Genomic DNA, 141306 nt, shown 5'->3' with positions numbered 1-141306 from the left:
ACACACACACACACACACACACACACACACACACACACACACACACACACACACACACACACACACACACACACACACACACACACACACACACAGTGCAGAAGTACTTTGTTGACCAGTGTGGAGAAATTCTCTGCTGCTCTGAACAGATTGATTACGAGGTCCAGACCTCGGTAATTATTTCCTGGAGAACTGTCTCTCTGCATCTGAAAGAGGTGAAACTACTTGAAACTGACAGCCATCAATAAGCCAGCTGTCTGTGGTGTGAGGTGACTGGAGGAGGCCGTGCTCACCGCAGCGATTGTACACAGAAAAACAGCATCAAAACACAAATCAGTGCAGTTTTTGTAAATATTATTGCAAACTGTTGACGCTCTGTTCTACAATTCTTCAATGCTATTTGATGTAATGTTGGATTTCTACAATCTATGTTGATAATTTCATCTGCTATTTCACAGCTGACCATGAGTGTCAGTAGCAGACAGACCGGCCCTCTCCCCCTGTGAAATACTCTGTTGAGATTTGAGTTGGCCTATTTCTTTTGAAAAGGTGCTTCTGGATTAATTTTGGTTCACTAGCACAACAATCACAAATAACACTGCTGGTTTGAAGGTTTTTGATGAAGTGGATCTAGCCTGCATTTCATCAGAGGTGGTTAACTTAACATTTGTGTGGACAATAAGCCACCTCATGCCTGATCGGAAGTCTATTAGTTTTTGGTTTTATAGGGAATATGACTTTATTCTCATTAAATTGTGTTTTCATTCTCAAAATACTTTTCAAACAACTTTTTTCTCAAAATCGATAAATAGATTCATAGTGAAGAAAGAAATGTAATAACAGATTGACTACCGTTGAATTACAGTCTTAAAATGTATTTAATTAAAGATGAATTTATTAAACTAGCTTGTCAGTATTGGCCAAATGCATCTAAAGTAATCTTGTTTTGTTATAGTTGTATTTTTCCTTTTCTGCTTTGGAGTAAATATTATACGACACATATTGTAAACTACTCTCTCACACTGTCACACTCACAGATTCTCTACAACTGTTGCAAATACCTCGCCCCCTCTTTCCCTCTCTCCCATTCAAGCACACAAAAATGTCTGTTTTATCTTTCATACACACATAATATGCAAAGCCTTTTTTTCTGTCTCTCTGTCACACACAGATGGTTAGAATTTTTCAAATTGCATCACGGACACATATAGGCAACCGTAGCATTCGCCTTACGTACCATATCAATGCTCTCTCTCTCTGACTCTCACACACATCCACACCCTCATTGGCGTACGTGACTTGCTAATTATTGCTTGCACCAGTTTCACACACACACACACACACACACACACACACACACACACACACACACACACACACACACACACACACACACACACACACACACACACACACACACAGTGCTGCTCTGTGAACCTTTCTCACTCACACGGAGATAAATACCTCTTGCTGTAATATGAGTTTGCCATGTGACAGGATTACTGCACTGCAGTGTCACTTTTTTTTTTCTTTACTGTAAAGCCACTCCAAGCCGTCACGCTGATGAGCTGCTGCAGTACTTTGGGTTACTTTATCCAAAACAGATTCCACGGGCCCTGTACAGCATGTTTCAAATGTAAAATCCATAGACCATATGTAAGAAGTGTATGTAGTCGCCGAGGCGTCACCTCTTTGTTTATGGACTGCCGTTTTGAAGCTTTGATTTTGTCCGCCGTCATATTGTTTTTTGGCATTTGCCATCTTGGATCTTGGCCGTCGCCATCTTTGTTATTGGCAAAGAGTAAAATGTGTCACGAACAAAAAAGGGCTCAAAACAGCTTGTGGTTCAGAGTGTTAAATGTTTGAAGGTCATTTTTATGCTTTAATTTGAAGGACCAGGTTGTAGGATATAGTGATATCTAGCGATGAGGTTGCAGATTGCAACCAACCCCTAAACCAATTTGACCTGTGCATTTAACCCATCCTAAGCATTTAGGGGCATCGGGCGGCTGACAGGCGCCGGGGGAGTATAATTTAGTTCAGTCTCAAGCTCAAGGACACTTTGACAACTGGACAGTAGGAGCCAGGGATCCAACCACTAACCCTGTGATTTGGTTTGGTTTTATCCATTCTGGGCTTCTGTAGACACATTGAGGTGCAACATGGTGGACTTTGTGAAGAGTCTATGTAGATATGAAGAGCTCATTCTAACAAAAACATGATTCTTAGTTTCAGGTGAATATACACTAATGAAAAACACAGTCATGAATATAATTTGCCCTTCCTGCCAATAAATCCCACTGGTCCTTTAATCAAAGAACAATTTATAAATCAAAATATGAGAAATAATGCTGTTTCCAAGTGAACACAGCGGGAAGTTTAAAAACAAGGTTTATCCAGAAAAAAATAAAATAACTGCAAGTTAACGCCATAGGAATATACTGTGATTAAAATATTTAAGATACATTTTGTTCTTCTATTATGTAATTTGTTTATTTTAAGCATTTTACAGGCGTTTTATGTGCTGCCACATGCTGCTGCTGTGATACTGTAAACGCTTTGAAGAAAGCTTGATGTGCATCCACCAAAAAGGATTATGTGTGTTTGGGCACATGCACCTCCCTTTCCCCCTCATGCCCCGTTGTGTGTGTGTGTGTGTGTGTGTGTGTGTGTGTGTGTGTGTGTGTGTGTGTGTGTGTGTGTGTGTGTGTGTGTGTGTGTGTGTGTGTGTGTGTGTGTGTGTGTGTGTTTTGGGGAGGCAGGTGGGAGCTGTATGTTCTTGGCTATTCCCCTGTCTGTCTGCCCGTCCGCCACAGAACTGAATGCCACATCATTTCCCATTCCTCGTTCAGCCGCTACAAATAGAACGGGCGTCTCCAGGGGCTCGGCTCACCGAGAGGAGAGAAGAGATGGAGTCAGAGGAGAGGAGGGGCTAAGAGAGGCATAGAGGGAGGGAAAGAAAAAAGGGGGAGAGATTTGACCCTGGAGAGAATGGAAATGGAGATGGAGAGGGCTGAGGAGAAGGAGCGATGGTGAAATTACACATGGAAAATGATTAACAGTAGAAATGTAACAATGAAGCCCCTCGACGAGGAGAGAGAGACAAGAGAGATGGGAATAGAGGGAGAGAGGGAATGAGTAAAAAACAAAAAAAAAGGAGATGGGGAAGAAGAAATAGGAGGAGGGGTTGAGTGTTGAGGAAAAAGACAATTCATTTCGAGGGAACAGATGAGTAAAGGCCAGGGGAGTAAGAGCAACGGACGGATCGATGGAGCGATGGAGAAAGATGAGAGGGGCAGAGGAGCGAGGAGGCAGCATTTATGGAGGTTTTTAGGTCCTCAGTGGTGGCTGATCTCAAATCAGTGAAACAAAGACTAATAAACGTCGGTCAAAAATGACACCGTTTTGTTTACATTTATTTAAAATCACAACTGTTTACCAACTTAAGTACATCTTTGCAATTGATAATTAAATGTGTAAAAAAAGCATGTGCAAAATTGACTAATAAGCTGAAAAAGCTCACAAAATTTTCATAATTTGAAACAAAACAAATAGAAATACAACAATACAAATAGAAAAAGGATAAAATGTGGTTCATGTTGCTTTTAGTGATGGTTTCTAAGGCTGTAACTGAATCCAACAGCCTGAAATCTGTCAAGGTCAAGTCAATGACAAACATATTTGGTAGCAATAGCACATCCTTTCCGCTCAGTAAATGATTGTGCTGCTGTTTCAATGGAAGCTGTGATACAGATATTTTTTGTTAACTAGATTGAACGTAAAATCTTGAGTTGTCAGTGAACAAAGAGGGAAAGGGGAATAGGAAAAGAAAAAGGGTTTGGTGGAGGAGGAGCAGATGAAAAAAGGAGGAAGAGATGAATGAGTGTAGGAGAAGATGAGGACGAGCCGGTTGAGCATGACAGGAGGAGATCAGGAGGTGGGAGGAGGAAAGTAGGTTGGCTGTCAGGTGTAACTTCTTAGGCTTTAAACACCTTTCAACAGCGTGTGTTGAAATGTCCAGTGTGAGATTTCTCATCAGAAGCTGTGTTCCAAATATGAGGGAATTCAACACAACTCTTTTAGGAGCTGACTTGATCTCTGGTTGTCGGTCGCCGATTGAAGTGTCTGTCAAAACACTCCCATAAAATATGTAACATTGCCTCATCCATTTGTTATAGTGATGGGCCTTTTGTCATTCTGGTTACAGGAATGAATGAATGTTTTATGACAGGACTTTTAATGGAGGAGCAAAAACGAGCATCGGGTCAGCTTTTGATCTCTCACAGACTAAATCAGTGATGGGGTTTAGAAGTTGTCGAAGCCTTAATTAACGACTAAAATGAGGGTGAGGAATGCCGGCCGCCTCTTCCATAAAGTAATGTTTCCCTTCAGTCGTCAAGCGAATTTTTTAAGCAAACTTTTGAAATGTCGCAATAAAATAATTCCCATCAACTGGTTTTGGAGAAAATTACCTCAGCTACGCACACTGTAGTTTGGTTAGGAGTTGGTGGTGTTAGCTTTAATGGCTGAAATCCACCAGTAAAAAAAAGTAGAAGAAGAAGTAGAGGTTGCTGACTGGAACCAAAACAAGTCAGCTGGGCCATCTAACCATCTACGAGAGAAAAACTGGAGAGAGATCTTCAGGTTTTTTTTTTATTGTAAAAGTTGTAATAGTTCTTCCATGCCAGCTAATATTGGCCATATTTAATGCTGTCTGGAGACAAATTTATTATAAAGTTTTCATATCCCCTTTAATGAATGAACCCTTTTTTAATAAAGCCAATAACTGACCCAAGTGAGTGTAAAACATTTTTTTTGCACAATTGAGGAAGTTTTATTTATAGCGTTTTCATAAACGCTTCTTCCCAGCCACAGTGAGATTAATAGCAAAGGACATAAAAAAGGGTTATTAAATTCAACACACCATCTCAGACCCACAGTGGACACTTAAAACCGCACAATAATGAGGTACATAATGCAATATTTTTCAGCTTGTAGGGTTGTATGTTGAACTTATTTATGTGGTATATATGTAGTGTTAACTTATAAATGCTGCTATTTTTAATTTATAAATTAATTTACATTATTACCTTTGTGCCTTCTATTTCCTCTGTGCCCTTTTTTTCTAGTTTTTTCTTTTAAACTGACTCAGTGAGAATTGCTCATATAATTCCAATGTACGTTTTCACAGTGCAAATGGCAAATAAATAAATCTCTTGAATGTATATTGAATTTGAGGGCCCCCAGGCCCCTCGGTGTTTAAAACTCAAGCTGTCCACTGGGGCTTACAGTGTGATGGCCCCAAGGCCAATTGGTGTTTAAAGAATGAGATGACCACTAGGTGCCCTACGGGCCCTCAGTGCATATATCAAGCAAAACAACTGAGGCCAGGCGCAATGTGTTTATGATTAAATTGTACTTAAGAGCACAAACCTCTGCATAGATAGAGCCTTTGAATTTTATTCTCAAAGAAAAAAAGATGAATTTAGCCGAAGAGATGAAAGAAAGAGAGCCTTTATCTAAAATAATATTTAGTCACTAAAAATTTAACTAAAATGAGGGTTATACATCTCGTAATAAAAACATTCATCAGCCAACATCCGAACTGTGATTAGGACTGTGAAACGCTCCATCCACACTACTTCTTTTCACATTTTAAAACGCATATGTTTTAGGGAAAACAAAGCCAAACTTTCAAACTTGTTAGTGTCAGTTAGCAAAGTCATTAGCTTCTTAGCTTGTGAGCTAACAGATTTACATTATAAGATAGATATATCAATAGAATCTTCGCAATTAATTGAAACGGATGAGATTAACTAACAGAAACAGCTGCTTTGGTCTGTTTCAGGTGCTGGAATGAGCCAAGAGAGCCGGCACAAGCAGAGATATATATAAGTTTAAGGTTCACAAACACACACACACCGCCGACACACACCTGTCACGCCAAACCTCTAATTAGGGAGTTCTGGTCTGGAGTCTGGATGAATGTGTACTGTATTGAGAAGGACAGCAAGAAAGAGTAGAACTGCTGAAAGTTGTAGTCAAAAAGTATGTCAGTGAGAGTGTGTGTGTGTGTGTGTGTGTGTGTGTGTGTGTGTGTGTGTGTGTGTGTGTGTGTGTGTGTGTGTGTGTGTGTGTGTGTGTGTGTGTGTGTGTGTGTGTGTGTGTGTGTGTGTGTGTGTGTGTGTGTGCGTGTGGACAGGTCCTAAGAGAGGCGGTGTGGAGACGCAACAACAGAGAAATCAGAGTGTGACATGAAATATTCAGCCGGGCTTCAGAGGAGACTGTCCAGAAATAGGTCAGCTAAACACGGTAGCCAAACACACCAGCATACACACACACACACACACACACACACAAACCAATTTACACGCTGACATGCAGACTCCCCTTCTGTCACACACACAGAACAAACACACACACACACACACACACATACAAATTTACACGCTGACATGCAGACATTCAAACTCCCCTTCTTTCACACACACGGACGCACAAACACACACATAGAATGCAGATACACACACACTGCAGAATTGTTACAAGTACACACACACACACAATCATGATCCCATCCCGACAGCAGAGACTTAAAGACAGAGTGATGGATGGATGATGGATGGATGGATAGATAGATAGAGTGAGAGTGAGAGAGAGAGAGATAGACAGATAGATGAATCAAGATCAACCCTTTCTTCTCCTGCCCAAAACTGCAAGACCGTGCTTAAACCCAACATTTATCTAGACAGCAAAAGAAGAGGGGAGCATCAAAATAAAAGCACCAAGGTGAGGTGGAGTAATTCACCATGGAGGTGGTGGCTGTTCTTACTTTTATTCCCTATAGAATGGGCCAGCAGAATGTTCAGGTGTATCAACATTGTTTAGTCTCACAAATGGGAGAAAATCATAATTTCCCTCTATCATATTTACAGCAAGATGATTTTTTTTTACATAAATACAACTTAAAATTGCGCGTTAGAGCTGCAACTAACTTTTTTCATACTTTTCATAATAAATATAATATGCCAATTGTTTTCCAGTCCCAGTTGACGTATTAAAATTGACTTGACCCACGGACTAAAACTTGAATATATTCAATTTAGATGGAGACGATGAAGAAAACCTGGAAATATTTAAGCTGCAAGCATTAAATATTTAGTAAAAAATGATTATCAAAAGTGTTTATGTCTGAATGATCATGATTCTCTCTCTTCCTTGCTGCTCGTCCACGTCTGTTTCTCCTCACAAACCTCCATGAAAGAGTGTCAGACGGCCATATGCATGCACGTTAACATCAGGGTTAGTATTTAACACACGGCTGTGTGTTCTTTAAAATGTCACGTCTGCAGCTTTTTAAGGATCAGAGGAGGGGTGAGAGGGAATGTGACAGGATGTCATTGGCAACAGAAGCCTGTGGTGCAGGTATCTTTTATTATTTATGATCTATTCACAGTTTTCAAGGCAGAAATACATTTAAAAATATATATAAAATTTGAGTGCACTCCAGAATACCTCCACAATAATTCATGTGGACTCCCCATGGAGTCACAGGTTGGCTGTCAGAATAAGGCTGTGTTATTGTTGGACAGAGACAGTGGGGAGTCTTTAAGAGCCAACAGATCATTGTCTTTGGGCTGGTTTCATCTAGGAATGCCCTTCTAGAAATGAGGAAGCATCCCTCCATCATCATCATCATGCCATCCAACTCTTTGTTCTCTAGGCTCATATATCAAAAGCTAGAGGACACATACCCTCTGGGTAGTTATGATTCTTTTTTTATTCTAAGCAGCAGCTGTATAGTGACTTTTTTATTTTTACCTGAACCCAGCGTGCTGCTGCACTGCCAGTTCTCGGTGCTCGCTGGCTTCCAGCAGGACTCCCACAGGGACAGGTAGTACTGGTCGTCGGCGGTCACCCACGCAGGGCTCATCACGGCGCCCACGTCCAGGCAGAGTGCCAGGAAGACGCACACCAGCCCGACCAGCTTCAGCGGCGTCAGCGGGGAGCCGCGCGCCGACTCGTCCGTCTCGGTGACGGCGGATGACATGGCGCGGCTGGACGGAGGCGAAGAGGGGCGCAGGGGGTTGGGGTGGGGGTGACCAGTTGAAAAAAACCTGGGGAGGATGTTTGTGTTTGAGTGGATGTAGTCCTTCAAGACGGTGCGTGGATTGTCGTAAAATTCCCCGATTGTTGGAGCTGTTGCTGGTCCCGCCGCAGCCGCCTGCGTTGCCCGGTGGACGGACGCTGCGCCTGTGGGCACCGCTGCTGCCGCGCACCGGAGATCTCCGCCGTTTACAGCGCTGACGTCAAGGCTCCCAGGGATCAGCAGGTGCTACAGGGTCCTAGAGAGAGAGAGAGAGAGAGAGAGAGAGAGAGAGAGAGAGAGAGAGAGAAGAGAAGAAGGAAAGAAAGAAACACCGCGCTCATCATGGCCGCAGCCAGGATGTGAAGAAAACAGAGGTCCGGAGCCCAACAATTTACCAACCAGCAACCCAACTCTGTAAAAAAGCGTGGCTTATTTATGAAGTTCTGTCAGCTATATTTTAAATCTCCTCTCCCTATTTTAGAGCCAAGTCTAAATGTTTCAAAGTCTACTCTATGATATTCAGTGTAAAAGCGCTTTGAGCGGTCGGACGACTAGAAAAGCTCTATACAAGTACAGTCGATTTACCATTTACTCTACACTTTACAGGTTTGTACTTCTGGTGGAAAATCACTTTTTCCGCAAGTTTGTCAGTATTCATTGTTTCTCATTTGTCATTGTAATAGCCTTAAAGCATTCAAAGATATTAATTCTAAAAACATGTCAAAATCTGACTTACTGGTTTGCTAATTCCAGGCGGCAACCTCAGGTTCTGCCCAGTGAAGCCAATGCGGGAAGTGTCTTAAAACTTGCACTCTCTCTACTGACCAACAGGGGGCGACCAACGACGATGACCCAGGGACAGCAGTGTCCTGAGTCAAAGTTATAGCTGTGTCCCAATCCAGCGGCTGCAGCCTTCGGAGGACCCAGCCTTCGGAGGACCCGGCCTTCGGAGGACCCGGCCTTCGGAGGACCCGGCCTTCAGAGGACCCAGCCTTCGGAGGACCCAGCCTTCAGAGGACCCAGCCTTCGGAGGACCCAGCCTTTGCGGTCTATGTCGGCCGGGTCCTTTGAATACCGTGAAGGCTGGACCGAGCGGTCCCCGAAATGAGACGGTCTGGTCCACAAATGATTTCCTGGTTACATCACCAGCTTTTCGCGCCCCCACCCTTTTGCAGCTGCCGTCTTCTAGCAACCAGCTGCAGTTGTCATAAAAGAGTATAAAAAATATTAAAATGGATGAGCTGCTATAAATAGCGCAGCGGCTCTCGGTAGCGTCAGCTGGTGCGCTAATAGCGATCATTTTAACATGTGTGATCTGATCAGGTCCCTTGTTTTTAATTTTAACACTTGTATCTGTAAATATTCACTTGAGTTAAAACACAATAATTACATTTAAATGTGAATTATCCCGCTGCTGGTCCACTAGTCGCCATGTCATTAAAAAAAAAAAAAAAAACTTCACCGGCACGCAATGCATCTTGGGATATGTTGGGCCGCGAAGGATCCATCAGTTGTGTCCTCTGAATCTGGTAAAAGTAGGCTGCATTTGTCGGCCGCATTAGAAGGAGTCTTCGAAATGGGACAGCCCCGTCGCGGCCGCTGTGACGTCAAAAGTAACAATTGGTTTCTACAATAGGTATCACCATATGAAGTCTTTGCATAATAATAAGAAAAAGAGAAAAACAGACAGAGGTTTGACTGTCTGTGGATACAGACACCACAACACGGGTCATAACGGGTAATTGACAGGGATTGTTTTTGTATGAGTCAGTGTTTTCTTAGATGCTGGATAATATACTTTAAACCCAAAACTATGATCTTCGCCTAAACCTTTGTTTTCAATTCCACACCCGTTTAAAACTGCGACCGATTCACTTTTACAACTTGCAGCTGGGTGAAGTGTTCCTCATCTGACAAACTCACAATGGTAGAAATGGTAATAGCTGATAACAATATGGAAAAAGAAGGATGACTCCATCATTTAAAAAATCCCCACTGGTTTAGGGCAATTTATCCCTGGAAATAAGATACATTTTCTCAGCCCATTAGCTCTTCTGGAAATAAAAGTTAAGATTTTGGATTCATTCTGATTTAACATTAAGGAGTTGCAGTTGAGCGAGAAGCAAAGGACAGAAGAGAAAAAGAATAACAGACACAGCCGAGGCAGATGAAGGAATATTATTGTTTCTTCTGCATACTAATGAGGAAGCCACGGATGAGACAGTAGAGACAGGAGTGGGTTGGGGGAGACAGCAGAGGTGAGCAGGTTTAGGGAGGAAGAGAGTCGTCCATGTGCTTATTAAACCGGAGAGAGAGAGAGAGAGCGAGAGAGAGAGGAGGGCTAAGGAGAGACTGATGGAAGGAAGAGATGGCCTTGTTCACTCTTCATCGAGACAACAATGAGCGATGATGAGGGGGAGACAGAAAGAGGCAGGGGAGCAAAGCAGGGAGGGGGGGAGGTGGAAGAGAGGGGAAGGGCAACAGATAGAGGTGAAAGGGATGGAGGCATGAAGACAGAGGTCTTAATGAATAGACTTACTGTTGATCAGCTCAATAAGAAAGAACAAACCACATAGCTGTTTTATTAATCGAGACGCAAAAAAATCATCTTCATTCCCCTAAACATTTGTTTTGATCAAATAAATTGTAGTTAAATGGAAGCAGCTGGCGCAATATTGCTGACCAATGAAGTGGCTGATTTTTGTTGCTAGGCCAGTAGTAATATTTATTTTTGTTGAATGTATTACAGGTCCGACCGTGTTTCCCTGTGGTGGAGCACGGCAGCAGATTAAGCAAGACTCGGTTAAAATGTTTCGCAAGTTAGCTGATTCTCTTACTTTTTCAGTAAAGTAAAAGCTACGGACTGGAAACATAACGCAACTTTATCAAAGACTTTCTTAATGTCCTTTATTGACGTTCAGTGGAAGAATAACAAAGGTGCTTTTGTTACTGTATCTACGTTCTTTATGAGCTGACGGATCCAGTCCGTGTTCAGCGGGGACATATATTCAGCGTGGTCTTCTGCTGATTGTAGCTGGATGAAAAACTCCAGGGACCGTCAAAGATGTTCGCTGGAGTTTACACTCAAATTGAATTTTCACCCTGAATGTGTCAAGTCCTCAAGTATACAGAAAATGCTTACCTGGGTTTTTGGGGGGGAAAATTCCACAGCAGGCAGGACAATTAACTCAAACCAGGAATAAGAAAGATGGAGAACTCTCACTCAACATACTTTTTTTTTTCTTTTCAAATATTTTCTTATGAGAAACTAAAGGTTGCTGGAGTGAAGACTTCCCAAAATCAAAGAGGACAGAGCCGTTAACTTGAGCCATAACGCTAATATAACAGCATCGAAACATGTAGTTAGCTAACATGGACCAGACTTTCACCCAGGAGACTGCTGTTCAAGTCCCGTATGAAACACGTAAGTCAACGTTGACTTATTTGTTAATAAGGAAGATCCGTACTTCCATAGTTACTGTAATGACTTGTATTCTATTTGGAGCAAATACTGCCACCTAGTGTAAGTGTAGATGATGCAGTGTTCAACTACTAAATGTGTGGCACATGTGACAGGAAGTAGTGTCATTTCCTTTTCCTGTTTTTGTGACAAGATGGCTCTGTTCAACTAGAGTGACTGCAATGTTATCGTTATCCATCTTGCATGCCAGTGAGTACAATTTACTTTTATAGGTTTAAGTTTATTTCTGAGGGCTTATTTTGTTAGTTTGTTTAAGTAAAAAGACTTTGATGACATGTGCAACATGTAACTGATCGAATATGAGTAGTTGGTACAGGAATGTATGTTTCATTATTTTGTATGACATATTGAAATGTAGTGATGATTTGCAAATCTCAACACAATCTTTTTGGTGAAAAGTAATTGTTTGTATATCTTTTGCCTGTTTTCTAGTTTCACACTTCTCCATATTAAACCTGTCCAAATACAACACGCTGGTCTGTTCCTTGGAGGAAGAATATGACGAAGAGTTTAGCTGATTGCAAAGCCCAATAGAGGACACAGAGTTGACATTAGGTCTGAGCAGAACAGTTACTTTAACCTTAACCTTTTTAACTAGTTGTGTTGCCTAAACACTGCAGGGGCTTGCACAAGTGCACTGATAAAATAAAATAACTCTTTGTTAGATATCATACAAACACAGTTAGCAAGCCAGATTTAATGTTTTCATCTTAGAGAGCAGAAAAAACACATTTTAATCCATTCCTTACACTTAAGTTCTCATATCTTTGGTTTTGGAAAGGTAAAAACAAAGACAGCCTCCTTAGTTTCATGTAATTAAATCCAGGGCTTTCTTACAATTGTACATTCATATCTATTCTGTATCTTCATCTTTTTATTAGCCACAGACACACCTGAATTTATCCCTGCGAAGTATGAATGGAAATAACTCAAACGGCATTTGGCATGATAAGAGCTGCGAGGAAGAGACAGAGTCGATTTTTGGACCAGAAATAATTTATTTTCAACTAATATTGTAAAACACAAACATTTAAACAATATTTATGAGATAAGATAAGATTATCATTTATTAGTCCCACAGCGGGGACATTTGCAGGAGGGAAAAAGCTCAGTTGTGAATAGGAGCTGCTGTAACCGATCAATAACTATGGTATTTGTCTGGTGCTGCTGTAAAACGTCACGCGTTTGTCCTCTGCAGGAAAGTCTGTGAAGACACAAGGGTAAAAGAGGTGGAAGGTCGGGTTAATAGAGGGAGGAAATGTGGGATTATGTATAATAATAATTTAAATAATAATAAGAAAGGAATACTAATGTTATTGTTGTTATTATAATTCATATTAGTGTGTCTGATAAATAAGAAAATAAATTGTAAATATCTGGAGGCCCTACCCAGGCTGGAGAGGCAGTCTAGCTGGTGAGAGAAGAGCTAAGGCCCACAGACCATGTTGGAGGCTGTACATCCAGAGGTGCGTGGACATTTAGAGGCCGGCCGATAGCGTGTATGGCCCCGCACACCTACTGTCCTCCCTTTGGTTCTTCATCTTCCCCTGGCCCCTTTGTTGACTCTCAGCCGCCTGTCTCTATCTCACAGCCCCTAAGCAGCCTCCAGTAAGCCCCACTGTGCTCTACTCGTTCGCCGTAGATCCACTCGCAACTCACGCCGGGTTTGTGAGCCTGACTGTCCCGTCAGCAAGCTATGGACCCCCACAGGCGCAAGCTTTTTTATTGTAGAATCACAAATATTAGAAATCTAAATAGTTTAGATTTCTAGATAGAAATGAGTTTAATGATGAAAAAGCACATACAAAAGTTGTAAACCTTTCTCCAGACCGGGTAGCCTCTCTTTGGACTAAGGGAACCAAAACTTAGCTGCCGCGTATCCATTTGCATTGTGGGGAGTGTAGGCAACAAGGTTTTGATGAGGAAACAGAATGCATGTAATGAAAGGGACGACATCTCTTGTTCTCAGGCATTGATTTTAAGTCTGACTCTATTATTGGAGAAAAAAAGTATTATATATATTTTTTGTATTAGATATAAAAGTATATAAAGTATTATTATTACCATTTATTGTCTGCCTTCCATATTAAAGTAAAATTAGTTTGTTTGGCTATGCTGTAAACTGTATTTCTGGTAAAAGTAGGGTTTGCTGCCCACGTGAATTATGGGGCCTGTAGTATTAAACCGCACTTGCTGCGACTGAAATCTAAAGGAAGCGCAACTTTAAAAATTCCTCACCTGTCAAACAGATGAAGTGAAGGTGATCTTCACACGTGAGATCCCTCCAGTTAAAGCGGTCGCCGTTGGTGACGCCACCACAGGGACTGGTGTTTTGCCACAGGGGCCTGTCTGTATCCCAGTAGCTGTAGTTCACAGAGGCACCGGACATCCAGAACCAAGTGCCCTCCATCAGGTACCTAAAGAGGATGCCTTGATATTTGAACTTTTGTAAGCAAATTGTCGCATTTGTACAGATTGTAAAGCCCTCTGAGGCAAATTTGTGATTTTGGGCTACACAAAATAAATCAAATTTAATTGAATTTAATGACCCGTTGTTGACATACCACATGGTTGTCTGGTGTTATAAATGGCCTGGATATCAAAGTAATAAGGGGGAATCATCTTTGAGAATGGAGGGATCACAATTGTACAAACACTATGGGTTCAACTGGGGTTTTGGAAATTGTAACACCTTTTGTTCATAATCCCTAAATAAAATTATTTTATTGCACTTCTTTCATGATCAAAGGGCAGAGTCCTAGTGTGGATGCGTGTCAGTGTTTCATTGTAGAGGCAAAGATCTGCTTACTAAATCTTTCAATAAAGGTGAAAAAAACAAACAACACAACACAATTTACTGTACATCTTAGAGTAGCCGCTGTTGCTAAAACAACCGGATCACTTTCCGATTTCCTCAGAGCATAGCATCTACCACCAACACACATTTCCACAATTATTTTGGTTGGTCCACCGTCCGCCACTTCCACTGCTCGGGATAGTAACGGCAAAGAACTTACATTGGTACTCTTTGGTAAATGGGAATAGCTACTGTATAGATAGCTACCGTGGAAATCAAAATAACTATCCTCTTCCTGTTTTGATTGCAAGGCAGATTACTCTCTTCACTGAATAACCACTCACAGATAAAAGCTGCCTAAAATCTAATGCCGCCACGAAAAGGATCAACATTTTACAACCATGAGCATGATAGAATAAAGATGAGAAAGCCAAAGCAGATAAAAATACTCATCGCGAGTCAAAAAATATATCTCACAATATAAACTTTATCTAATTATGAAGCAAGGAATCTCTGTCTGTGTATCCCTCGCATATCACATACCGTTCATCCGATCCTCTTCCCCCCTCCCCCGTTTGTTGCTGGGGGACCCAAGGGAGTGCTGTGTCGATTTTGTTGCAAATAGGACACGTTAGATATGATTCAACTTTGAATAAACACCCAATACCACTCTGTGCAGCGGCAGGGGGCAGAGCTTCAGGACATATATTGTTCCTATTTGGTATAAAAAAATGTACTATCTCATTATTTAACTTTCTTTTTTCTTTTTCTTGGTGGCAATAAGCTTACATAAAGGCCTACAGTATGCAGAGTCAGCACTATTTTAAAAGTGGATTTGACTCTGATTTGTTTAGTAACATTAACATAAACTGACTGGTAAAGGAGAATTTTTGACTTTTAGAAGTACAAAAGGACAAAAAAACCAACATAAAAGCAAGAGTAACATCCACCCTTGGTGAAATCAACACATTAGTTTAGTTTAGTTTATTAAAACATCCACCCTTGGTGAAATCAGATTAAAAGAAAAAAACACATTAGATGGAGTACCATGTAAATAATGCAAAAAACAAAAAACAGAGAATTAAAAACAAATTATTTTTGTCAGTCCCTTAAATAATAAACCAAATTTCCTTTCGTGTTTGGTGATTCCTGGGGAGATGGAGGCTTCTCTCAGCATTTCCTCCATCTCCCTCTGCTCCTCCTCGCTGCGTACGCTGAGCAGGTCCCAGTAGAAGTCTCTGCAATAGAGCAGGGCATCTGACCAGCACAGCTTCCTGTCCACCACCAATACGTTCCGGCCCATCACCTGCCCAGGAATTGCCAGCTCTGTAAAATGGGAGCAAGAACATATCTGGTTTTGGAGATGATGCGACACAGGCAGCCAAACTATTTGTTTAGGAATTTAGTACTAGACATTTCATTTTTATCCATTTTATCTGATGGAGATTTTCCAAAATTCTGTCATAGGATTTAAAAACACTAATATCATCCTCTGTTGAGAATTACAAAAAGAGATTTTTGAATAAAACATCATGCTCTGATGGACTTACCTCCGTACACCTCCACTTCACACAATGACAACACAAAAGCGTTATTGAGATACACATTGACAAATCGGCCTAACATCCCCCCACAATTGAAGTTGCGGGTAGCTCCAGACGGGATGGACTTGATCAAAGCACATCTGGCAAAAAGCGACAAGAGAAATTAAATGATAATTCTGGTTCATAGCAACGCATTTGGTTCACAAAGACCACTTTTTGGAGGTCAAATTGGTCAAATTGAAAAGTGAGTCCATTTTTCTTTTCCTCTTGCAAGCTCAGTGAAGCATATTCTCCACAGAAAGACGTTTAAACTGCACCAAACATCTACTGTTGTGAACTTACAAGATCTATAATGATTGATAAGTCCCTAGTTTTGCTGTTTGCACTATAGGTATATTTCCCGATGCAAGCTATGGTGGGAGGGGGAAATGAAATCAATGGATGAATAGATATATAAAAACAACACTGTTTTCTTCCTGTTCACTCCCCATGGAGCCTACTTGAATAAAATTTCTGTCTACGAAATAGTCAACACAGTCTCACGGCACTTCGTGAGTATTGTCACCAAATGCAGCCTATTGGTTTCCTGTACAGGGAATTGTACGTTTTCTTTCATCTCCCTCCGCACAACTTTTTTTTTTTCAGGACGACATTACGTTGAAACTGAAAGTTAGGTTCAAGCAACAAAACCATTTGGTTAGGTTTGAGAAAAACATCCTGGTTGGCCATAAAGTTAGATTTAGGAAAACTGTCACGACAGTTTAGGCAACTAAACCACAACAATAAAATTACTTACAGTTAGGTTTAGGCAACTAAACCACGACAATAAAATTACTTACAGTTAGGTTTAAGAAACTAAACCAACAGTAGGGCTCAGGCAACTAAACCACTTAATGAGGTTTAAGAAAAATGTCACGAACAGTTTGTTTTAGGTAACAAAACTACTTAATTAGGTTTAAGAAAAAGGTCACGAACAGTTTGTTAAACCATTACCATAAGACCACAAAGCGGTATCGAACTCCGTTCTTCTGGTTGAAAGTCCTGTTCGTTGGACCCATTCACCTCCCCTGCTACCCACCAAAAGTCATCCTTTTGTATATTATAAAAACCGTCACTTGCCACTCTGACTGTTGCTTAGTCGCATGAACACATTTAATTTGTGTGTCTACCACAAATAAGGACCCTAAGTGTACATGAAACCAATAAGAATGCATTTCATGACTATTTTACCAAGGTGAAGACAGTTTGGCCGGCATGCACTGGTGCGAAAGAATCACAATTCCAGGATTACCTTGGGTTGTTGTTGCCGTTGTTCTCAGGGTTGTTCCCAATGAAGATCATGGCATTATTGATCCTCTCAGATACCAAAAGTCTGTTGGTGATGTTAATAGATGTGATCCTGTACACTGCTGGCAGTATTAGCCTCCACCATTGGCTCTGTCCTGGTATATAATTTGTATGGGTGCAGGATCCATAATGGTAGTTTGGGTTTTTATTCCCATCAATGGCTTTCGAAGCGTAACCACCGTGAGAAACCGATGATTGAGATGCGTTTCCACTTCGCGCCACATTTGGCAAAGATGTAACTTGGTTGTGGCAAAAAAAAAAATGTAAACTTGATTAGTCTAGCACATACCTTCAATCTCCAACTTTCGTCATTTTGGTTTGAACTTATATTTAATTTTAACTCCCTCAGCATCTCATTTTAATTTATTTCTTCTTCAAGCTGCTTTGACATTTTCCCAGCAGTAGTAAAAATGTAGATTTTGAAAAACAAATCAAAGGAAGCAAAAACAATTAGTGACTTTTTTCTTTAAAGTGTGTTGGGAAGTGTGTGTCCGGTGAGAGAGCGAGGGAGGATGCATGATGGAAAAGTAGGTTAATAGTTTGAATGCCTATGAAAAAGAATAAATTACCTTATGCAATAATAGGGCCATTAAAAGTATGGGCTTTTGAAGCATCAATGCAAATCTGATTTTCTCCCATACCTCCTGAATCCCAACATTGTATGATGGAGGATCAAGTTTAAACCACGAAATTGAAATCCACTTAATGGAAGCTTCTAAAAGGATTAGCCACAAATAGATTTTAGCCATTCCTTCAAAGACTTCTGAAATTACACCATAAAGGATCAGTTTTGGATCTTTTGGGAATATCATTATGGAACAAACTAACCCATTGCGCCAGATGGTTTGTGATGCAGAACCATCTGAGAAGCTGTTTGGAAAAGGGCAGGCACTTTCAAAAAAATACTTGGCATGTGATTCAATGAACCATCTGTCAATCAAACTGTTGCCGAACACAATTTGGGAGAAGAGCGAAAAGATCTTTTCCATCGAGAAAAGCCCTCAGTGTCGTTCTTTGGTCTACTTTAACTGAAGAAATACTCTCCAGTGTTGATATAACAGAATCTATTGCAGCATCTACACCTTTTTTTACTCTTTTAGCTAAAATAACTATCGCCAGGCTTTTGGTGTATCATCTCTTTTTGCTCTGGTAAAAAAAAAAAAGAATTCATTAAAGAACTATTTCGTCCCTAAAGCAACAATGTCACGGTTACTCAGGATAATCTAAATGTACGAAAGCAAAGGAAAATGGTGAAGTCTAACTGGGACTTTGGTTCTAAAAAGACATGTAGCACTTGTTATAAGTTTTTTGAGATTTGGATGAACTGACATTCAAATGATTGAATGGGAAATGAGGGCTTTTTCCGGCAAAAAACATAAAAAGGTTCAGCAAATAGAAATGCAGTTGCAACAAAACCCCAACAAAATAGCTATGTGAGGAGCAGAGAACGGATACTGCATACCATAATTGTGATTTTAGAGTTGAGTCTTGTGGGAAATGTTTTTAAGACACTAAAGCTGTGGGCTGTGGGCGGCTGCGGCATAGTGGAGAGCAAGGTAGTTCTCCAATCAGAGGATTGGTGGTTCGATACCCGGCTTCGGCAGTCGATGTGTCCTTGGGCAAGACACTTAACCCCAAGTTGCATCGGTGTGGACTGGATGTTGCATGAATGTTAGTTAGAGTCTGATGGTGGCACCTCAGTCATCAGTGTGTGAATGGGTGAATGATATGTAATATACTACTGATTGTAAGTCGCTTTGATAAAAGCGTCTGCTAAATGACTGTAATGTAATGTAAAGCAACAATATATTTAGAACTTAAATGAATGAACAGGATCTTACCTGTGAAGCCAGTAAGGAGCCAGAACTGGAAGAAAACACCTTTGAAATGAAAACGATTCCGCGATCAGAAACATTCAAACAGTGGTTTCACGTTATCCTTTAAAGTATACATCATTTTTTTAAATACCTCATTAAAAAGATCTCTCGCCCACGTGAAAATAATTAAGTTGACTTAAGCTTGTAAAACATTTGTGTGTATATATATATATATATATAGGTTATTTACTGGGGGTATTCAGGTTTTTAAATTGGGCTCAGGCCTAAAACTGCTGTGATGGCGCCTAGGACAGAAACTATGCAGGTTCATGTAGAGTCAGGTCAAATTTTTTTTTTACTTCATGAATTGGCAGTGAGGAAGAGAAGACTGTTATTTTTTTTCTGACAGTCCATGTACTGAAGCTGCTGACAAATTGCTACGCGCATGTCCTCAGGTATTGAAGAAAATAAAGAAATAAGAAATCCAGACGAATTAGGAGCTTTTGATGCACTTCTCAAGGACAGACAGAACCAAGGTACAGGTGAAAATCGGAAGGTTGAGTTACAATACAAACTGTCACACGTGAAGTGAGTCTTCTCAAATTCTGAACTCAAAGTTTTCAGGTTACCTTTAATGCAAAAGGTTACTTTCATTATCCATTTCAGTGTCACATTAGTAAAAATGTGCTCTTTAAACTAAATACATAGTGTTGGCTGTGGCAGGTAAAATGGGAGATATGCAACTAAGCTTTAAATGGATCAATTTAGAGATCATATTCAAATGAGACTCAAATACTCTGAAACCTGTTTATGCAAATACATGTAGATCTTTAAATCAGCCACTACCATTGTGTTTCACATTTTCATCTGTGGAAAAGTATATTTACTTCTTATCATTCACTATGTCAAATAAGCTTTCTTTAAGAACTTTCAGATCAACAAAAAAAAAATACCTATAGCTAAAATATTCAATATCTTATATTTGGTTTAATATTTAAGGGGCACAGTAACACGATTCAAGAGCCAGACTATAAAATGGAATTGTTCAAATCAAAGCCATAGAGCCAGAAAACTGTAATATTCTTATGTTCTCTAAACATTAGTTTTACTGGTTCCCCAGTCTGTCCACTCCTTGCACATTAACGTCATATTTATTTCCATTAATTATACCAAGCAAGTCTGACTTGAATAAGCAACAATGTAACTGATGGACGGCTGACATTAAAATGCAATAAAGCAGAGCTAACCCGGAATGAAATTTGTTTTTGTAGCATACTTGATAATTGTTGGTGTTTGATGTGCCCACACAGTAGTTTCCCTACTTCTACATTTAATTATAAGTAAAAGTATTGTTTTTCTGAATATAAATATATAAGAATATATAAATTTCTTAGACAGACTGTGCATTCTTTAAAGGATTTCTGAAACACACTCAAACAAAATCTTATATCTTAATGTAAAGGCAAGTCAATTATATTTATACAGCCCAAAAGTTTCAAATTTATATATATATATAAAATATATAAAACTGAAAATAAATAAGTGCATGAAATAAACAGAAAACAGGGTGACATCTCTTTACAAGGGCAGATGCTTTCTGCCTCAAATCAAAATACTTTCCTACATGAAATCTTATTTGACTAATAGCAAAAAACTTTTTTCTGTGTTAAAGATTTCCTATCTGACACAACACCAGGATCTGTATTAGGCCCATTGCATTTCAATGTCAGTATCAATGACAAACCCTTAGCTTTGTCTCAAGTTCATATACAAATGTATCATACAGATGATGGAATTGATGATGTGCGTTATTGGTATTAGGAAAATTTAGGAAGTGGCTGTGTTTGACATTAACACTGATGTTAAAATGTCAATGTTGATTAATGTGAACTCTCAAAGAAGGCTTGAATTTTAGGAAAATTGTTGATTAAACAGTCTTGAATACTAAACAAATCAAATTATTTACACGAGTAATTGCAACAAGCAAATAACATGACTTTTAGATTAGCTTTAAAAAATATCAAAGATAATACTCACAGTAAACAACTTTGTAGGTAATTGGCCACGGCATGTTTCAAACATCAGATGCCTCAATTGTAATCCCAGGTCTTGCCCTTTCATGACACATTAAGCAGGTGAGGTATGTAAATCACCTCAGAGGATTTGCATATGCTATGTCAGAAAAATTGAATTAGCTCATTTACAAGTCAAAAGGTTATTCGACAGAACATCCTTGTCTCTCTAGGTGTATCCCATTTAAAGGTTTTTCCCATGAGAACACTGTAAAACAAGGATAGAGAGCACATTAACTCGCGCACTTGAAATTTGCGCTACATGCGGATGTAAACTTGACTGACACCTGAAATGTGACAAGGGAACCTCATTTATCACCGTTTTTATAAAGGTCACCAGTCAATAGATTCAGAACCATAAGTAAATCCAGGTCCCAAATTCCAATTTTGAAAATTTAAGCAAATGCAAAGTGCCTTAAGCTGGCATTATATCTAATGGCCATTAGAGAAGAAAATGACCCTACTTCTCTCTTGATTTATTACCTCAGTAAACACTGTAAAAATGAGTTTATGGTCTCAATTGCTAGTTTCAAGTTCAATACAGCATGATGTTGATTTAGTTAATTATTCTCCCATTTAGAGTCAAATAGACCATAGGGCAGGGTATGCTTTAGGACGGGACTCCTTGTGATTGACACAACCACAGGGTTTTCCGGTTAGGGTGGTGCCAATGTTTTCATCTTTATTCCTTTCAGAGCGACACGTTAGCTTCACGGTTATATAATATGGGGCCAGGGGAGTGAGTACCTGGTTCGATTCCTGACTGGCTTGACGTTGCTGCATGTCTATACCATGATCTCTTTCCCCGCGTTTCCTGTGTCTCACCACTGTCACTGAAAAATAAAGGCATGAAATGCCCAACAAGTTATCTTAAAAAAATAATAATAAAACTTACACAGTGTGTTTTCAGTTGATGAATGTCAATCACAATCTTTTAGTGATCTAAAAAATGTCTTATTCCATGTTCAGTTGTCCCTCTCTGGTGTCACTTCTGGTTCCAAAAAGCAACATGGCAACGACCAAAAACCAACATGGCGAAGACCAAAAGGCCAAACTCAAGGCCTCAAAACTGTAGTCAACAAACCGAGGGGACATCACAGTGACCTCGTGTACTTCTTATTCTTTTTATAGAGTCTATGGTGTGAACTTATGTTTTGGTGTAAAATCTTAATCTTCAAAGTAACCAGTAACTCCATTTGTCAGATGAATGTAGTGGAGTATTATATTTCCCTCTGAAATGTAGTGGAATAGAAGTATAAAGTAACTGGATAAACTCACATAAAGTACCTTGTTATTGCACTTAGAGTACTTGAGTAAACCTACTTAGTAACATTAAATCACTGTTGATCTGTGTTGCTTGTGCGTGTTTCCATGGTAATCTCATGTACTTATTTCTTTGCATAGCAATATTCATGATAAAACTATGATAGTGTTTAACATGAAACACAGATACGACGTAGAGCAGAGTGTGACTTGATTTTGTTAATTGGAGCTCCACTCTGTTACTTTTATTTAATATGCTTTGCTATTAGATAAGGAAACAGCACTATGGTGTTTTTTAAGCGTGGCTCCTGATGAGCATCAATAAAGAATCCAGTGACTCTTCAGAAGAGAAATGGCTCTCTGATAGTCTGTAACAGAATTAATCGCTGAAAGTATTTGCAATGTTGTTAACATGATGGAAGAGTGCACAGTAAAGGAGTCTGTGTTCATTTTCTCAGAATTTCATTACAGTGGCTTTGCGATACGGACATATTATATAAAGTGTATAATAACAAATCTGTCCCATAGAGTATTCATTACTCAGATGAAAACGGGCTGCATTAACTCTGCCTTGATACTGTTTGTTTTTCTTCAACAAGGAATGAACAATTTCAAGAGGTTGTCGTATTCTGTTTTTACTTGATAATGAGGTTTGGAGAAAAGGCCTTATGGGTCATTGAATCCTGGAAGTAAATGTTGGTTTTCCTGATGCCATTTATTAAAAAATGACAATGTAGGTACAGAATGATTTACATTTTTTTCAGTCTCTTGAAATAAAGTTTATCTGCCCTACACTTGCAGATAAAACCCCATTCTAGTAGCAACATTATCTTCCAAATTCAGAGCACACCTATTGCCTCCACACAGCTCGCAACATGGCGACGGCTGAGCCGGCAGCTAGAAGTTAAAGGTGCTAGCAGCGCTAACAGTGCAAAAAAGGACAACGGCTCTTGATCTGGTTAAAGTTTGGTGTGTTTTTGGTGTTAGGTTCTCATTGGAAATGGGCTGAATCTCACCTGTCTTCATGTGTAAGATGTCTGAATGTAGAAAAAGGCAACCTGGTGAAGAACATAGATTTATTAAAATAGCTAATAATATTCCACAAAGTCTGGTATAGTGATCAAATTAGAAAGAAAAACAAAAGGAGCACGGTTTAATAAAATGTTAATATAATGCCTGAGAAAAGGGCAAAGTTTTTCGCAGCAGGTGAAGTTTTTAACATTAAAAGGATTAAAAACAATAAATCAGCAGCTACAAGTCTATAGTTTATCTTTATTTAATCAAAAAAAAAATCTTTAATTGAGTGTTTTTTTGATTTGTTCATGAACTGTGAAATAAAAACATTTGAAGTGAATTGTCTCACTGAGCTTCTTGTTTTGTTACTACTTGTAACAAGAAACGGCACGAAAAGTCAGTTTTCTTTGAGGATGAGATAATTCAAATCGCGTCTCGAAACAAGGCTGGAAAAAAGACAAAATCCTTTTGATCTGGTTAAAGTTTGGTGTGTTTTTGGTGTTAGGTTCTCATTGGAAATGGGCTGAATCTCACCTGTCTTCATGTGTAAGATGTCTGAATGTAGAAAAAGGCAACCTGGTGAAGAACATAGATTTATTAAAATAGCTAATAATATTCCACAAAGTCTGGTATAGTGATCAAATTAGAAAGAAAAACAAAAGGAGCACGGTTTAATAAAATGTTAATATAATGCCTGAGAAAAGGGCAAAGTTTTTCGCAGCAGGTGAAATTTTTAACATTAAAAGGATTAAAAACAATAAATCAGCAGCTACAAGTCTATAGTTTATCTTTATTTAATCAAAAAAAAAAATCTTTAATTGAGTGTTTTTTTGATTTGTTCATGAACTGTGAAATAAAAACATTTGAAGTGAATTGTCTCACTGAGCTTCTTGTTTTGTTACTACTTGTAACAAGAAACGGCACGAAAAGTCAGTTTTCTTTGAGGATGAGATAATTCAAATCGCGTCTCGAAACAAGGCTGGAAAAAAGACAAAATCCTTTTGCAAAGTTTTTCATTTTCCTTCTGCCGTTTGTGTGATGATGGGTTATTATTATGCAATGGTTCATTAGCATATTTCATATTCTGATTTCAGCTCTTCGTCTGTCTCCATCGCCGGCGACGACGATCGCTGAAGATAGCTTCACGAGAACACACACTGGTGAACATGCCAACGCCGGCTCGTCTTTCAACGAGATAAGCAGTCATCCATCAGTCAGTGTGAGGGCTTCTAAGAGAGCAATGACAAGTCTAAATTGAAGCCGAAGTGGCAACGTGTCGCACACTCGCACGCCATCTGTCAAGTCATCAAAGCTGCTGCTTCCACACGCGTTCGACCAAACAAACACGGGCAAGTGCTGTTTTGTCAAACACTTGAATGCAGGATGAAAACTCCTCCCATCGTCAGCAGCATGAAATATGTAACAATGTCTCTCATACTCACACACTCTCACACACTCACACACACACACACAGGCCTGATGATTTTTTGTGTCAGAGCTGAGTTTTTAGGCAGTTAAAAAAAAAGGGTTGGAGAAGATGAAAGCGGGGGTTGAGCAGTTTGTTCTTAGAGTCCTCGACTCTCTACTCTGTCCCTATATGTATTTCCAATAATACACAATACTGCTGACAAAGGGGTTTCTATTTTGTTTAACGTACTGAATAGCCATTTCCAAGAACCCTTCCAATCCAAAATGTGAAAATGATTCAATTCATTTTTTCAAAACTCCCTCTGCTGTCATGTTCAGCAGAGGGTGCACACACACACACACACACACACACACATGCACACTTATGCTCAGAGGCATAGACATACACATGGAGCGTTCGCAGCAATAATTAGATTTCACTTCAAAGAGCCACGCGGTTGTTTCGGTGATTGGATACTCAAAACTAGCAAGGTGAGGGACTGTGGGTGCTCCAGACCATTCTCTGTTGTTTTAACTGCGGGATGGGCTGTGTATCAATATTGGAGTACACGTGTTTGCGTGTTTAGATATTTGACTATCAAATGGATGGTATTCATCCATTTCGGCAGGACAATCTGAATCTTCCACGAGCCCATGCAAAGGATACCAATTGTTTTTAATATTAGGGAACAGACCATGGAAAGAAAGGTCATAAGACTGTCAGCCATGTGCTAAAGTTGGTTTCTGTTGGGTCCCATAAAAACACTTCTACATTTTCATAAAATTGACATATGTTTCACATCTGAGGACACTCTACTATGATGAATTGGTTTCAACTCAAAAGGATGCTTTTTAAAGAAGATAGCTCCACAGAGTTGGGTCTTTGGGAGCAAGTGCATGACCTCAGACTGGATGTTGGGTGCAACTTTCATGCATTTCTAGCAATGTGTTGAGTAATTAAGTTTCCATTTAAGTCAGGACAATTCTTATCTACCAAAAGTCCATACAAAAGATATGAATTGTCAGTTTTTGATTTATAAGGGAACTGACCAGTCTTTTCTGTTCATTTTTATACTTTAAAGCAAGGTAATCAAATGGATCCTTTTCATATTCAAAGAGAGGTTCCTGAAGATGACATGCCTATAATCTGGAGGTCGTAGCTCCAAGCTAAGGTCTCTTAAAAGAGGAACAGAGGGCTTAATTGATGCCATATTCCCTTTAGTTTAATGACTATTTTACCTAAAATTGTCATAACTTCTCAGAAGTTGGTCCCAGAGACCCCAGATTTTGGACACACGTGGTGGTAGGGGCCTACAATAAGGTCATGTCGCCAAATCCCCTCCAAAGCATCTAGAACAAAAAAATGTCTGTTTGAAAGAGCAAAGCCAACAGTGTGAGGTTTAACAAGTCTGAGAGCATCCGATGCAAAAGTTTGACACATCAGGTACATTTTTTTTCTAGAATTGTCAGAGCCCTGCTTTTTTAATATGATGTAGCCACACCCAAATGTGGCACATTTATGTTGGTTGTTACTCTCTACCACCTGGCATGCCTGCGCGGGAAGTATGAGACCGGACACCCATTGAATGGATCATTTTGCTAGGATAGATTGAATGGAAAGAGATACTGAAATGTCATTACTTTTCAGAAAATGGTTGAAACTGCATGAAACTTGCATGAAACACTCCCTCGGTTACAAAGAGAACACAAAGACAGTACAGATTTGAATGTCCAACACAAAATGAAGACGGTTAGAAATGAAATTGATGAAATTTACAAAATAAACTTTTCTTTCTCAAACAAACAAACAAAAAAAAACTTTTGCCACGTTTATTGTATCTTTTCCAAACACTGCCCGTGGTAGTGAAGTCCCAGCAATTTGTGGAATTGGACAAACTCATATCCAGATATATATGGAACGGCAGAAAGCCAAGGATTAAATATAAAACCTTACAACTCAAGAAAGAACACGGGGGAATGGGGCTTCCATGCTTGTTAGAGTATTATTATGCAGCCCAGCTGAGAGACCTTGTGTGCTGGTGCAATCCGAGCTACCTGGCTAGGTGGAAGGAGTTAGAGTTAGCAATGGCAGACAAGATCCCACTTCCATCAATTATCTCTGATCGAACACTAATCAGACATTTATTGGATAGAACAAATCCGTTTATTAATTTGTCTCTAAAGATTTGGAAGGAAACTCAGACACTGTGCAATATACAGAAAATAGTGAAATTATCAAGATGGTGTGCTTTTGATAGTGACTTTCCCCCCAATGTGAGTGATAAGATATTTGGTACATGGGCAAGAAAAGGGGTGACTGCTTTCTGTACTCTGATAGACAAGGGGGCTCTAAGGAGTTTTCAGTCTATGAGAGAAAAATATCAACTTGGCCAACAAGATTTCTACAGATTCCTCCAAATGCGGAAATATTTTAGAACAATCATGAAGGACATTGACTTGACAAATTCAGAGGATGGATTAATGAAAATCTTTATATCTGCATACAAATCTGAATACAGTACTAAAATTATTTCAAGGATATACAATTGTTTCTTAAATAGAAAATCAGGAGAGGCATTATATATTAAGGAAAAATGGGATATGGAAAGTGGCGGAGCTCTTTCTGAGGAGGAGTGGCATACAATTTGCAAAGTACAGTGGAAAACTACAAGTTCCCTTATTTCGAGAGAATTCAGTTGGAAGAGTTTGGTTCGATTCTTCAGACTCGTCCTGTGCCGCTTTTGCATAGGAGTAATTCCTTTGCAAAAGCGGCACAGGACAAGTAACTCAGAATGTTGGAGACAATGTCAGGTCAACAATGCTGACCACTTTCATATATTTTGGTCCTGCCCTATACTTTCCACCTTTTGGAAGAATATCCACCAGACTTTAGAGGAGTTATTCAGAACTTATATTCCTTATAGATTTGATGTTTTATATCTAGGGAATATCCCACAAAAGCTCTGCTCCCTGGATAGATCCCTTGTGGATATTCTGTTGGCTGCAGGTAAAAAAGCGATAACCCGCAAGTGGCTGAAGCCCCAGTCTCCCTCAACTGAGGACTGGATAGACATTGTCCATCAAATATACAAGATGGAGAAACTGACATACTTTCTCAGACTACGCCAAGACATATATCACAATACATGGTCAAGGTGGCTCAAATTCATCAGGCCCCTGAGACAGGACTTTATATGAGATACTGTACATTTGTGTCATTTGGATATGACCATTCCTCCCAGTTGTTTTGTTTTATGTTGTACACTGTTATTGAAAAAATGAAGAAACTCATGTAAAGTACCTCTCAGAACTACAGTACTTGAATAAGTGTATCAATCTTCTCTGTTAGTATATCTCTTTGTTGTTGTTCTGTGTTTATTTTTGTAATTGACTCTGGCGTATAAATAAAGGTTGAATGATTGAAATAAATTAAAACAAATAAACACTCCCTCAGATGAGCTATATCTGTACCTCAAGCCTTGAATCTGCAGACCTTAGGGCCTATGGTCAGGGCCTACTTCCTATTTTTACATTTAAGACATACTCAAGTGTCAACAAGCATCTCAATGGACATTCGGTGGTAAATATGAATAAATGTCGCCCCCCAGAGGATTTGACAATTGAACGCGCATCGGCCCCCAATTGGAAGGAAAGGCCTTAAAAAAATGAATGGGATGTATTCGGAGCGGAAACTACTTTTCCATCGTAGATAATTTCTTCCGTGTCCCTATAAACCCCAATTCAATTCAATTCAGTTTATTTTGTATATCCCAAAATCACAAATTACAAATTTGCCTCAGAGGGCTTTACAATCTGTACACATGCGACATCCTCTGTCCCGGAACCCTCACATCGGCACAGGAAAAATAGGAAATTTTGACGCCCGGCATTATATTTCATCAACCAGGACAACCTTGAAATACGCTGCAACCGTTTTGACAGTCTCAGTATCTTCCATTTAATAAATCAAACCACATGAGCCTTGAGAGGTGTCCTAGTGTGTGGGCCTGTTTCAATACAAGGCATCCTACAGGGCTTTTAGGCCCTCTGTTAATCTATGTATTAAGTGTCAATGGGTATTTCAGATTTCAGTTCAATTTTCTCAATATTTAACTATCATATACCGTGTCCATAAACAAAGCATTTACCCTACCTGGAGGATTCTCTACAAATTGGATCTAAATTGATTACCAATATAAAATGTAAAATACTTGTTTGCATTCATACTCCCCATTTAGTAAGACACACTTAAATCATTACTGCTGCAGTGCACTTGGTTTCTGGGTCACATAAGTCTCATAAGCCCCATTAGGAACTTTCTCCAGGGACTAGGAAGCTTTTGAGGAACTCATTGCGTTTCGAGTACAGGGCCAAGCGTCTAAATTCAAATTTGGGACATTTTTACACCACCAAAAAAAGCCCTGATCTGGAGGTAGTACTTTCTACAAGTACAATAACTTTCAGGGTGGGTTTTTGGTGCTTCAACTCATGCACCGCTCCATTTATAAAACAAGTAGGTACTGAAGTATCGATTCAGGACGAGGGGAGAGCATTTCTCTTGGTCTCAAAACGTTAAAAGTATAGTTAGGCTTTGCTTCACTTCAAAAACAATGCAGCACCAAATGTCATTAAAGTGAGACAAGGTGCTTCTACACCAGTCAGCAGACTAATTTGCTTAATAGTCGCAGGTCTTTGGACCTCTATGACAATGGGCAGAACAAACCTTTTAGCTCCAAGTAGTCCCGGGACTAAAATTACCAGGAACTGGCTTGCTCATAAGCCCAACACAAAGGCTGCCAGATTCTTTATTCTCCTTCAGAAAGTTAATCTTCTCCGTCTATCATGGTTAAAGCTTCTCGATTGTTCAATTGTAAAGGGTTCACTTTCAGCTACAAATGTGATGTCATCCTGTTCACATTTTTGCTTACTTTACAGAGTTGTGTATTCTGAATGTTCCCCAAAGATCAGGTCGGACACTATTTTGACTTGACGCTCGATGAATAAAAACATAGACAAACTGTGCCCTGCAGTTTAGTCTTTCCAGTAGATCAGAGATTTTTCTCTCAGCTTCTATGGAAGCTTCAGGATCACAGCTGTCATATTCTCATATCCAGTTTTCTCGTGTACTGTATGTCCTCCATTGCACTACAACAATCAAAAGGCAAAAAGAGGGCATTGGCTTGAAGAGATTTGACATCCTCAGGCTTCGACTCTAGCCAGCTGAGGGCTTTCCCCATGAATACTGCAGCAACTTTGTGTTCATTCCCAAAGTGTTCCTACAGCAAATACAGACAGTTGTTATGGTAGTAAATGAGAATCTTGTTGTTGGATTATCAATGTTGGACAGAGCGGTTGTTTCATCATTCCCTTGACAAGAGAGTTGAGACTGTTGTCTGACAGTGTTGATTGATATTCTTTCTCATGTAGGCTTGGAGTGCTAGAGTTTTCCTATGACCTTGCTCCTTTTTCAAAGATTGCGTTCCATTGTTATCGAAAAAGTGTAGTGACTGGAGGCTGTTAACACTGCTAATTTAGCAGCGGAAACTTCCATTTCGGTATTCTTTAATCTTTCTTTGCTTGCTCCTCCAGAGGGTTATTTTATTTTAAGGCTGCAACGCAAGCGTCAATTGCTGCTCCCTCTGCCGGAATCCAGATTTGCTGGTTCTTGAACTGGTGTGACTTTTCCAACTTTATTTATATCTCGAAAACATTTGTTTCAACATTGGAAATGCTGTCACTGGGTTAAACTTGACCACGTTAATTTAGACTTTATAGAGATCTGTTTTCACTGTGACATAAAGGAATATTTTCTGTTAATCTGTGTCCAAAAAGCAACATTAACTCATACTTCTATTACTTCTAAATGTGGTGAGAAAATAAAAACAATATATTTTATTTCAGTTACTTGTTTAATTGTTCAATTCATATATTCAAATTCAATTAATACCCTTGTTCAAGGATTTGTTTATGAAGCAAAGTTATTAATCTTGTAACGGGTGGTGTGTGGACCCAAGCGCAGTACGACCAGGAGACAGAGTAAAGTTCTGGAGCTTTATTCAAAGCGGAACAAACAGCAGGTAGACAGGCAGGAGATAACTCACAGGGAATATTCCACTCGAGAGAGCGCTGATCCGTCAGCGGAGCAGGCAGACAAAAACCAAAAGGAGCAAAGGCAAATCTCGTGGTCTGGGACGGAAGGCTGAGTTGGTTAACCGGGGCAGAGGCAAGGTAGGAAAACCGTGGTCTGGGACGGAAGGCTGAGTCAGTTACCGGGGCAGAGGCAAGGCGGAGAAGTCCAAACAAGCGGGGTCGGCAACGGGAAATCAGTCCGGGGAATAACGCTGGAAGGTCTGGCATGAATGCGGAGAACGATCTGGCAGTGAGTGTGTGTGAGACTGGGGTATTTATACTGAGGTGAGTAGTGTAGCAGAGCGAGCAGGTGAGAGTGATTGTGCTGATGAGGTGGGTGAGGGAGAGTGGGCTGGGCTGTGAGCTGAGAGAAATAGTGCAGGAAGAGTGAACAGGTGTGACTGTGACAAATCTTGATGAAAATGAATTTGTAGAAAGAACCCTCAACTTTCTGTGCGACCCCATACGACCCCAACACCTGAATTTCCCCCATTGGGATCAATAAAGGAATATCTATCTATATGGGGCTGTCCTATGGCTCACCTTGCGCCCATTGAATTATTCAGGAGGCGGTTATGCTCTGTAATGCGTCCATTAAGCACCATCTGCAGCCTGCTAGGGCGAGAATGGAGGGAGAAAGAGAGAGAGAGAGAGAGAGAGGAAGCCTCTTAGTGAGGGAGACAAGATGAGAGGAAGGAATAAAAGACACAAGGGAGGGAAGGCCGAGGACACGGTTGGAGTAATAGATGATGAAAGAAGTGGAAAGGGGGGAGGTGGAGCAGGAAAAGATGAGAGCAGATAAAGTGGACAGTAAAAAGCAGGTGTTATGTCGACTCTCTCTGCATGTATTTTGCATATTGTCTGTGGGAGAGAGGCTGTGTGTGCGTGCCGGTTGTTGTTTTCTGTCCGTAGATTACCTGTGGAAACGAGCCCCCCCTCCTCGTCTTCCTCTGTGGGTTGCGTTGCCCCCGGCAACAGATGAGCCAAGCCAACTGTAATTGGTGGAGGGTCTGCTCTGTTGCATGCAGTAACAAAGAAATCACACTGACGATAACGAAACCATGATGACAAGTGCTGACACGCTGAACTCAGACGAAGAAGATCCACTGACCTGTGTGCAGACACTCAACGGTTAACTTCACTTCCTCCTAGAAGACTGTAAGGCCACAGTTTGTCTGAATTGTGGTGGTGATGAGACGCCCATCAATGTGTTGTCACATGTGTGTTAATGTATTTTGTTTTCATGTGGAACCAACATGTTTTTTCAACATGTTCACACTTGTACATTCTAGTTTAAAGCTTATTCTTGTAGTTTTAGAAATGACTTAAGTGTCTTCACTATGTATGTTGTGTACATTCAAACCTGAACCCAGCAGGGGGCAGGGGGGGCGCTTTACTTCACTTTAAGCAGGCTATTGTGTATAACTGTTAAAATGTTTAGATAGGTTTAAAAACTTTGAAGAAAATCCAAGATGGCGGCTACTGAGGGAGACGCGCACGAATAGTAAGTTTCTATGGAAGCCAACATATAACTACTGCATTATGCTTAATATTCGAAGCTGGAAATGAAAGGTGCTACTTAGATAGTGTTCTCAACTGTGCATGTTTTAACTAGATTAAGTAGTTTTGAACCTTTCATTGCGACCGAAAGAGACCTCGCCAAACTTTACTGAGTGTCTGCACCTGTGTGGGCTTCCTCTTGCGACAATGGCTGAGGGCAATATTACTCTACAGACTTTATGGGAAGCAGTGAATGGAAGTAAAGATGAACTCTCTCAAATGCATTTCCGAAGTTCAAAACAGAGCGAGTGCCACCTAAGATAATATCGTGGACTCTGATGAGAAGATCACGGGGCTGCTCAAAACAGTAGAGGCTCTGGAAATCAAGGTGGATTACCTGGAAAATAAAAGCCGACAGTCCAATCTGTTGATTTTTGGCGTGCTGGAGGGTGCCAAAAAGAACGACACAGTGGCATTTATACGCCGCTTGCTGCCGGAGATCCTGGGCCGGGATATACTGGAGGATTCCCCATTGCAAATTGAAAGAGCGCTTCGTATCTCTGCGCCGAATGCATCTTCAGGAAAAAGACCCATAATCGGAATTATCAACAGAAAATAAAAGTGATGAACTGTGCACGGGAGCGAGGACAACTTGTTTTCGACGGGAGAAGGATCTCTATTTATCCCAACTTCAGCGCATCTGTTCAGAAGAAGCGTAAACTATTTGCTCCGGTAAAAAAGAGATAACAGGTCGCTGGAATAAGGTATGCAATGCACTTTCCTGCTACGCTTTCTGTTGAGTACATGGGCTCAAGAATGAGATTCCAATCTACCATCGAGGCACAGGATTTCCTCAATGGTCTGGAGAATCTCCTATGAAATGACTGTGAGTGTAACGATTTTTTTTTCAGCAAACGCTGGACATGCCATAGCAGAAACCAGAGATTTGGCCTAAATTAATTAATTGCTGAGGGTAGGCCTAATGTTTCTTGTGGTGGTAGGATAATCTCTTTTGTTTTCACTTGCTTGCCCTCTTGGCTATACATTTAATAATAATTGCATGTAGGTAGGCTATTTACTTTAGTTTTTTTTACATATTAGCTTCATATTAGAAAGAGCCTGTGCAGGCGTGGCTGAAATATGGCCTAATTTTCAATTTTCAATTTCTCACTTCCACTTCACCTTCCAAAAATGTTGGCACCTTTTGTATGGCATATTAAAAGCAAAAACAAAAAACGATAATAATATTTATGAATTATTTTAGTTTATTTAGATGTAGAAGAAACGTATATACTATGCTTGAATGGCAGACACAGACTTAGTCTTAGTTAGTTCAATTCAATTCAATTCAATTCAGTTTATTTTGTATAGCCCAGAATCACAAATTACAAATTTGCCTCAGAGGGCTTTACAATCTGTACACATGAGACATCCTCTGTCCTTCCCTCACATCGGCACAGGAAAAACTCCCCTAAAAACCCCCTTTAACAAGGAGAAAAAAGGAAGAAACCTATGGGAGAATGACAGAGGAGGGATCCTTCTCCCAGGATGGACAGAATGCAATAGATGTCATGTGTACAGAATGAACAGCAAAACAGAGATACAACACATTCAATGTATATGACATAAATGATTCATATAATAAGACTACTTATAATAACAGCAGCAATTATAGTAGAATTATAATTATGAAAATAGGGATAGTAATGTGATTAATAATAATAATCGAAGTAGCAGTGGGTGTCAGTCGGCTCACAGCAGGAGGCACGACTACGGTACAGGTACCACAACGATTCATGGAAACCTGCAGAGCGAGAAAGCAAAAAGGGCTTCAGGGTGGAAGTAAAGCTAAAATGCTTAATGATACAGGTAATAGTAATAGTAATGTGACTAGTAATAATAATGGTGGTAGCAGTCGGTGTCAGCAGGGCCGTAGCAGGATGCACGACCACGGTCCAGGTACAGCCACGATTTATAGAAGCCTGCGAAGCGAGAAAGCACAAAGACTCCAGGGTAGAAGCAAGTCAATAAGCGTAATAGTACAGGCAATAATAATAGTAATGTGACTAATAATGATAGTGGTAGTAGTAGTGGGTGTCAGCAGGGCCTCAGCAGGTGGCACGATGACAGCCCAAATATAACCCCGATTCCTGGGAACCTGCGAGGCGAGAAAGCACAAGAACTCCGGGGAAGAAGCAAAATCAGTAATGTGCATAAATAGGAGATTAATACATAAAGAGGGAGTGAGAGAAGAGGAGAGAGGAGCTCAGTGTATTCTAAGTAGTTCCTCGGCTGTCTAGGCATATAGCAGCATATCTAGGGGCTGGACCAAGGCGAACCTGAACCAGCCCTAACTATAAGCGCTATCAAAAAGGAAGGTCTTAAGCCTGCTCTTAAAAGTGGTGAGTGTGTCTGCCCCCCGGACTGAAACTGGAACCTGGTTCCACAGAAGAGGAGCCTGAACTGAAGGCTCTGGCTCCCATCCTACTTTTATATACTCTAGGAACCACAAGTAACCCTGCATTGATTGAGCGCAGCTTTCTAGTTGGGTAATATGGAACTATAAGTTCCTTAAGATAAGACGGTGCCTGGCCAGTTAGAGCTTTGTAGGTAAGTAAAATAATTTTAAATTCTATTCTTGATTTAACAGGGAGCCAGTGCAGAGAAGCTAATACTGGAGTAATATGATCTCTTTTCTTAGTTTTTGTTAGAACACGTGCTGCAGCATTCTGGATCAACGGTAAAGATCTAAGAGACCTATTAGAGCAGCCTAATAATAAGGAGTTACAGTAATCTAGTCTAGAGGTAACAAATGCATGAACTAGTTTTTCTGCATCACTTTGAGACAGGATTTGCCTGATTTTCGCAATGTTACGTAAATGAAAAAAGGCTGTCCTTGAGATCTGTTTTATATAAGAGTTAAAAGACAGATCCTGATCAAAGATAACTCCAAGGTTCTTAACGGTAGTGCTGGATGCTAGAGCAATGCCATCTAGAGAAACTATATCGTTAGATAATTGATTTCAAAGGTGATCTGGGCCTAGCAGGATAACTTCTGTTTTTTCAGAGTTTAACATTAAGAAGTTACAGGTCATCCAGGTTTTTATGTCCGTAAGACATGCTTGAAGTTTAGAGAACTGGTTAGTTTCGTCTGGCTTAATTGATAGATATAACTGGGTATCATCTGCATAACAATGAAAGTTTACTGAGTGTTTTCTGATAATATTCCCCAAGGGAAGCATATATAAGGTAAATAAAATAGGTCCAAGAACAGACCCCTGTGGAACTCCGTGACTGACCCTGGTTTTCATCGAGCTTTCATTGTTTACATATACAAACTGAGATCGGTCTGATAAATACGACTTGATTGGATTTGGTGATCAATGGTATCAAATGCAGCACTAAGGTCTAGCAATACAAGTACAGAGACAAGTCCTTTGTCTGAAGCTATTAGAAGGTCATTGGTAATTTTCACCAGTGCCGTCTCTGTGCTATGATTCACTCTAAATCCTGACTGAAAATCCTCAAATAAACTATTGTTATGCATAAAGTCACAGAGCTGATTTGCTACTGCTTTCTCAAGGATCTTAGAGAGGAACGGAAGGTTAGATATAGGTCTATAGTTAGCCAACACCTCTGGATCAAGAGTAGGTTTCTTAAGAAGAGGTTTAATTACAGCTAGTTTGAAGGCCTGTGGTAAATGGCCCGTTAGTAAAGACAGATTGATCATTTCTAATAAAGAATTGCTAATTAAAGGTAAAACTTCCTTAAGTAGCCTAGTCGGAATTGGGTCTAAGAGACAGGTGGAAGGTTTAGACTTAGAAATAGTTAAAGTCAATTGTTGAAGGTCGATGGGAGAAAAGCCATCTAAATATATTTCAGGTTCTACAGCTGTGGATCGATCGGTACTGGTTGAGGGCAGTAGATTATAAATGTTTTCTCCAATAGTTAGAATCTTTAATCATTAAAGAATTAAAGAAGTTCATGAAGTCACTACTACTGAGGTTTATAGGAATACACGGCTCAACAGAGCTGTGACTCTCTGTCAGCCTGGCTACAGTGCTGAAGAGAACCCTAGGGTTGTTCTTATTTTTCTCTATTAATGCTGAATAATAGGCTGCTCTAGCATTACGGAGTGCCTTCTTATATATTTTAAGACTGTCTCGCCAGACTAACCGCGCTTCATCCACATTGGTGGAACGCCATATCCTTTCAAGTTTTCGCGATATTTGCTTTAAATCGCGGGTTTGAGGATTATACCATGGAGCAAACCTCCTTTCTTTTATTAGCTTCTTTTTTAGAGGAGCTATAGAGTCGAGTGTCATTCGCAGTGAGCATGCAGCACTATCAACAAGATGGTCAATCTGAGACGGACTAAAGTTAGCGTAGGAGTCCTCTGTTATATTGAGCAATGGTACTGAATAAAACCCTGAAGAAATCGCTTCTTTAAATTTAGTTACAGCATTATCAGATAGACATCTAGTGTAGAAACTTTTGCCTAATGGCGTACACTCTGGTAGAAAAAATTCAAAGGTTATTAGATAATGGTCCGATAAAAGAGAGTTCTGTTGAGAGACAATTACATTTTCTATTTCAATACCATATACCAGAACAAGGTCGTGGGTATGGTTAAAACAGTGAGTCGGTTTATGTACACACTGACAGAAGCCAATAGAATCTAATAATGAACCAAACGCAGTACTAAGGCTATCATTATACACATCCACATGAATATTAAAATCCCTTACAATAATAACTTTATCTTTCTTGAGGACTGAACTTGATAAAAACTCTGAGAATTCAGATAGGAATTCAGAATACGCACCTGGTGCACGATACACTATAACAAATAAAATTGACTTTAATGCTTTCCCGCTCGGGTTTGAAAGACTAAGAACAAGGCTTTCAAATGAGTTGTAATTTAATTTAGGTTTAGGGTTTATTAATAGGCTTGAGTCAAAGATAGCTGCTACTCCACCTCCTCGGCCTGTGCCTCGAGGGATATGAGTATTAATATAACTTGGAGGAGTTGATTCATTTAGGCTAACGTACTCTTCATGATACAGCCAGGTTTCAGTAAGACAAAATAAATCAATATGATTATCTGATATTAAATAATTTACAAGTACACCCTTAGATGACAGAGATCTAATATTTAAGAGTCCACATTTAATTGTCCTGTTTTGATGCACTGTTGCATTGGTTGCCTTAACTTTTATTAAGTTATTTTGTATAACTCCTCTTCTGTTGACTTTAAATAATTGAAGTGGCCGTGGGGCAGACACAGTCTCTATAGGGTTTTGGGTGGGTAACTGGGTGGGTAACTGCTCCAAAGGAAGTGCAGAGAAGTGTGAAAGACTGCGACTCTGCTTCTGCTTCCTGGTCTGAACTCTGGGTCATGGATTAGGTCCACTAATGAACTGGGTCAGATTTCTAGAGATGAGATCCACTCCATCCAAAGTAGGATGAATGCCGTCTCTCCTAATCAGACCAGGTTTTCCCCAGAAAGTATGCCAATTGTCTACGAAGCCCACATTGTTTGCAATGTGGGCTTCGTAGTTAGTGTAGGATGTGGCTAATATTAGTCTCTACCAAACTGGTATTTGGCCTTTCTCTTTTCTCTTTTTTCTTTGTTCTTTTCTTTTTGTATTAATGGAGTTTGTTTGTCTAGTTTTGTTTGTTTTGCCTTGTTTGTCTTTCATGGGGAGTTTCATTCAGAGATTACTGGTACTTGCTTGCTGTTTCTCAAAACGTCTCTTGGCTTGGTGAATATTTGTGTCATGACCATGTGTAGCTCTTCTGTTATAGTCTGCTCCCTTAATATGAGAGGCTGTAAAAATCCAGTAAAGCGAAATAGGATATTGTCCTTTTTCAGAAAGGAAAATGCTGCTATTGCAATGCTACAAGAGACTCATCTAACTGAAAAAGAACATAAAAAGCTTAAAAGGGACTGGGTAGGACAAGTGTATTCCTCCTCCTTTAATAGTAAAAGTAGAGGTGTGGCAATACTGATACATAAAAATCTACCTCTTGTTATTAATCACTTTGAGGGTGACCTGAATGGTTGCTTTGTGTTAATTCATGGACTTCTATATGGTGAAAAAAGAACTATTGTGATGTCATGAGAGGGAGTGTCATCAATGGGAGATATATCCCCTCCCAGTGGTTGCAGCAGAGACTACAACCCATCATGGCATTTGGTTAACTGACTACAATTCCCATAGTCAGCAGGGCAGCCCGGGCCAAGGCTGCTGCCCAGCTAAAAGAGAGCCAGCTGATTGCCCTGGAGAAGCTAATGAAGCTAATGAAGCTCCAGGGGTAATGAAGTTTACCTTTTGCTAAAATAATCTGAATATACTATTTTGAGTTAGAAACCACCCCTTGTCGTCTTGATTTGTGCACCCACGCCTCACAAGCCGATCCCGACCTCTCAAGACATCACACTATTCTTAATGTATATGCTTTTTCCTGATATTGATACATCCATATTTACTAACATGACAGATTTATTGATTAAATATAGCTGTCCTTTAATGATAGTGGGGGGTGACTGGAACTGTGTAATGGACAATACACTAGATAAAAATCCCGGTTTTAGTATACCTAAGAGGAATCCTAGACAAAGAGCCTTGCAGCAAATGTTGGAGGAGGTTGGTATTGTAGATATATGGAGGCTAATGTACCCCTACAATAAAGATTTCACGTTCTTCTCTAACCCACACAAATCATATTAAAGAATTTATTTCTTTTTGGTATCTAAAATATGTACAGAGCTTATTAAATGAAGCAGTATTGGTAATATCCATATATCCGATCACACCCCCATCTCAATAGAGATTTCTATTACTAATTCTAATAAACACAGACATTCTTGGCAGTGTAAAAGGTCTATATTATCAGACCCAGATTTTTGTTGTATGGCAAAAAATAAACTTTTGGAATTCCTAGAAATGAATGATAATGGGGACACTGATCCATCAAACTTATGGGAAACTACAAAAGTGTATTTGAGAGGTATAATGATATCTTACTGTGCTGCTAGAAAGAAGAAAATAATTAAAGAACAGAGAAGACTTGAGTTCAAGCTGCAAGATGCTGAATCTGAGCATAAATGCACTCTGTCTAAAGGAAGCTGGGACAAACTCTTAATTGCTCGATCTGCACTTAACACATTGCAATCTCAAAAAGCTGAAAAAGCTTTATTTTTACAGAAGCATAAGAGATATGAATTTGGAAATAAATCAGGACACTATTTGGCTAATTTAATTAATAATAAAAAAACAGCAATGCAATCTCAAAATTGAAAGATAAAAATGGAAAATTAGTATACATGTCCTCTAGATTGCAGGTTTTTTAAAGACTTATTTTGTTCATTATATAAATCAGAGAACTCAGGAATAGAAGACAGGATGAATACTTTCTTTCAAAATCTGGAGCTACCTAAGGTTGGTAATGTTGATAGGAATCTACTTGATGCTGAAATTACATCCAAAGAAGTTCAAAGATCCATTAATTCTCCAAAAAATGGTAAGGCCTGTGGTCCAGATGGCTTCCCTTCAGAAGTATATACGACCTTTAAATGAATATTTGCACCCTTATTAACAAGACTGTTTCAGCATTCTTCTCTGGTTAGGAAATTACCTAAATCAATGCAGCTGGCCACTATCAAGGTAATACCTAAATAACAGAAAGACCCAGAGATTCCCTCATCATATAGACCTTTATCAATTCAAAATACAGATTCAAAATTATTAGCCTATATTTTGGCGACGCGTCTTCATTTGGTGCTGCCCAAGTTAGTGACCACTGATCAAACTGGATTTGTTTGAAACCGGCAATCCCACTCAAATATACGAAGATTGTTGGGCATCATGCAGTATGTAGGGTATAACAAGAACAACATGGTGGTGGTTAGTTTAGATGCAGAAAAAGCATTTGACCGAGTGGAATGGGATTACTTATTCAGAACACTTTTATTGATTGGGTAAAATTGCTTTACGTATATCCACAAGCTGCTGTATCAGTAAATGGTTTGACATACCAGGTATTTCCACTAGACAGAGGCACAAAACAGGGCTGCCCCCTGTCCCCTTTACTTTTTGCTCTGATTATAGAATCTCTTGCCGAAACTGTAAGAGCAAGTGATCAGGTAAAGGGCATTCAAACAAATGCCAGAACACATAAAATATCATTATACGCAGATGACGTGCTTTTATTTATGTTTTTAACATTACTAACTGCAAATATTTCTACATTAGCAGAAATTTGGAAAGCGAAAGCACTGCTGTGTTTATTTAAATGTGAAAGTGCAATGAAAAAAAATGTTGTCCTTAAAATGAATGAATAATCGTTACAATATGTTCTGATGTGCCTAGGCTGGGTTTGTTTAGTTCGTCAGAGACTTAAAGAGACAGTTCAACCCAAAAATGTAAACAACATATTTTTGCTTTCACCCGTAGTGCTTTTTTATCAACCCAAATAGTTTTAGTGTGAGTCGCCTAGTTTTGGAGATATCTGTCGTAGGGATGTTTTAATGAATCTGCTCACAATTTTGCAGATTATATTGAGGATAATTATTAGAAAGAGATATATCTGTTGAGTTTTTCATTTGTATTTTTATTGGCGCTTTGACAAGCCAAGTACCATCTAGTTGAATTATATTGCAGACATCTCTATGGCCAATATCTCCAACACTCAGCAACTTACACTCAAACAATCTAGATTGTTAAATCAGGTAAGAGGACAAATGTGTATTTAGGATTTTGTAGTGAACTGTTTTTTTAAGAATTCTGGTAAAACATGTTTTAGAAGAGAGGAGAGAGACTGCGAATGAAAACATTGTAGATTTCAAACAACTTTGATGTCTTGTGACAAGCGAGCCATATGGCGCTGCATTAACTAATCCTCCTCGTTTCCCAGACATTCTTAAATGGATTATCTACTTGGCTGCTTAATAGTATTTCATTTTCATTCTGTCACAGAGTCCTATCCCCATGCATCACTCACACTGGGATTCAATTAGCGTGGCAATAATTAAGCAGGGGCTGTTTCACCCTGAAATGCACACAAATGATTTGACAGCCTGCCAGTAGAGGGGAGAAGTGTGTGTGTGTGTGTGTGTGTGTGTGTGTGTGTGTGTGTGTGTGTGTGTGTGTGTGTGTGTGTGTGTGTGTGTGTGTGTGTGTGTGTGTGTGTGTGTGTGTGTGTGTGTGTGAGTGTGTCTCATTTTGACAGAGAGGAGAGTGAAGGATACAGTTCCGTCAACATCACTTGTCACTACACAACATAATTGTGTCAATCAACACATACCCACACACAACTCTAAAGTTTGCTCTAATAACAGTATAAGTATAAACTAATAAATATTATAAACTGCTTTATTAACTTTTGTTTTTGTAACTCGAGTTTATCAAATATGCAATCAGCACAATATTTGGTTCCAGCTTTGTGTTTTTTCTGAAACTGGCCCCATACACAACGGTTCCTATTATATCTTGTGAAAAAAATGTGTCATCATTTTTGTGTGCGTTCTCCTACGAAATTTTCAATATCCGCTAGTTACATGCATAACGTCTTTTCAAAGTAAACTTCTGTCTTCACAGGAAACAATTCAGTAAGGGAAGGGGTGAAGTAAACAAAGTTGGTAACATGTGACTTGAAATGGACTCTCAGGCGTTTAAAGGACACCATAAGCCATTACTAGCATTTATTGCTAATCATGCATCTGATACCTGCTGAATTTGTAAATCTTCAGGGACATTGAAGTACACCACTGAGGTGAACGCCATAATCCCTTAAGGGTTAAATTTATTCAATGAAGGAGTTTTTTGCCATCTTTAGTGTAAATGTCAATTACAGCACATGCAATGTAATGCGTTTCAACAAGTATGATGATGACTTTGGAGGGTATTATTTAAATAAGGCATTACTTGTAAGCATTTATTTTTCATTTATGCATCTCAGGCTTTACATCAGACGATGGTCATACACACACAGCAAGCACTGATTTTTGTACACCAGATTTTTGTTACCGTTTGCGGAACAAAATGTCTCCTTTTGAACTTTTAAGTTTATTCAGGTGAAAGCATCCAAGAAAGGAAATGGACAGTTTCAATGCAGACACGTCTTCATACCTCAGTGCGACGGTCATAGTCCTCACAGACAAAAAAACCCATCAACTCCTCTTATTCTGGTCATTTATAGCTTAAAAGCTTTGTCTCATTTTATTTTATGTGGCAACAGGATGTCACATCATTTAAAGCCCTTTTCTGTAACATGGTAATGGTTGAATATTTAAGATATTAACCTTTACGTTTCCCATGCTCCAATGGGAATAGGTCTTTATAAAGAGGATGGGCTCCAGGGGTTTCATGCCATTTCTAGTTGGTTTCTGGTGGGTGTTTTTGAAGTTAACTTTGTGAATAGAACATGCTACAGGCCAACAGCAGTGTTTTTTTTGTTTATGCATTCTGGAATTAGCATCTGACTCCATTTTTCAGTGCAACATTGGACTTTTCACTCCGTTATTACAGCACTAACAAGTGTGTCTTTTAAATTGATTTCTGTTTGTGTACAGGGTTGTAAATGGTCCCCAGGACTTTGACTTTGTATTCGGAACTTTCACAAAATGGCTCAGAGCATTTGAATTTGATACAGCACGAAGTCCTTTAATTTTGTACATGGTGTAAAATGCATATATTGTACAAATCTGTATAAAAAAAACAAAAAAAACAGGATCTAATAAAGGAAGCATTTCTTTGTGACATTTGTTAATTGTCCTTTGTGTCAACATCATAGCGTGAAGCCCAGGAGAATCATCATTTAAAACTACTGGCACAAGCTGAGAGCCAACAATGTGCTTTGGAACTTATGTATCTTGGAAAGACATCGACTGTATGATACCTTGACATTTACTCTATATAGACCCGGATTTCATGCCATTTTAATTTCTGATATAGCAGGCCTTGATAAATCTCTTGCATATGCCACTGAAACCAATAAATGGCGACTTTATGTGATCTGAGTTGGCAGGAAAAGCCAATGCATTCCTTTAAACAAGCTTGAAGGCAAGGCAATGAAGAGTGTTTTTAAAGGAGAGGGGGAGCAGATCTTGAGTGCCCCTCCCCCTGAGCCTGTGCCAGCTTCCCTTACCCCTCCCCTGCTCCTCTTGCCGCACACATGCCACTGGAGAGCTCCTAATATAGACCCGAACGGCTTTGGAGGAAAGGGGAAACAACAGCACTTCTAGTCTGCTGCTTTGAAATCAACTTTTTCATGGACACACAACAGAACCATGGAGCCTCCCTCACAGGTGAAATGGTACTTTGGGTTGAGTATAACTAGAGGAAAAGTGTTTTCGTAGCTTAAACTATAATCGGAGCCGAGACAAGAAAAACAGCCCTGTCGATTTCAAATTATTCTGACAATGTCCTGTGGATAATGTTTCGCTTGCTCTGTTGTAGGTGTCACTGCCAGAGAAGATGCAGGAAATACAGGAACAAGGTAAGAATGCAATCCTTGGCACACATAACATGCAAGTATATGGATCTTTCCTATTCATACCTGTTTGTAGGTGTGCAAATGCATGTATCCATGTCTGTATCAGCTAGTGTGATCTGCTGTAAATATGTGGTATAACAGGATTCCTTACAGAGGCTGATGGCACAGTCTACATGAACTTCATGAAAAGTCACAGCTGCTATGATGCCATTCCAACCAGCTGCAAACTGGTCATATTTGATACCAAACTAAAAGTAAGAAATGCAACTTGTGTCACCATCAATCACCTTTGCTTGTAAATCCTCACTCTGACTGTGTGAAATTATGACATCCAAAAGGTGAAAAAGGCCTTTTTTGCACTGGTGGCAAACGGCTTGAGGGCGGCGCCGTTATGGGACAGCAAGTTACAGAGATTTGTGGGTAAGACCAGGGATCAGTGGAATAGTCAAAGTGAAGTATTGGTCCCTGTGAATTGTAATAACGGCATCATAAATATTTTTTCTTTCACAGGTATGCTGACTATTACAGATTTCATCAACATCCTCCACTGCTATTACAGGTCCCCTTTGGTAAGATGTTATTATTTTATTTTTTTATTATAACTTATATATCACAGATTCAGCATCATAGTGTGAAACTCCAGTATTAGTTCACAGGAGGTTTCGCAAAGTTGCAGTATTTTATTCGAGCCACTTGACATTTGGGTATTTCCCCTCTGAAGGTTCAAATGTATGAGCTGGAGAGCCACAAGATAGAGACATGGAGAGGTGATTCATTTCAAAGTAAATAACCAGCACGGATCAGTGTTAATATCTCAGCGCACACACCTCTGTGAATTAGCATGAAAGCGCTCTCTCTTCTTCTGTCTAGATGTCTACCTACATAGTTCCAATCACATCCTCATTCGTATTTCTCCAGAGGCCAGGTGAGCGCAGACAAGAGTCACAGATGTAATCTCTGAGAATATTTTTAACTCAATGTACAGTCAACTAGCATTAAATTGTCTCCTCTACTCTTTCCTCTTAGCCTCTTTGACGCCATCTATCACTTACTAAAGTATAAGATCCACAGGCTGCCGGTCATGGATCCAGAGTCTGGAAACGTCTTGCACATTCTCACCCACAAAAGAATCCTCAAGTTCCTCCACATATTTGTAAGAAAGCAGATGTTTAGCATTGGATTTGACCACCTGAGTTTTATGTTTGCATGCATTATCATTCTACTACTGCAGTGTTTTCAGGGGAAAAAAGTTCCCAAGCCTGCATTCATCGGGAGGCAGATCCAGGAGCTCGGGATCGGAACTTTCAGGAACATCGCCACTGTTCAGCAAACAGCAACGCTTTATGATGCCCTCGCCATTTTTGTGGAAAGGCGGGTGTCTGCACTACCTGTGGTGGACGAACAAGGTATGCTCTTAAAAATATGCTTTACATTTAAAGCTTTATTTGTCATGGGTGTTACTAGTTACACCACATAAATACACTGAAGAAAGTATCCTACAGCATCCAATGACTTCTTTTCTCAGGCAAAGTGGTGTCACTCTACTCAAGATTTGATGTGATTGTAAGTACTCTGTCTCATGCACTTTTGTGGAGCTAAGGCTGTATTTGTAATCTCAAAGTACACTTAACATCACCCTTCAGTTTATTGTCCTGAGGTTGTCTGTCTTTGATCCATGGCAGAATCTAGCGGCCCAGAAGAGTTACAACAATCTGGACATGACGATGCAGGAGGTCGTTCGCAGGCGCTCATGTTTTGTTGAGGGAGTAATCAAGTGTTATCCTGATGAAACCTTGGAAACCATCATAGACCGGATAGTCAGCGCTGAGGTATTTATTTTCCTCAAAAGAGTTTGGTCTCAAATATTTCGCATGACATCATAAGATCTTAAAAATACATGGAACACATTCTTTCGTTATCATTTTCCTCCTGACCCCAGGTCCATCGGCTGGTCCTGGTGGACAGGGCTGACGTGGTGAAGGGCATCATCTCTCTGTCTGACCTGCTGCAGGCCATGGTCTTAACCCCTGCAGGTATTGAAGCCCTTCTGTCCTAGCACCAGAGGACAGAAGCTCCCCTTCCCTCTTTTTTACCACCTGTGTAGGCTTTAGTCCTGGCCGTGTACACTGCCAGGTAGGCCTCTCAAGCCTCTTTTTTTTAGGTTATTCATGATTTGTGCTGAGTAGAATGATTGTAGCTTTTGCTTTTGTCTTTCAGAAATCAACTTGAGACTGAAATGAGACATCACAAGTGGAAGAAAAATCCCCTGGCTGTGCTACTGTTTACATTACGATGTCTTTTGGGATCTTTGTACTAAGTAACAATAATGGCAGTGAGCTGAGCTTGATACTGTAATGAATTTCTCTAAGTCTACAGCACAATGTCTATAATGGATGCATTTGATCAAATCGATCAACATGTGTTTACTCAATACTGTATATTTCTGTATTAAACATTTGTATCAAAACTTTCCTGGATAAATGCAGTATGTGGACTATGGCTAAAGTGCGCCTATATAAAGATTTCACAAAAAAACAGCAAGAATCCAATACACATGCTATAGTCCTCCCGAAATATAGACCTTATAAATGATCAGTCATAGCAGTTACAGTACTTGAAGTGGTCGTGACACTGGCACGTGTTGGGGAGAGCTTCTGCAGGTCTCAAGTGTTTTTTTACCTTTATGCAACATTACATGCATGCTGCCCTATTTCTAACCACACGGTGGTACACTTGAGCTTTAATAACAAGGAAACACGTGACTATATATATATCTTTTCTTCATATCCGTGACGGGCCTTGTGATCCGTCCGCCCATCTGTGTCATAGGTACATCAAGTCGGCTGAAGTCATCAACATTAGGACCGCAAATTAATATTGCCTTCAAAGTAAAATAAACAAACCGGATATATATATATATATATATATATATATATATATATATATATATATATCGAATCTCTGTAATCTTTAATGTAATGAAATCATTGCAGAATTTGTATATTAAATATCTTAAAAATACACCTTTAAATTGATCGAAACGTCGTCCTTCATTTACAAAATAATGTCCGCGTTGGTACTTTCTCAACCTGTTCTTAAAGGCGATTGGTTTTATTTTGAAAGCCACAACCGGATGCTACGCATTTATACGTTCGTCGCACTTGACGGCGATCTCACCATATACCCCGTGATATCCAAAACAACATAACAAAGTGGGGGAAACATGGCGAGCGAAGAGGAGGCCAGAAGACGCCCCTCGGTTACCTCCTCTTCGGTTGGCTTGGAGTCTCTCTTCCCTGCGGGGTCTTCGGAGCAGGTGTGCGGGGACGGGAACCCGGAGCTCGTGCGTCTGCGGGAGCGCCTTCAGGGTTGGCTATCGCAGTATGAGTCCCTGCTGCTGTGGCTGCAGCGGTTGTTGGTCTGGGAAAGGCCCTTGTACAGCATCACTGTCGCCCTGACACTCAACACACTGTTCTGGTAACCGACCGAGTCCCTGTTCCGTCACGTTTTCTTTTCACCCTTTTGACCTGTAAGGTTGCATTGAGCATCATTATCTAGCTGGGTGACGTCAGAGAGGATATAACCAGTGCACGTCAGGATAAATCAGCTAATCCCACGTCTTTAGCCTGATGCTAACGCAACACACTTTAAACTTGATTTTTTTTTTTGTCACACGGTCAAATTTTGCGTCATGCATGAAAAACACATCAGGGGGAGAAAAAAAATATTGCACTGATAAAGTAGACAAACAGAGTTATTTTTTTATATTTTTCAGCTTAATTCAAACAAACACTCATGTCATGCTTGGTGGCCCAGGCCTTGTTCACCAACAGTTACAGCCCACATAGGTGCTATGCAGATATATTTACTAAGTTTAGTTATATTAATATATTGTGTAATATGTTCATGTGTGTTGAACATAAGTCAACTGTTGTGCTGTTTGTGTATGTGTCTCCACAGGCTCCTGTCATCCACCTCCCTGCGGCCTCTGTTCCTGTTGAGTGTTTCCCTGCTGGGACTTATGCTGCTGGAGAGATGGAAGCCCAAGTTGCCCATCATAACCGGTGAGCCCAGGCCGTAATGGGATTTTAATATTGTCACTCTTTACCAAAGCAATGGCTAACATGTTGCTGAGCAAGTTTAAACCTATATTTCTGGATCAGCTACCTTCACTGGATGGAAAAGCCTGCTATGACTTTGTCAGTTTGTCCCCTGCGTTTGCCTAAGATGAAGTGTATTTCTTGCTGTGTTTTCGCTTTGTGAAGGAGGGACATTCTCAAGCAAAAATTTGACTGCAAGAACTATAAAATTATTGAAAATCAGCGCAGTTGTTATCAGTGTTCTTATGTATCAAGAAATGAAAATCTAATCTTATATTATTTCCCCCCAAATAATGTAGTTTCCTTATGTTAAAACATCGCATTAAAGAAACAAACCGTAACCATATACCTAATACTTGCTAATTATGTGTTTTTCTCCTACTGCAGTTCAACATGCAGAGGCTCCCCCTGAACAACGGTATGTAGTGTGTACATGTCTAACAGACATCTCTGTGTTTTTATTTCCTAAACTAATTCAACATAAGAGCATCAGTTAAATTCCAACAGTGCGCAGTCTGTCTTTATGTTTAAGACATTTCTGTCCCATGTCACACCGTATCATCAGAACCAATTGCAAGCTACAAGTCGAGTTCAGTCTTTTGTATTTGTGTTTATCTGTGTCTCAACTGTCGTGACCTTCATGAGGAATCTGACTTTACCTCTCTGCAAGCATTTCAGTACAGCCTGAAGCACTTTAAGTACAGCTTTTTGCTTTTTGTCCAACTGTTCTCTATTCCTGTATGCATATTTGTGTGTATTCTTGTTAATTACAGTGACACAATGAGCGTGGAGCAGCATCTGCTCAGTATTCCTGAGCTCAGCCACCACCTGGCTGAAAGCTACCTGATCTACTGCCTGTACCTGCAGGAGACGCTGCAGTACAAACGACAGAACCATGGCAAGGTACAGCACATTTTAATCTGCCCATTGACACACAAGGAAAGGAACTTACAGGAATAAGTCATATATTTCAGACACCCTAAATGTTTGTAAGAGTGCTATTGCAAATTCTATTTTTTTTAACTTTTTCCCAGTTCTGTGTGATGATGTGCAGTGGCTGTTTTGTTCTTGCTGTGGTTGGACATTATGTACCAGGAATCATGATCTCCTATATTATTGGTGAGTCACCTCTTATCTTATAAGCATACATTTTTTTTGTTGTACTAAGCCATGCATTTACATGGGATTGTGTGCTTGTTCTGACAAACAGAGAGTGTTTGTGATAATAAGTAATGATAGCAGTTAATGGAGTAATAGCATTTTGTTGTGGTATCGCATTCCCTGATGCGTTTACAAAATATCAGGAATCCTGTTGATGGTGCAGTTTAATGTCTATCTAATAGGTCATGCTTGTATTTAAATATTGTTAACGAGTGGATATTTATCACATCAGCTGTTACAATTTATCTCCTCATACCTCATCCATAGATCAGTCTTTTTTTTTTTTTGCATTTTCTTTCTTTTATATAAGTATAAAGAACATTTAGTTTAAAGTTGTCCCTGTTTTTTTTTTTCTGTGCCTGTTCAGTCCTGAGCGTGCTGTTGTGGCCGCTGGTGGTGTACCACGAACTGATCCAGAGGATGTACACGGGCTTGGAGCCAATCCTGATGAAACTGGACTACAGCATGAAGGGAGATACCGAGCATCGCAAGCACGACAAGAGAAGTGAGCGCTACGGTGACACCCTCAAGCTGTAGATTCAGGCCTATCAAATTGGAAATCCTTCAGCTACTGATACACATTATTGTGTTAATATAGGACATAACCATGGGACAAGGAAGTGGAACATAAGGAGCCTGAAACGATGTAGATCTTCTTTCTTGTCTCTCTTACTGATACCCAACCTCGTTGTAACAGCATGTGTTACATATATGTGTAAATAGAACAGTGTTAATTATTAAGGAAGTGTGATTATAAGTTCCTATGGTTGCCTTTGTACTTGCATCCCATATCTCACAGTGTGACAGTATGTTACACCTAAACTTACACATATACTGTTGCTCATTCTAAAGGTATGGCATAAAACAGGGTGCCAGTCTGTCTTTGAATCAGTTGTTCATTTATCCACATGAATTTTCAAGGTGTGTATGTGTGTTTTCACAGAGGTGAAGAAGGAGGTAGAGGAGGGGGACGAGCCGAGAGCTGAAACAGAGAGTGAGAGTGAGGAGGAGCTGTCCTTATTCGCCCCGACGGTATGGAGACACGCCTTAAAACTCAACAAACAATAAACTCCCACATAGAGACAAACAGAGAGAGCAGAAGTAGTGTGGGGAGCAGGTTATGTTTGTTTGTTTGTATGTATGTATTTGTTTGTGTGAATTTTTGTTTTTGACCCAGGGCTCCATTAAGTGTCATTATGTAAAACATGATGACACGTTTGTGTTTTGTCAGTCATATAACGCTGTGGGTTTGCTGTTTAGGTGGATGTGAAGACCACAGCTCTGGCGATGGCCATCACAGACTCCGAGCTGTCAGACGAAGAGGCATCCATCCTTGAGAGTGGAGGGTTCTCAGTGTCCAGAGCCACCACTCCCCAACTCACTGACGTCTCTGAAGGTAAATGATCGCTCATATCAGCGTCGCACTTAAATTTATGCAGAAACAAAAGTTGAATTACTGAAAGGTTCAAAGGAATTTAAAAGATAGCCTGTTCTAGTATGTGTGTGTGTGTGTGTGTGTGTGTGTGTATATATATATATATATATATATATATATATATATAGTCACAATGCTGCTCTGCAAGCAGGGAACATGTTTAGTTTTGCTCGGTTTAAATAAAGTTTGCTATATGTCCGTTTTTTTTGCTGTCTCATCTCTACTACAGACCTGGACCAGCAGAGTTTACACAGCGACCCGGAGGAGTCCTACTTGCGGGATCTCCCCGAGTTCCCCTCAGTTGAGGAGTTCCCATCCATCGAGCACAACCTGCTCCACTTCCCTCTGCGAGGCCCCGGCCAGGCTGACGCAGCCCAGGCCGGTGCTCAGTCAGAGAGGGAGCCGCTGAGCCCCGCCAGCCTCCTCATCCAGCACCTAGCATCCCCGCTCCACTTTGTGAACACACACTTCAACGGACACGGACGACCACCTGGGGGCGCGGAGGGCGCGTTGCCCGTGTCAGGCTCAGAGGGGGAGCCCGGGACGCGGGAGGGCGAGGAGAAGGAAGCTGCAGGAGCCCAGGAAACACAGCAGTCCTTGGAGGCCTTGAGCGAGGAGATCGTGAGCACAGCCATCTCCACTGTGGTGCAGAACACTCTGTCAGCCCTGCTGCGCTCCAGCGAGGCCAGCGAGGAACCCACCCTGGCCGAGTTCCTTCCCACTGAAACCCCACCGGGCGCTCTGGAGACCTCCACCCCGCCCGCTGACCCCACTGATAACACTACACAAGGAGCGTCGGGAGCTGACAAGGAACTGGATGAGGCGATCACCACAGGAAGCGGCACCGGCGAGGAGATGCCCGACGACACGCTCGTTCCGACCGAGGAAGAGGACTTTGAGCTTCTGGACCAAAGTGAACTGGAGCAGTTTGACGAGGGGCTGGACCTCATCTCTGACAGACAGGCTGTGGGAGGAGCCACAGGAGCTCCAGAGACACCTCCGTCTCCTCAGCATCAACCGCAGTCATAGCTTCCCCGTCGTCTCCTCCTGGCCCCAACTGTTGTTATTTGTACGTTAGACCTACATTATATTCATACATACTGCTATATACGAAACATTTATCAAGGAGTTTGGGGTTTAATGCAGTTGGTTGCTGATTGTTTGGCATATGGTTGGGATTACTTGGTGCGTTCTGCTTTCATAGCCTCTCACTACAAGTGTCTGCTCAGCCTCAGTACCATTTGTAGTAGAGTTTTTTTTGTGGCCTGCTGGCCTCATCGTATCATGTTCAACGAGAGCAGGTTCAGGGCACAGCTGGCTTTGGTTAACAGTTATAGAGACACAATTATCGTCAGGGGTTGCAAAATATTTTATATCGGCTTTTGCTTGATCGTCTAACATCGAAATTTGCTTGATAATTTAAGCAGGTACATTTCTTACTGTGTAGCGAAAAAACCGGTCCATGTTCAGTCTCACGTCAGAATAATGATGCCTTTATTTTCTACCTTGGCTAAGAGCTTAGCACTTCCACCTTGTTTTCGTTCAGATGTTTGTCTAGATGGTGTTATGAAGAGTTGAAATGTTGGATTATATAACTATTAATATATGCTATAAATTATTTTATTTAACAGTCAGTCGATGAAACTTTATTGCTATATTGAGGGGGAGTTAAAAGCAAATCCAATCCCCTCAGTTGCCCTTAATGATTGTATGATATTTGTTTTAATTATGACACCGTGAACGTCCGGGTTTAAAGTGTAGTTGCGTATTTCCCAGAGTTGGATTTAGTAAAACAATAGTGTTATCCTTCACTTTATCCTTACCTCCAAAGTCTCCAAGGTTACAGGTTTGACAGAAACATTCAGTCATTAGTGGTCTTTCACTTGTTGCCTGGAAATGGAAACTTAATCTTTGACATTGTTGGATGTTGACAGGTAGTAGATCTTCACCCGTACACACAAGTGACTTTGATGTAGCAAGATAAAAGAAATGTTCCTGAATTTCCTCCACGTGATTGATGCCTCATTTATATTAATATTTGCAGATTTCATTTAACCTCACACTCGTATGTAATTGGCCCATATGTAATGGAATTTATTCTTTATCTACAACTTTGTTGAGAGACACACACTTCTTGTTTGATTGGCCCGTCTATACCTATTTGTTACTTGTATAGTCATCACTGGGATATGTATATTTACAGAATAACCTCCTTTGTGCCACGACAAGTCCATGCATGCCATGCAATACGCATGTATTTACCATGATCAATACTTGAGGTCAATTTTCCTGGAGGAGATTTTGTTTTTGTTTTTTGAAGGACATAATAGTTTAATGACATATTATGTATCTGCCGGTGATTTGTGGAAAACTTGTGACATGACAAAAAGAAACCTAGCACTATGTTCGACTGTATAAAGAGGCCGATTTTGCTTATGTGAACCACTCAGCATCCAAAACTCAGGGGTGGGTTGTACAAATTGAATATAACATTGCAGCACATGTGTCCATTTCCCGACTTCTCATAGTGCACTGTATTTGTACTAACCTTTCCTTTTTGCAGTCAATGCCTCCTTGTGTATAGTGTAGAAATGCTAAAAAAAAAAAAAAAAAGGAACGTGTATATTCTGCATGTAAAAAAACAGCACTCTGTTCAAGTTCTCCTTGTCAACTGACAAAGTACTGCACAATTTGTGAGTAAAAAAAAAAATAAAAAATCAATTTGAATGTTTCAGGTTAAAAGAGCCCATTAAATTCAGTTTGTTTAATATTTAATTACCAAGGAGGGGAAGACAAGTTTTGCTGTGTCTTCATATTCAAGACCCAACTGTAAAATGGAAATGGGTGGAAAGTGATAACATCAGATTTAGAGCGGGATATTAACAGACTAGTTTGCGTATGGTAGTAGTGTGTTTTATGCTTAAAGTATCGCTTCTTGAACTATAAAAAAAAATGCACTTATTGAACTGTACAATTTTAAAAAGAAAAAAGGAATATATTTTCTAATTTCTCCTTTTTCCATAAAGTACTCAGTTTGATCTTTTACATCTAAAAAAAACATAACGGCTATGGACGAGTTTCACAAAGCGGTAAAGATTTATTGTCATTAGACTGGTAAAATAAAAGTGCAACACCACATGTGAAAGTAAGAGAATAAAAGAACAAACTGAAACAAATTTGAGATGTGTCACTGAGATGTATCTGGTTTATTTCCTTTGATTGGTTGTTGTCAATATGCAAATTATTATATTCTCTTGATATTTTAAAGTCAATTAACTGTCGTCCTCATTTATAACAATCATGCAATTTTCTGATCCAAGTTCTTTTTCCTGGGAAAGAAAAACACTTGTTAGTACCTTTTAACATTTTTAAAATGGTAACAACAGACTGCAGCTATGAAAATGTGTGTTGTGCAACATCCTTCGCTATGTTTGTAACTTGACATACCTGCCTTAGTTCACTTGCACAAAGCTGAAGTCGTTCCTTTAACTCGTCGCCAACGGTCACGTCAAACAGCACGGACCATTTACCGTCTCTGAAGGTTACTGGGAGTGAGATGACGATGCCTTCTGGGAGATTGTAGTAGCCTACAAGTAGCCAGAGACGATCACATTTTATCACTAGCTACATCAGCTTGACTCAATGTCTGAGGTCGTGTTGTGCCTTCACCTGGGCAAAGTACACCCACAGAGAAGACCTCATCTGGACTACAAATGCCATTCCAAGCATTTAGGACGGCGAGGATCCCGTTGGTGGCCGACATGGCAGCTGCTCGGCAGGACATTGAAGCCACGGATGCACGCTGACAACGCACCAAGTCTTGAAAGTCTTTCTCCAACCATTTCCTGCAAGAGGGAAGGAGATTGTTGGCTCTTTGGCACGCCCGAGGATCTTTTTGCATCACACTAACAACCACACCAAGACTTATTGTTGTAACAAACCTTTCATGGAGAATCTTTTGAGCTGGTTGGGAAAAGAAAGCTGGTCCTTTGATTGCCCCATCATAGTTGAAAACCTTTGCCCGCTGCAGGTCGATGTAGAAACTACCACTGATGTTTCCCCACACGATGACGTTTGTAATATCTAGAGCAGAAGAAGAGGGAGAGATCATAAATCTTGCATGAAAAGTGACTTTGCTTAAATGCAATGGGAATATAAAGAAGTAATACGGAGAGAAAATGACTACCTGAAGTCCTCACTTTCAGCTTCTTTGCAATAATGGCCTTTGCTTCATACTCCAGCTGAGTTGCCATGGTGACAAACTGGTGGGTGCCAATGGAGCGTGCATTGTCCAAAAGAAGTGAGCATCTCAGGTTGACAAATGAGTCACCAGACACAATGACCCTCACCTCCTTGTTGGCCCTTGTGTCAATCAGTTGTCCGTACTCTCTGTACCTGTCTGAGATCCCTTTGACCTTTTTCTTCCTCTTTTCCTCGTCATCACTGTCATCAGACCACCACTCATCCAGCATCAGAATGACATCTGCTTCTTGGAAGGCTTGTCCCAGATCTGTGTGAATAGTCACCTGTGAATATATATAGTTAGATGGCTTTATTTCCCTTCAGATATGGTTAAAAAAAATCTAATAAAAATATCCTTAAAAAATAGCTTATTACTTGATGGAGCAGACGGAGTGCCAGGTCCTCCGTCTCCATCCTCAGCCACCGCAATCCCTCCTCATTCCCCTCAAGGTCCAGTAGGTGGAGGCTGATTGCAGAGACATGAGGGAACACCTCAGCAGAGAGCAGATTGGGGATCAGGAAGTGGCAGGTTGGGTTGAGAGCACTGGAAAGGTATGGGAAAATAAAACATATATATGTACATATATGTTTTGGGGGGGGAGTTTTTAATACTAACCCACCTACTGATCCATATGTGAAGGGGTTTGATGAGACTGATGCGATGCTGCTCCTCTGCGACAAGATTCATCTTGGTTTCCAGATTCTCTGCTGCAACATTGAGCATTAAATCCGTAGGCATGTCTGATGTGATGCCGTAGTAGTCCTGCACAACCAATGATTACAGAAATTGGCAGGCATGGAAGTTTAGAAGGGATTTTAATCAAGAAAACCTAATATGTATGCCTACCTGGCAATGCTCTAGGAAGTCACTGAAGCCCCCTAAGAGCATCCCTTTCCCCCCTTGGTCCACCAGTTCCCTCCAAACCAGAGGGGACTCCTCGTGTTTCCAGCCATTTCTCTTGCAGGTGGCCTCCAGCCATTCCTACCAGAGACCAGTGAAAAGGTCACATTGAGGTAACAAATAAGAAACACGAAAATGTGCTAAGATTTGTAATTTTAAGAGAGTTAACAGAGTTTTAAAACATGAATATTACCTGCCACTCTAGTGGAAGAATGGAGATCTTCTGGACCCTGAAGTTTGGAAGAGATCTCTGCAGACTGTCTGCTAATAGTTCCGCTTTGGCGTAATGTGGACAATCTGTTTTGCCTGCACAGGTTCAAAATTTAAATCAGAAATGCGATATTTTATTTTTTATACAGTACCAGTCAAAAGTTTGGACACCTTCTCATTCAATGGTTTTTCTTTTTTTTTCTTCTTTTTTTTCTACATTGCAGATTAATATTGAAGACATCCAAACTATGAAGGAACACATATGGAATTATGTGGTAAACAAACAAATGCTCAACAAACCAGAATATGTTTTATATATTTTATTTGTATACAAGCTATCAGAGAGCGAATAGAATCAAACTTTACCAGCAAGCACAAATTTTGCCATTCTATCCGGTTGTCGTTGGTTGCTAGGACACCGTGGATGCTACACTTATTTGAGTCCGTGTAGGAACCACCACAAAAAACAGGACGTGTTATGATAACACTGACGCCTATGATTTAAAATTGTCAACGGATTGGTTTTATAAACCGTAATAAATATTGTGCTTGACATTTGTTACATATGCAATAAACAAAACTTTTTTTTTTTTTTATTTTTTACGTTGGGTACCAAGGGGGTACTAAGTTGTCAGGGGGAAGAAATATGGCGTTGCACATAGCAAGAAGCAGCAGCACATGAGAATGCTAGCTAGCATGAATTGGATTATGCATCTTATTAGTGTCTCTTTAGTACACAACTTTTAATGTCAAATGTTAAATGATCTAGCATGCGTCAGTTGTTATCTTGGGACAGCTATTTGTATGTTTTCACTGTTATAGTTATAAGGTATGGAGCATCACCTAGCTAACTGCTAACAGTGTTTTTACAACTTGAGGTACAGTCTGTTGACCTTGTAGACATACTTTGTAATACATAATATGCGCTAACTATTTACATTATTACTGCTTTTGTGGCCGATAATGTAAAATGGCAACAGTCAGATAATGTTAATTTAACGCCTATTTTATCTGTTTAATTGGCTAGCCAAGGAACTGACGTGGTTAGCTATTAGCTTCACTCAGGGGGGGGCAGTGCTGAGATTAAGGACGTCCTAGTGTCGTAAAGAACAATGTCTGTCCGGGTGACAGAGGAGGTCGTGAGGTGGTGCCTGCGCTTTCGCAGCCGCAGGTCTCCATGGCAACAGCGCGGTTTCTTGTTGACAACATCAGTCAAAGACCCACCTCTCCCAAGTCAGCAGTTAGCACACATCTGGGGCACAAGGCAAAGCCAGACATGCCTGGATAGGAGTCCTGTCAATTCAGTGAGGTTTTACTCACAGGGTGGGATTCACAGTAAGGACTTGGAAGAGAAGGAGCTTCTCTCGTCTCCAGTGGGAGAGTCTTCACCTCTCGCTGAGATCCAATCTGATGAGCAGACACAGAGGAGGTCGCTTTTCTTGGACCGAGTGCAGCAATGCGGCTCCCCATCAGACGTCTTAGACCTCACCTATCAGTACTCGCCCACGGTTCGACAGGTCAGCAACTGCCTGACCCGCATGTGGTCCACCACCAAGAAGATGTCAGATGAGCAGCGGCGCTATGAGCTGCAGCTGATGTTTGAGCACCCTGCGTTTGCCAAGCTTCTGCAAAAGGCCATGAAGGGAGTGGGGCACATGAGCAATGACGACATGGCTTATTCTCTCCTGGGTATGGTCAAACTGGGTGTTCCCCAAAGTAGCCGTGTGGTCCAGACCTTCCTCCGAACCTGCCAGGTAGGAAGTGAAAGATTGTCGACCAGCAAGCAAACATGTTCATGGAATTATTTCAGTTTTGTGTTTATCCAAATACATTTTATTTATCACTAACAGGAGAATCTGAATGACTTTGATGAGAAGGGCCTGTCCATCTTGGCCTCCTGTCTGGAACATATGGACAGCAGCACCAACGCCGATGCTCTTAAGGAGGGCATGAGGTCAGGATCATCAAAAGATGCATTTGGCTTCGCCAGTAATATCGTCAAAAATGACACCTTCTTGCTTCAGAAATATTCATTCATCAAATATTTTTATGTCCCAAATGATCAGATCAGTTTACATTGAAGTTCATTGTGTCAATGTCCTAGGTTGGTAGTTGAGGCCCGTCTTCCCGGGATCAAAACTGTAATGGCTCTTCAGACCATGATGCGTCTGTTGGGGAAAGACGCCCCACTGAACCTCAAACGGAAACTCGAGGTTGGTTTATGAGTCTTTGTTTTGACCAAATTAGTCTTTTCATAACCCTGTATATGTGATTTTAAAACATTTTTTAGTGTATGATTGCCAACTCTTGTGCAGGCATGTCCTTGACTGCTCAACCTTCTCTAAAATCAGCTTTCCAATTTTAATACTTTTGAAATATCAGGTATAACCAAAACGTTTTGTGTTTTCTTTTTACCTGTAACTGAATCCATTCAATGTTTAAACATCTTCTGTATACTGCCTCCTCCAGGGAAAGGCTCTATCAATGACCGACCAGTTCAGCCTTCCCAACACCCAGTACATGATCACCACAATGGCCACTATTGGCTTCTTCTCCAAACCACTGCTGGATGTCTGCAGTAAGACGATTAAAGGTAGAAAACCTTTCCACAAGATAAGATTGTTGAATTTTAGTCTTAATTTAAATGAAATATATGAATTTTACATTTTGCAAAGTTGTGTTCAATTGAAAAAGCATGGAATATAATATTTTTACTCGTAAAAAGATAGTTTTTCATAACCTGCTCTGTCCTCTCTGGTAGAAAACCTCAATGGAATCCCCTTCAACAGATTGTTTACAGTCCTTCAGTCCTGTAGGGATCTGCACTACAGAGACTTTGATCTGCTCACTGGCATTTCAGAATACGTCGCCTCTATAATAGACGTATGGACCAAAAAACAGGTGATGCAACAGACAACTGTTTTCTTACTCCTTTTGTGAAATGTTTAATATTCTTAACGCAACACACATTTAGCAAGAATCTGTTAATAAGTACGTTTTTTTTAATATATATATTATGTATATTAACAAAAGTTACTCATAATTCATAATTTACATGCTACTGTTCTTTCATACCTGCAGTCACATTCTAAATGTTTCCTCCTCTTTGTTCAGGTGGTCCTCTTCCTGTCTGTGTTTGAGAACCTCGCCTTCTGTCCCGCCGCCTTAATGGAGGCATTTGCTAAGAAGGTGATCACCAATCCAGAAGCTCTGACACTTAAAGACCTCCTCTGTGTCCTCAAGGTGTACTCATCTCTAAACTACGATCTGCAGCACCAAAGACAACAGTAGGTCACTCGCATGTCCTCATCCGTCAGATTTGCCTCACACGCCAGCCCTTCATGCGATATTTTTAACGGTAGTTGTTGCATAACGACATAACTATTGGTTTCCTTGATGTCTTTGTTGGGTTTCATCTCGATGTTCCAGGTTCCTGGAGAGTCTGAGCCGGGCCCTGGACTCCTATCTGCACAAGATGTCCGGGTTTGAGCTGTTAAAGGCTGTATACCATCTTTGTCTACTGGGCCACATCCCCTCTGCACTGCTGGAGCATCTCCTGCAGAGCAGTACACTGGAGAAGTTTAACGCTACAGGTAAGACAATAGACTCCCTCACATTAGACAGTCTGGACAGTAAAGTCCATCTTTTTCTGGTTTGTGACCTCTTATTCTCATCCATCTGATCTTCTTCTATTTCTCCTCAGCACCCAGGTTTCTCCCTCACCAGGAGAGAATGTTTCAGACAGTGAACTTGTGCCTCCGTCTTGAGAGTCCACCTCTCCCACAGCCCGTGACGGTCCCCCCATCTGTCCTTGGAAACCCCGCCCCCAGCAGTCAATCAGTCAACCAGTGGCTCCAGCAGGGCCTGCAGAGTGTGTTGGGGGACCAGGCGGACACAATGCTGCAGGAGATGGTGATGGTGGAGAACTTCTACCTCATAGGTAAAGACAGAATATTGAAGGAAAGACGTTAAGTAGATTGAGTGATTTGTGATAATGAGTGCTTGTCATAGTTTCAGCTTTGTTTATTTCTTGACCCTTGTACCGTTTTTGCCTGTCTCTCCACAGAAATGCTTTAATAACTAAAGTTATGTTGATTCATCACATGTAAAGAGATATAATAGATGCCCAAATATCTCTTCATTGTGTGTGCATTTTGCTTTTAAACTATTAGAAAAATGACTGCAGAACATCATTTCAGCTACTTTGGAAACTGCGATGCGAGTAAGCCTGTGTGTGTGTGTGTGTGTGTGTGTGTGTGTGTGTGTGTGTGTGTGTGTGTGTGTGTGTGTGTGTGTGTGTGTGTGTGTGTGTGTGTGTGTGTGTGTGTGTGTGTGTGTGTGTGTGTGTGTGTGTGTGTGTGTGTGCGTGTGTGTTGACTCTCAGATGCTGTGATAAGCAAACCTCTGCCAAAGCAAACCTCTTTGACTGAAGCCAGTAGTTGTGCAGGAGAAGAGAGTCCTCCAGCAGAGAGCAGTCAAAGGTAAGACGCCATTGTGCAGTCGATAACATCACCAGACTTGAACAAATCTGCTGCCGTGGCATTTAGTTTTTTTATGATCAAATGTGCTCATGTCATGTTTGGTGGAGTTTGAGGATGTGAGAGCAGGTGGAGAGGATGTTTGGTTGTCTGTTCCGACAGTGTCGGGCATTGACGCATGATTGCGTACAACCGATATCTTATTCCACCACTTTGCATGCAACAAAGCAAAATACATTTCAGCCTGAGACAGTTATATAAAGAGCTCTTAAGGGCATAAAATAGTGCCACATTCAGGATGATTCAATTCAATTCAATTCAGTTTATTTTGTATAGCCCAGAATCACAAATTACAAATTTGCCTCAGAGGGCTTTACAATCTCTACACATGATGATGCTTTAATTTCTATTTTGAACTTGTTAGGTAAATCTGAGATGGGATAATGAAGGACTTCTTTCAGTCACTTGCTGTTACCGAACAACAATGTTTTAAACAACTTATGACATGGTTGATAATTATGTGTAAAAAAAAAAAAAAAAAAAAAAGGCTAAATCATGAACAGAAATGTAAAAAATATCCAACTAAACCAAAAATGTCTTTTACATAAGTTTTAAAATTGTATAAAGCTGTTGTTAAGTGTACATATAGTTTATTTATAACCTTTAAATGGTTTAGATATAACTTTGCATTTACTGTTTTAATTGTTATATAAATAAATTGTTGCACATTTATACTTTTATACCTTGGTGCCTTTTTTATATCTATTTTTGTCCAGCTCTACACAGGGAGTGTCCTACATTGTCATTTAACTTTCTATTAGTTTACATATTCATCCCTTCTACTCTATTTTTCTCACTATCGCAAAAAAAGTTTTCTTATCTCTTATTCAGTGCTGTTACTAAATAGATTTTTATTGAGCCTCGTGCAAATTTAACCAAATGGTTCTGATGATGTACAATGTGCATAAAAAGAAGTAGAAAGGTTTTTGTCACAACTGTTATGAACTTCTATGAAAAGACAACCACATCGAATAAAAAAAAAATGTCAAAGATGGATAAACAAAGTCAGAAACAGAAATGAAATATCCAAAACTATATTAACCTTGCGGGTTAAAAATCTGCAGTTAAGTATGTCAAAGGAAGTCAGAAGTACAAAATGCTCTGTTGTGTCTCCGTTTTAAAGAAAGCCACTATCTGCTCCGACTATTTTTCACGTTTCAGATTTCTGTCATATAAGCAAACCATCACTTTCACCCTGTCATGCCTGTACCTAAATTCAAATTTTGACCTTTTTAAAGCTGAGAAACTCCTTGTCTTAAATTTCCTAGAATTGCAATAATTTGCACACAACACTCTGGTTTTTGCTACGGCACGTCCAATCCCCGCGGCCCTCTGGCTGTCAAGATTCGCCATCTGAGAATCCTGGGATATAACCCTGTTTTGGTGAGCATAATATTTCTACATTAACTTTTTTATTTGTTCTAGCCACTTGAATAAAACCTGCCTACAGCCACATGTTCCTCCCTGATATGAGTGATATGTTTAATTTCCTCAGAGTATATATTTCTAAATATTGTATTCCTCCTTGACAATAGCTCGCTGACATCTAGTAAAATGCTTCTAATTCTAACAACAAATTAAGATAAAACAAGATAATCCTTTATTAGTCCTGCAGCGGGGAAATTTGCAATTTTATACTACTAAATGAAAAAATTAACAGTGTTCAGTGCATCAGCGATGGCAAGATTTACATCATCCTAATCCTTTTCTCCAGGTAACAGAGCAGGAGCTGCAGTCCGAGGAGAAGAGGACGGACTTCCTCAGAGGACGGATTTTTCCAGAACATCTCCGCTCAGACACACAACCCAAAGTGGAGCAACCGGGATCTTGAGGACGAACGCCGAGAGCCAAATCTGGATCAGTAGTCTAAACCTGTGCAATCATCATGAACCCGCTGATTTTGTTGTGCTATTTAAAGCTTTGTCAACGATTAAGAAGGAATTCAAGTATTTAAATAATATCTGTCCCAAAAAGGCTTCAACAGCTAACAGAAACAATGAGTTCATCTTGCTGATGCTTGCGGAGGTTGATGAGTAAGACCAATGCCGCTGAATGAAACCAATAAAAGCTGTGTGTGCGCTTGCAGTAACTGCACAGAAAATGCAAGGTGAGCAAGGTAAAGCTTTAACCTTTGAAGCAGCCACATCTGCAGAAAGAACGATGAAGGATTAAAAAAAAAAAAAAACAGTAGCGGGAGGAAGACAGGAAACGGTGCAGGTTGTTATTGTTCGAAGTGTTTGCCTCTCCTTGTTGTATATCTGCTTCTCATCAACCTCAGTGATGTTAACTTTCAGAAAACATGGTGAGATGTTTCTGCCTTCTCAGAAATAAAAGCGTGAAAGGAGATGTGTGTATTTAGATTTTTTTTCCAGACCTGTAACAGCTTTTTTTTTTTTTACCTTTTTTTGAAATTGTGGTCACTTGTGATTCACTTATCACCACGTGGGTCTACAAGCCGAGTAAAACCCTTTGAATGTGGTTGAATCCCCTCATTCAGACACCCCCTTGTGTTTCGACCACAAAGAAGGATCCCAGTTACAAGTATGTGTGTTAAACAGTGAGCGAAACAGGAAGTTGGGTACATTTTTTTTTTTATTGTGTCAAATAACCACAACTGTCAAAAGGAAGAACTGCTACTTTCGCTTTGTCGACACATAAACTAGTACAGACAATAAAAAAGGAACTTTACAAAACTTCACTTGTATTAATGTGCCGTTCAGGGCAAGTGTCTGCAAGAAACCCATTGTTTTGCATCTAAACTCACAGGGACGGCTGTGCAAATGTTGATGTGATGCACGGGGTGATCAGAAGTGACGTGGTATGGGAATTTGAACCCCTTTTTTCTTCTTGCGGTCCTGGTGTGCTTTGGGTTTGGTGTTAATGTAGTCACTCTGGGAATCCGACCTCCTCCACTTGACCTGTGGGAAGGTGGAACGACAGCATTAGGTCTGAATCAGAACGATGCTGTAGCGATCACAGAGGACGCAGAGTCATGTCATGTCTTCTGGGATTTTTTTGGGGTCCAGATTTGTAGTTTACATGCCTTTTAATTTACAGGTGGGATTTTTAAAAGGCTGATACCAACACATTTTAAGGTTTGGCTGAATATTGTTAGGCCCAAAGAATATGAATAATACCTGAAGAAATACAACAGTTTTCCCCAAGATTATTCAATTGTGAAGGTGAGAAAGCTCTTACAGAACAGTTTTGGGAGCATGTTAGAGGAATTCTGGAAAATATGTATATTTTTTATGTATAGAAACCACATATAAATGAAAAGTAAAAGTAAAGTTAATCAAAATATGGCTACTCAGGGGAAACTGTACAGTGTAAGTAATGAATCATTTATGTCATATACATTGAATGTGTTGTATCTCTGTTCTGCTGTTCATTCTGTACACATGACATCTATTGCATTCTGTCCATCCTGGGAGAAGGATCCCTCCTCTGTCGCTCTCCCAGAGGTTTCTTCCTTTTTTCTCCCTGTTAAAGGGGTTTTTAGGGGAGTTTTTCCTGTGCCGATGTGAGGGAAGGACAGAGGATGTCTCATGTGTACAGATTGTAAAGCCCTCTGAGGCAAATTTGTAATTTGTGATTCTGGGCTATACAAAATAAACTGAATTGAATTGAATTAAGTGCCCTTTTTGGTGTGCCTCTATTTTAGGGGCACATATATTCTCCATCTCTAAAAAGTTCACACACTTGTCATGTGAGAACTTTCTATCTCCCAACAAACTTGGGATAAATAGATTTCACATTGTTTAAAATTTCACAATATGTCTTTTGGTTAAAAGATACAAATGTTTTAAACACTTTTTGAGTATTTTGTATACTCCAAAGGGTCACAGAATGACTTCTATGTATAGGTTTTTTTTGTCTCGTCTGGTGTTACTGCTCGTTGAGGGACCTCTTACCCAGATGATGCTGGCAGTGGCGGTGATGATAAGGCTGTAGAGGCAAAGAAGTGCAAGCCCCAGAATCCAAATCCAGAGAAATTCATCTCTTTCGACCACAAAGAAGGATCCCAGCTACAAGTATGTGTGTTAAACAGTGAGCGAAACAGGAAGTTGGGTACATTATTTTTTTTTATTGTTTCAACAAACCGGAATTGTAAAAAGGAAGAACTGCTACTTTCGCCTTGTCGACACATAACAAACTAGTACTGACGATAAAAAAGGAACTTTACAAAACTTCACTTGTATTAATGTGCCGTTCAGGGCAAGTGTCTGCAAGAAACCCATTGTTTTGCATCTAAACTCACAGGGACGGCTGTGCAAATGTTGATGTGATGCACGGGGTGATCAGAAGTGACGTGGTATGGGAATTTGAACCCCTTTTTTCTTCTTGCGGTCCCGGTGTGCTTTGGGTTTGGTGTTAATGTAGTCACTCTGGGAATCCGACCTCCTCCACTTGACCTGTGGGAAGGTGGAACGACAGCATTAGGTCTGAATCAGAACGATGCTGTAGCGATCACAGAGGACGCAGAGTCATGTCATGTCTTCTGGGATTTTTTTGGGGTCCAGATTTGTAGTTTACATGCCTTTTAATTTACAGGTGGGATTTTTAAAAGGCTGATACCAACACATTTTAAGGTTTGGCTGAATATTGTTAGGCCCAAAGAATATAAATAATACCTGAAGAAATACAACAGTTTTCCCCAAGATTATTAAATTGTGAAGGTGAGAAAGCTCTTACAGAACAGTTTTAGGAGCATGTTAGAGGAAATCTGGAAAATACAATGTTTTTTTATGTATAGAAACCACATATAAATGAAAAGAATAAAGTAAAAGTAAAGTTAATAAAAATATGGCTACTCAGGGGAAACTGTACAGTGTAAGTGCCCTTTTTTGTGTGCCACATATATTCCCCATCTCTAAAAAGTTCACACACTTGACATGTGAGAACTTTCTATCTCCCAACAAACTTGGGAGAAATAGATTTCACATTGTTTTAAATTTCACAATATGTCTTTTGGTTAAAAGATACAAATGTTTTAAACACTTTTTGAGTATTTTGTATACTCCAAAGGGTCACAGAATGACTTCTATGTATAGGTTTTTTTTGTCTTGTCTGGTGTTACTGCTCGTTGAGGGACCTCTTACCCAGATGATGCTGGCAATGGCGGTGATGATAAGGCTGTAGAGGCAAAGAAGTGCAAGCCCCAGAATCCAAATCCAGATAAATTCATCTCTTTGATCTCTAGTTGTTTCAGGCGTACGGTTTTCTTTGAAGTTGCATTGGTGTCCTGGAAGAAACATTCAGGGAGTAGTCAGTGCACTGGGCTGTGAACACACAATATTCAAGATGTGCTTTTTTTTTTTTTTTTTTTTTTTTTTTTTTAAACCTCTTATATATATTTACCGTCTACAAGCAGCATGATCCACAGAGTAATTTCGACGAGGGGAGGAGGATACATGCATACGCCCTCACATCCGTAGATACCATAGCTGCTGGCGTTCACCCTGGTTAGCATGAAACTGAAAGATGTATTGTCCGTGTTCTCACGCATTTCCACGCCGGCCCTGGTGTATTGTGGTTTACAGTTTGGGGCATCCTTTTTACCGACGCACGTGTGGTTGAAAATCACTTCATTGTCCTTATAAAGGCTGAAAATCACTTCATCGTCCTTTTTAAACTTTGGGCAGGACACAGACACATCTTCTCCGGCAGGCACACAGACGATTTTGATCTGGTCTGGAGAGAAAAATGTGATTATTGATTCAGGGTGGTTTCTGAGTATAGATGCTTCCTACACACACAGAGTGATGGCAGATCTCTGAGTACTGAGGAAATAAAAAACAGTGTGCAAAGCAGTGAGCTGGATTAGGCCATCATGGTGTTTGTTGATGCAGTAAAAGGAGTCAGGATGTCTGACTGTGTTTGCAACCAAAACCAAACACCTTTGCAAAGGAAATGGCCTCTTACAGCTACAACTCCTGCAAAGATTCATTTATTTGCATTTAATTCCCCCAACTGAAATACAGGGTTTTGATACTCGTCATTTCACAGCCACTCCACCCCCGCACGGAATTTGTTCAATAGCAGCACATCTCTGCATTTACCCTCTTTTAACCAATCTCACGTTTCACCAGAAAAACAGATAGTTACCATGTGAGTGGCACACTTGAGTCAGCCGCTGCCTGAGTCAAGAGCCCCACTCCGAGGCGGTGGTTTTATGTCTTTTGTAGTGCAATTTGACACATGAAACAGTGTTGAATTGAATGTGCCATGTGTAAACAGCAATTTTCCTAAAGGTCAGGCAACAATTTCTTTTTAAATTCCTCTGTTGACGATGGTAGATGCTGGTTCACATTAAGATGTCTCACCCCACAAAAAATCTGCCATTAGAGAGACTACAAGGTTCATTTTAGGAACTAGTAATCAAGAGATAAACAGCCAATAAGTGAGGAAATACTCCATAGAAGTTACGGAGGAACACCCTCCTGTTCCTTACGACTTAACTTCCCACATTTTATGTGCATAAACTTCACCAAAACTGTCAACCAGAGAGTAGCAACACTACCTGTCCATGCTGCAATTTAACAACCAACCCTCTAAATACATTGATGCTCAAGTTTCGCTGCACTTTATGGGTTCATTTGAGGTTTTCACCCTCAGTTAATACTGAGGGTGAAAACCTCAAATGAACCCATAAAGTCACACTGTAACCACTTACTAACCGCTTATTACTTGTAATATTTGCTTTCTGCAAACTTCTTGTATTCCACAACCATCTGAATACTAATTATTATTAGTATATACATTACTTAAAGCTAGAATGTATGCGTTGCAATTCAATCTACACCTTACTGTTGTTGTTGCAGATGTTCTGGGACTTGGTGGCATGAGATAACCTGCAGCTCAGGAGCATCAAGAACATCCAGCAAGCTCTCATCTTGAAATTTTGCACCGAGACTGTGAACTCGCCTCGAGGCTTTCCCTCATCACCTTGAACTCCAAGCTCCTTTGGCGAACTACATTGACTGCGTGCTGCAGAGAAAGCTGATCTGGTACCCCGATATCGTCAAGCCTGGTTCCGTGCACTGTAATGCATCATATCCTCAGTGTGCCTCTGATTGAAGCACTCCCACGGTGCTGCAGTAACTGAGCCTCAGACGTCCTCTCATGAAGGAAAAACATCCTGTGGCAGAAAACGCCTCCTCTTCTGAAGTTTCCGCTCTCTCCCAGAGATTGTGACCTTTGATGACTTATGTGTTTATTTAATGTAAAACTATGGGTATGAGTGCATTTAGACCCAAACCTCATTGCAAGACATTTCTGTTTCTATCAAGTGAAGTAATAATTTGTTTTATTGAGAATGAAGGAGATGAAAAACACACCAATATTTTTTTTTTACCTTTTTAAAAACTCCTGGTTCCTCCTGTAAATACTTGTTAATACCTCAACCACAATATATATATATATAATAGTATGCATTTAGGGACTTTAAAACAATCATTGAAAATATTGTGTAAATAAGTGTATTTTCTGCTGCGTAGTTGTGTTGAAGCCACAGTTGGTGGTGGGGTGAGTGACTGCAAGTGCAATGACCCAGTGTATCAGGTGCAAAAGTTTCACAATGAGAAGCACGAAACAGGTATTGAGCAGGTTTGAACTGACATTTGTGTGACTGCCAAAGTGTCAATACCCCACAAAATAATAGGTAACCCAGAGAAAAGTGATAAAAAAAATCTGTTTTTGTACAGTATGAGTCACTGGCACAGTTAACAGATGTCAGTGGGAAAATAGTGCAATATCGGCTATATAAGAAGGGTTTTCCATTCCACAAGTTTTAATTATTTGATTGATTGAAAAACCCATTGCTGTATCCACAAAATGGGGTTGAGTGGAAAGTGCATTAACTTAATATGTGCACTAGATGGCGACACATCATATCATTTCAATCAGCCCGTTATTAACAGTTTTCTGCTTCTACAAACCAGAAAAATAGCTTTTCATACTTAATATAATTTTAATTTCAACAAAATACCACTTATTCATTGCATTTTCCTGCTTTACACCATTTTAACTGCCCAGAGCAGGGATTAGAGACCGTAAAAGGGTGGAAAAGATTGACTTTGTGTGGCAACACATGGTGTCGGATTCATGGGATTGTGAAATGGGGATTATGGCATTTCTAAAATGTGGTCTGTAATTCGGACTCAGGAAATTGACGGGTTAGTAATGCCATGCGTCCATATGGATAACATGCAATAATCTCCTAATCTGGAACAAGTCCCTTTTGTCTGGTGGTGGTGGTAGTTTTAGGAGAGCATCAGCAAAAACCCTTGTTAACATATTCGACTTAAAATCGTTTTAGCTGGAAAAGTATATTTGAAAAGATACTATTGATGCTTTGTTATCATTTTTGTTATTATTTAAAACAATAATAGTAATAATATTAACCATGTTTCATCATCAGGTTTAATTGTTATTATTTTAAAACTATTATTCTATCGTCATCGTTCTTATTCTTCTTATTTTTATTATTATTATTATTATTATTATTATTATTACTTACTTACTTACTACCATTGACTATAGGTAATAGCTACTGGAAGCTGATGCTGCTTTCACTGTTCCTCCTAGACTCCTACTTTCATAGATATACATATACATACTTATTAATAATAATAATTTTTTTTTACACATGAATCATCAGAAACCTGTGCTAAAATGTGTCTTTTTAATCAACTCGGGGAACATTGCAATGTCTCTCTTTTCCAGTCTGCCGTGTTCGTCTCTGCCATTTAGCTCGTTATTTTTTCTTCTCTGCGATCAACTGTAATATACGATATTTTCGACACGGCCGTGAAGGCAGCGTCCGGTTCAGGGCTGGACAGGAAACGACGGAGACGCTCAGCGTGTCTCCTCGGCAGCTCCGGGAGAGAAGAATGGGAGAGGGAACGGGACTGTGTATGTAGACGAGGCAGCGCGTGGAAACATGAGGATAACGGGCAGTTTTCCAGCTAGAATAACCTCTTAAACAGATAACCACACATACCAGGAGGCTTTCTTCTTTGACATTTGCCTTCCCATTGGAGAACACAGGAGAAGAGAGGATCCTCTTTGTGAATCCGATTTGACTGTAAGTGGATTTTTTTTTCTTTACTATTCCGGCACGTTTTAATTATCTAACACATTTTGTCTCCCCCTTTTGAATATAAATCCTTAGAGACTTAATGTCAAACGTTAATACAGGAGGAGTTGCTGAGTTGATCATGCCAGCCCATCCTAGATTGTGTCCTCGGGAATTGTATGTTTACCCCACCTCTTATAGACGAGCACTCCCAGCCATTAAGAGGACATTGCAAATGTGATACCTGTAAGACACAAGTGTGTTGTTTTGCAGGCTGTCTAAATGGTAGGTGTGTGTGTGCACCCCCTGTGCGGCCATTGAACAATCCCTTTCTTGGGGGAGAAAGGGCGTGCAGCGTTCGGGGCCGACTGGGAAAAGAGCCGCAGCCTTTTTTTTTTTCCAAACGGGGAGACGCAGTTGCACGCCTATTGTTGTGTTGTGGTTTTTTCGTTATGTTGCAAAAAAAAAAAAAAAATGAATAAAGCCCAAGCCCTTTCACTCTGTCTTCTCAACCTATTTTTTTCCCCCTCCCCTCCCGTGCATCTCACTGAGCAGAAGGGGAGATGTGTAGTCTCCACCCTGTTTAACGGGAGGACAGGCTGCCAGATTCTGCTAATGGCCGATGTTTTTTGTCGCTCTAATGTTATTTTCTTTTTTTTAAACAAATTGTATGTTGTCTAGAAACCTGTGAAATAACTAACAATGGGTGTTCGCGTGGTCTCCTTCACTGCGGCGCGTGAATGCCTCTTTGTTGGGTGACGCCGCCGGGCAGCAGCTTTGGATAACATGGAGCCAGTTTGGCCACTGGCTATTATCATATTTAATACTAGCATTCATGTTAGCCTGCAGAATGAGCAGCTTTATTTGTGCAGTGAACGTCTCACTGGAGCCTGGTGGGAAAGTTAAAGCCCTAACATGTATTGTGTTAATACTTTTCCTGCTGCTTTACTGGCAGACGTACACAGAGGCTCCCCATAAAACAAAGCTATGTTTCCCTCACACACTTTGCTTGCAGTCAGACATTAACACTGCAAAAGGTAATGACTCCCTCATTGACCGTGGGGTTCAAAGGTCATTATAGAGAAGGCTGCACGCCATGCCACAGCCTGGCTGGCTACCATATGGGCCCAGGGTTTTTTTATTCAGTGAACATTCCCTGTGAGTGTTATTTACACCACCAAGGCCAGGACAGGATAGTTTTTTTTAAACTGTAGCTCATCTGTTCAAGGGTGAATACACAAAACAAACAAAAGAAGCCACTTGGCTCTGCCTTTTATTCCCCCACAGTGGCATTATAATAGGCTGTCTGTGTCCTTAAGGCACGCTTGATTTGCATCCACAAAGCGCCAGACTAGAAGCACATTATTCTGGGCATTGAGACAGTGCAGCAACAATGCAGCCCATTCGCTTACAGTGCAAGTTAATGGGATGAAAATAACTACTGGCCCTTCTGGTCTCGTCTCCCCTCCCTCCTGAGGCAGATGCCTTTTAAGCTTGTCGTGTTGTTATTGTTTTTTTTGCAAGAGAAGAAACATAGCAGGAGTTTTTGTGGAGTCGGACGTCACTTACTATCCGGTCATGGTTACAAAACAGGACAGAATATAAGAGATCCACGCTGACATCTGGAAGACCCAGTGATGTGTTTTGGTTCCTTTTGGGTTTTGTTATTGTGTCTCTGTTTCCTGTTTTTCATTATTAATAAAGACACTTTTAATATCAACTGGTAGAATGGAATGTTTGTTGTAACTTTTATGGGCATATTTTAGGCTCAATTTGAAACAGGATTATCGTCATTGTAGTCATCATTTAAATTCAACAAGTTCATGATTCAGCGTTATGATTTATTTCTGCCAAGAGCAAGATTTTGTTCTGATGGCATTGGTGCAAAACACATCAACATAAAAAGTACCGGTGGACGTGCACGTCATGTAGTAGGCTCATACGAGACATTTACTCAGTAGACTTAATAGTCAGGCAGTATGGCATACAGCTCAGTCATGGATTAAATTTCCAGCCGCAGAGGTAAAACACATGTTAGAAGAGAGCGTGTCATTTCACTGCTCCTGTTTTAAAGCGCATGTAAGGAATTTTTCTCTCAGCTTTCTGTCTGGAGGCTGTTGGAAAGAGAGCCGAGGGAGAGAGGATATATATATTTTGGAAGAGCTCAAAATACATAAACGGGAACATGGTTCTCTCATTCATCCACTCTGTCTTGTTTTGCCAGAAGTGCTTTCCTCCCTCCATCTCTCTGCTGCCTTTCATCCCTCTTTGTGTGCATGCTTGATTTCTTTGGGATGCAGTTCATTAGATGAGAAAAACAGTTTTCAAATACATTTAGGGCCTGAGGAATGATCCCATGGGACTGTGTGTGTTAGAGAGGAGATATTTATGTGTGTGTGTTAGCCGCTCTTGCGTGCCGGTCTGTCCGTCTGTCAGCGCTTCACCTGCTCTGTCGTGCGAGTTGCAAAGGGCCACGTCTGACCTCCGCCCGATCCATCCACCCATGTCCCTGGGCAGAAGACTGTTGTGCACAAAAGCTCCAGAGACGGTGGTTTGGTGGGGGCGATGGAGGTTGGTGTAAGTTTACTAAGGTTGTGTTACAGCCGGCGGGGGTGTAGGTGGGTAAAGGAGGGGCAAGGGGGAGGATGGCACTTCAAACGCAGCCTTCAACACAACCTGTTGTAGACCCCTTGGGGAGGGGAGGGGGGGGGGTAACCTGATACCTCCAACGATGGGACGTACCTTGACTCGGGTCGGGGAGGCAGCAGATAAACCTCCACCAGCTGCATCAGCGCCCCAGCTCCTTGATCCCAAACGACATGCCATTACGGCAGTGTTGTATGAGAGAGAAAGTGTGTATGTGTCGTTCCACCTGGGCGTGTCGCCCCCCCCCCCCCCCCCCCTCTTGTCACCGGCATGCAGTCCCCAACCTCTATAGGGCCTTGTTCTGCTAACATTTTGCTGACCTTTGGTGACAGCTGCCCCTGCCATTTGGAAACAAAGACAAATGGCTAACCCGCCCGCCTGTAGCCTGCAAAATTCTCCCGATAGAGACCTGCTCTTCCTGTTGGCCTTTTCGTACGCACTTATAGACTTTTTTCAATGCCCTCTATGGCAGGAAAGGAATTGCTGCATGTAGATTGTTTTTAATCTACATGCAGCCTTTTCTTTTGGGATGATTGATTCTTGTTCTTTCGACAAAGTCAACAGTAAGGGGGGAAGTTGTGGAGCTTGAAAAAAAACCAACATGCGCTTTTACTCGCTTATGTGGAAGACATAGATGTCAAGGTGTGTCATACCAATGTATGGACAATGCAGCCGCTCCGCTCTGGCTGCACAGCTGATTTGAGCAGGCAGAAGGAGGGCACTCTCCTCTCTTCTTTTTAGGGCAATACATGATCTTGGTCTTCGCTCAGCAGGTGCACTCAAGCGCATACATACTGCTGTATAAAGACGGCAAGAAATATAAACGGCGAAAATTGCTTGGATTCCATGTTCATTTTCATATCTGTGCCACTGGGTGAACGTTTCCACCCCGAAGCACTTTCAGGAGCGTGAACATTTTTAGTACAGGTCTGTCCGGTTGGGATTTACACTCTTCTAGGAAAAGTCCACTTTAAGTTACTTTTACATCGCTGGATAGTATTCATTCACAGTTCCCAGTGTGTTCCAGGAGCAGCATTGTCTAACTTCCTATATTTCACATATTACCGTCAGAGAAAACAAGCCTGCACTTGTTGCATCTACCTGTGGGTTATAATTTGGACTGTGAGCTTTCAAGTGGATACAAAAAGCTGTAGTTGCATTGCATTATGGTCTAATGAGGCTACCTAAGTGGATAAACGGATACATCTGTTTCTGCTTCGATGGATTCTTCCTGTATACACAATTGTTGGTTATGAAATAAGTATTTTCTTTTTGATTCAAAGAGACAGACTCAAAATTGTTTCTTGTTTTTAAAGAGCATGTTTTTATGGAGATATTTTTTTCTATCATTTGTCATTTATCGGGTCATGATGCAGCTATTAAACTAGATAACTGTCAGTCTTCATCTCCACACCACTTCTTCCATGACCTATTTTCCTATATGTATCTGATCTGCGATGATACATTACTGTTCAGTCGTTAATTGTCCCTTTTGTGTGCTACCTCGTTCACTGTACAGTGTGTTTAAGCAGCTTAGGCAGCTATTAATCGGTGTGACTTTGACAATGGCAGGTGGCTGGTTCTCACTCACCCCCCCACCCCACCCCTCCTCCTCCTCTACTGTATTACAGATGGTCTGCTCCATTCGCTGGTGCAGGGGGTCAGTCTTTGTTAACTTAAAAGTGCACGTGACGTGAAACGGGGGGGTCTTGATTGTTACTCTCCATCACATGCAGTCAGCAGGACCAACACCTGTGATTACCTCAAAGCCCAGAGGCCCTTTGCTGTGTTTTTCTGCACACCTGTCTCTCAAGTTAAGTTGCGCACGGTTGGGCAATCCCCCTGAAATTGATCTTAGCATCCAAGGTTGGAAAAGGGAATCTCATCCCAGTGGGAATTCTCAGCTGGAGTTCCAGCAGCCTGCATCAGGTATCAGCGACTAGAACCCAGAGCCAGGCGGTGATTTATGGTATCGTGTTTCTCTCTGCACCCCACCTGCCTATGTAATCCACCCACCAAGTCCAGTTAAAGCGCCGTCGTCACGGGATGCATTGATGGATGTGGCGTCCTGTTGGAGCTTGGCTATGGATAATGGGTCTTTGACATGAAGAGAACACAAAATGCTGAAGGCAAGCAAGAGTGCTTTGCAGAGCGAGTAAGAGCACACAAAGTGCTAACTCAGAGGAAATATACATGGGCTGTCTGGCTGCTGTATTAAAAAAATACGGACTATCGACTGGGTGATGTATGATCTGTCTGGTTTAAGACGTAGATTTGGAATGAGAAAGTGAGTTTATTTCCTACTCTCTGTATTGCTTTCTTTCACATGCACTATTTTGCGTCCCTAATTGAATTAAATGAAGTGGCCAGTTCTTCGCAGCAGATCATGAGATGTGTTCTAGCCTCTCTTCAGCTAGTTCTCATGAAGCTGCAGCTACGCGTGTCTTGTGTGTTCACGGGGGGCCGGCTTCATGGTGTTTGTTTGCCTTTTTCGCAGTCTCTGGAAACACTTAGGGCCCATCATACAAACACAGATGTGAGCAGAGTGAACTGTACTGTTTTCCCCCCCAACTAGCTGTGAAATGCCTGCCGCTTGGCCCAAAGTGTCTGTGCTTGTACAGTTGCTTTTTAATCATTGACCTCCGGGGTTACATTCCAGTCAAATCCACAGAGGATTCCGTGTTATATACCACTTAGAATACACAAACAATTGCGGCGTTATAAGGCTATCGGAGAGAGTCGAGGATCCAGTGACGGTGATTATAGTCTTCTTAGGTTAGCATCACATTGTGTTGGGGGTGTCTTGTTTGTGTGTGGTTGCAAAAGCAGCAGCCTGAGTCACTGGAACAAACAAATATCTTTCCACGCATAGAAAAATAGATTCCAGACCTGAGGGTGCACTGGATTTAACGTCATCCTCTTGAACTGTAGCAGTTGTAGGGATTCAGCTACACCACATACATGCAACTGAACTGAAGACGAAAACAGGCTCACTCTTGTATTATTTAAATGTTCCAACTGTTTCAAGTGTTTCTGTGTTCAGTTCAAGCCACAAACTAGTGGTACACCCAAAACCTAGGGCTGAAATGGCTTGTTTTTGCCATTAAATATGCACTGCAGCCTACTCCCCCCCCCACACACACACACACACACTCCCCACTGACTTTAACTACACTCTCTCCCATAATCATGAAAGCTACCCCGGCTCATGTCTGTTAGAAGTAGCTACACTACCCAGGCGGCACTTCGGCGTGCGGTGAAACCTCAGGGAAAGGAAACGAGAGAGGGGGTTGGAAAGATGCCCGCCTTTGTCACGTCGCCCGTTCATCCCTGCACATCGCCATGTCACCAGTGAATCCACAACTGACCTGTCCGCCGAAAAGACCTGTGAGGAAAAGGGTTAACAAATGTAACAGGAAAGGAGTATCAGATGCGGAGAAGGAGAGCGAGCTTTATGAGAACCAATAAAATGTTCTTCAGTGCAGCTGATGTCATGTGAAATTTGACTGCTTGGAAACACTGAGGTCATTCTTTAGTTTCCCTCTGCCAAAGTCTGGAAGTCACACTTTTTTTTTTTTTACAACGCCTCCGGCCCAGTGCTCCGCATTTACTGTACAGCGTGATGTTGGCGGGCTGCTCCTTTTTTTTTTTTTTTTCCTTCTTTTTTTTTTTTTATTCAGCAGGGTTCATGTAGGACACTGGAAAAGGAATTTGGAGTTTCAGTCAGTGACCTACAACGCAGAGAGAGAGAGCGCCCAAGTGAAAACAGCCACTCTCGCTGCGTTGGAAGCGGATTGACACATTTTTTCGCAAGAGAATCCCTTGACAGTCACTCAAACCTGCAGGCTTAATCTCACAAAAAAACGCTTTGTGTGTGTGTGCTTGTGTGGCTGCCTTTTGCCAAATCTCATTCACTAAATACCCTGGCAGCCCTGCGAGTGAGCCGGAGCCTCTATTGAATGAGTCTCTGGGTTAAGTTAGTGGCCGAGTAGTTTGCTAATCTCTCTCTGCTCCGCTGATCTTCATTCTCTAGCGATTCCTGATTATTTCGGCCCACGTGCCACACGGGCAACTCTACTCTGTGACGAGAATCGAGATCAGCCACCGAGATTGCCGCCGTGATTGGCTGTGAGGCTTTGATGATGGTCATTGGCATATTTGAGGTCAGTCAGCTCGACCCTCACCCTTAACTGCTGTTGGTGATCCACCCTCTGGAGATTATTGGAATGAAACGGCGTGAATGAGAAGTGAGATTTTCTGTCTTTGACCTCAACAGCTGTGAGCGAGCTGCGCTAATGATGAGGTTTGAGAGCTGCAGTCGGATGAAGCCAGTGCACACAAAGAAATATTTTGATCCAACACAGGACAGAACGGGTCCAAGTGTAGACTAACACAAGAGGCATTTGAGCATGTAACTCTGTATGTGTGTGTTACATTACCCATAAACCCCTGCTGGCAGCCAGCCAGCCAGTGGGACCTCCATCAGATCCCACTGGCCATCGTGGGAACATTCCTGACGCAGCGTTATTCCTTAATTCCCACCATGTGTGGTTTCTCCCGAGCAGAGCGCATCGCCTGCGCGGACCGTGGAGAATCCCACTGAGGAGAGGAGATCAGCTCCTTGTAATCGCAACCAGACATCACCGTGTGCCAGCGGGAATGGCAAAAGTAGTCCGTGATGATAGCGGAAGGTCTGTTCAACAACACCTACACCCCTGAGGTAGAGCAGGTTGCTTGTTGAGCATCGGCATAAAGACTTGCTTGTCATGTGACCAAGAGGCACTTTGGCGTCTGTAGACGTTGAGTACACTTAATAAAATGAGTCACTTGAACGTAATAATCCGTTGTTCACCAGCTGGCAGTCATGTGAGGAACGACATGACGTAATTTCTGTGTCCCATACTCAAAATTCAAACAACTTCTGAGTTGATTTTGTATCGAACTGCTCAAAAGGTCAGGCACCATGCGAAGATGCGAAGTGTTACGACTCTACTTGATCAATACTAATGCTCCTTCCCAGCGAGGATCGGCTTTGTGGCTCGCCATCAATCAGCTGACTGATGGTTTACCTCAATGTCCTTACAAGAACGCTCAGGGTCACTGCTAAGGCCTTATCTTGTTCTGAGACCAGATTAAGATGCTGTTGGGTGTTTCTGATCAATAAATCTCTCCGGGTCCGGCCATTGTTGCACAGATCATTAGTGAATTAAGGGAGTGTATCAGGTTAGTGTCCTGAATCAGAGGTCACCGTTTTAGATTATAGGATTGAATGGTCTTTTCAGTGTTGTAATATATCGCATTTGCAGATGCTATCTTGTCGTGCAACACAAGAATGAGTGGAATGCATCTTTAATTATTAATCTGTAGTCTCTGTTGTTCCACTCTGACAATGTGTTTCTGCTTTTGTTTGTTCAGGAATGGTTAAGATTAGAATTCCCTCTCTGTTTATAAGATGGTTGTAATTAAAATCGTGGATTGTGAGTAGTTTTAATTATCTCACAACACCACATTTATATAATTTAATGCAATCCATCCCAACTAACATGCAGGACCATATCAAGAGATGTGTTGATTCAACTGTACAGTCATATATTTAAGGCCATAGCTGTTGTTGGTGATGTCCTTTGGTGTGCCAAAGCCTAAAGGGAAAGAAAAAAAAATCATTTTTTTGCAACTAGATGGATCTCATTCCCATCGTTTATGTTCAATTTATTGTTGTAAAATGATTCAGAAAGTGTTGAGTGTGGATTGGGCACATATGGCTGATATCAAATCCTTTTTTTTTTTTATGGTCTGTATTGGCACTAACAGAGATCTGGTGAAAAATCAGAATGATAAATATACAGATGTGTCTTATGGACTTTATTGGATGATAACTTTTTCAAATTTGTAAGCCTTGTGAATGAAAAGGGACAACTGAGATTCAGTATGAGGTCCTGATGCTCTTTTAGTGGGGCGGTTACAAGCGGCTAAGGGGCATAATGTACACCGATCTGCCCAGTTTATGTGCCGCGTCATCCTGAGTAACAAAGAAGCTGTGCAATCACTCTTGTTTCAGATCTGCCATTCTTTTAATGTCTGTTCAGGGCCAGACTGTTATGTGGTTGTGTAAAAACCCTTATTATAGACCAGTCTTTTGTGCTGAATCTTCATCACAGGAAGTACTCCTCACAGTGTTCATAGAAGAGGTCACATAGTTGGGATTTGTCTAACATTATGCACCAATATGCACTGTACGGCGGTGCGTTTAGCTCTTCCCGGTTACTCATTTGCTGTACTTCCCCTACAACAGTCCAGTCTTTCTTTTCCTGCTCTGACATCATCATCACCCCTGCTCGTACAGTGCCCTGCCCTCCTTCCCACTTCCTGGCCTGACAGGAAATGAGCTGCCCCGAAGGATTACTGTTAACGGGAGGCAGTGTGGGTGGACAAGGACACACCTGTGTCCACTACATAGGACCCTGTGTTTCCCCTAAGTCTGTTGTTGAAGTGCGGCACCGATCTAGGCCACATAAAAAGTCGAACTGTTGGAGGGGCAGCGATAAACAAGGCACCTTTTGGGGCAGTTGTGTGTTTGCAAAGTATCCAAGGCGTTGCCTCAGTAGGGCCATGAGAGAAGATATTGTTTCCACCCTGCTCTATATATCTTAATGCACAAGCTTCATTAATAAATGAAGTTCTCATACTCATGTAAGTCAGTACTGTAATGGTGCTGCATGAAAAATCAGACATGTGATCTTCGCATGATTTTTTTTTTCTTCTCTTCTACATTTTTGTACGACCTTTGCTCTTTGATCACAAGTTGCTCATGTTTGTCCGTGCGTGTGCCGCAGGCCTGCCTTTGTCATCAGCATCGGAGCAGCTGCACACCAGTCCACTGTGCTGTTGTGACTGGAGCGACTGTGTTCCCCTGCAGCTGCACGGATCCGTGTGTCACTGCCACACCTGCTCAATGGCCTTGTGTTGACTGAGTGATATCACACGTTAACCGTGTGCAAATTACACCGCAGAGACGGTGATGCCGTGGGGGATGGGGTGACCCGGTAATCGGCGGAAGGCAATTGTGTGTTTTTTTGACACGCGTTCATCGATGACGTTTGGGGGGGGGTTTGCTGTGAAAACATACACGTGCACTCTTTGACCAAGAGCAGGGGCCACATGCTGAGACTGAACAACAGTTGGTGTGTAGAGAAAAAAAAATGTAAGAACAGCTGAAGCCAGCAGGAACAGCTTCCCAGTAGGCAGCCACAACATCAGCTGCCTAACACACACACACACACACACACACACACACACACACACACACACACACACACACACACACACACACACACACACACACACACACACACACACACACACACACACACACACACACACCAAATCATAGCATTGATATTTCCCAGCCAGCTCAGCAGGTTATAACCTACAACCAACTGTGATTCAGCATCCATTGTTTTGGATAAAATAAGGTCCGGCTGTCATGAGTCAGCACTGACAGTTGATGATTCGTTGAAATGTTTCAACGCCACTCAGTGTTGTCGAGACCGATGAGTCACAGTCGATAGTAAGTACGAGTTTTGACACGGTTTGGATTTCTGCTCTGACTCACGTTTTGAAATGATTAGGCCTGTAGTGGTTAGCGTGCTGATGAAGTTGGATGCGTGCACGGGTCTGAAAAGGCTTCGTCGTCTAATAAAGAAGGCCTGGGCAGGCTCAAATGTCACGTTCCTAATCCCTCGCAGTAATGACGACGGCGGTTTACGGCAAAGGGAGAACTGAGCTTTGATTGCTTTCAGAGTTCTACGATGAGTGTCTCTCTGGCTCTGCGTGTCATTTTTTTGCCTGTTCCCTAGTTAAGTCTCCCGCTCAAGCACACTCCAGAGTTAATCCTCTGCATTCTTGTGACAGTGAAATCGGTTCGCTTTCCCCTAGCTGCTGGCTGCCAGGTCTCCGAATTCTCCCGCAGTGCAGCAAGAACAAACGATCTATACGTTTGGAATTTCACCGACTAATGGCCTTGGATGACGGGACCAAAGCGGGGGATTGTGTTTTGCTACTTTAGTCGCGAAAATAGACTCTTAATCACATCTGATAGATTTTATTCTTCCTTTTTTTTTCTCATTTCCAGAGGATAAAAGCCCTGACACAGAGTGGAGTGGAGTGGAGTGGTGGTTTCGTCTGACCTTTCACCTCGGTAGGAAGGAGAGAAAGCCACTTCAGAGGTAAGAGTTCCTGTAAACTGGAGTGAGTAAATGGGGCCACTGCTACTTTCTGTGGGTTATAACCTCTGTAGAGGGAAAAGGAAAAAACGGTATTGACGTTGCTGCCAGTAAGCTCTGCAATACTCTACTTAAATGCCACAGAGACTTTTAGTTTGACAAGCTGCTGCTGTAACCAAGCTGCCAGGGAAGTTATATTTAAGGTGGTCTCAAATGCATGTCAGAGGCAGCGTGTGTTCAAAGCAGCTATAGTCGCGTTTCACAGCGTTTCATTATTCAGAATAGACTCCCCAGTTGGCTGTGTGGATTTGTGTGTTTGTTGTAAAAAGTAATAGGTAAATTCAGAATTTTGGGAGAGCGGGAGGCCTCACCCCCACTCCCCTTAAAGCCTCGTCAGAGGACCTTGTAAATCAAAGCTAAATGAAAGAGGAGTCTAGCCTCTGAGGATCCTGTCAGGGGAGAGTCTTCCTCGCCGAAGGAGATAATTCCCGACTAAAGTGGAACCATGTGAGGTCGACTGCGCTGTGGTTGGTAGTAGCAGAGAGCTGCTCCCTTACAGTGAGCCTTTATTCTCCTACTATCACAGATCTGCGTTGAATTTGCAACCCAGAGTCTCAGCGCTTCCACTTGTATTTACACAGGGGAACGCTGCCCGAGTTTCTAGAGTGCAGTCTTGGCTGTGTTACTCTGGCATTATAACAAAATACCACACACATCAGCACCTAGGTTTTTTTTATACGGTAATATTTTTGCCTTTCTGTCAGATTTGATGCCAAGAATTTTAACCTCAACTCACAAATCAGAAATTAGAAAAAGAGAAATGCATCATATTGGCTAATGGGAGTTATGGCTTAAGTGGTGCAGGGCAGAACAACAGAGTACGAAAAGCAGCTTTATGAACATTAGCAAAACATCCTAACAAATGGCTTACTGGATGGCATTTTTCAAGACCCTTTAGCTTGTTGTTGTTTAGGAAAACTACACAACTCAAATCTTCTGGATCGAAGGAGTAAAATATGATTCTACGTATACCCTTTTCTGATTAAAACCCAGACATGACTTCCATGTGTGATGGGGAATGAATAAAGTGTCTTTATTCATGTCAGTTCAAGACCTTGGATTGACAGTTGGAAAATGCACATCTGGAAAAGTATTTAAATGTGTCTAGAAAACACTAATAATGAATGGACAAAGTTCCAGTAACACACTGTATTATTTTCCTCTCGGGGAAACAAACCCGTGATGTAAAAACCCCCAAAAAAAAAAAAAAAAAAAAAAAAAAAAAAAAAAAACCTCAGCGGTGCGGACGTGGAAGGAAGCCGGGACCCCAGCAGTGATGATGGAGCCCGAGGCTGAGAAGAGGAAGCCTGCTCCCCTGGAATCAAACTGTTCCAGGAAGTCGGGATGCTTATGTGTCAGAGAGGTTTACGGCCGCGTGTTTGTGTGTTGTGTGTGTGTGTGTGTGTGTGTGTGTGTGCGTGTGCGTGTGTGTCAGTGTCATGTGGAGATGCTTGCTGACTTTGACGCTCGGCTGTCGATATTATTCAACATGTCATTGTTCTTCCGTGATGTGGTTGTCACGGCAACTGTTTCATTCATGCAACCGAGCAGTCTTAAAACAGCCTGTCCTTGAAACGATCTCCCCCAATGTTGCTGATAACATACAAGTTGCAACCACGAAGCCCTCTGGGAAATGAAAAGTGTGTGTGTGTGTGTGTGTGTGTGTGTGTGTGTGTGTGTGTGTGTGTGTGTGTGTGTGTGTGTGTGTGTGTGTGTGTGTGTGTGTGTGTGTGTGTGTGTGTGTGTGTGTGTGTGTGTGTGTGTGTGTGTGTGTGTGTGTGTGTGTGTAATCGAAAAGACGGCAACATTGGCATGGCAGGAATGCTGGAGATGGCGTAGGTGGGAAAACATTTTTTTTGTGTGTCTGTTTTGAAGAGAAACACAAACCACCACTTTGGACAGTTGCGTTTGAATTCAGATAACAAGAAGCTTTTACATCATTAGCCAATCAGTGGCCAGCTGCAGGGGGTTGCGGGGTGAGCAAAAGGGGGGAGATAGGAAACGCAGTAGGCCAACAGAGGAAGACATTCCCAGCTGCTATAGTGGCATGTGTGCAGGCGTCTGTGCATTTCCCCTTGCCTTTAGGTGCAGCACATTGCACTTGGCTGGAGTGTTGCAATATGAATGTGTTGTTCAGACGGGATATCCCTCCGCATGTGTGTTTTTGTGTGTGTGTGTGTGTTTTGGGGCATGTGTTGCTTGTGCTGTGTGCCACCACTACTGTGCTTTGTATTCCCTAACAGGTGTCAGATGTAAACCTTCTTTTCTGCTACCAAAAGACTAAAGAATGATGAAAAATTCTATCTGTTGGCACCATAATGATTTTATTTTATCTACACCAGAGGAGGGGGCTGTGAAAATCATTAAGAGTTATATATATATATATATATATATATATATATACACACACACACACATACACACACACACACACACACACACACACACACACACTGCTGGGAAGCACAGACAAAATGTAATGTAAAACTTAATAATTCAAGGTCCCCACTGATTTTATATTAAACTTTCATACTTTGGACGGTACAATTGTGAAACAGGTATTTAACTGCGTTTTATATGGTATTTAAAAGGTCTTAAATTAAGCTACGTGAACCCTGCAGAAACCTTCTGCTCTGAAGTCTTTGGCTACCACATTTTATTTTATCCAATGCCCTAGATACAGTTACAGCAGGTTCTTAATGTTCTACACATTTAGCATGACTAAGCAACAACACAAGAAAACACCAAGTTGAAGATTTACTTCACAGTATTGCAGCTTTATTCTCGTATGCTTCAGCAGAGCAGTGGGTCTCATCTGGGTTTTTAATGTCTGGCTAGTTCTTCTCAGCAGTCCGCCTCTGTTGTCTGCTGCTGCAGTGCTGCATCATGTTTAAGACTGTGTGTGTGTGAGCCCACTGCAGCAGACCACCTGAGCCCCCTGTGTGTGTGTGTGTGTGTGTGTGTGTGTGTGTGTGTGTGTGTGTGTGTGTGTGTGTGTGTGTGTGTGTGTGTGTGTGTGTGTGTGTGTGTGTGTGTGTGTGTGTGTGTGTGTGTGTGTGTGTGTGTGTGTGTGTGTGTGTGTGTGTGTGTGTGTAACCCAATCTCCCGAGGGCAGGGACAAGACTATTGATTTCACATTTGGACCGCTGCCCTGGAGGGAAGCAGGGAGGCACACACATCCTCGGTCGGTGCGTTTGTGTGCAAAGGAGAGAAATAGGGAGGGGGACTCTTGTCAAACAGGGACAGAGAGACACAAATAAGACAAGAACAGAAACATGTACTTGTGTGTGTGTGTGCTGCTTGAATTGTAGCCATCTAAGTCAGCCATTTTGCTCAGGATGCATGGACGTGGAAACATCACGTCGATATGTCAGTTATTACATGAAGGCTTGCGATAGCTGAACGTCTGTCTGTGGAGCACGTCAACGCGGAGACCTGCATGTGTGTGTTGCCATGGCGATGGCTGCTCGACGAGATGCGGGGCAGCTGAAGTTTGGCTCGCTCTGAAGCCGCCCACCAGTGTGACCATGCATTTTCACACTCCCTCTCTTCTCTCTCAGTTTTGCCTGCTCTCTCTCTGTCTCTCTCGCCCTCAGTCCCCCTCCCCCTTGACTCACTCTCCATCTGTCCACCTCTGACATCCTCCTCATCTTTCTCCTCTCTCTGTCGTCCGTCCCCCGGTCCCTTTCTCTGCACCTCCGTCCTAATTGGCTGTATAAGCCAGAGTGTCTCGCTGCGTCACGCTGTGCTTCAGTGAGTGTGTGTGTGTGTGTGTGTGTGTGTGTGTGTGTGTGTGTGTGTGTGTGTGTGTGTGTGTGTGTGTGTGTGTGTGTGTGTGTGTGTGTGTGTGTGTGTGTGTGTGTGTGTGTGTGTGTGTGTGTGTGTGTGTGTGTGTGTGTGTGTGTGTGTGTGTACACAAGTTCCTTCTGTCGGTCGTGCTTGACTAATGACACCGTAGCAGTTGTTTTGGCCATCAGGGCCTCCCCTTTATTCACAACCTAATAGTCGCTCCCTCCCTCCATTATTGTACCTATTCATCATCCCCCCCGCCTTCTTGCTGGCCTCTTACCCATCTCATCTCTCTTTCCCCATCACTCCTTCCACTTAATGCTCTCTCCCCTCTTTTATGTTTTCGTTTTTTTTAAATATAAGCTGGAATTGTCTTGACATCAGTTCACAATTTCATTACAGCTACTCTGCTTTTTTACTAAGGGGTGGCCGATATTGTCTTAAAACAATATAATGATACTGCCTATTTTTTGATGATAGTCCAGAATTATGAAGCTAGATTCACTATTTAGCTCTGGCATTTGGTGAATATACCAGAATCAAGTGCAGTCATATAGCAAGTGTCATATTTACATTCTGTTTTCTTGATTTTAAAGTGTAAAGGTTTAGTGGAAATTGGTACAACAAAGTAAAAATACTCCTTAGGAAGACCCCATAGAACTCTCTAAACATACATGCATAGTTTTGCTTTCTTGTTGCAGGAACAGAACAATTCCCATCCTCTCACTAATTACAACCTACGATCTCCTTGTCACGAGGTTGATCCTTTTAAGGTTTAAAGGCTGCATCCACCCTACAAATCTCATCCATCGAGGATGCTCACGCAGAGGGTTATGTCATTATAAGCGTCGGACATCAGTGGTCACTACAGGTCAGCGGACACGCCGACCACACCTGGTTTGCCTTTTGGACAGGAGCCGACTAGCCGCTCCCTCGTTCAAAGACTTCTTTTACCGGCACTGCTAGCTATAGCTCCAGCTTTCAGACACATTTCCTCTTTCCACCTTCTTTTTGACACAGTGACGTGTGTTTCTGGTTTCCTGGTGTAACATATGTACATGAAGGGAGTGGACCAAGGGATGAAAAGTGAGCAATTAACCACAGTCTGCACCGAAAACACGAGCCTGGAAATAACCATTACTACATGCTCGCCCAATTTACAATGAGAACGTGTTTTCTGTCTCATCCGCAGTGAAAGATTTGAGAGCAGCAATAAAGGCTTTGCTCATTCCTGACAGATGCTTTCTTCTGGCTGTCTAGCCACACACACAAGGCGCAGCTGAGTGTGTGTTATGCCTGTAAACGGTTTCACTATGACACAGGATGTCATTAACATATCTTGACACTTCGGTGTGTTTTATGACTGTATTTTATGGCTATGATGACAAGTAAGAGGTGATTCAGAGTCTGTCAGGTTAGAAGCACGATTGCACCGGATGACTGGTTTACATGAGAAAGAGATAAATAAATTAGAATGTTACGTTTTATTTAAAAAGCATTTATTTGACATGTAGTTTATGTTTAGTTTAACATATTTCAAATTAGGTGCGCAACATCTGGGCTTGCAAATCACTGGATGTAAACCAGGAAGTTTATTACCAGGGAATTTACATGGAAAAATTCGTGCTTGTATTTACATATCTTTTATACACGACCGTACTGGGACACGCAGCAGCTTTAAAGATATCATGTAGCTAGGTTGTGCCAGTCAGTCACCATTCCTCCCAGCAGCATTTAGAGAATCCGGCGCCGCACATTGTAGTCAGGATGGACGACTGGAGCTGTTCCTCGCCACGGGTATGCTTAACGTTTTTACTTGTCCCCTCTGTCTTTCCCCCGGAGACTCTTCTCAGTGAGAGCGTTTGTGTCCCACTAAATGCTCAAGGATTCCCGCTCTACATTTGCAGCCAAGCTCTATGGCACTGCGCTCATGTCTCATAAGAGTTCACTGAGTTTCTATAATTGACATGCAGGTTTTTCTAGCCCCGTGCCCCAGTCCTTTTCCGGTCCCTTTCATCACAAGTTTGGCTTGCTTTGGTGGGATAACATGATGTGTTGAGAATAATTTTAGATTAGAGGTGTCAGACATTTGCTTTAAGTTATTTTTGTAATGATAATTCAAGAGGAAATAGCTGTGAGGACACGTGCCTTTGGAAGTTTGTGTGTAATTCACAGTTGTTTTTTTGGGGGGGCTGACGCTCCGCTTCATTAACATCCAACATCCGCATTGCAACATTACAACATTACTGTACTTATCGCACAGTAATGAGTGTTTGCTCCAAAAATAGTCTCTTTAAATGTGCCCGATGGAAACAGTCGTCATCGCAGCAGGAGTATCTGACCACAATAGTGTTTACACAGCCACGGTCAGGTTCCTCATCCCAGCCCTCCTATTTCCTGTGTGATTGAAATATGAAAGGCTTTTATTTGTAACTCAAATGTTGGAGGCAATTCATCATTTTAATGTCAGCTGGGAACAGAGCAGGTGGTGCTGAAACAGGCAGTAAATAGCTTTGGCATTATAGAAGGGACCTGTTTTCTTTTTAGATTGTATGGATACAATTAATCCAATATAGAGGATTTGTACATTTATATGAACAATATGGGGAAGCACGTAAAAGTTATTATGGCTGTTTCCAAACATGTTCGATGTCTTGAAGCCCTCTACTGGCATAAATGCCTGAGACACTTTTTAATAAACAGCATAAACAGTACTAAGCAATACCCAAACCACCCAAAAACATGAGTACTACTGCTCTAGCTAGTATGGTGAATCAGAAAAGCTGGGGTTCTAAATTCAGCTAAACGTGAACCAAATGAACAACAGCGCTCTGTTCCAATCATGCAAACTGGATTAAGAAGGAGCGAGCCATGGAGACCTAAACTGACCTATGATGTCATGTTGCACTCTGCCAGTCACACCCAAATACTTGTGTTTCTTTCCCGCTGGCCGTTTTCCTCTACCCTTCTCTGTCTCGCCTCGCCTTCTTTCTGGATCTTGTTTTTGGGCAGTTGTTGTCTCTTTGGCCTCATAGCAACGCTTTTCTTTGTGAACTTTGTATAGTCTTTGGGTGCTCCAAACTTGCCAGTTTGAATCCTCAAGCCTGATATTTATTAATATTCAGAAAGATCGCAGTTGTCTCAGAGTTTGTTGTTAGGAGTAGGAACTATTGAAAACTCCTCTTTGTCTAGTCTTCACACCGCTCCCTTTCCCAATGCTCTTGACGCTCTCTGATATGAGCGACTTAGTCTAAAGATAGACATGTCCTCCTCCTCCTCCTCCTCCAGCTCTTCATCCTTCTCAGCACCGGATGCTTTGCTGCTCTTTCTCTGAGATTTAAGAGCGATCCGATTTCCCAGAACACACTTTTGATCTCCCCTTCATTCCTCGTCTCTCGGTGCTGCAGCATCAGCGGGAACTGCAAGTGTTTAACCGAGAGAAAAAAAAAAAAAAAAAGGCTGTCGACTCCAATGGGCAGACCTTTGACCTTTAACCTTTCACACTGGACCTCTGAGCCACCCAGCGCTCGCAGGAGACAGATGAGTGCTGGTCATGCTCAGACAAGAGAGAGGGACCTTGCAGTATGAGGGACGGAAAAGGCCAAGGCTGTTGTTTGCTTTGTGATGATGTTTATAGGAGTGCACACACACGCACAGCTTCCTGCCATCTTTGCGTCTCTCTCAGGTCATGCTCCATAAGCTTAAAAGCAGGGCCTCAGGTGGTAATTCACTTAAACCTGCAGCATCGTCTGCATCTGAGGCCATGATTCCATTAGAATCACAGCTGCCGAGCTATTTTCAAAGTGCTCTTTTCTTTTGTGTGGGTGCATCTTTTTTATTCTTTTTTGTTTTTTGCAAGCACATTGAATATCTACCCCCAGCATGTGTATATTTCTGTGTGTTGGCAAGTTTGTTTTGAACCATTGTGAGCGCCCGCAGGCTTATTGCTGTTTAAACACAGCTGTTTTCAGAGTGTCCTGCAGTTCGACTCATTTCTTGTTTGTGTATTTACATATGTGAGCTCCTCAGAGAGTGTTCGCAAATGTAATGCAAGCTCATTTGATTTTAGCCATTTCCTCTTCCCGTCTGCCTCTAGACAGCCATAATATCTGTCTTGCCCTAACGGGAGGATACTCAACTCTTTTCCTACCGAGGGATCCACAATATAGATACATCTGTGACCAAATTGTGACACATTTCAGTTTAGCCAAATAGACAAATGATTCTGTGGTGGTGGTGGTGGTATGGCTCAATGTTATTTAAATGGTGGCAAACTGTTGTATACTTTTGTCATATTCTGGTAAACCACTAGGTCGTCCTGAATTGACGTGGTGCCGCCCGTCCCCAAGAAGTGGCACAGATAAACCGAAGGACAGCTGGTGTTTCCTGCCAAGAAACAGGCCATGGGGGAAATTAGGAATTCTGCACATCCTGGCCATTTCCTGTTCCGACTCCCACACATGTTCATGAGTGCATGGATATCATTACACACACACACGCACACACACACACACACACACTCACACGCACTTGTTTTTGTTGACATACTTCATCTTTCACGGCAAGATGACAAGTCCATGTGTGTTTGATATGCCACAACAGGAAACTATCCATCATCAACACTGTAATGCACACACACACACACACACACACACACACACACACACACACACACACACACACACACACACACACACACACACACACACACACACACACACACACACACACACACACACACACACAGCAGTGGCTTGTAAAACCAGCTGTAGTGACACCAAGGCTGGGATGGGATATAAGATTTGGGGAATATATTTTGTTTAAGCACTGCATACAGTGACTTAAAGGAGCAGAACAATTGTGCAGTCTGGAATGTGACCGCTTCTGAAACAAGCGCCCCTTGACTCGTGTGTGCGTGTGTGTGCGTGTGTTCAGCGGGTTGATTTTCAATGCTGTTGCTATCATATTCCTGCTTGCTTCGCCAAACGCGGCCAGTTTTTATTGCCCCTCACCTACTGCCTGTTTTTATTACCTGCTTTTTATCGCCGTCTAACAACAAAGCATGACTCTCTGATTGCTCTCAAGCACTCTGTGTAACCACAAAGGGAAAGACACGCACAAAAACACACGCATACAGTAAGCTGCACACACATACATTTTTCGGGATCAAACGAGGGGTCATCGGAGAGTTAATCCCGGTTTGGTATAGTCCCCACTGGTGACTGACACCGTGCAGCGTGGTTAACAGGAGGGAATGACGCCCCCTGAAAACTACCCGGGAATATTCCATCTGATTGGACAGTATTAGGGGGCACTGGACTGAACCAAGACAGTACCTCGTCAAGTTGTGCTGTCTGATTTAGTCTATTGACCATCCAGGCATCCCAGGGATGACTCCTCTTCTGCTCGACCAAGCTTTCCTTCCACTTGTAGACAACATTCTTCCTCATGAATGTTCCCTGGCATTCATGTGTATTTATTCACCCCGCAGGTTGGGCAATATCAGATTGTTTGAACAGTTTGACGGCCCAGCTGACCTGGAAATGATATGAAGGAAGGGGGAGGGACATCAGCGGTTATTGATGCTACATATTGTTATAAACTGTACTGTTTCTGAGGTCTTATCTGCTATGCTGTGTCTCCTTGATTTTCATGTTTTGATTTAGTGCTTTGTCTCCTGAAAAGTGACCTTGTAGACTCTGAAAAGGGTTGGGTAGTGTGCTGTTGTCACTTCTATTCAGGCCATTTTATTTCAGAGCAATGCTAGAAGGTTAGACGTCTCATTACGAGTGTCGGCTCGTAATGTTTTCATGTCGTCAAATATCAAAATTTTGATATCTTTCAGAGGCCAAAAACAGTTCTGTTGAAACTGAGTCAACGAGCCACACAGCTGCATGTTGCAGTTACACCACTTCCCTTTGTGTCCAGCAGAGGGAGCTCTGTCATCACCTTTGACACAACACAGCTGGGCTCTGGAACCAGCTTGCTGCGTCTTCCTTTACTCACACTAATATATCCACTAACACCTCCTGCTTGTGTTGTAAAGTGTGCTTTGATTGATATCTTCTCCACGGGTGCATCGCTGGTTCCCAAAATAGCTGAATTCATTTAGGTGATATCGGATGGAGTTCTGCTCCTCCAGTTCTCCATCAGCGTCCTTCTCTTTTGGATCCTTAGCTGGAAGTAGAGGTGTTGGGTGTGTCCGCGGTGAACAGGACATAATACGTTACGGTGCACTCCATCGACTAGACTGCACAGGGTGCCCGCTAGGGGTCCATGAGCGGTTGTCATGGCAACAGGCAGTGAGGTTTGCATGAGCTGAGTTTGTTTTTTTTCTCCTTTAGCTCCTTCCTGCTATGTGGGTGTGATCTGATGGTGTGTGGATTTGTATACATGTGTATAATCATCCACCTCTGTTTGTGTGTGTGTGTAGATGGACCAGGTATCAGACGATGAGCTGGACCACGGAGCGGAGGAGGACAGCGATAAGGAGGACCAGGACCTGGACAAGATGTTTGGAGCTTGGCTTGGAGAGCTGGACAAGCTGACACAGGTTAACACGCACACACATATTCACACACACACACACACACACACACACACACACACACACACACACACACACACACACACACACACACACACACACACAAAATAGGAGGGTGGTTGGTTGCATAGATACAGACTCAAACAGGTAGAAAAGCAGGGAGAAAAGGGGCTGTATCCATAGCAACCTTAACACTGCTAATCCTGTCTCCCTTTACTGTATCCTAGCAACTCTCCTCCCACCACCACTTTGTATTGTGCATTTGTGAAGGTTTGTGTGTGTGTGTGTGTGTGTGTGTGTGTGTGTGTGTGTGTGTGTGTGTGTGTGTGTGTGTGTGTGTGTGTGTGTGTGTGTGTGTGTGTGTGGTGTGTGTGTGTGTGTGTGTGAGAGAGTGAGAACACACTGAGCAGGCAGACCTGGTTGCTTAGATCCTGTGCTTTGACTGTGATGTCAGTATGTGTGTGGTTTTTGCATATGTGCACCTCACACTTTGCCTGTGTGTGTGTCACTCTGTAGAGTCTGGATGATGGCAGGCCTCAGAAACCACTGCAGAAGCCTCCTCTCAGACAGGAGACGAACATGGCCAATTTCTCCTACCGCTTCTCAATGTATAACATAAACGGTGAGTCTTCACTCCTCTGATCCAGATCAGTTTAATAACAGTAACAGATGAAAGAAATCATGAAACCCCTCCCCCTTCTCTGTGCATCCTCCATCCTTTTATCTTTGCTCCCTGCAGAGGCGTTGAACCAGGGCGACACAGTGGACCTGGATGCCCTGATGGCTGACCTGTGCACCATTGAGCAGGAGCTCAACACCATTTCCAAACCAAACTCTGCGTCTCGCGGCCAGAACAAAGGCCAGCAGCGGGGCCCCGGGGGCCGCAGTGCCAGCACCAAGCACACAGGCACCAGTGGAGGGGGAAGCAGCGGAGGTAGTCCTGTTGAACAATTTGCATTTACAGTTTATGTAGTAAACATATGTACATTATGTAGTATTTTAGCATCAACCGAAATCCTTCCTACTTAAAACTGTATATCATCATTGTAAACATATAAGGTTCTGCCATACTCCCCATATTGTAGGGCTTGGATAATGTTTTGACTTGCTATAGAACACAAAGGAGGGATGCTTCATGGAGTAAAACAGGAAGGTGTCACTCTTCTGCTGGTGCTGAAGAATCAGAAAAACAATTCTTTAAACATGTTTTTTCAAAACAAACACATGCTGAGTAATGATATAGTGGAGGGAAGGGGGACAATTAACAGCATCCTGTTTGCAACAGGGAAATGGAGTCTCTTAAACTACGACTTTACCATATTGGTATAATATAAAAGCAGCCAGTCATTTTTACTGTGGTCTCAATTTGTTATTGCTAATCATTAAAGTGTTTCCGAACAACCTCACCTAATGTATGTGGTTATTCATATTGAAGTTTAAAATGCTACATGTTGCACCTGAAATGTATGCATTCTTAAAAAGCATCATCACCCCCCAACAGGAAGCACCAGTAGCAGTACCCGGGCGTCGCCGGCCAACACAGTGCGAGGCGGCAGCCTCAACACCCGCCCCGCTGCCTCCAACATCTCCCTGGATGACATCACCTCTCAGCTGGAGAAGGCCTCTCTCAGCATGGACGAGGCGGCACGTCAGACCTCCTCCTCCTCTTCCTCCTCCTCTTCCTCTTTCTCCTCCACCACGCTCCGGCGGCCCTCATCGGGGTCGTCCGGCGGCGGGCAGCACAGGAGGACGGGCTCAGTGGGCGCGGTCAGCGAGCAGGAGGCTGCGTCCCAGCGGTCCAGCGTGAATTCAGCGTGTGCCTCGGCGTCCAGCATGGACTCCCTGGACATCGACAAAGTGATGGCGGGTGGAGAGGCGGAGGGTCAGAGCAGCCAGAGCACACAAGGACAGAACCAGACCAGCACAGAGGTACGACTGACATACACACTGACAAACACACACCAAGGATATCCAAGAGGTAGACATATTTTTATCAGCTTATCTCAAAGTGTACATGAGCCACAGTGTGAAAGACCGCGTGCACATTTCCACATGTAATAGCAAGGTAAGCTGTCATCATGCATGTTTCACCACACAGCATGACGTTTGGAATAAACTGCATGACGTGTATTTTGAGTCAATGCACAATACTAAAGTGTATTGTGCATTGGACGGTGTGTTAATGAACACATTGTAATCTCCTATAAGGCTGTCTTAAGTGTGGATTACAATGTTATCGTTCTGAATTATTTTTGCTCACTCACCAAGCATCTTGGCTCTTTAACAAAATCAGAACATCCTCTAAAGTCTTAGAGGAGTTTAACCTGTTTCATAAAGATCTGAGCTAATATACTAAAACATGATATGTTTAGGGGCAAAAGCTAGAGAAAGGAGGAGAGGGAAGCCGTGACAGTGAGGAAGTATTTTGGCTCAGAAGGAAAAGTTAGCATGCATGTCCCCTGCCCCCCCCTCCCCTCCCCCTGCATGTCATCATGTGATCTTTGTTTGCATCCTTTTCTATATCTGTGGTCTCTATCCACGCACACACCTTGCCTGCACCTCCTGATATTCCCAGCATGTCACACTGCGACGGGCCAGACGGCAGCTTGACTTCACCTCACGGGAGGGGAAGTGGATCGGGCCACTGTAAGTGTGTGTGTGTGTGTGTGTGTGTGTGTGTGTGTGTGTGTGTGTGTGTGTGTGTGTGTGTGTGTGTGTGTGTGTGTGTGTGTGTGTGTGTGTGTGTGTGTGTGTGTGTGTGTGTGTGTGTGTGTGTGTGTGTGTGTGTGTGTGTGTGTGTGTGTGTGAGCTGGCACGTGTGCATGCATGTGTTTTTAGGAATTTGCCCAGTCAAAGATGCAGGTAATCACATATGGAAATTTAAGTTTGCACCAACAATTCTAGTGTAATCGAATGCAGTGTGCAGCCGTCTGTTTATGTGTAATGCATGAACATGTAAGTATAAAAGTGTGTATGGTGTGAAAAGGGGATTGTGTGTCTTTTTTAAAAGTAGCTGTAGACTATAGGATTTATAGCTAACCAGAATGCACAGTATACTATTGGTTCACACACTCATGTTTGCTCTACGGTACTTCTCACAGTCATTGCTTCTTCACCCACAGCTGCAGCTAATGACAACCACGACTGCTGAGCGCTCCCATTTATGGAACCTCCTCTCGCTTCCACGCTTCTTTCATACATAAAGATCAAAACACCTGCGATTAATAAACTTCTGAGAATCATCCGGCACTGACCTCTCTATATTTTGTCTTTTCCTCTGCTCTCCTCTTTATCCTCTCTTCACCCAAGCACTCCTATCTGGACCGAGAAACCTCGCTCATTCTGAAAAGCATAGCAGGAAAGCCTTCTCACCTCCTGACCAAGGTGACTTCCTCATACACTCGCTTCACTGTTTTTTTTTTTTTTTTTTTTTTTGTGTGTGTGTGTGTGTGTGTGTGTGTGTGTGTGTGTGTGTGTGTGTGTGTGTGTGTGTGTGTGTGTGTGTGTGTGTGTGTGTGTGTGTGTGTGTGTGTGTGTGTGTGTGTGTGTGTGTGTGTGTGTGTGTGTGTGTGTGTGTGTGCACTGCTCCTCTCTTCTGCTTTGCATGGAAAAATCCAACAGCTGCTGAAAATCAGACCAAACCTATTTATTTCACTTAATTAAAAGAATAGCTGCTTTTTTTAACTGCACTCTCACTGTCTTCAATGAGATCTGTGAGGGCTGCCAAATAATCTTGGAAATTCAGGAATGCACAAGTGAAGAGAAGAAGACAAGACCATATCCCGATTAATGAACATCTAACAGGTTGAGAGTATCTGTGCATCTGGATGGATTTTCCCCTTACATCATTTTTCAACATTTACGATGCACAAACTTTACCACGCTTATAGATAGAATCCACTTGACAGTTTTGTCCTATTTGCTTCCACATTTATCTTTCACTGGCATGGGATCTTTTCTCTCTGTTTTCCTTCATTTTTCTGCTTTCTCCACGTAGCTGGCTTCTGATTTGCACTGTTTATGAAATGATATTAATAGAGATACAACAATAAATCCACTCCGTCTAGGATTTGCCGCTCGTTTATATGTATCATACTTTAATATCCGTTGACTCTGGAACCCACTGTTTAATATACACTATCTCTCACATCTGTTAATCCACCATGTGTCGGTCCTCCAATGTTCCCAACTCTCTCAACACTTACTGTAAACGTCTTGGCAGCAGTCGGTTTTTTCGAAGCGATTGCATTGGTTGCAGCCCTCAGCTCCCGTGCAAAGCTTATGCCGATCAGATGTGTGCAGACTTGCGGTTCAAAGTTGGCCGCTGTTGATTGTGATTTATTCTGCCATCGCGACACGACACATAGCCAAGTGCAAAGATTGAATAACTGAATTAGAGACAAACCACATATCATGCTGATCTGAGACAGTATAGGGGGGTCTTCCATGGGTCTGGAAAGCTCTGGGGAATTATTTAGATTATTTTCAGCACTTTTAAGAGTCTTTTAACGACTTCAAAACAGAAGACAGCCTTGTACTTTTCATGTAAGCGTAAACTGAAATCTCTCCATTAGCGGTCATTGGCATAGCGTTGCAGATTTCTCTCCAAACCTCTTTCAGTTGTTTCCACTCATTTTGAATATAATGGAAGCCAAGAGGGAAGCGGGCTGACTCTCACACAATAATATCCACAGAATTCATCCTCCCTGAAATTTTACAGCCAGAATCTTGGAGGATGGATTACTTTTTTCTCTTTCTATTACAAAAACGATGGAATCCATGCTGTAGTTTTGTGGCGTATCGGCTCTCAGTCTGTGAATGCAGAAAGCATTTGAATGCTTCTCTGACATCTATTGCATTCTGTCCATCCTGGGAGAAGGATCCCTCCTCTGTCGTTCTCCCATAGGTTTCTTCCTTTTTTCTCCCTGTTAAAGGGGTTTTTTAGGGGAGTTTTTCCTGTGCCGATGTGAGGGAAGGACAGAGGATGTCGCATGTGCACAGATTGTAAAGCCCTCTGAGGCAAATTTGTAATTTGTGATTCTGGGCTATACAAAATAAACTGAATTGAATTGAATTGAATTCTCAAAAGGAGGGAGAGGATTTATTGCCCGCGGTGTACAGGCTGTGAGGGAGTTTATGTGTTAGTGTTGCACTTTTCCACCAGAGAATGGGAGCCGCGATCGCCCGGACTCACAAATTCTCTCCCGCTCCTCGCCCTCAAATCAGAATACTGAATGAGCGTGGGCTGTTTGGGAACAAGTGGAGAGAGAGTGGAGAGACATCAAAGGGAGAGGGTGCCAAGATTTTTTCCCCATGCTAGGCAGAAGAGCCTTTTCAAGATTGGCTCTGGTGTGGCTGAGTGTGAAAGTGGAAGGGAAGAAACGCCTGTGGAATAGGAATCAGATTAATGTCTAATAAAAAGCAGGGTGTAGGTGTCATGTGGAGAGGAAAGAATGGAGGGGAGACGGAGTTGGGCTGACCCTTATGGCGCTAAACCTACAGTGTGACTCAGATTGACTCTGGACTGTAATCTCCACAGCCCCCGTGACCTCTCCTCCCTCGCCGTCCCTCTTGCTCACGCTCACACTTGGCTTACTAAAAGCCCGCCGCTGTCTGTTGGCCAAACATAGTGTTGGCTTTATTGCATTAATGTGCATGTGCCCTGGAGCAGGTCATGTGGAAAAGGTAGTCTAGGTCGAGGGGGGGGGGTTCTAAGAGGCTTGGGGAGAGGTTGTTAAGACCCCTTGTGTGTGTACACATGCCTGTGTCTTCAAATATTCAGCACCTTCAGCTTCACATTCACCCAAATTCCACTCTCCGTCGTTGTCACTGTCGCTTAGCTCCGGGCCCAGTGTCGGTCACGCTCTCCCCACTCGTCCTCATTGGCTAAAGGGTTTGAGGGTCCTGCGGTAGGGGGGGCTCGCTGGTTGGCTGCCCCCTCATTCTACAATTTTTGTGGGGATTATGCTCCATTGATTGGGCACGCTCCCAAACTCCTTGCATCTGTTGTAAAGAAAGAGAGAGTAAGAGGGTGATTGAGAGGGGGAGAGAGGAGGGGAGGAAGCAGGAAGAGAGAGAGTTGGAGGGTAGAAGGGGGAGGGGCATCGTCCTCCCGACTGTCTCATTTGGGGTTTTAGTCAAGTTGTGCTCGTCTCGGGCGCACATGTCTGCGTGTCAGTGAACCTGCAGCGTCACTCTCGCTTTGGGTGATGGGAGATGGGGATGCACGGCTGAGTTTCCCCCACTGAGGATCATTGTGGAGTAAGTTTTTACACGCCAGTTGCTGACTGAACGGTGGCAAGCGGACCAAAATATATATATATACTTGTTTTGGAGATTTTTTTTTCTTGCAATGTAAAGACAACTGAGAAAGAAATTGTTTTTTTTAATCATTATTTTGGGACGAATCTGGATATTTTTTGGTGTTTTTTGCCCGTGAATTCCGATTATGATCTTTGCAGGAGATCATTGTGTCTTTTGAGTGGAGGGCATAGAGGCTTTCTGAACTGATCCTACACTCATCCGCAGCCTCTCGCCCTTCGGGGATCTTCTACTATTGTTTCGCTTCTGCTGTATAGCGAGATCAAAGGAACCCTCTGCAGCTCCATATGAATCCAATATGGAGCCATAGACTGCAAATGGTGCGCCATATTTGAGGGGAACATCAGGACCAATGTCACAATAGCAGCGATTTGGCAATGCTGCGTTTTTTTAATTGATCAAATATTCACACACGAGTAATACATTCAAAAAAACACGCGTGGAAGCATACGCAAACCTGCGGAATGGAGGTGATGGCATCTTGTTGGAGGGGGCAGGTAAGCAACCCAAGGCATGGAAAAAAAAATTGGATTTCGTTTTGCCCATGACACCGTGCGCCATCATGCCGGAGGCTTGTGCGTTTAAATGGTTTAGAAGGCTGCTTACTATTTCATGAAGTTGTGTGTGCGCATGATGTCTTGTTCTTGCCAGAGGAATAATGACAGACATGGCCGAAGAAGATGAGGCAAGGCTTTGAAATCAGAAACCCGGTTGGGTTTGTGTGTGGATGTGCTATTGTTTGAATAATAACCGTGTTAACCATGCTCCTCCGTGTCCATCTAGGAGGAACAAGCTGCCAAACTGAAGGCGGAGAAGATCCGAGTTGCCCTGGAAAAAATCAAGGAGGCACAGGTCAAAAAGGTAGAGCCGCCTCTTCCCTTTGTACACACACTCTCGCTTATTGACTCGGTTGAATGTTGAAAAAGACTCATGTAATAAATTGCTGTCTGGTTGGATCCACTGCACACTGCATTTCCCTTTGTGAACTTCATTCATGGCGAGGTGGCGAAGCTCAGAGAAAAAATAGGTCAATGCAGTGTTTCATTATGTGTGTGTATCTGCCGGGGAAGGGAGAAAGACATCAGAAGCAGGCATTCGGGAAAAACCAGCGCTGCGAGACAATGCAGACACATTCTACACAAAACGTCTCATTTACCACGTCCAAACAAACAAGGGCTGGTTTTTCGGTGAACATCGGGGAGCCCTGAAAGCCGTGGCGCGTGCATGTCTCCATTGGGAAATCTGTATGGGAATCCACGGGCAGGCCTTTTTTCTTATTTTTTTTAAACCAGTGTCTCTCTGAATGAAAGCAACAGAATGGTGTCCTTTTACGTGCAATGAATAGTTGAGACCCAACAGTGTTTCGGCGAGCAGGGCTAGACTTCACTCTGCCAAGTGAATACAACATGACAAGAGAAAGAGTGCTGGTATGGCCGGCACGTTAAGAAAAAACCTGAGACCAGCGTAGGAGAATGCAGGGATGTGCTAAATTATTAGTTATGTGGTTGTCAGCAGTCTACACAGCCAGCTATGACTCAGAATTTACTACACTTTGGATTCATGACATTGAAGCAGTTTGATAGTGTTTGGATAGAGGGTTCTGAATTCTACCTTGTTGAAGAAGTGGGATTTTTTTTGGTTTGATTTAACTTTAATTTTTTTCTGCCAGACTAGGTTTTAGGTTTTAGGGGTTCCTCCTGTGAGAAATGTAGGTCAGACTCCCCATGTCTTTGTCTCGCAGCACTCTCAGCGTTCTCATTGGTCCAAGCATCCCTTCAATCAACTGTACCCCGCCCCTTGATTGGATGTCAGGGTCCCGGCAGGAGGGGACAAACAGGAGGTCAAGGAATTGAGGGCGCTTTATTTCGCCCGGTCTTATGCGGGCTGTGATTGTGTCGGGCTGGATTTGGCACGTGTTTGTCTCGGTCAGATTAGTTTAAGGTTGCTTGTTATAGAGGGCTTTTTATTGCCTATGGATTCAAAAACTGTCAGATTATCTGATTTTAGTCTTGAGTTGTATATGCGACATTGTGACTGTACTGGCCCCATGAATAGTTTTAAAGTATTTGAAACGAGCCTTAAAAGCACATGACCGCGTTCCATCTTTTTAAAGCTGTCAATCCCCAACCAGATTCGGTGGCTTAATTCAAGGATTTGAGAGAATTCTTTGATCGTACTTAAAATGACTAAAACAACAAGTCTTTGAACTGCCAATAGGGTCGTTTCTTTCCATAGGAAGAATGATTGATTTTACATTTGAATTATATAATATATACAACACATGTACTTATTAAAGACTTGCATAAAATGATGATGCCATTTCCAAAAATAATTGATGCTGCAGTACATACAGTGGGGCAAAAAAGTATTTAGTCAGCCACCAATTGTGCAAGTTCTCCCACTTAAAAAGATGAGAGAGGCCTGTAATTTCATCATAGGTATACCTAAACTATGAGAGACAAAATGAGAAAAACAATTCCTGAAAATCACATTGTCTGATTTTTAAAGAATATATTTGCAAATTATGGTGGAAAATAAGTATTTGGTCAATAACAAAAGTTCATCTCAATACTTTGTTATATACCCTTTGTTGGCAATGACAGAGGTCAAACGTTTTCTGTAAGTCTTCACAACCTTTTCACACACTGTTGCTGGTATTTTGGCCCATTCCTCCATGCAGATCTCCTCTAGAGCAGTGATGTTTTGGGGCTGTCGCTGGGCAACACGGACTTTCAACTCCCTCCACAGATTTTCTATGGGGTTGAGATCTGGAGACTGGCTAGGCCACTCCAGGACCTTGAAATTCTTCTTACGAAGCCACTCCTTCGTTGCCCAGGCGGTGTGTTTGGGATCATTGTCATGGTGAAAGACCCAGCCACGTTTCATCTTCAATGCCCTTGCTGATGGAAGGAGGTTTTCACTCAAAATCTCACGATACATGGCCCCATTTATTCTTTCCTTTACACGGATCAGTCGTCCTGGTCCCCTTGCAGAAAAACAGCCCCAAAGCATGATGTTTCCACCCCCATGCTTCACAGTAGGTATGGTGTTCTTTGGATGCAACTCGGCATTCTTTCTCCTCCAAACACGACGAGTTGAGTTTTTACCAAAAAGTTCTATTTTGGTTTCATCTGACCATATGACATTCTCCCAATCCTCTTCTGGATCATCCAAATGCTCTCTAGCAAACTTCAGACGGGCCTGGACATGTACTGGCTTAAGCAGGGGGACACGTCTGGCACTGCAGGATTTGAGTCCCTGGCGGCGTAGTGTGTTACTGATGGTAGCCTTTGTTACTTTGGTCCCAGCTCTCTGCAGGTCATTCACTAGGTCCCCCCGTGTGGTACTGGGATTTTTGTTCACCGTTCTTGTGATCATTTTGGCCCCAAGGGGTGAGATCTTGCGTGGAGCCCCAGATCGAGGGAAATTATCAGTGGTCTTGTATGTCTTCCATTTTCTAATAATTGCTCCCACAGTTGATTTCTTCACACCAAGCTGCTTACCTATTGCAGATTCAGTCTTCCCAGCCTGGTGCAGGTCTACAATTTTGTTTCTGGTGTCCTTTGACAGCTCTTTGGTCTTGGCCATAGTGGAGTTTGGAGTGTGACTGTTTGAGGTTGTGGACAGGTGTCTTTTATACTGATAACAAGTTCAAACAGGTGCCATTAATACAGGTAACGAGTGGAGGACAGAGGAGCCTCTTAAAGAAGAAGTTACAGGTCTGTGAGAGCCAGAAATCTTGCTTGTTTGTAGGTGACGAAATACTTATTTTACTGAGGAATTTACCAATTAATTCATTAAAAATCCTACAATGTGATTTCCTGGATTCTTTCCCCCCATTCTATCTCTCATAGTTGAAGTGTACCTATGATGAAAATTACAGGCGTCTCTCATCTTTTTAAGTGGGAGAACTTGCACAATTGGTGGCTGACTAAATACTTTTTTGCCCCACTGTACATAGGGATTATATTGGTGTGTCTTTTGTCCCAACTTTTAGCATTAAGTTGCACAACAAGTAGATCTTCAGAAATCACCCTCCTCTTTCTCCTCCTCTTCCTCAGCTGGTGATCCGGGTCCACATGTCAGACGAGAGCTCCAAGACCATGATGGTGGATGAGCGGCAGACGGTCAGGCAGGTGCTGGACAGCCTGCTGGATAAGTCGCACTGTGGCTACAGCCCCGACTGGTCCCTCGTGGAAACCATCAACGAGCTACAGATGGGTAAGAGAGGAGAGTCGCCACACAGAAGTCAAATAAATATTGTTTATGGTTCGCTTATGTCTGCACTGTTTGTATATGGATAGAAGGCGCTAACGGTACATGTATTTTATTATTATTATTATCATCTGTGATCTAAAAATAGTCACTGCCTTCGACCTCGGGGTAATTGGCAGGCTCACAGTTAAAGATTCTGCCCCATCCAAAAAAACAGAAATCCCCGGAGGGAAGAAAATGAAAGCGCACATTTGCGTGTCAGCAAAACAACGCTGCATATCTTGCATCTTATCTTCATAATTCCCTTTTCTCTCTCTCCTCCTCTCCTCCCTCTCTCAGAACGTATTTTCGAGGATCATGAGAACCTGGTGGAGAATCTATTAAACTGGACCCGGGACAGCCACAACAAGCTCATGTTCATCGAACGCATCGAGAAATACGCTCTCTTCAAGAACCCTCAGGTGACTGTCCATTACGCACCCATAGATGAGAGAGAGAGAGAGAGAGAGAGAGGACAGATCATCTTCTCAATACCCTCTCTGCATTCAGTGTTTAAATGCTGACAGCATATGCTATACACACAAACACATTGTTTATGCATGCTGAGTGCCGCCGCAGCCCAGAGAGCCGGAGAGTGAACAGGGGAGTGTGTTTGTGTAGGAGAGCTGGAAGTAGGTCAAAGCTCTAAAGCGAGTAAAGGTGAATAATTTATTAAACATAAGACGAGGTGAGCCGCCGTCTTTACTCTTCCTTCCCTCACCATTCCTCTCGATCCTCTCCAGAACTACTTGCTGGGGCGGAAGGAGACGTCTGAAATGGCTGACAGGAACAAAGAGGCTCTGTTAGAGGTGAGGTTACGTACAAGCACAAACTTTCCTATCGTTTTTTGACCAATCGGGAGGATCTCTAACTTTTGACGTCAATATCTGTGCGTCCGTCAGGAGTGTTTCTGCGGCGGCTCGGTGTCGGTGCCAGAGATCGAGGGCATCCTGTGGCTGAAGGAGGACGGGAAGAAGTCGTGGAAGAAACGTTACTTCCTCCTCAGAGCTTCGGGGATCTACTACGTCCCCAAAGGCAAAGCCAAGGTCAGTGAGACTCGAAATGGAAGCACTTCAGGCGCACAGTCGAGCTGCTCAAACAAAATGAAGATGGAGAGCAGAGATGTGGGTTGGGGTTATGAGAACCAGATCCACAGTCTTTCTCTGTGGTATTTCCTGTTGATCTACATAAACACAACAGAAACAACACATGTGCTCTATTTTTAGCCCTAAGTCGTTTCAGTGACAGCAGCATTCACTGGATGCTCTACCAGAGACAAATGCTGGTGATTGTTTCGTTGCTTTATTCAAATCCTGCAACCTTGTTTGAGCTCCAAAGTGGGTTGAGTCCTACGATACATTAGAGTTTCAGCTCAGGCATTGAATAGAGCGCCGTATATTCATTTTTTTCCTGTGTAATTACCCTAAAAAACATGAGCACTTTGACTCAAGTGGGACTCAGATCCTCTTAGCATAATTATTTCAAGCCCATTTAGAGAAACTTCACTCAAGCATAGAAACCGCAAGTGCTCCAAATATACTAGGCTATTAAAATGTAATTTAGACTTTAGCACTTTTGACATACCATGACCAAACTGTCACCAAGGATGTTCGATGTAGCACCTTGCACAGAGCAGCAGCTTCACTCAACCTTGGTCCCTCTTTGAACTCCATCCACCCTCCTCTGTCTCCCCCTCTGCAGGCATCCAGAGATCTCGTGTGCTTCCTGCAGCTGGACCACGTGAACGTGTACTACGGCCAGGACTATCGCAGTAAATACAAGGCTCCCACTGACTACTGCCTGGCCCTGAAGGTGAAGCCCTGTCCCTCTATTTGCCTTCTCAGTGGAGACTTTTGTGTTGTGTGACATAAAAAAATGAAAACAGTATGCAAATTTCCTGGAAATGTATCCACGGCAACACAGCTGTAGCATGTAAACACGGACACTCACAGAGTGTGAGTTTTTCGTACCATGTACAGATGTACGTGAACATGTAAAATAAATCTTATAGTTCCTAGAGGCTTATTAGAGCTTCACAATGCATTCACAATGCATTAGAAAATATATTTAAAAAATGGCAAAAAATCACTTCCAAACTAGTCTATTAGAATTATTTAATTTGATTTGACTTGATTGTTATCACTCACTGTTTTATATGTAAAAATGAAGAAAGTGTCTCATAAATGATCAGAAGATGCTTTGAAGCCAAAAGACATACAGCCTATTATATATATAATGTTTTCATAATGTAAAGTTGTAGCATTTTCTGGAATGAAAACCATATATTAACTTATTTTTGCAGCATCCCCAAATCCAAAAGAAGTCCCAGTACATCAAGTATCTGTGCTGTGATGACGTCAGGACCCTGCACCAATGGGTGAACGGAATTCGCATCGCCAAGGTGACTTTGTGCTCTGGTTTGTTTAGTCTCTCTAACACTTCTAAGATAATTAATGTTAATTATTTATATGTCATTGTGTGTTTGTGTCTAGTATGGCAAGCAACTCTATGTGAACTACCAGGAGGCCATGAAGAGGACAGAGGCGGCCTACGATTGGTCCTCTCTCTCTACGTCCAGCATCCGATCAGGCTCCAGCTCTGCCAGCATTCCTGGTGAGTTTGATTCATCAGTACAAAAGATATCAATCAGAGTATCTCATCTGGGCTTTTGAGGGAGACGCATTTAAAACAACAAACAAAAAGACTATTCATAATTGCCGTGGCAGAGACAGATATATCCTCATTTATATATCTTAGTATGGGTCAAGCTCCAAAAACACTAGATCCTCCATTTCCCATAATGCAGCTCAGAAACATCTTTCTTTAGCCTTCCTCTGCTTGGTAAGGGCCTATCTCTCAAACACCATGTCCCAAAGTGAAGTACACTATCTTACTCCCTTGCTAATATTGTGTTATGATAAGCTATACTGATAACATCATAATATTCTTCTCTTAAAAAGTCGTTTGTGTTTGCTTCCAGAGTCCCAGTCTAATCACTCGGGCCAGTCAGACAGTGGAGTGGACACTGGCTCTTCTCATGGCCGGTCCCAGAGTGTCGTGAGCTCCATTTTTTCTGAGGCCTGGAAGAGAGGCACCCAGATCGAGGAAAGCTCCAAGGTATGGCCTTCTTTCAGAGATTACTGGGATCAAAACGAATCTGTTGTAGATGATAATCTCTAACAGAATGTGTCACTGAGCTAACACGCTGTCTCTTTCTAGCACATGAGAATGGAGGCGACCAGAGGGGCCACCCTGCCGCACGCTTCCCACGGTCACCGGCATCACAGCCTGCATTCAGCCGACCATCCGGCCCTGACGCCACCTCCACAACCGCAGGTGCAGCCTCAGCCTCAGCCTCAGCCCCTCCAACAGCACCCGCCGCAGCATCAGCACCCGCCGCAGCATCAGCACCCGCCGACACACCCCCAGACACCGACCCAGGGGGCAACACAGCATCAGCACCCGCCTCCCCAGCATCCATCTCCTCAACAGGCCCCGCAACCGCCTCCCCAGTTCCCCCAGCGCCCTCAGCAATCACCACAGTCTCCGCAACCGCATCAGCAGCCGCAGACCATCGGCGGCTACGGCCACGCGCCCCCACTGCAGCATCAGCAGCATCAGCATCAGCATCAGCATCAGCATCAGCATCAGCATCAGCAGCAGCAGCAAAGCAGCAGCAGCAGCAGCAGCAGCAACAACAACAGCAGCAGCAGCAGCAGCAGCAGCAGCAGCAGCAACAACAGCAGCAGCAACAGCAGCAGCAACAACAGCAGCAGCAACAGCTGGCTCCTCCGCCCCCGCCTCCCCCTCCGCCGCCTCCCCCTCCTCCTCCCCCGCCCCCGGCTCAAACGGTCTCGCACCACTCGCCGGCTCCCACCATGTACAAGTACAGCACCATCACCAGGCTGCAGAACCAGATGGCCTCCCAGTCCGCCAATCACCACAGGTTGCCCGGCCACATCCATGCATTAGGGCAGCAGGTTCTGCCCCCATCTCCGACACCACCTGCCGCACTGGTGCCCGTCAAACCCAACGTCAATCACATTGCAGCAAGGACCAATGTGCCGCCTCCTCCTCCTCCTCCCCCTCCGCCGTCCATGCCGGCCCCTGGGTCCGCCATGGCGATGTTGAAGCTGGGCCCTCCCAGCCCGGCTGCCCCGCCTGCCTTCATTCCCCCACCCCCAGCACCTCCTGCTCCACAGACGAATGGAGTAACTTTCCCTCCCCCTCCTTCTCCTCCACCACCCCCTCCTGCACCGGCTCCCATGAGCCACCCTGTTTACCCCAACGGGCTGAAGCAGGTGCTGAAGGAAAGGTTTCCCAGCCCGCCGCGAGACCTCCTCTCTCCAAATGGAGTCCTCGAGGAGTCCCCGCCGCCTGCCCCAGCTCCACCACCTCCACCTCCTCCGCCCCCACCTCCGCCGCCGCCTCCTCCTCCCCAGCAGTTCCCAGTGCCAGCCCAGTTCCCGCCTCCCCCTGCGCCGCCGCCAGCGCCACCCAAAACCTTCACACCGGGGTTTGTCCGTCACACTGCCCCCAAACCTGTGTCACCTGTCTCTCCATTTCCCCCCCGCCCCACCTCCTGCTGCCCTGGGTGGCCCAACCCCACCCCCACCCGCACCCTTCAAGAAGCAGTTCAGCCTCCAGGCAGGACACATCTCCAGCCATCCCCCTCCGACTCTCCCAAAGCAGCACAGCATGTCTAAACCAACACCGGTCTCCATGGGAGCCGCTCCTACCATGTCTTTGGTGAAACAGCTAGCAAGTCAGTTTCCAGGAGCTTCGTCCCAAGTAGCCAATCAGGCGGAGAGCCCCAAAGCCCCCCTCTCCCCACCTGCAGTCAAGACCAAACCAAGGTGGCAGCCTGGGGGTGGCCAGCAGCTTCAATCTCCAGAGTTCCCTCCTCCTCCTCCAGACAGCAACGTCGGCTTCCCTGCCGCCGCCCCTCCTCCTCCGCCTCCACCTCCTCCGCCACCTCCTCCAGCCCCTGTTACAGGCCCACCTCCACCTCCTCCGCCACCTCCCCCAGCCCCTGTTACAGGCCCACCTCCACCTCCTCCGCCACCTCCCCCAGCCCCTATTACAGGCCCACCTCCACCTCCTCCGCCACCTCCCCCAGCCCCTGTTACAGGCCCAACTCCACCTCCTCCTCCCCTCCCTCCTGGAAACCTGGGCTCTCCCTTGCGGGGGTCAGCTACTGGCTCCTCCAATTTCGAAGGCAAGAAGCCCCCTCCCACCCCGCAGAGGAACACCAACGCCAAGTTCAACGCATCCGCTTCCTATGAGGAATCCAGGAAGAACTTGCTCTGCAAGTTTGCTCCCAAGAATAACGCCCCCTCTTCCACCCCGGTCCCGCCTTCTGCTCCCGTGGATCCCCTTCCAAGGACCCTTCAACTGGACCCCCTGCTCCCCCGAAACCAGGCAAGCTCAACCTGGCCAACCTGCCATTGGCACTCCAGGCTAAAGTGAGCCAGGTAAAGCAAACCAGTGGGGACTTCCCTTCCCCGCCACCTGACTGCGCCTACTTCCCACCTCCTCCCCCAGCCTCCGAGCTCTTCCCCCCCTCCTCCCCCTCCCGGTAGTGATGCCCATAGCGGAGGACCTCCTAGGGTCGCCGTGGTCAACCCCCAGCCCCAGGCTCCCCCTCCTCCTCCGCCTGTCTCCCTTGTCAGCAACTCTACGTGGGGGAAGAGCTCCCTGAAAAAGACTCCTCCGCCCACGCTTGTGCGGCGTAACAACACCACCCCGGAGCCCCCTCCACTCTCACCACCTGCACCCACCTCCCCAAAGGGCGGCTCGGGCCAGCCCAATTTCCTGGATGATCTCCACCGGACACTGAAGCGAAAGTCAGTGGGTCGCCAAGGTTCCCTCAACTCGGCCGGCCTCACGGGCAAACTGGACCCTGTGGGAACTATGGACGACATGGCGCTGCCTCCGCCGCCCCCTGAGCTGCTCCTGGACCAAGGAAATCAGAGCAATGGAGGAAACGGTGCCTACATGTCTGGAAACATCTCAGGCTATGCAACAATACGAAGAGGACCCCCACCTGCACCACCCAAACGAGGGGACACAACCAAACTTACTGGCGAGTGTTGAACTTGGAGATCAGGACATTATGAAGATGGATGAATAGACAATGAAAGAATATATGGAACTGAATACTCATTATTGAAATGGGAGCGAATTCCTGAATTGCTTCTGTCCTCTTGGGATCACAATGATAAATAGATGACTGTGTATATACTAAAACCCAAACCAGACCATGGTCAGTTATTGTTTGCTAATTATTGCAGTTTTTTTTAACATGCTTGGCATTCTGGATCAGTGGGGTTTATAATATTTGGACAATTGAGACTGGAGCAGGTAAGTTTGAGGTCACAGAAAAGTCTTTTAATTTTCTGCGATTGTCTAAACTCTCTGGAAGACATTGTATTATGGTAAACCCCACCCATCTGGCACACCAAGCAGATTTAAATAAACACTAATAAGAATTGTGCAAATAAGACTGCATCCATGTCTGAGCCAAACCATGTTATCCGCTTCTTTGCCATAAGTTTGTGCCACTTACTGAAGACAAAAAAATACAAAAAAAACACATCAGGATCTTTCTGCTTCGGTACTGCATGGACTTCATGTAAGAACGGGCCGTAAAACATGCAGCTGTTCTGGTGTGTGTGCATGAGCGAGAGAGAGAAACTGAGACGGGAGATGCATACATGCACGCATGTGTGTATGATTATATGGTGGTGAAGTAGTTAAACATTTCAGAAGGCCTTCGTGGAGCACAGACGGTTAGGTTTGGTTTTATATAAAATTATTTAATGAGCGATAAACGGAAGGAGTTTTTTTTATGTCTGTCTTTTAACAGCTGTTCAACAAAGTTTAGAGAGGAACAAAACATGAGGGCACAACGGAATGTACATGGGACGGTGTAATTAAAAACATGAATAACACACTTGAAGGCAATGATTCAGTGATATAAACACTCTTAAAACTGTCGACTCAAACATTTCTAGACTGTTTCACAAATGAAAATAAGGACGCCTTATCCCCAAAGTCTTGCACAGAGGTCAAAAGCAGAAAACGAGATTTCTTCCAAAGGTTCAGCAGCGTCTGGACTGTGCATCTGAGGGAAACAAAAAAAATACTTTTGTTTTTTATTTAATAGACTGTAAATGGAGGTGGAGGCCCGTGACTGTATCTTCGTGTCAGTTCCCCGTGCGTTGGCTTGATTTTGGACCTTAACCTTCAGTTTGTATCTGTACAGCCGTAGCTGCTACTCCGATACTGTCGGTCCCCGCCGCCTTCTAAAGTCACATGGTATCACAATACCGGAAGTTAAATGTACAGGTTGGATTCAGTCCTGTGAAGTATACTCATCCACACCCAGTTGAAAAAGATACATTTTGTCTGGTTAATGTACAAAGCGTTAAATCATGTAGTCAGTAACAGAAAACGTCCATTGGACTGACTGTTGCTCCTCTGTCGTTATCTCTTGATTTTGTACCTGCAGATTGGATCATGAAGGGTTTTAATTTCTAGCAGCAATGCCTTTTTATTTTTAGGGTGCTAATGCTGTCCTTCTCAAGGAACTCCTCATCAACATGTCCTTGTGTGCAAGGATTACATATCATTAATATTTCAGACCGTTTAAACTGGTTTTAAATTGGCTTTGGTGTGGAAATGTGTGCTTGAAGTGTCATGAAGATGGTCGTTTCCCCCACGAGCGCTGTTTTAACATGCTATCCTTTTGTCCTACTCGGCCGACGTGGTTTGATCGCCGCTTGGAGGCAGCGTACCATTTCTTATAACTGATTACCATTGTCTTAACAGGATGTTTGCTACAGTACAGTATGTAAGTTATTGATGTGCTGATGTGAACATGTGGGGCCCAGTGAAATGAAGAAAAATGGTTGCAGATGTGTCCTCCTGCATATAAACTGAAAATCACAATATAAATGTTCAAACCAGACCTCAATCCGTCTCAGAGTCCTCATTTGTTCAAGTGGTTTGTATACAGTGTAGCTGGGGTAGCGTGTTTCACTTAATGTTATGTATTTTAGCACCATGATTTCACTATCAAAGCAAGAATGATTAAAATGGAAACAGTTTGTTGGTCAGTGGAGCTTAGACTCCCTCTAGTGGTCTGTTGCTGTCCTGCACTAAGAAATAAAACTAACAGCATTCAAGAGTCTTTTATAGCCAAAAAGAATGATTTAAACTGTAGGGATTGAACATTTTTTAATTCAAGCTTGTCTTCTCATCAGCACCTAAATGTTTCCAGGTTGAGCTGAGCTTTCACACCTGGTACTCTGTGAAGGTGTCGCCTCTGGGCCGAACGTCTGCTGTCTGGCCACGGAGGGAAGGACCAGGCCAGAGGGGTGGAGGAGTTGGAGAAGATGCCGGAACTGCTGGAAGATATGTCGGGGCTCTGGTTAGTTTCATGCATTGAATATCACACTGGTGAATGCATAATGAGATATTTCAGTAACTGATTGTAGTGTACCATCACGAGTTAAAACGTGTTTACCTCTATTGACAAATGGGATGTTGAGCTGGTGTCTCCGTCGTGAGAACATCTGTGGAATCAAAGCCTTGATATTACTCACATTCACTATATAGTCAGGACACTCGTCATATTGTTGCATAAATTGATTGAAAAGCTTACATTTATTTAGGGTATGGGTTTATTTATGGAAGTTAGTTGGCTATATTAACTCATTGGAAAACGTTTTAGTTCACAATTTGGTGACAATCAGCTTTTTCTACTTTTTCCCTAGCCAGTAAAATGCAATTTGCTTTTACTCAAAACACAAAATGAGCCTGACAAATTAGGAGGAAAAAAAATAAAAATGACAGCATTGTTTCCCTCTTGTGTCCTCACCTCCTCACTAGACTCTGAGCTGGAGCTCGAGGAGTCGTGGCCGCACTTGAGAGACACCACCTGGGTTGAGCTGGCCGACATTCGAACCCGACTGGAGCAGGACAAGGATGGCTGCAGTGAAGGAGAGGATGGTATTGGTAATACTCTGTACAGTGCACTTATCTCGTCACTGTCCCACTGCATCATGGCTGATTCGATCAACACACTATGTCCCAGTAACTGCGTGCCAACTCAAACAGTGGGCTGCATCAGTAAGTCAACATGTGTACAGATGCAGTTAAATATTTAACCTTAAACACTGATCCTACAGGAAAGGGAGAATCTACTTCATTTCACTGCAGGTGAACAAACCGTAATACATTTCAATGACATTGACTTGTCTCACCACAAAGAAACCAGGTCTGAAGGTACATGTCTGGGGGTCGTTTCTGGAAGCCTTCACACACTCTGTCTCTTTAATGACAAACACCATCAGCAGGTCAGCGGTGTTCAGGCCCATGGGGATAATCTGGCAGACATCATGTGATATTTGTCATAATCCCACAATTAACATGTACTAGTACTGCTGTTATACTGTAAATAGCATCCACAGCATATTACAACCTGCAATAAAAGTTTAAAAAAGGGGCAAATTCATATATCTTAAAGACTTCGGTATGTGCAGACTTACCCTTTTGACAGAGCCTCGGGTTACCCGGTAAAGATGGCCGACAGCATACACAGAGTTGACCTCAGCCAGAGCTGCTCCGAGACCCCTCTCTGCCATAGACTCCAGCTCAGATTTATACAGTGGGATTCCTGCAAGGACAAAGATGTGGAGAAGGTCAGTCGCTGTATCTTCTTATGACATCATCAATAGAGAACCACTCACCTGAGCATCCCAGAAACTGCAGCAGGGCCAAGAGGAGCACGTACGGCTTCATCTTGACGAGTGCTAGACCTAAAGTCCTCAGCTCTTCATTTACCTTTATCTAAAAATTTGTCCTAGCGCCACCCCTTATCCTCCATAACCCCTAAAAAACTCCCTCCCCCTTTGTCTCGCTTGCTTCCTTCATGCAACAGCTGTTGACCTTTGTTCAGCACTATTGATCCCGTGGTGATGCCTCAAATTCAATGAGCACTATGATAAGAATTCAGATCAGACTGCTTCTTTCAGACCCTCTATAGTATACTATATTTAAAAGTTAAATCCAATTAATTTAGCATCTTCTTCCAGCACTTAAAGCCTTAAAATAAAGTATTTGAATTAGTTCAAATCAATAAAAACATTGTGCCTAGAAAATGAAAGTGCATGCAGAAGGTTTGTCACTGGAGGTACTGAGACACAATATATTTATTCATTATGATTTAATCATTTTAGCTCAAATGTGAATATCTGCTTTACTTCTTTGATAGTAATTCTAATATGTTAGGCTTTGTACTGTTGGTGCAAGACGTTTATAGATTGAACAATTAATCCGTCCTTTGAGAAACTCAGCAGTGCGACAATCTTTGATTCTCATCATATCTTTATTACATTCATTATCAATATCAAAAAATACTTCACATTTTGGGCATGTAGAGAATTATTCTTATTCTTGTAAACAATAAATATGTTCTCTTTAACATTTTACAGCACATTATTCAGCTGTCTAAAAGACAAATTTGTTCCCCTTCAGCCATTTTTTCTAAATATAATACATCTCTCTTTAAGTAAACTGACACTACTGACAGAGGAATGCATCCTGCAAAAATGTCATTGATCAGGATACTGGTATTTACAAATACAACTAAGAGAACTACAGCATTTTATGTGGTAGGGTTCTCTCTAAACACATGAGGCAAAGATCTGATATGTCCACTGCTACCTAGACAGAATATGACTACCTGTACCTGATTTCACCTTCAAAACCAATCCCTTATAGGGCCGTGTATCTAAACTGTACCCAGACGAGTTATTACAAACGTTCTTGATTCATTTCAGTGAAAAAAAGAAGCGCAGCGTTTGTGATTTCAAATACCTTCTGTGTGAGGGATCGCTGCATCAGTTCAGATTTTGTCAAACGTTCTACAGTGTAAATGCAGCCCCAAGTGCATCAAAGTAAAAGGTGCTCAAAGTGTCAAATAGCCACTATCACATTAACTGTACATGCACGCACGCACACACACACACACAAAAACAAAGAATGAGTCCTCTTCTCATCGTTCAAGTGTTCCCATCAGAGGCTCCATAGCAGCAAGGAAGCAGGCTTCAAACTCCTGATCTGAGAAGCGAGCCACGGACTGACGTGCGTTGCGTCTGATGTGCAGCCGGCTGGCGGGCGGCAGCGCCAGGATCCTCTCTATGGCCTCCGCGTAACTGTCCTCGTCATCAGCCAGGAAGCCTGTCTGGCCTCCCTCGAAAGGAACCACGATGTCCAGCTTGGGGCCGCCGGACTTGTGTGCAAGAATGACCTTCCCTGCTGCCATGCACTCCACAATGCCTACAGGGGGAAAAGAAGAGTGAAAGCTGCCCTTTTTAAAATCATAGAAATCGAATTAGACAATCCAGACAAGACCTCACTCGGATTAATTACCTATTCCAAAGTGTTCGTTCCACATGGTGTGCAGTCCGATGGTGGCTTCTGCTATCTCTCTCTTCAGCTCCTCGAAGGGCACGTTCAGTTTAAACGCCACTCTGTCGGCCACACCCAGCTCCTGGCACAGGCCCCTCAACATGAGCACCCTGTCCTCGTCTTCCTGGTTCCTGCATCCGCCAATCAGAACCAGCTTCAGTGCCTCCCGGCCCCCCGCCCCCTCCCTCCTCCTGTCTAACACCTTCTTGAAAGCTCTGATCTGCAGCCGGTGGTCCTTCTCCGGCCTGAACTGCCCGATGGAAACGATCGAGTGGCACTTCCTGTCCCCGTCCTCCTCCAGCGGGACGTCCAGGAAGGCGCTGACGTCGCAGGGCGGGTACACCACGCTGGTGCGGTTGGGAGCGCGCCACAGTGACAGGATATGGTCGAGGGTCCAGGAGGAGTTGACCATGATGAGGTCGCTGCAGGAGCCGGCCATGCCGTAGAGCAGGGCGAGGAGGCAGTAGTAGACCACCTTGAAGGCACTGAGGAAGAGACTGTTGGAGACGTAGTCTGGGTTGTTGAACCTAGGACATTAACAGTTTGTGTTATTTGAGGGGTTAGCAAGAAACAGGTTTTAGTTATTAAACAAATGACCAGTCAATTGCTGATCTGCAAGTTCTGTACTTGTTGCTGCAGTTACTTCTGGTCACCAATAGAGATCAATAAAGGTGCCTTTTTCTCAACACAGCCACTCTGACACAAATATCTTTGGTAAAGACACACAGTTCTTACCTGGGGTTCCTCTCTCTCACTACAGACAGCATGTCAGTGCTGATGGTGGGGTAGTGAACGTAACTCCCCACGCTGCAGCCCCCAAGTAGCGGAACAGGGGCAGGGTGAAGGCGTAGCCCATGGAGTCGATGTAAATGTCCGGGACAAACTCCGTCAACGCCTCCCATCCCAGGAAGATGGAGCCCACACTCTGTCCCAGCAGGGTGAAGTGAGGAAAGAGGCTGGGCTCCACAAGCAGCCGGTGCCTCAGGAACACAAACTGAACCGGGCGGGGGAGCGCGATGTTGAAACGCCGCCGCGCCCCATCCAGGATCTGCTGTCCCGTCACACCCAGGTCCCCCGTGTACACCACGAAGTTGATGTCCACGTACCTGAGCAGAAGTAGATTACATTTAAGACTCCGCATAAGCAAAAGGTCTGCTTTACTAAAAGACACAGTTTTGAATAGAATGTGACTACATATTGGGAAATGCATTAGATCAGTTACTAGTAAGCACATACGTTAGGGAAAGAGGACACACTAAACTGCAAACCACTGAAACTTTGTAACAAAATGAATGAATCAGCTTTACCTGCTCTGCAGTGCCCTGATGGCACACCAGAGCACCCTCTCCCCCCCGCCGCCAGCGTTGCAGTAGGGGTGGAAGAAGGCCACCGTGGGTCGGCCGTCCCTCGCCCTCCGAGCGTTCCTGCTGCTTTGAAGCCAGAAGCGTACCGCCAGCACCAGCAGCACCAGGACAGCGATCAGCAGCACACACAGGAACACCAGGGGCAGCAGCAACTTCCACAGCAACCTGAAAAGCAGAGATACAACACAGCAGTTTTTTTTAGGGAAAAACATAAAAAAAAATGGGGGAGAATGTATAAAAGCTAGTATAATCAAGTAATAACTCTTGTAAAGATGTGCACAGAGTCGGCTTCTGAGACTGCAGAAGGCTGCTCCAGAGTCAGAATCAAAGACTATACTGTGATTAAAGAGTGTGACCCGAAAAGTTTTAAGGCCTACATTAAAAAGGAAAAGCTCATGTGCAACCAAGCTGTGGGAGAATGACATGAACACTGTTGTGACATAGGACAAAAGGTCAACATGTCCTAGTTAACGAGCGTTGTGCACGTGCATGGCTCCTGAATAAAGGCATAATAGTAAAGAGCTTCTTCTTCATGGCAACGCTAGCAGCATTAGCCTAGCACTAAGCAGACAGAAAGACACATGGCTGTTTTTATAATAGCAACAGCTAACATAGGAAGTAATGAGACAAGCTAACGGCGCATTCAAAATGTTCTTTATTTTCTCATCTCTGTTTAAAATACTCGTTTTTTTCAACCTTGTATAATATCTTACCTTGTTAATTCACACAAACAGAGGACCAGCTGATCGTGGCCCGACATCTTGCCAAGAGAAATCAAACAACACATCACCTACTTCCAAGTTGTCACTCTCCTCCTCCTGTCTGTCTGACTGTGGTTTATATTTATCTGGCGCCAACTACCGGTGAGGAGGTATTACTGCACCGATTGTTCCAGCTTGTATTGATGAAGAGTTATATTGTAAAGCTTATTAATTTAGTCTTTTGTAAACAATACTAATATTTCACCATCTGGCTATATAACACCAGCAGTAAACCAACCTGCTCCCTCTCGGCCACGATGGCTGATCTATGCCCTAATCTTTCAAAAATAAGTAATGTTTAACTTCTAAATAAACACAGTTTTAATCAATATTGTGTCCCTACCCCCGTGGTTTGAACAAACCTCGATCATTTCCAGTCCGGATCGTGACAACATGAAGACTCTTTTGCTTTTGTTTGTTTTAATGCATCTGGACAAACTCCTGAAGATGGGACACTGCACAGAAACGCAGTAAGTTGATTTGGGGAAATTTTCTAGATAATGTATTTATTTGTTAGCTGTGAGGTTATGGTTCTCCAAAAATAAAATAGGTTATAACACAATTATGGAAACACACACCCTCCTGCCATGTATGTTGTGGTGCCTGAACACAGATGCAAACTATATAGGTCCTTGACACAATGTTATCAAAGTGTCTGAAATTCATACACCTCACCTTTGTATTCTGGCACTATCAATAATACAGGTGAAAACATTGACATGTTAATGATTCATCTACAGGGATCTGCATCATTCACCAGAGACACTATATTTGACTTATGTCTTGTTCTTTTTTTTTATCCAGAGACCAAATTCTATCAATCACCCCTCAAACACAGGAACAAGTGGACATCTTGAAGGATATATCCACCCAATATGAGGTAGAAATAGGATTTAGTTCCATCAGTGATTGCATCCCTCTATTTATTTTCTGCCTGTGAATCCTTGCGTTACATATTTCCTCCCAGACAGCCTTATGGCAGCCTGTGTCATCTCACTACATCAAAGAAGAAACTGAGGTCCACCTGTTTGTTCCTGCAAACAGCTCAGAGACCGTCAAGGATCTGCTACAGAAACACGCCATAACACAAAGGTATGTTGCTTGTCTGAAAAAACAGTTGCGCAATTAGTTTGGAGCTCTTTTTAATTACTCCTATGTCTTATTTCAGGGTGTTACTGGCCAACGCCAACGAGTTGATTGAAATGCAAATGAGGAACGAATCAACTGACCCACGAAGCAGCTCGACTTTCTACGATAGATATCACAGTCTTGAGGATGTATGTTTTTCAGATTGGCAGATTCCAGCTCCATAACATTAAGGTTGAGATGATTTTGTGTCAGAGGGGCAATAATTCAACAAACTAAACATTTTAAGCTTCGCAAACAGGCTTTCTTACAGGATTTGTGGTGTATTGATCTACTGCACTTGATGTAAATATCACAGTTTACATCCAAACACACTGTCTCCATTGTAGATCTATTATTGGATAAACAGGACCCAACAGGACAACCCGGGGATAGTTAAAGCCATTCTCATTGGCTCTTCACATGAGAAGCGACCGCTCTACGTTCTGAAGGTACACCCATCCATCCCCTAATAGGATGCTATGATGATAAAGATGCTTTTTTGTGGCATTCATTCATCACAAGCTAATCAGCATTTTCCCCGCTTAGAATTACTTTTATTTGAATTGTGTTGAGACTTTTGTATTCCGGTCATAGAGCTGACTTGTGAGAGAAATTAGATGCATTTTTTTTAACACTAACACTCCAACTCTTTATCAGATGTCTCTAAATAACAGGCCGAATAAGAAAGCAATGTGGATTGACTGTGGGATCCATGCCAGAGAGTGGATCGCTCCTGCTTTCTGCTTATGGTTTGTACAATATGTGAGTACATTTAACGTAGTATCAATAGTGTGGTAAATGTATTGTAGTACATGGGTTTGTTTGTTTTCTATCAGGTCAGTTTCAGCCTGGTCTAGAACTAAAATCAATGTCCTTTCTTGCACAGGCGTTGTCATTTAACAAGATAAACCAAGAGATAACTCGCATCCTGGACAACATGGATGTCTACATCCTGCCTGTTCTGAACCCTGATGGATACCATTACACATGGACAACAGTATGAATACACATTTTGTATATCGCGAAGGGCTCGTGCAGTTGTAAAGATAACAAAGTCAACTAGATTTGTGATTTCCCTTGATTTATTTGTCTCAGAACAGGATGTGGAGGAAAAACCGCTCCGTCAGCCAGAGCAGCAAGTGCGTCGGGGTCGACCTCAACAGAAACTTTGATGCCAACTGGTGCAGTAAGTCTTCCTCTGGCAGTACAGTCCTCTCCTTTTTGAGGACCACATTTAACTCTTTCTTCTGTCATATATGAGAGTCTCTGTAGCATCTGCAAGGTGAGGTGATTCTGTGTCTTCCAGCGGAGGGGGCTTCTGATGACCCCTGCACTGAGATCTACTGTGGTGCGTTTCCTGAGTCGGAACCAGAGTCGCAGGCCGTTGCCAACTTCCTGCGCAGTCACAAGGACTCAGTTCAGCTCTACTTCAGCATCCACTCCTACTCTCAGATGCTGCTCTTCCCGTTCTCCTGCACTCTTGATGAAGCAGAGAACCACAAAGACCTGGTGAGTGGTCATAGATGCTTCCACAAAAAGGATCACATCCTGTCACTTCAGATAAAACATACAAACTCTTACATGTGTTTGTCTTTCTTAAAAGCTTGAGATGGCTCAAGCAGCTGCCCAGGTCATCCGAAGATATTACAGGAACACCTACAAATATGGTGCTGGAGCAAATACAATATGTAAGAAGGGCAACTTTTTTAAAGCAAAATCGGCTTGGCTTTATTTGGTCACCCACAAAGGACGCATTCATGTCTTTGTCCCATCTCCAGACTTGGCTCCTGGTGGTTCCGATGATTGGGCGTACAACCTCGGCATCAAATACTCCTTCACATTTGAGCTCCAGGACCGCGGGCATTATGGCTTCCTCCTGCCACCATCGCACATTTCCAGGGCGTGCAACGAAGCTCTGCTTGCTGTGAAGACCATTGCTCTGAAGGTTATTGAGAAAACACAAGCTTCCTCAAGTCCACGTCAAACAGACTGAGCAGTTACAAATGTCATTGAGGCTTAGAGTCCAATATTTAAAGTCATTTTTGTGAACATAAAAAACGTTTTAAAAAAAGGATTGAAGTTACAGATGAAGTGTCTAACTTCAGTTTATTTGAACTTACTGAGCACATGTAGTACTAGTGTTGTATTAGTTAGAAAGTAGCTCCAATGAAAGCTACACCATCATTCAGGTAACAAACAGATAACATGTTGATTGTTATTATTCTTGAAGCTATAAATAATAAAGTCATTGTCATATTAATGACCATCAATGTGTGGTCTTAATATACATTCAGTTATCCAATGAGAACCCATGTACGATGTAATGCAATCTAATACAGCAGCTCTGCATTGAAAATAAATCATAAATACAAAGACTTGCAAACTTCCTGTTCGTGAAAATCTGATAGTTTAACTGGTATTTTAATAATTTTATATTTGCAAACCAAAAGGAGGGACAGTCCTCCAATTTGATTAAAAACTAATTTTGGAATGAAGTTCAACATTGAAGTTATATAAAATTGGTAAAATTGTAACCAGTTGATCTTAAACAAAAATTCAAAATGGAGAAGTCCAACAAGTCAAGACCACCATTTTTGCAAGAATCGATAACTACAGATTTTAGTGTATATATTTTACAACAAAAAAAAGTTTTGTTATCAAGAAATAGAGAGGATGCAACATAAACATAGAGATGCCTTCAGCCTTTGATAAGAGGACACTTTCCTTTAAGGACAGATGTCTTTGTAACCAAATATTTAATTTATTTTCTACTTTTTTAATCATGGGACTAAAGTTATGAAGACATCTGTCTTATTCGTTGGTAACAAGGATGCCTAAATAGTTTCCTTTTTATCTTGACCGGTATATCATTAATAAAAGTTATATCACCATGAAGTATGCCTCTTTCTAGATAGAATCTTTGAGTTGTACCATCGCTTAATTTCACAGAGCTATTCCCATTTGCATAGAGGGTTTTCATTGCACTGCAAAAGTATGTTTCAGAACCAAATCTTTCAAGACAATAAAAAATGAAGGGTTGCTCAACTGTGTCAAAGCCTTTGTAAAAAAAAATCAAGAAAGAGTATAACACTATGCTCAGTGATTAGTTCAGAATCAATGAGATGAAAAAACAATCTTATGTTATAAAAAATATAAGCTAAGCTACAACATGTAATCATTAGCTCTTTGGTTGAATCACTTCAGCATTATCAGACCCTAGTTTGTGTGTTTTTCAACATCTGTCAGTGACAGAAAAAAGTTGTGTGACTGAACTTTTTACTTGTGTTCATATTGTGTAGTGACAAGTGCCAGAAGCATCAAATCATTTAGGGGGGGCTGGTGCATGCCCCCTGAATTTTTTTATTTTTGAAATGGTGACATTTGGTCAGTTCTGTCATGTGCAATCTCACCGATTTATGCATGAAAAGTATCAAATCAAATCTTTTACCTTCACAAACTTTGCGATTTCTCTCCTACTAAACGAACAGCTTGTACCTGTTTTAACTATCCAAGACATTTCTGTACTTATTATATCATACATTTTAAAAGGCAACAACGATCTACGTCTGTCAGTGACAGTAAAAAGTAAAAATTCTTCTCACTTTCATATGAACAGATGTGACAGCATATGAACATATGTGACAGCACACATGCATTTGTTACTAGATTACTGTAACTCCTTATTATCAGGCTGCTCTAATAGGTCTCTTAGATCTTTACAGTTGATCCAGAATGCTGCAGCACGTGTTCTAACAAAAACTAAGAAAAGGGATCATATTACTCCAGTATTAGCTTCTCTGCACTGGCTCCCTGTTAAATCAAGAATCGAATTTAAAATTCTTCTACTTACCTACAAAGCTCTAACTGGCCAGGCACCGTCTTATCTTAAGGAACTTATAGTTCCATATTACCCAACTAGAGAGCTGCGCTCAATCAATGCAGGGTTACTTGTGGTTCCTAGAGTATGCTGCTATATACCTAGACAGCCGGGGACTACCTAGGATACACTGAGCTCCTCTCTCCTCTTCTCTCACTCCTTCTTTATGTATTAATCTCCTATTTATGCACATTACTGATTTTGCTTCTTCCCCGGAGTCCTTCTGCTTTCTCGCCTCGCAGGTTCCCAGGAATCGGGGTTATATTTGGACTGTCATCGTGCCACCTGCTGAGGCCCTGCTGACACCCTCTTTGGGTCCGAGCTGTGGATGCAGGAGCCCCGCTGCATTCCATCTTCGTAAGCGGTCACACCGCATTTTAACATCGGTTACAACTAAAGCAGTCATTGCAACAACGTGGGATGTTTACTAATCTGACTGCTGTTCTAAATCGTCATGGTTTGGCAATGGGTTACGGATGTTTATTCCTTCTAAATGTATTGCACAACTTTTTTTTTTAAGGCTAATATTTGGACTTTGTTGCCTTTACTATAGTACAGCCGAAGATAGACGGGAAAAGGTGAGAGAGAGGGTAGCATGGTTGAAACTCAACCAGGGCCGCTGTAGCGAAGACTCATTCTTCTTGGTGTGATCGACCCCTAAGTCATTATTTTGAGACCCTCAGTCATTATTTTGAGATCCTAAGTAATTATTTTGAGATATTGAGTCATTATTTTCAGATCCTAAGTCATTATTTTGAGATATTGAGTCATTATTTTGAGATATTGAGTCATTATTTTGAGATCCTAAGTCCCTATTTTGTGATACAGTACCTATCTAACCTCACTGCATGTTTATGTGGGTTCTATCCAGAGAACCGGATAGAACCCACCCTGACACGTGGAGAACATGGAAACTCCGCACAGGAAGCCGGGAATGGGACCCGGAAACTTCTTCCTGTGAGGTGACTGTGCTAGCCACAGTCACCAGCGTGCGCAAGATAGAATGCAGCGGGTCCTACACCCAGAGAGGGGAACCAGTTGAGCATAGCTGGGTTGATCTGTGAAAGCCCAGATGGGAAACTCTGGGGATCAACCTTGACTCAAGTCGTTCACCTCTGAAGGTGTGGGAGGTCCGTTGCATTCCGTCCAAAGGAAGCCTGGTGGAACCAGCTCACTAGATATGTGTTTCTCACTCCTATTTATAAACTCTGGTATCTGTGACAATGATGTCATCAGTGATGTCACAGAGCAAACTGATCAAGAAATGCTGACATCATCTGTGATGTCATGGAACATCCCTTGTGATGTCACAGAGCAAGCTGGAACAACCAAGCACTTTCCCAAAAGACAACGGGTCAAAAACGACTTTAAAACTGAAAAACATCTCTGAAAGTGTGAAACTGAAAATATTAAATATTTATTTTCAATTCCTTGGAGACCAATTTTGTGATTTGTGATATTGGCCTATACAAAAAAAGATTTAAATAATAATTGAACAGTTCAGATATTATCTTAAGCTCCTCCCCCAAATCGTATGCCCCGTCACCGTTTCTATAGTTACAGCTTGCTCCATGACATCACAGATGATGTCATCATTTCTTGATCAGAGTGCTTTGTGACATCACAGATGATGTCATCATTTCTTGATCAGCGTACTTTGTGACATCACGATGACATCATTGGGCAAGCTTAGAAAGTTTATAAATAGAAGTGGGAACAGATAATCTGACGAGCTGGGTCCACTAGGCTCCCTTAGATGGAATGACATGGACCTCCCCCACAGCGCCAGACACGACTTGAGTCGCCACTGGCCCCAGGGTTTCCCCCCCCGGGTGATGGCTAGGTGGTGCGCAAAAACGAGCCGGAGGGAAGCCGTACTCAACTCGTCTCTTTGGGTCCGAGCTGTGGCTGCAGGAGCCCCGCTGCATTCCATCTTCGTAAGCGGTCACACCGCATTTTAACATCGGTTACAACTAAAGCAGTCATTGCAACAACGTGGGATGTTTACTAATCTGACTGCTGTTCTAAATCTTCATGGTTTGGCAATGGGTTATTATTCCTTATAAATGTATTGCACAACTTTTTTTTTTTAAGGTTAATATTTGGACTTTGTTGCCTTTACTATAGTACAGCCGAAGATAGACGGGAAAAGGTGAGAGAGAGGGTAGCATGGTTGAAACTCAACCAGGGCCGCTGTAGCGAAGACTCATTCTTCTTGGCGTGATCGACCCCTAAGTCATTATTTTGAGACCCTCAGTCATTATTTTGAGATCCTAAGTAATTATTTTGAGATATTGAGTCATTATTTTGAGATCCTAAGTCATTATTTTGAGATATTGAGTCATTATTTTGAGATATTGAGTCATTATTTTGAGATCCTAAGTCCCTATTTTGTCATTATTTTGATACTAGTACCTATCTAACCTTACTGCATGTTTATGTGGGTTCTATCCAGAGAACCGGATAGAACCCACCCTGACACGTGGAGAACATGGAAACTCCGCACAGGAAGCCGGGAATGGGACCCGGAAACTTCTTCCTGTGAGGTGACTGTGCTAGCCACAGTCACCAGCGTGCGCAAGATAGAATGCAGCGGGTCCTACACCCAGAGAGGGGAACCAGTTGAGCATAGCTGGGTTGATCTGTGAAAGCCCAGATGGGAAACTCTGGGGATCAACCTTGACTCAAGTCGTTCACCTCTGAAGGTGTGGGAGGTCCGTTGCATTCCGTCCAAAGGAAGCCTGGTGGAACCAGCTCACTAGATATGTGTTTCTCACTCCTATTTATAAACTCTGGTATCTGTGACAATGATGTCATCAGTGATGTCACAGAGCAAACTGATCAAGAAATGCTGACATCATCTGTGATGTCATGGAACATCCCTTGTGATGTCACAGAGCAAGCTGGAACAACCAAGCACTTTCCCAAAAGACAACAGGTCAAAAACGACTTTAAAACTGAAAAACATCTCTGAAAGTGTGAAACTGAAAATATTAAATATTTATTTTCAATTCCTTGGAGACCAATTTTGTGATTTGTGATATTGGCCTATACAAAAAAAGATTTAAATAATAATTGAACAGTTCAGATATTATCTTAAGCTCCTCCCCCAAATCGTATGCCCCGTCACCGTTTCTATAGTTACAGCTTGCTCCATGACATCACAGATGATGTCATCATTTCTTGATCAGAGTGCTTTGTGACATCACAGATGATGTCATCATTTCTTGATCAGCGTGCTTTGTGACATCACGATGACATCATTGGGCAAGCTTAGAAAGTTTATAAATAGAAGTGGGAACAGATAATCTGACGAGCTGGGTCCACTAGGCTCCCTTAGATGGAATGACATGGACCTCCCCACAGCGCCAGACACGACTTGAGTCGCCACTGGCCCCAGGGTTTCCCCCGGGTGATGGCTAGGTGGTGCGCAAAAACGAGCCGGAGGGAAGCCGTACTCAACTCGTCTCTTTGGGTCCGAGCTGTGGCTGCAGGAGCCCCGCTGCATTCCATCTTCGTAAGCGGTCACACCGCATTTTAACATCGGTTACAACTAAAGCAGTCATTGCAACAACGTGGGATGTTTACTAATCTGACTGCTGTTCTAAATCTTCATGGTTTGGCAATGGGTTATTATTCCTTATAAATGTAGTGCACAACTTTTTTTTTTTAAGGTTAATATTTGGACTTTGTTGCCTTTACTATAGTACAGCCGAAGATAGACGGGAAAAGGTGAGAGAGGGTAGCATGGTTGAAACTCAACCATAGCGAAGACTCATTCTTCTTGGCGTGAGACCCCTAAGTCATTATTTTGAGACCCTCAGTCATTATTTTGAGATCCTAAGTAATTATTTTGAGATATTGAGTCATTATTTTGAGATCCTAAGTCATTATTTTGAGAGTCATTATTTTGAGATCCTAAGTCATTATTTTGAGATATTGAGTCATTATTTTGAGATCCTAAGTCCCTATTTTGTGATACAGTACCTATCTAACCTTACTGCATGTTTATGTGGGTTCTATCCAGAGAACCGGATAGAACCCACCCTGACACGTGGAGAACATGGAAACTCCGCACAGGAAGCCGGGAATGGGACCCGGAAACTTCTTCCTGTGAGGTGACTGTGCTAGCCACAGTCACCAGCGTGCGCAAGATAGAATGCAGCGGGTCCTACACCCAGAGAGGGGAACCAGTTGAGCATAGCTGGGTTGATCTGTGAAAGCCCAGATGGGAAACTCTGGGGATCAACCTTGACTCAAGTCGTTCACCTCTGAAGGTGTGGGAGGTCCGTTGCATCCCGTCCAAAGGAAGCCTGGTGGAACCAGCTCACTAGATATGTGTTTCTCACTCCTATTTATAAACTCTGGTATCTGTGACAATGATGTCATCAGTGATGTCACAGAGCAAACTGATCAAGAAATGCTGACATCATCTGTGATGTCATGGAACATCCCTTGTGATGTCACAGAGCAAGCTGGAACAACCAAGCACTTTCCCAAAAGACAACGGGTCAAAAACGACTTTAAAACTGAAAAACATCTCTGAAAGTGTGAAACTGAAAATATTAAATATTTATTTTCAATTCCTTGGAGACCAATTTTGTGATTTGTGATATTGGCCTATACAAAAAAAGATTTAAATAATAATTGAACAGTTCAGATATTATCTTAAGCTCCTCCCCCAAATCGTATGCCCCGTCACCGTTTCTATAGTTACAGCTTGCTCCATGACATCACAGATGATGTCATCATTTCTTGATCAGAGTGCTTTGTGACATCACAGATGATGTCATCATTTCTTGATCAGCGTACTTTGTGACATCACGATGACATCATTGGGCAAGCTTAGAAAGTTTATAAATAGAAGTGGGAACAGATAATCTGACGAGCTGGGTCCACTAGGCTCCCTTAGATGGAATGACATGGACCTCCCCCACAGCGCCAGACACGACTTGAGTCGCCACTGGCCCCAGGGTTTCCCCCCCCGGGTGATGGCTAGGTGGTGCGCAAAAACGAGCCGGAGGGAAGCCGTACTCAACTCGTCTCTTTGGGTCCGAGCTGTGGCTGCAGGAGCCCCGCTGCATTCCATCTTCGTAAGCGGTCACACCGCATTTTAACATCGGTTACAACTAAAGCAGTCATTGCAACAACGTGGGATGTTTACTAATCTGACTGCTGTTCTAAATCTTCATGGTTTGGCAATGGGTTATTATTCCTTATAAATGTAGTGCACAACTTTTTTTTTTAAGGTTAATATTTGGACTTTGTTGCCTTTACTATAGTACAGCCGAAGATAGACGGGAAAAGGTGAGAGAGAGGGTAGCATGGTTGAAACTCAACCAGGGCCGCTGTAGCGAAGACTCATTCTTCTTGGCGTGATCGACCCCTAAGTCATTATTTTGAGACCCTCAGTCATTATTTTGAGATCCTAAGTAATTATTTTGAGATATTGAGTCATTATTTTGAGATCCTAAGTCATTATTTTGAGATATTGAGTCATTATTTTGAGATATTGAGTCATTATTTTGAGATCCTAAGTCCCTATTTTGTGATACAGTACCTATCTAACCTTACTGCATGTTTATGTGGGTTCTATCCAGAGAACCGGATAGAACCCACCCTGACACGTGGAGAACATGGAAACTCCGCACAGGAAGCCGGGAATGGGACCCGGAAACTTCTTCCTGTGAGGTGACTGTGCTAGCCACAGTCACCAGCGTGCGCAAGATAGAATGCAGCGGGTCCTACACCCAGAGAGGGGAACCAGTTGAGCATAGCTGGGTTGATCTGTGAAAGCCCAGATGGGAAACTCTGGGGATCAACCTTGACTCAAGTCGTTCACCTCTGAAGGTGTGGGAGGTCCGTTGCATTCCGTCCAAAGGAAGCCTGGTGGAACCAGCTCACTAGATATGTGTTTCTCACTCCTATTTATAAACTCTGGTATCTGTGACAATGATGTCATCAGTGATGTCACAGAGCAAACTGATCAAGAAATGCTGACATCATCTGTGATGTCATGGAACATCCCTTGTGATGTCACAGAGCAAGCTGGAACAACCAAGCACTTTCCCAAAAGACAACGGGTCAAAAACGACTTTAAAACTGAAAAACATCTCTGAAAGTGTGAAACTGAAAATATTAAATATTTATTTTCAATTCCTTGGAGACCAATTTTGTGATTTGTGATATTGGCCTATACAAAAAAAGATTTAAATAATAATTGAACAGTTCAGATATTATCTTAAGCTCCTCCCCCAAATCGTATGCCCCGTCACCGTTTCTATAGTTACAGCTTGCTCCATGACATCACAGATGATGTCATCATTTCTTGATCAGAGTGCTTTGTGACATCACAGATGATGTCATCATTTCTTGATCAGCGTACTTTGTGACATCACGATGACATCATTGGGCAAGCTTAGAAAGTTTATAAATAGAAGTGGGAACAGATAATCTGACGAGCTGGGTCCACTAGGCTCCCTTAGATGGAATGACATGGACCTCCCCACAGCGCCAGACACGACTTGAGTCGCCACTGGCCCCAGGGTTTCCCCCCCCGGGTGATGGCTAGGTGGTGCGCAAAAACGAGCCGGAGGGAAGCCGTACTCAACTCGTCTCTTTGGGTCCGAGCTGTGGCTGCAGGAGCCCCGCTGCATTCCATCTTCGTAAGCGGTCACACCGCATTTTAACATCGGTTACAACTAAAGCAGTCATTGCAACAACGTGGGATGTTTACTAATCTGACTGCTGTTCTAAATCTTCATGGTTTGGCAATGGGTTACTGATGTTTATTCCTTATAAATGTATTGCACAACTTTTTTTTTAAGGTTAATATTTGGACTTTGTTGCCTTTACTATAGTACAGCCGAAGATAGACGGGAAAAGGTGAGAGAGAGGGTAGCATGGTTGAAACTCAACCAGGGCCGCTGTAGCGAAGACTCATTCTTCTTGGTGTGATTGACCCCTAAGTCATTATTTTGAGACCCTCAGTCATTATTTTGAGATCCTAAGTCATTATTTTGAGATATTGAGTCATTATTTTGAGATCCTAAGTCATTATTTTGAGATATTGAGTCATTATTTTGAGATATTGAGTCATTATTTTGAGATATTGAGTCATTATTTTGAGATCCTAAGTCCCTATTTTGTGATACAGTACCTATCTAACCTTACTGCATGTTTATGTGGGTTCTATCCAGAGAACCGGATAGAACCCACCCTGACACGTGGAGAACATGGAAACTCCGCACAGGAAGCCGGGAATGGGACCCGGAAACTTCTTCCTGTGAGGTGACTGTGCTAGCCACAGTCACCAGCGTGCGCAAGATAGAATGCAGCGGGTCCTACACCCAGAGAGGGGAACCAGTTGAGCATAGCTGGGTTGATCTGTGAAAGCCCAGATGGGAAACTCTGGGGATCAACCTTGACTCAAGTCGTTCACCTCTGAAGGTGTGGGAGGTCCGTTGCATTCCGTCCAAAGGAAGCCTGGTGGAACCAGCTCACTAGATATGTGTTTCTCACTCCTATTTATAAACTCTGGTATCTGTGACAATGATGTCATCAGTGATGTCACAGAGCAAACTGATCAAGAAATGCTGACATCATCTGTGATGTCATGGAACATCCCTTGTGATGTCACAGAGCAAGCTGGAACAACCAAGCACTTTCCCAAAAGACAACAGGTCAAAAACGACTTTAAAACTGAAAAACTTAAAGTGTGAAACTGAAAATATTATATCTTCGTAAGCGGTCACACCGCATTTTAACATCGGTTACAACTAAAGCAGTCATTGCAACAACGTGGGATGTTTACTAATCTGACTGCTGTTCTAAATCTTCATGGTTTGGCAATGGGTTACTGATGTTTATTCCTTATAAATGTGTTGCACAACAATATTTGGACTTTGTTGCCTTTACTATAGTACAGCCGAAGATAGACGGGAAAAGGTGAGAGAGAGGGTAGCATGGTTGAAACTCAACCAGGGTCATTCTTTGTACATGTTGCACATGGGTGCTGGTGAAAAATAAATGTGACTGAACTTTTTACTTGTGTCCATATATTTCTGTTTTTGAAATGGTAAAATTTGGTCATTTCTGTCATGTGCAATCTCATGATTTTGATTGGTTTCTCAAATGACTACATCAAGGCAGGTCTTTGGGACATCATAGCAGAGAAAAAAAATGATCTCATGTAATCAATCAATTGAGAAAATTTGGTTGAATTCTGAGTTTACAACCAGATTGAGGTTTCAATGTCTAGACCTGCAAATCATCAAATGAGGTCTCCCTGATGTTTATTCCCCAAAAATGTGTTTTGGTTTAATTTATATTAATATTGGAGTTTCTTGCCTTTACTAAAGGACAGCGAAGATAGACAGGAAAATGGGAGAGTTAGCAAAGGGCAGCAGGGTCAAACTTCAAAAACTACAGATTGTGATCCCTCTGAGTCCGATTTGTGATATTGGCCTGTACAAATAAAATTGAATTGAATTCTACCATTGTAGAGGGACTTTGTAGGTGAAGACCAGGATTTTGTGGGTGATCCGGTGGGAGACAGGAAGCCAGTGGAAGTTTATTGGGTTCAGAGTGAAACGGTGCCAGGAAAAGCTTGTTTTTTCAGCCTCCCGTTGATCAGTAAACCTGGGTGATGCGTTCGATGTGCAACACCCAATGAGTTTCCATTCACAAACCTTACAAAGTCAGAACAACGCAGACACACCATCCAGGAAGTTGAATTCTGAGTTTATCCAGAATTCAACTTCCTGGATGGAAGAGTAATCCAGGAAGTTTTCTGTAAAACATGTATACTTTTGTATCGTTTTAGACTAATGACGTGATTGATGACATCACTTTCCTAGTACCACAAGCAAATTCACTGACAATTTACAGCTTTAGCACACTCTCAGTGATTAGGTCAGAATAATCAATAAGATAAAAAAAAACAATCTTATGTTATAAAAAATATGTCTGTTACTCATAAATCCAGATTGGTATTCATCTATAATTTAGTTTAGACCACTTTAAAATCTTTTGAAGAAGGAGATAACTGTTGCAGCACTATGCGGTGAGTGGCGGTAATGCAGGTGGAGTACAGACGGCCTCAACAAACCAACGAAGAAGAAAGGCAAACGCTCACCCTGTGCCTTCAGCCTTTGATAAGAGGACACTTTCCTTTCAGGACAGATCTCTTTGTGACCAAAGATTTAATTTATTTTCTACTTTTTTAATCATGGGACTAAAGTTATGAAGACATCTGTCTTATTCGTTGGTAACAAGGATGCCTAAATAGTTTCCTTTTTTTCCTGACAGGTATCTCATTAATAAAAGTTATATCACCGTGAAGTATGCCTCTTTCTAGATAGAATCTTTGAGTTGTACCATCGCTTAATTTCACAGAGCTATTCCCATTTGCATAGAGGGTTTTCATTGCATTGCAAAAGTATGTTTCAGAACCAAATCTTTCAAGACAATAAAGAAATAAAGGGTTGCTCAACTGTGTCAAAGCCTTTGTAAAAAAATCAAGAAAGAGTATAACACTATGCTCAGTGATTAGTTCAGAATAATCAATGAGATAAAAAAACAATCTTATGTTATAAAAAATATAAGCTAAGCTACAACATGAAGTCATTAGCTCTTTGGTTGAATCACTTCAGCATTATCAGACCTTAGTTTGTGTGTTTTTCAGCATGACAACATCTGTCAGTGACAGAAAAGAGTTGTGTGACTGAACTTTTTACTTGTGTTCATATTGTGTAGTGACAAGTGCCAGAAGCATCAAGTCATTTAGGGGGGGCTGGTGCATGCCCCCTGAATTTTTTTATTTTTGAAATGGTGACATTTGATCAGTCCTGTCATGTGCAATCTCATGATTCTGATCCCTAGCACCGATTTATGCATGAAAAGTATCAAATCAAATCTTTTACCTTCACAAAGTTTGCGATTTCTCTCCTACTAAACAAACAGCTTGTACCTGTTTTAACTATCCAAGACATTTCTGTACTTATTATATCATACATTTTAAAAGGCAACAACGATCTACGTCTGTCAGTGACAGTAAAAAGTAAAAATTCTTCTCACTTTCATATGAACAGATGTGACAGCACACATGCATTTGTTACTAGATTACTGTAACTCCTTATTATCAGGCTGCTCTAATAAGTCTCTTAAATCTCTACAGTTGATCCAGAATGCTGCAGCACGTGTTCTAACAAAAACTAAGAAAAGGGATCATATTACTCCAGTATTAGCTTCTCTGCACTGGCTCCCTGTTAAATCAAGAATCGAATTTAAAATTCTTCTATTTACCTACAAAGCTATAGCTGGCCAGGCACCGTCTTATCTTAAGGAACTTATAGTTCAATATTACCCAACTAGAGAGCTGCGCTCAATCAATGCAGGGTTACTTGTGGTTCCTAGAGTATATAAAAGTAGGATGGGAGCTAGAGCCTTCAGTTATCAGGCTCCTCTTCTGTGGAACCAGGTTCCAGTTTCAGTCCGGGGGGCAGACACACTCACCACTTTTAAGAGCGGGCTTAAGACCTTCCTTTTTGATAGAGCTTATAGTTAGGGCTGGTTGTGGTTCGCCTTGGTCCAGCCCCTAGATATGCTGCTATATGCCTAGACAGCCGGGGGACTACCAAGGATACACTGAGCTCCTCTCTCCTCTTCTCTCACTCCTTCTTTATGTATTAATCTCCTATTTATGCACATTACTGATTTTGCTTCTTCCCTGGAGTCCTTGTGCTTTCTCGCCTCGCAGGTTCCCAGGAATCGGGGTTATATTTGGACTGTCATCGTGCCACCTGCTGAGGCCCTGCTGACACCCTCTTTGGGTCCGAGCTGTGGCTGCAGGAGCCCCGCTGCATTCCATCTTCGTAAGCGGTCACACCGCATTTTAACATCGGTTAAAACTAAAGCATTGTGATAACGTGGGATGTTTATCTGACTGCTGTTCTAAATCTTCATGGTTTGGCAATGGGTTACTGACGTTTATTCCTTATAAATGTATTGCACAACTTTTTTTTTTAAGGTTAATATTTGGACTTTCTTGCCTTTACTACAGTACAGCCGAAGATAGACGGGAAAAGGTGAGAGAGAGGGTAGCATGGTTGAAACTCAACCAGGGTCATTCTTTGTACATAGGGCACATGTTGCACATGGGTGCTGGTGAAAAACAAATGTGACTGAACTTTTTACTTGTGTCCATATATTTTTGTTTTTGAAATGGTAAAATTTGGTCAGTTCTGTCATGTGCAATCTCATGATTTTGATTGGTTTCTCAAATGACTACATTAAGGCAGGTGTTTTTCCTCACAGATGATGTCATCATTCAGTCAGGTCTTTGGGACATCATAGCAGAGAAAAAAAATGATCTCATGTAATCAATCAATTGAGAAAATGTGGTTGAATTCTGAGTTTACAACCAGATTGAGGTTTCAATGTCTAGACCTGCAAATCATCAAATGAGGTCTCCCTGATGTTTATTCCCCAAAAATGTGTTTTGGTTTAATTTATATTAATATTGGAGTTTCTTGCCTTTACTAAAGGACAGCGAAGATAGACAGGAAAATGGGAGAGTTAGCAAAGGGCAGCAGGGTCAAACTTCAAAAACTACAGATTGTGATCCCTCTGAGTCCGATTTGTGATATTGGCCTGTACAAATAAAATTGAATTGAATTCTACCATTGTAGAGGGACTTTGTAGGTGAAGACCAGGATTTTGTGGGTGATCCGGTGGGAGACAGGAAGCCAGTGGAAGTTTATTGGGTTCAGAGTGAAACGGTGCCAGGAAAAGCTTGTTTTTTCAGCCTCCCGTTGATCAGTAAACCTGGGTGATGCGTTCGATGTGCAACACCCAATGAGTTTCCATTCACAAACCTTACAAAGTCGGAACAACGCAGACACACCATCCAGGAAGTTGAATTCTGAGTTAATCCAGAATTCAACTTCCTGGATGGAAGAGTAATCCAGGAAGTTTTCTGTAACGCATGTATACTTTTGTTATTATTCTTGAAGCTATAAATAATAAAGTCATTGTCATATTAATAACATGTGTGGTCTTAATATACATTCAGTTATCCAATGAGAACCCATGTACGATGTAATGCAATCTAATACAGCAGCTCTGCATTGAAAATAAATCATAAATAACGTGTTCGTGAAAATCTGATAGTTTAACTGGTATTTTAATAATTTTATATTTGCAAACCAAAAGGAGGGACAGTCCTCCAATTTGATTAAAAACTAATTTTGGAATGAAGTTCAACATTGAAGTTATATATAATTGGTAAAATTGTAACCAGTTGATCTTAAACAAAAATTCAAAATGGAGAAGTCCAACAAGTCAAAACCACCATTTTTGCAAGAATTGATAACTACAGATTTTCTCATATAGTGTATATATTTTACAACAAAAAAAAGTTTTGTTATCAAGAAATAGAGAGGATGCAACATAAACATAGAGATGCCTTCAGCCTTTGATAAGAGGACACTTTCTTTTAAGGACAGATCTCTTTGTAACCAAAGATTTAATTTATTTTCTACTTTTTTAATCATGGGACTAAAGTTATGAAGACATCTTTCTTATTCGTTGGTAACAAGGATGCCTAAATAGTTTCCTTTTTTTCCTGTGAGGTATCTCATTAATAAAAGTTATATCACCGTGAAGTATGCCTCTTTCTAGATAGAATCTTTGAGTTGTACCATCGCTTAATTTCACAGAGCTATTCCCATTTGCATAGAGGGTTTTCATTGCATTGCAAAAGTATGTTTCAGAATCAAATCTTTCAAGACAATAAAAAAATGAAGGGTTGCTCAACTGTGTCAAAGCCTTTGTAAAAAAAAATCAAGAAAGAGTATAACACTATGCTCAGTGATTAGTTCAGAATAATCAATGAGACAAAAAATACAAACAATCTTATGTTGTAAAATTCATCTATAATTTAGTTTAGACCACTTTAAAAATCTTTTGAAGAAGGAGATAACTGTTGCAGCACTATGCGGTGAGTGGCGGTAATGCACGTGGAGTACAGACGGCCTCAACAAACCAACGAAGAAGAATGGCAAACGCTCACCCTCCGCCACCATGAAGGGACCAATGGCAGTTTCTGCCTCCGACTTTAAATAATAAGCCTTGTTATTTCTACGAGTGCTGAATCCACCGCCACGACTTAAGTAGATGCGACGCCGAAAAAATATCTTGGGTAAGACTGATTTTTATTTTTTTTGTTGGCTACAATATCCAACAAGCACGTGACTAAAGGCAGCTGGAAGGCCCTGCGCTAAGCTACAACATGAAGTCATTAGCTCTTTGGTTGACTCACTGTAGCATTATCCGACCTATGTTTGTGTGTTTTTCAGCACGAGGCAGTCAGTCATTAACGGGCTGAACGGTCCAATCTCACATGCATGTAAAACATTGAAACAAAAGCATGTACAATAGTGTAGGAGAGCGTGGAAATGGGAGCTAATGTAGCATGCTCGCTAGGAGCAGCTGCATAGACAACAAGAGGCCAAGACACATTTGCATGTGTTTATGTTTTGAATGTGTTGCCATCTGTTGTATAACTGCAGGCAGCCAAATATGCATTACAATCTTTCAAGAAGATTGCTAGACTTAGATTATTAGTCGCAATATAAAAGGTGTGGCAGCATATCTGATCCAGAATGAATGGAATTAGGCCTGGCAGTGTAATCACACTGCAAAGGTATTTTGGTGGAGCAAAGTTTTATTAAACTGGTCTTTATTGTCATTATGTAGTGATATATCCTTGAAAAGGCTTTAGATCAATAACTGTTATTTAATATGGGACACTGATTTATTCTGCTTGCAGGTTACTCCATTAGCTCTTTATATACATTACATTACAATACAGTCATTTAGCAGGTGCTTTTATCCAAAGCGACTTACAATAAGTGTATTCAACATAGGTATTCAAGAGAACTACTAGTCACCAGAAGTCATAAGTGCATCTCCTTTCTTAAACAAGCATCTAAGAGCATAAGAACAGTGCAGAAAATGACTAATCCGAATACAATAAGTGCAACAAACTAATACGAATACAATAAGTGCTAAGGCTCAGGGTCTCAATATAATGTTATGTACTTTTTTTTATTTATTTTTTAAACATTCATCCTCATGTCTTATTCTGTGCAGTGTTGTTCTGCTGATTAATCATTGACATTTCAATAAGCATTGTTTGTCATTTTTTCCCAGTCCTGCAGAATGTCCAAGATCAGGCGGAAGGTAACAGTGGAGAATTCAAAAACCATATCTGATAGCAGCAGCAGCAGCAGCACCACGACCAGCAGCACCAGCAACCCCGCCGCCCCCTCCCGCCGGCCCAGTGTGTTTGAAAGACTTGGCCCCAGCACTGGGAGTAATGCTGCTGATGTATGTATAACCTAATAGTGCAAAATACTTCCATAAGACAAACCTGTGCTCCTGCAACAGAGATTGTGATCCAGTTACCCACTTAGGGGTCCTGTACGCACCTTTTTTTTTTTTTTTTTTTTTTTTTTTTTTTTTTTTAGAAGCCTGACGAAATATGTTTTGTGTTCCACTGAACTTGTTGTATCATTCGTGTGATGTCTCAATTTAGTGGATTTTTCTGTCTTTCATCAGGCTAATTTGTATGTGTCTTTCAGAGTCACTGCAGAAATTGGCTGAAGACCGGGAATTGCAGTTACGGCAACACTTGTCGCTATACACATGGAACTCAGCCACGAGGCAAAGGATTTAGCTTCAGCCGGTAAGGTGGCTTGTTTTAATTTATTTTGGTATGATTTTCTGGATTTTAGTTTTGGGACCCATGATTTCTATTCATTTTTTAAATTGCTGTTTTTTGTGGTCTTGCTCACATCAAAACAAATGTCTTATTATCCACAGCTTTGTTGACGCATAAGTTGTGTGTATTTATGTACGTGCATGTCTTAATGGAGCAGGTCAGCCGAGAGACCCACAGGTGATCTGCGGGAGAGGATGAAGAATAAAAGACAGGATGTTGACCCAGAAAACTTGAAGCGAGACCTAGACGAGCCCACATCCCCCACAGAGAGAGTGAGTTCTCTACTCCTTCACTCTCTCAGTATTTAAGAAGTAATATATTGTCTAAATGTGTACATGATGACTGGTTTTAAGATAAAGGAAATGGTTCTGGGGCCAACACTGACCCTGATTCTGTTTTTGACTTGGGATTTGAATTGTTGTTTTCAACCTGGAAATGCAACACATGTAGCCTATATAGAATAAGCACAGGAAGAGTGTGGATGCCGTTCTAACATCTGCGTGCGTATCCACCTACAGCAGAGAGACTCCTCCAGAGGCCGACACAGGGAAAAGGAGGATATAAAGATCACAAAGGAGCGCACCCCTGCCAGTGAAGGTTAGCTTGTTTGACTCAAGTTTTAAGGACGAGTGACCGGATGATTTTTTTTTTTTTGATTTGTAAATAACTAAATATCCTCAATGTGGGCTTTGACATGACATGCTCTAATATTTTGAGTTTTCTATAGAAATATATATATTTTTTATTTAAGACTCAGATATCGGAGACTACGACTACGAGTTATCACTTGAAATGAAGCGACAGAAGATTCAGCGTGAGCTGATGAAATTGGAGCAGGAAAACTTGGACAAGAGGGAGGAGATTGTTATCAAGAAAGATGAGACCCCCACCAAAGCAAGAGCCACCGTCATGCCGAAGGTAAGTAACTTCTTACTGCCATTGTTTGGATTACAAAGAAGAGAATGTTTTTTTTTTTATTTAGCCAGCAAGTGTTCTCTACAGCATCTGTACTTCCAGGAGAGCAGCTGTCTGTAGGATGGACTGTGATTTTAATTTCATCTTTATCTGTTGTCTCTGTCCCTCAGGCCTCCCCAGAGCCGCTAAGCAAGCAAGACTCACCCTCATCTAGGAAGTCAAGTGGATCCCCAAAACACAAAAGTGGAACCAAAGGCCCAGGCTCTGGGAAGAAAGAGAAGAAGGCACTAGTGCCCTCCCCTGTTTCAGAATCTACCAGGTAAGAGTCTGGGTTTGCAGTGTTTTGTTTTTTTCAAACAAAGGATTGTCTCATTAACCACAGTTTTCACTGAAATTTGGTGGAAATTAAGGCCATTTGGGAAGCAAGAACTGATTGAGAATGATTTTATCCTCTTCCGTCTAGGCCTTCAAAAGGGAGCCACAGTAAGAAGAAAGGGCCCCGGACCCCCAGTCCTCCTCCCCCAGTCCCTCTAGATATTCCTGTAATTGGGAAGAAACACAAAGGCAAGCACAAGAACAAGGAGAAGTCTGAGGAGAAGCAGAAGGAGGCGAAAGATCGGGGGCGAGATACAGAAAAACATAAAGAGAAGAAGGAGAAACGCAGGTAAAGTGGGGATCGAAGTCATGGTGTAATCCACATTAAGCTAATTCTTCTTATTATGGTTATTTGTGGTCAATTAACTAAGGATCCTCTTTTTGAACATAGGGACCGATCAAACAGTTCCCACAAGGCCAAGCGGTCAATGACATCAGAGGAGCGTTCCGGTAGTGTGTCATCTCCGTCCAGGGGCACTTCACCCCCAGCCAGGAAGAAATCCACCTCTCCTAAAGCGTCGTCCCATAAGACCCCTGCACTGGTCTCCCCTCCTCGCAGGTAAGCACAACTGATCACTATAAAACTACCACTCGAAACTAGTCTGTCTGTTGGTATTATTTGGTATAGCAGTATGGTTTAATCAGTAAATAACTGTCATTTTTCCCATGCAGGTCACCCTCTCCTCCACGCCACCAGCACACCCCCACTCCTCCACGCCACCACTCCCCCTCCTCCCACTCGGGTTCCTCTGCCCAGCGGCACTCTTCGTCTCCTCGTCGCCGGCGCTCGTCCTCTCCCACCTACCACCGGAGCACAGCAGCCCCGACGTCTGCCTCCTCCCCTCCTAGCTCCCGGCGCTCCCGATCACCTCCCGCCTCCCACAGCGCCTCCTCTCCCCACCGCCGATCCGACAGATCGAGCCCCAGCCAGCGCCGCTCAAGGGGCCGCGAGAGGAGCCGTGGTGAAAGAGAGAGGAGTCCGCCTGCTCAGGAGCGCAGGCATGAGCGCAGAGATGGTAACTTTATGTTCTAGTACTGTGTTTTTCTTGTTTCTCTTATAGTTGATCTTGTTTACCATATTTAACAAATTCAATTTAACACATTGAAAACTACCAGTGGTTTTCGACACAGAAGAATAAAAGGTTTCTTATGAAATAGTCATAATAGGCCCAAATGTTGACAAAATCATTTGTGATTTTCATTTAGTGTTAAGTGTCACTTCTAAGTGTCTGCTAGTAGTGAATAAAAGTCATCCCCCAAGTCCTTCTTCAGATTGACATACAATAGACGCGTAAAATTGCAACAGTTCTGATCAATTAAGCAATTGTATTTAACATAATTTGTTGTTAAACTTTGGGTCTCTCTTATAAACAGAAAGCCGCAGCAAGCGAGAAAAAGAACGCGATGATCGGGACTATGACTCTGAGCAGGTCTCATCACGGGACGCTCGCGATGACCGGGAGACCAGAGAGGCTCGTGAGCGACGGGAAGGTCGCGACCGAGGAAGGGAAACAACTCGAGACTCTCGTGACCATCGAGACACCAAGGACGTAAAGGACTCCAGAGAGAGCAGAGCAGAGACCCGCTCCAGTCGAGAGTCGCTGGAGCGTCGTGACCGCGAACGGGAACGAGAGAGGGACCGGGAGAAGGAGAGGGAGAAGGACAGAGAGCGAGAAAAGGAGAGAGAGAGGGAGAGGACTGACACCCACAGGAAGGAGGAACCGGCTCAGGAGGACAGGAGTTATGGGAGAGGTCATGGACGAGAAGATGGAGGGAGAGCTGAAGGAAGGGCGGAGAACCGGACAGACAGAACTGAGAGAAACGGACGAGGGAGAGGGCGTGCTAATGAAACTACTGATAAAGGCAAGAACTGACCTCACATTAAGCCTTTTTCTTTTTTTCCAGAGTTTGTTTTATTTGTGGCCATAAGGAAATCTTTAGTAACAAGGAGCTTTTTAGGCCTTATTTACAGCACATTAAAGTTTCCCCTTGTCTTTTTCCCCTTTTATTTCCTTTCAGGCTCAAACAGGAACTCCCGGGGTTCCCAACTGGAGAGCAGCCATGACAACTGGGAGTCACGGAGCAGCGCGGTGCGTGAGCGGAGTGTAGAGAGGAGCACAGATCGCAGCGCTACAGAAAAGAGCTCTGAGAGGGGCTCAGACAGAGATCGCTATGAGGGTGACCGGAGAGGAGAGCAGGCCAGAGACTCGTCATACGACAGGAGAGGAGGGCACGGAGAGCGGGATCGCAGAGACAACCGAGAGAGAGGTGGTGGTGAGGATTTGCTTTATTTTAGGCCTGCACGACATCAAAAAACATCTAGAATGTATTTCATCTAAAATTTGTTTGGCTAAGCTTTTTAACATTGTTTCCCCAGATCAAAGAGCAGCCTCCCCAAATAGACACCAGGGGAGATCAGATGAGTCCGAGAGGGAGGAGAGGAGGGATGACCGCAGGACAGACAGAACAGAGGAGAGAAGAGACGACAGGACCCGTGACCGGGAGCGAGAGAGAGACAGGGAGCGGGACAGGGAGCGGGAGAGAGAGAGGGAGAAAGAGAAGGACAGAGAGAGGGAGAGGGAAAAGGAGCGAGAGAAGGAGTTGGAGAGGGAGCGAGTCAGGGAGAGAGAGCGGGAGCGGGAACGAGAGAGGGAGAGAGAGCGAGAGAGGGAAAGGGAGCGTGAGGAGCGCGAGCGAGAGAGGGAGGAACGGGAGAGGGAAAGGGAGAGGAAGGAGCGAGAGAGGGAGAGGGAGAGAGAGCGAGAGAGGGAGCAGCGGGAGCAACGGGACAGAGAGAGGCAGCGGGAATGGGAGGAGCGAGAGAGAGGACGAGAGGAAAGGCGGGAGAGGAGAGATGACCCAAGGGACATACAAATACCGGGCCGTCAGAGACACCCGGGATGACCGCAAGACGAGGCAAGTATCAGCCGACTAAATTTATCCCAGAGTTTAGTTTAAAATCAGTTTTCATTGCCTCATCTTTAGTATTCCAACTGTAAAAGTTTATATTGTACATTTACATACAAATATCCCAATAGTTATGAAGCCATGAGTGTGCTGCTCCTCAAATACCAGCATGTAAAATAGAAATAATTCTCCTCCTCTCTCCCTTTTTAGTCGCAAGAGGCCCCGGGTGGAGAGCAGCCCGAGCCCCAGAGCCTCGCCCAAGCGAGCGACTCGGGATCTCAGTCCCGCAGACAGCGACGGCTACAACAGTGCGGAAGAGAAAAGTGAGCGCCCAATTGGCCGAGGGCAGGCCAAGCTCCACCCTCAACCCCTCCTCCCCAGCCCAGTGTGTCTGCATCCACCTGACAGTAGGGGAATTCTTTTTGCAAGGACACACTCGTGTTTATTGGGGAATGCACCGATCATATACTGCAAATACCCCAAAAAATGATTCAAGGGAAATAAACTGTTAATCCTGTTATGGTGGTGACTTCCAATGAAGAGCCTCAACTGATAGCTGAAATGGCACGGATAAGCTGTTGTTGTCAAAGCTGATATGAGAATGATTGCTTTAATGCTTAAAAAGTACTGAGTGTGGTATGTGACTGTTCATGTGCAGGTGCTGACAAAAACCGCATGCTGAGCCAGGTGGTGCGGCCCCAGGAGCCCTTGTTGCGGTCTCCACCGAGTGCTGCTCCGACCGATGAGAAGCCCAGTCACTGGAAGGATGAGGAGCGCAGAGGAGCCGTGGACAAAAGGGAGGCACGCAGCCGCCACGAGGACCCAGAACCTCGTGGGGAGCGGAGCAGGGGAGGCGACAGACGAGGAGAGCCAATTGCCGACACCCCGTCTGACTCCCGTGGCAGAGGCAGAGACCAGCGAGAGTCCACGCCGCCCCCGCCGCCGCCCCCTCCGTCAGCCCTCGCCACTGGCAGCGAAGACAGAGACACCGCTGGCTCCCAGTCCCATGAGGAAGGTAAAAAGAAGACAAAGGCTCAGAGGAAGGGACTAAAGAAGGGTCGCAAGGAAGAGGAGGTCGGCGGTGGCACCATTCTGGCAGGTGCGGGAGATCGTTTCAAGTCCGAGCCCCCAACCAGCAGCGCTATAGAGGGTCCTCCACCCATACACTCGCCCAAGAAAGGAGCCAAGAAGAAGGCGCTTGATCGAAAGAGGAAACGGTCACGAGAAGGTGAATCTGATGTGTCAGACGAGGATTTATCTGCCCCTCAGCCACATAATAAGAGGAAGCGAGGGCCCAGGACGCCACCTCCGTCTATGAGGCCTGATAACCGTGGTACCGGAGGCAACATAGAGCCTTCTCCTCTGGCCAAAATGGACAACTTCAGTGACTGGTCAGATGACGATGTCACAGACCGAGCAGTACCACTGGAAACACAAGCTCCACCTGCTCCGGCTGAGCCACTTAAGAGAGGTGGTGGTCCCAGAGTGGGCAGGGACAGGGAGCGGTGCCACCCTCCTCCCATCGCCCCTCTGCTCCCCCAAGATCCTCCGATGCTGCTGCCGACTCTGACTCCGCAGCCCCTCATGTCCCAGCCCCTGCTCCGCAAACTTCCCCCGGAGCAGACGCGCAGCAGCAGCATGGGGAGCAACCAGAGCCGCACATCCTCCAGACGCCTGCGCTCACCCTCCAACGAGTCGGCTCACCGAGAAGACCCCCAAGGTCAACGACCCCGCCGGGGCAGGCTGCAGGGCGCCAACTCCCGGGACCGAGAGAGGGAAAGGGAAAGAGAGAGGCCAGTCGTGAGTGAGCCTCCAGGGGTTGAGAGGAAGTCTCGAATTGACCAGTTGAAGAGAGGAGAGCCCAGTCGCAGCACCTCCTCAGGTAGATAAACACTCACATCTTGACACTACATTCAACCATAAACTTTTTGTAAATGTTACTGACAAGATCATGCTTAACTGAAAGACTGAACTCTGATCCCAGCTCAACTCGTATGTCTCCACTGTCTTACAGACCGGCAGGATTCACACAGCCACAGCTCCAGGCGCAGCTCCCCTGACTCTGAGAGGCAGGCCAGGTCCCGCGCCGGCTCCTATGACAGTCGAGAACGGGAGAGAGAGAGGGAGCCGTTTGAGCGGGAACGAGACCGAAAGGACCTCCGGCCTCAGCAGCAGCAACCGCAGCAGCAGCAGCAGCAGCAGCAGCAGCAGCAGCAGCAGCAGCCCCTGCTCCTCCAACAGCCCCTACAACC

At 42.6% G+C, this 141306-nt stretch overlaps 11 protein-coding genes across 16 annotated transcripts in view; 6 read left to right on the top strand and 5 right to left on the bottom strand.

Annotated features, from left to right (window-relative positions):
• Positions 1–8050, bottom strand: part of LOC129111964 (transmembrane protein 47-like) — a 16696-nt gene extending 8646 nt beyond the window's left edge. The window contains exon 1 of the mRNA XM_054624129.1: positions 7822–8050. Coding sequence (XP_054480104.1) covers positions 7822–8050 — 229 coding nt within the window. The remainder of the gene's footprint in view (positions 1–7821) is intronic.
• A 35637-nt stretch (positions 8051–43687) lies between these two features.
• prkag3a (protein kinase, AMP-activated, gamma 3a non-catalytic subunit) lies at positions 43688–46355 on the top strand. Of its 5 annotated transcripts, none has more exons than XM_054623716.1 (12): positions 43688–43771; positions 43923–43962; positions 44101–44213; positions 44298–44379; positions 44470–44528; positions 44681–44726; positions 44830–44884; positions 44986–45365; positions 45485–45522; positions 45642–45788; positions 45899–46092; positions 46177–46355. In XM_054623716.1, exons 1-11 carry the CDS (start codon positions 43754–43756, stop codon positions 46013–46015), a joined length of 1095 nt encoding a protein of 364 aa, XP_054479691.1. In that variant the 5' UTR covers positions 43688–43753; the 3' UTR covers positions 46016–46092; positions 46177–46355. The 5 variants fall into 5 exon arrangements, with proteins under 5 accessions (XP_054479691.1, XP_054479689.1, XP_054479690.1 ...); XM_054623714.1 differs by having other exon boundaries at positions 44681–44741; XM_054623715.1 differs by having other exon boundaries at positions 44298–44528; positions 44986–45112; positions 45191–45365.
• Positions 46356–47104: 749 nt separating this feature from the next.
• retreg2 (reticulophagy regulator family member 2) lies at positions 47105–53828 on the top strand. Its single transcript, XM_054623882.1, has 9 exons — positions 47105–47436; positions 47920–48023; positions 48447–48477; positions 48833–48962; positions 49094–49178; positions 49588–49725; positions 50164–50252; positions 50481–50616; positions 50885–53828. Exons 1-9 carry the CDS (start codon positions 47183–47185, stop codon positions 51682–51684), a joined length of 1767 nt encoding a protein of 588 aa, XP_054479857.1. The 5' UTR covers positions 47105–47182; the 3' UTR covers positions 51685–53828.
• Positions 53829–53927: 99 nt separating this feature from the next.
• On the bottom strand, positions 53928–56405 carry mdh1b (malate dehydrogenase 1B, NAD (soluble)). Its single transcript, XM_054623458.1, has 10 exons — positions 56375–56405; positions 55992–56104; positions 55745–55879; positions 55518–55660; positions 55273–55441; positions 54842–55181; positions 54597–54738; positions 54325–54500; positions 54103–54242; positions 53928–53984 (listed from the first exon to the last, which is right to left on the bottom strand). Exons 1-10 carry the CDS (start codon positions 56394–56396, stop codon positions 53928–53930), a joined length of 1437 nt encoding a protein of 478 aa, XP_054479433.1. The 5' UTR covers positions 56397–56405.
• Positions 56406–56671: 266 nt separating this feature from the next.
• fastkd2 (FAST kinase domains 2) lies at positions 56672–62910 on the top strand. The gene is made up of 11 exons (XM_054623972.1): positions 56672–57762; positions 57859–57962; positions 58113–58221; positions 58478–58601; positions 58770–58909; positions 59123–59295; positions 59438–59601; positions 59712–59948; positions 60393–60489; positions 61815–61929; positions 62261–62910. Exons 1-11 carry the CDS (start codon positions 57121–57123, stop codon positions 62375–62377), a joined length of 2022 nt encoding a protein of 673 aa, XP_054479947.1. The 5' UTR covers positions 56672–57120; the 3' UTR covers positions 62378–62910.
• Positions 62911–63233: 323 nt separating this feature from the next.
• On the bottom strand, positions 63234–67694 carry si:dkey-1h24.6 (T-cell-specific surface glycoprotein CD28). The gene is made up of 5 exons (XM_054623973.1): positions 67357–67694; positions 65908–66240; positions 65649–65791; positions 64461–64961; positions 63234–63464 (listed from the first exon to the last, which is right to left on the bottom strand). Exons 1-4 carry the CDS (start codon positions 67439–67441, stop codon positions 64848–64850), a joined length of 675 nt encoding a protein of 224 aa, XP_054479948.1. The 5' UTR covers positions 67442–67694; the 3' UTR covers positions 63234–63464; positions 64461–64847.
• A 1705-nt stretch (positions 67695–69399) lies between these two features.
• raph1b (Ras association (RalGDS/AF-6) and pleckstrin homology domains 1b) lies at positions 69400–109615 on the top strand. Its single transcript, XM_054623618.1, is given in 21 exon segments — positions 69400–69634; positions 80403–80496; positions 90776–90895; positions 91406–91511; positions 91629–91823; positions 92391–92818; positions 94199–94273; positions 97994–98071; positions 101272–101431; positions 101765–101886; positions 102208–102273; positions 102367–102510; positions 103166–103276; positions 103767–103865; positions 103957–104077; positions 104445–104581; positions 104684–104827; positions 104830–106042; positions 106077–106823; positions 106826–107025; positions 107027–109615. Coding segments are annotated over 19 exon segments (4800 nt in total). The 5' UTR covers positions 69400–69634; positions 80403–80496; the 3' UTR covers positions 107561–109615.
• Positions 109616–109688: 73 nt separating this feature from the next.
• Positions 109689–111328, bottom strand: spp2 (secreted phosphoprotein 2). 2 transcript variants are annotated; one of them, XM_054623616.1, is made up of 6 exons: positions 111220–111328; positions 111019–111146; positions 110734–110856; positions 110349–110459; positions 109995–110043; positions 109689–109875 (listed from the first exon to the last, which is right to left on the bottom strand). In XM_054623616.1, exons 1-6 carry the CDS (start codon positions 111269–111271, stop codon positions 109763–109765), a joined length of 576 nt encoding a protein of 191 aa, XP_054479591.1. In that variant the 5' UTR covers positions 111272–111328; the 3' UTR covers positions 109689–109762. The 2 variants fall into 2 exon arrangements, with proteins under 2 accessions (XP_054479591.1, XP_054479592.1); XM_054623617.1 differs by having other exon boundaries at positions 109689–109872.
• Positions 111329–111838: 510 nt separating this feature from the next.
• On the bottom strand, positions 111839–115326 carry alg11 (ALG11 alpha-1,2-mannosyltransferase). Its single transcript, XM_054623975.1, is given in 6 exon segments — positions 111839–112810; positions 112904–113469; positions 113678–113762; positions 113765–114048; positions 114250–114471; positions 115020–115326. Coding segments are annotated over 6 exon segments (1515 nt in total). The 5' UTR covers positions 115094–115326; the 3' UTR covers positions 111839–112526.
• Positions 115327–115441: 115 nt separating this feature from the next.
• On the top strand, positions 115442–119230 carry cpb2 (carboxypeptidase B2 (plasma)). Its single transcript, XM_054623958.1, has 11 exons — positions 115442–115537; positions 115872–115947; positions 116035–116159; positions 116236–116344; positions 116543–116644; positions 116853–116957; positions 117082–117192; positions 117291–117381; positions 117502–117704; positions 117799–117883; positions 117974–119230. The coding sequence occupies exons 1-11, from the start codon at positions 115461–115463 to the stop codon at positions 118186–118188; spliced, it is 1299 nt and encodes a 432-aa protein (XP_054479933.1). The 5' UTR covers positions 115442–115460; the 3' UTR covers positions 118189–119230.
• Positions 119231–133125: 13895 nt separating this feature from the next.
• The window catches only part of zc3h13 (zinc finger CCCH-type containing 13), an 11896-nt gene continuing 3715 nt past the window's right edge, over positions 133126–141306 (top strand). The window contains 17 exon segments of the mRNA XM_054623744.1: positions 133126–133273; positions 134287–134463; positions 134718–134821; positions 135015–135129; positions 135376–135454; positions 135609–135775; positions 135943–136091; positions 136236–136436; positions 136539–136706; positions 136820–137163; positions 137522–138010; positions 138167–138415; positions 138525–139033; positions 139035–139063; positions 139265–139461; positions 139713–140936; positions 141069–141306. The exon segment at positions 141069–141306 is cut by the window's right edge and continues 464 nt beyond it. Of these exon segments, the coding sequence (XP_054479719.1) occupies positions 134296–134463; positions 134718–134821; positions 135015–135129; positions 135376–135454; positions 135609–135775; positions 135943–136091; positions 136236–136436; positions 136539–136706; positions 136820–137163; positions 137522–138010; positions 138167–138415; positions 138525–139033; positions 139035–139063; positions 139265–139461; positions 139713–140936; positions 141069–141306 (4430 nt within the window). The 5' untranslated portion in view covers positions 133126–133273; positions 134287–134295.

This window comes from Anoplopoma fimbria, chromosome 22 (assembly GCF_027596085.1).
Source record: "Anoplopoma fimbria isolate UVic2021 breed Golden Eagle Sablefish chromosome 22, Afim_UVic_2022, whole genome shotgun sequence".
In the NCBI taxonomy this organism is placed as follows: Eukaryota; Metazoa; Chordata; class Actinopteri; order Perciformes; family Anoplopomatidae; genus Anoplopoma; species Anoplopoma fimbria.
This window is presented reverse-complemented; position numbering and strand designations above follow the sequence as displayed.

Bases quoted from the DNA above. Each gene is read 5' to 3' on its own strand.
- prkag3a (XM_054623713.1), top strand. The intron at 44,885-44,985 runs GTGAGCGCAGAC...CTTTCCTCTTAG, and splicing joins CGTATTTCTCCAGAGGCCAG to CCTCTTTGACGCCATCTATC. The intron at 45,523-45,641 runs GTAAGTACTCTG...GATCCATGGCAG, and splicing joins ACTCAAGATTTGATGTGATT to AATCTAGCGGCCCAGAAGAG.
- retreg2 (XM_054623882.1), top strand. From the start codon at position 47,183: ATGGCGAGCGAAGAGGAGGCCAGAAGACGCCCCTCGGTTACCTCCTCT. The intron at 48,024-48,446 runs GTGAGCCCAGGC...CTCCTACTGCAG, and splicing joins CAAGTTGCCCATCATAACCG to TTCAACATGCAGAGGCTCCC. The intron at 49,179-49,587 runs GTGAGTCACCTC...GTGCCTGTTCAG, and splicing joins CATGATCTCCTATATTATTG to TCCTGAGCGTGCTGTTGTGG.
- mdh1b (XM_054623458.1), bottom strand. From the start codon at position 56,396: ATGGCAAAATTTGTGCTTGCTG. The intron at 55,182-55,272 runs GTAATAAGCTAT...ATATATTCACAG, and splicing joins CACTCCGTCTGCTCCATCAA to GTGACTATTCACACAGATCT. The intron at 54,501-54,596 runs GTTTGTTACAAC...TCCCTCTTGCAG, and splicing joins CAAAAGATTCTCCATGAAAG to GAAATGGTTGGAGAAAGACT.
- fastkd2 (XM_054623972.1), top strand. From the start codon at position 57,121: ATGTCTGTCCGGGTGACAGAGGAGGTCGTGAGGTGGTGCCTGCGCTTT. The intron at 58,222-58,477 runs GTTGGTTTATGA...TGCCTCCTCCAG, and splicing joins ACCTCAAACGGAAACTCGAG to GGAAAGGCTCTATCAATGAC. The intron at 58,602-58,769 runs GTAGAAAACCTT...CCTCTCTGGTAG, and splicing joins CTGCAGTAAGACGATTAAAG to AAAACCTCAATGGAATCCCC.
- si:dkey-1h24.6 (XM_054623973.1), bottom strand. From the start codon at position 67,441: ATGAGAGCTTGCTGGATGTTCTTGATGCTCCTGAGCTGCAGGTTATCT. The intron at 65,792-65,907 runs GTAAATATATAT...TGTTTCTTCCAG, and splicing joins GATCATGCTGCTTGTAGACG to GACACCAATGCAACTTCAAA. The intron at 64,962-65,648 runs GTAAGAGGTCCC...ACCTTCCCACAG, and splicing joins CCATTGCCAGCATCATCTGG to GTCAAGTGGAGGAGGTCGGA.
- spp2 (XM_054623616.1), bottom strand. From the start codon at position 111,271: ATGAAGCCGTACGTGCTCCTCTTGGCCCTGCTGCAGTTTCTGGGATGC. The intron at 110,857-111,018 runs GTAAGTCTGCAC...GATGTCTGCCAG, and splicing joins CCCGAGGCTCTGTCAAAAGG to ATTATCCCCATGGGCCTGAA. The intron at 110,460-110,733 runs GTGAGACAAGTC...CCTTCACTGCAG, and splicing joins TCAGACCTGGTTTCTTTGTG to CCATCCTTGTCCTGCTCCAG.
- cpb2 (XM_054623958.1), top strand. From the start codon at position 115,461: ATGAAGACTCTTTTGCTTTTGTTTGTTTTAATGCATCTGGACAAACTC. The intron at 115,948-116,034 runs GTAGAAATAGGA...ATTTCCTCCCAG, and splicing joins ATATATCCACCCAATATGAG to ACAGCCTTATGGCAGCCTGT. The intron at 116,645-116,852 runs GTACACCCATCC...ACTCTTTATCAG, and splicing joins GACCGCTCTACGTTCTGAAG to ATGTCTCTAAATAACAGGCC.